This window comes from Aptenodytes patagonicus, chromosome Z (genome assembly GCF_965638725.1).
Source record: "Aptenodytes patagonicus chromosome Z, bAptPat1.pri.cur, whole genome shotgun sequence".
Taxonomy (NCBI): domain Eukaryota; kingdom Metazoa; phylum Chordata; class Aves; order Sphenisciformes; family Spheniscidae; genus Aptenodytes; species Aptenodytes patagonicus.
In genome coordinates, this window is record NC_134982.1 from 77272128 (window position 1) to 77402853 (window position 130726).

The following is a 130726-nucleotide window of genomic DNA, read 5'->3' on the forward strand; positions in this document are numbered from 1 at the left end:
GAATTTAATTACTAAGATTCTTTTCCTTCTGTATACAAAATTATATTTCCCGGCTATTTTTTCATTATCAGTATTCAGTAACTGTATTCATTCTGTTGTGTTCTCCAATTATCTTTTTCAGTAAAGATCTCTCAAAATCAGTTCTTTAGAAGTCAATCTCAGAGTATTTTTGGGACAAGTGACATTAGGTTTCTCAGTGAAATGATGAGGATGTCATTACTTAGGGTATGGCTGGAATTAAGATTAGTTTGCAGCTTGCAAAGGTCGGGACTGTAGACCAACAATAACTGTGCCACTACAAAGCAGATCCAAATTAAGTTTATGAGAGCAGCCACTAGATTTTGCAATGAAAAAATTACAGATTTTGTTCTAAACTGTATCTCTGGCTCTAGAACAAGCATAAATTTAGGAATAGAGTTCAGGAAACAGCAATCAGCATGCCAGTCAGGAGACTGCACAGAACAAGCTCAGGAGAGTAACTCTTAGGTCTTATAATAATAAAATTAGGAACTATAGTAGGAACTCCCTTTGAAAGATTCAGCATTAAGTAAGTTTAACATTATAGCAGAAAAGAGTGTGCCAAATAAATGTAGTATGAAGCTGCTCAATTTCAAGAAAGGAACTGCAGAAAATGAAGCAAACTGTAAAGCAAATGAAAATATCTAAGGCAGAAAAAAAAATAAGAAGCCTACAAGTGGCCAGGGAGCTTTTAAAAAATAGTGTGTGGTAGAAGCCAAAGTAAATTGTGTGCCACAACTCAAAAAGAAAACAAAGCAAACCAAGCCTTTCATAGTTCACAGTCTGTAGAAGTTAAGGAGCTTTCAAAAGGAAAACATAGATATTTAAAAAATTGAAAGGTTCCTTAAATGAGAACAACAGGAAAGTTTCAAAAAGGGAACAGGGCAAATTCACAGATGACAGGTCTGTCAATGGCCTCTATAAGGCATAGGGAAGTGCTCTCAAACATCCCTGACACAAGCAGATATACTGGGGGAATAGTACTGCAAAGTACTGGGAGAATGGACTGCAAAGTGGGATAAGCATGCAAATTGCATGCTTTCCCCAATTATGCCACTGTTCAAGACCAAAAACTGGATTAGGTGAACCACTGGCCTGAGCTGGTAGCATATTCCTTAAATTCTTATCTTACTTTAATTTAGGTTTAAGTTCTCGCTGTATTAAAACCTACTGAATGTAACAAAAAAAACCAATGGGAAATAAGTAGAGATATTTTTCCATGGTAGAAGTGCGCCCCTAGGAATAATACTAAGTCTTACTCTGGTAGCTAGTAAGGCTGGGGTGAGAAAACTTGTTCCTTAAAGCAAAAATTAAAGACAAATAGCAACAATGGCCTTTTGAGATGCCCCCAAGCCCCACCCCAAAAAAATTTATTACTGTAGATTTCTTTCCTAGAGTTTCTGAGAAACTTCTCATAGTTTTCTGTCTGTGAATATGGACAAGGGTTAAGATAAGGGTTATATTCAGTGAAGCTGAAGCAAGGGGATGTATTCACTGTGGCATTCTGAGCTGCCCTGAGTAAATTTAGGTCAACAGCTGTTTGCTTTGTTGGTGATAAAATTGGGAATGTCATTTTATGGGTATCACTGAGGCAAGTCTGAGCCTAAACAAGGTGTTGGGGTTTGACATCATGCTTGAGAAATGTTTGCCAGGGAAAAGCAGACTCCAGATTAATTTAGGAAAGGGACAATAGCCACAGAACTTCTCAGTGACAAAATTAGGAAAGCCTTCCCCACGAGGTTCCTTAATCTACTCGTGGCCCAAGGATAGGGTTGGAGTGAGAGTGCAATAAAACAGAAGTCTAAACTCTAAAGGTAAATTATAAGTGGCATTTGCAAGTGTAGGCCACAGTAAACGTAGACCTCTGGCCTAAGGGTCCTTCAAGTAGGACAGTTAGAAACTTCATTCTGCAGGCTACCACTTCAACCCATGCAGTGCTGAGCTTGGGATTAATTTTTTGATCTAGTACAGTGGGATCTAAAGAGCTATAGCAGCAATATGGAGCAAGCAATGAATTCAGGACAGTAGGTTTTAGCATCCAAGAGACAGAAATACAAGTTCCACTGGGTATCACTGAGATAAGTCTAAGTCTAGGGTTAGTCCAGGTACATTAAAGCAGAAGCAGAAAAACAATAGTAAGGATGTCATGGGAAGGCAGACCCTTAGGTTAAGGGTTTGGGATGAGAGATAAAACTGATCTATTAAGAAGAAATTAGTCTGTCAAACTCATTTTGTTGGCTAGTCCTCAAACTACATTTAGAGTAAGTTATTTCTTGGTATCGTAGCTTTGAATTTGAGTTTCCATTTAAGTTATAAAAAATTAAAGAATGTATTTTAAGAAAGCCACAAGGTTAAGCTGTGGCAGCTTCCAAGGTGATGTATCTATGTCTGAGAATGAGCTATTTGCCATGAGGGATCTAGGAAAGTGAAAACTCACAAAGCAGAAAAATATTCTTTTTAAAAACATGTCTGGGACACAGGGATTGCTGTGGAGCACCCCATGGACACACTATGTACTCCCCATAAAGAACTCTCCACACAGCTTCTCTAGGACTTGAAGCAGTACTTTTAAAGTGCGGCCAGAGGGATGGTGGTGCCTAACTCCACAAGGACAAAACTTGTCCTTAGTGAGGTACATCCTTGATAGTGGGAAAATGCTACACAGCTTCATAATGGAAAAAAAATGGCAAAATTCCCAAAAGACCTGGCTCTAGTATTTGCTTTAACTTTCCTAAAGCTGTCTTCCTGCTCCAAAGCAAACATGATTAAGATGGTTATGATGTGTCTGCACACAATTTGCAGAGCAAAGTGCTTTCAGTTGCCTCTGCCAATCTGTAACTGCAAAAGGTTACCTTACCCTTACATTTAGCTAAGACATGAAAGCTCTGTTGCACCACTCTGCAAGCCAACCTTATTATTTTTATAAGTGAAACAAAAGGAAAAATGAGATATCTATAACATTCAGTATAGATGTAAGTATACTAGAGGATGGGAATGCTTAGAGATTCATAATTTACCTTTATGGTTTGTATGAGTGGAGAATACTGGTATCCTCATCTTTAAATAGAGGGAAGCCTGGACAGGCCACAGAGTCCAGCATGCCATCTTTCATACAGCCTTCTATTTTGACCCAAAAGTTTTGGTGTAGGCTTTGCATTTCTTCTATACTTGTTTCCCAACCTCTTCATTGTAGTGTGACTGCAACAACTTATTGAGATCCATCTTGAAAGCACTGGTATGAAACATGCAAAGAACTTAACTTTCTACTGGATTCACATACTCTCAACAACTCTGCAATTATGTCCTTTGCCATGTGACACAGCAGGTTAAAACCCCAGATTTTTTTAGTTCCTGAAGCCCTTGTTTTCTCTCATTGTTTCGCTCCAGCAAAAAGTGGAAGTTTTTACCCCTTATCAACATCAGCATCAAGAAACTGACCCATTCTCTTTAACTAATGCCTTTATTTGGCACAATTTGATTTTTTTTTTTGTTGAAAATTATTCTCCCCTTGGCTGCATGGGGAATGTGATTTGGATCATCAGAGTCATTTTTTCTTGGTATTGAGGGAAAACTTCCATCTAGAGATTAGGATGGAGGGGCCATATCTCCAATTTAAGGAAGAGTTCCCCTGACAATTTACCCCTAGTATCCATTTGAGTCCAGACTAGTCCAAAGGGGGGCTGGTTTTGTAGAAGCTATTTCTGTTGAAAAGGTTTGTGCCAATACACACAGGGCAAGAGAATTTGAATTGAACTGATTTTTATTTTCTAAAAAAAATCCCTTGTTTTTTGCAAGGGTTTTTGCAAAAGCATCTGACGTGACTGGAATGTTAGCTATAAACTTTTAGGGCTAAATGGGGAGCAAAGAAAGATTCTAGAATATATTAGTCATGAAGCTGCTCAGTTGTAGATTGTGAGTGGGTATATTGGTGAGGCTGTTATTTTCATACTAACAGTTTTCTCAGCACTCTCTCTCTGAAGCATTTCTCAGATAGAGGCTGCAACTATGTTCCTAGCGTACCTCAGACTCTGCAAGACTTTAAATTAATTTTGGAGGAAGAGGACCCAGGGAAGTAAAGAAGCATTTGGACTTCTAATAGGAAGAAGAAACTAAATGTACTCAAAGCAGAGACCTCCCTTGCTGGAAATCTGGAATTCTTCCAGGGTTTCCCAAATCTTTTTATTAACTTCAAGACAGGGATATGAAGACGGAGAAGGGAGTTGTTTCCATTAGATAGGAGCACTTTGTGCTTCCAGCCAAATTAGCCTTATAGAAAAGCCCAACAAGGAAGGATTTGTATGCATCATCCCTAACCCAATTCCGCAGACTTAAGCATCTGGATGTTTTAGTGCTTTTTGAAACACAACTCAAATGTGTTGAGGCTGCAGATTACTCCAAGCCGTACATAAATCTGTGCTGAAGTCAGAGGGAAACCTGCTGCATTCACCTGTTGTGCAATTGCTCCTTGTCCTCACTGAACTATGTAGCAGCAGGACGTTAAATGGCATGAAAAGCACTTGTGGAACTGTGATTTGTTACACTCGTTACCTCTGACCTGCTCATAATTCAGTGCTGAAGGCATACAGCTCACTCTACTCATGACCCACCCATGCGGCACAAGTCTTCTCTGCTCTGTGTTTTACTTGCATGCATCTCTGATTTTCTCAGTACTTCAAAAATGTTGTTGACCAGATGCAAAATATCAGAATATCACAGTTCCTACAAGACACCTCATCCCCTACCAAGGAATCAGAGTCTGAAGATTATCCCATCCTTTCTTTGCTCAGATTGTGGCTTTACTCTAGAACATGAAAAATGTGTCATCTTCATTCCTCCCTGTTCTGTTCCTGGTCTGAACTTAGAGTCATGTCTGGATGCTTTACCGACAAAATTATTATTTTTTGTTGGCTTTCATTCTAGCCAGCACTCAAGAGCCACCCGGGGTAACTGAGAAGGAGCCATCTTCAATTATTTTCTCTACTTTGCTGCACAATAGAAGTAGTGTACATTAGCCAACTTTTTGTTACTTTGCTCATGAAATCAATCAGATTCATACCAAAGTGACTGCATCATTGAGACAAACAATATCCAGAGAAACAGACTTCTAACTTTTTTGCGCATGAAAAAAATTTGGGCTTGTTTTCTTCTTCTCGTTTCTGAGAATACTGAGACAATTTTGGCTCTTTAAAATACTATCCTTCTTAGCTGATGAAAGGAAGAAAAAGGGATGGCTTCTTTGCTGGAGAAAAATGACAGATGACATAAAGAAGGACATGCAGCACTCTGCTGGGTACAACCGTTCTTCATGCTAACAACTGGCAGTCTCTTCCTAACCTTCCCAGTTTTTGACTGAGTATAGACAATATTGCTAAGGCACTTGGGCAGTTTTCACATTTTCCTGGTGTCTTGGAATCCTGTTTCAATTCAGTCATTGCACAAAGTTTCCTTGTGAAACTGTTGTGCAGAAGCAGCTGAGGTCATGTGAGTACATAAGAAATAGTTTTGCATGCATGCAATAGGCAAAGCTTTGCTCTTTGAGCTGAAGATCAAGGAAGAAAGAAAGGAACAGCTTGCTTCTTCAAGCACAGGATGAGCCAGAGACATAAAATAATTCTGTGTACACTTTATGTTCAGTGCAGAGTCATGAGTGGCAAAGAGTGGTCCACAGTGGACTCCTGTGGTGCTGTTTGCCTGAAGGACAAGCAGAAGGAATCTTTATATGACTTCTGCTTGCAAACTGGAAGGAGTTTTTCCTTTAAGAAACTGGGTATTGGAAGATACAAGGAGAGGCTGAGCGATTCAGAGCATATTCTGTTCTAACCAAGAGTTTCCTTCCGCTACTGAGTGATTAAATACAATGGTTAAATATGGCAACCCAACTGCTTGGGGTTCTAAGGATTGCAAGGATTTAATTAACTTTGGGATAATCAGTTACATAACTGCAATGTATAAGTGAAAATTAGCCCTTGGCAAAAAGCAGTGGAGCAAAGCAGGAGAACTTCCCTTTCTTTCTCCCTCTGCTGCATAACCTTTCACAAAGTGACAAAACCCAAGGCCAAGGAAATGTTCATTAGAAAACTTACTTGCCTTTCCTTGTGATTCCATGTTTGTCCCACTGAAGCCAATCTGTGGCTTATAGCTGTTGGCAATGCAAATGGTTGCAATGGCAGCTTTGCCTGTTCAGCGTGAGCAGAGCTTGCATTCCTAGGCACGGCCCCACTATTCCCGCAGGGTCTGCTATCTGTATCACAACAAGCTGAGAGAGGAAAAATATCCATCACAGCAGAACAGCCCCCCCCAGTTCCACATGTTCACCACGTGTTTCCCTGCCTCACCCTTTGAAGACTCTACTGGGAGCATCTGTAAATGTTTCCTGTCCATATTGGAGGAGGCAGTGGACTCTCACATCCTTGAGTCAACCTCTGCAAACTCTGCAAGAATCTCAACCAGCTGCTGACTTAGACCTCTAGTGGTAAGCAGCACCAGCAGAAGGGTTGAGATAACCTTTCCCCAAAACTATGGACCTTGTTACAAATTCCAGTGTGTTGATAAGGAATTAACTACCCCAGTACACTGAAGTGATTGCAAAATGAATATGAGAAGCTGAGAATCACATCCCAAATCTGCTCTGGAGAATTACCAAAAAGTCACTCAGAAATGCCACCTTGCAAGATGGATGGGAAAAGGAGTGGAATGGATGCAAAAGGAGTGCATCCATGCCAGCAGTGCTCCGTAGCCTAGCTGGCTGAAAGGCAGTGAAGGAGAGGCTGAAGAGCCACTGTGAAGGTAAGGCAGCTCACCTGTCAGTTGCTTGTGGTGAAGAAATCAGGGAGGTGTGTTTATGAGAGTGTCCTCCAGGAGAAGCAGCACGCTCCCATTGTTTCTGATGGAGCAATGCAGACAACAGAGTCAACTAACAATAGCTGCAATTTAAGTCTCATTTGGATCTGGTAATATTTTATAAGCAGAAAATGAGTCTGCCATGTGAACAAGAAGGAGTTACAGGACTCCCCACAAAGGTAGCAACATGAAGCGTGCTGCTGCTACGAGATAAATACATCCAGCCTGCTGTCAGGTGCACAGAGAAAAAGAGGACAGCAAGGAGTAACTTGCATGTGTTATTCTGGTGGTGGTCTGCTCCCAGCTTTTCCTAGAGGTCTTTTAAAGCATTCAGGAACTTAGTTCTGCACGTGTGGTGCAGTCAACTGGAGGTTGCACAGTGGTTTACACCCTTCAGGGAACTACTAGCTGTGTTGAGCACATGAAATAGGTGTGATCACAGGTTACAGCCATGGCACAACAACTGCGTCCCATCACCTGGCCAGAAAGGCTGTAAATTTTAGTATGGTTATTTTTATATCTTCCAAAGAACAATCTATGTAGGGTGCGTGTACTTTGAGCAGCCATGCAGATACCTAGCCTTTCTTTCTTTTTGTGAGAACTCCTGAGACCTTGGACACTGTGACACATTGTGGCAATGAGCTGTACCTAGGGACATTTGTGCTGTCAAAAGTGGAGAGGCAGTGTGTCCTCGTAAATGATGCTCAGTCTGGGAACAGGTCTCTTTGGCTTTGCTTTCTCCTTAGCCGATGATTTTGTCTCTTCTGAAGATGAGGTCAGGTATCTGTCCTCCCTGGGAAAAATTCTTCTTAAAGGTTTCTCCTACACACCCTCCTTTCCTTGTGCCTCTGGGAGACTGCTATGTCAAGCTGAGTGAATACTGCAGATATCTTTCTGTTCTTAATTTCTTAATTGTGGTTTCTGTTAGCTGTTACTGTACTAGTCAGGTAAAATTTTTATCTTCTTGATATTGTCTGTTGAGAAGCCAGTTTTTAAGGATAATCTCTTTGGCGTAATTGAATCTGAGCTCTGCTTGACCTGTTTTTTTCTTTTTCAGGTGTTCTGCTTTTATTCCTCACTCCTTGGAGGTGTTGTTCAGTAGCATGTCAGCAATGAAGTCTCAGTTATCTCAGCAACTATTGCCAATCTACACTCACTAGGATTTGTATTGTCAGTGCACACGTTCATGGTCCATCCATGGCAAGTCCTAATATCAGTGGAAGGGAAATGCAGCCACGTTTTGTAGGAGTGTTCATGCCAAATCACTGTTTACTCTTTCTCTGATACAGCACTTCACTCTTCTCTTCCTTATTGTTATTAATAACAGCAGCCAAGCTTCTCTGGGACCAAAAGACACCCCATAGCAAAGATTTATTCAAGCTATTTTAGGAGATTTGAAAGCCAGTGATTTGTTTTGCATACATCTACAATGGGCTAAGTGCATGTATCTGGTCTACACAGGGCTGAGCTTATATCCAGACTGTTCCCAAAACTTTCCATCCACTGCTTCTTTTACCCCATGGGGTGCAGCACTTGCAGAAAACTTTTCAGATTAAATACAGCTCGTAACTTGTTTCAAGACATCATTGTTCCTGCAATCCTGTTTTGGGGCATTTTGACAACAATTTTGTGTTTCCAGTGTGCTGGAGGGATCTCTTTTCTTTCTCAGGCATTGCTGCTGAGCTTTGCCATGGTTTCTTTTAAGTGGTGGATGTCACATCTCGTTAGCATTACTGCTAGGACTTTTTTGACTGCTGCTCTATTGTTTTTCATCTTCTCAGTTGCAGCTTGTATTTCTGACATTTCTATTGGAGTGATATTAATGATATCTTGGCTAAGTCCCCATATTTCATTGGATGTTGTATTAAGGTGGAACTAACTGTTTGGAAGTCCTGTGCCTTTTACTTTTTTTTTTCTTTTCTGTTTTGTTCTACACAAATCTGAGGATGTTTTCCATCTTTGCTTTCAATTGGCCCATTTCTTCTTTTGCAGATTGTCACTTGGCAGAAGGCTCTGCATTTCCCCACTTGACTGCCATTTCTGCTTCAATCATTACATCTTCACTTACCTTTTTTGCATTGTTTTTCCCTGCTCTGACTGCTTCCTTGGGCACTTCCTCCCCACCCCCAGTTTTTCACTGAGCTTTGCAAGAGTTTTCTTTGTGGTGCTTTTCTTTCCTAAGAAGTTTACCACACCTCAGCTTCTCCCATTCTTGCTCATTGGGTCGATATCGAGCTGTTCCCCATGCAGCTTGAATTGCGTTGTCTCTGGATAATGTCAATTATTCTTCCAGTGTGCCTTTTCTCCTTCCTCTCAAATCTATTCCTCAGTAAAGTAGGAGCTTCTCACAGCACTCTCTTTCTTTTCCAGTACATGCTCTGCCTTATGTTACTGCATCTACGCTGCATTTTCCATGGAGTTTTCCCCCAGCCTCTAGAGGTTTAGGTGCTGTTTCAGAAGAAAAGTTGGCGTCATAAAGGTGTGTCCATACATTCAGTCTAAGGAGGTGGTTAGCATGGCACAGATCTGCTAGCACCTCCTTTGTCACTGTGCCAAGCAGGTTAAGTTAGTGCCCTTTATATTGTAGGAACAAGAAGGTATAACTTAGAACAAATCTGAATGTTGATTCTTAAGCATCTGATCAAGCATTTTCCACGCCTGTGTCCTGTGGAGATGTTTTTGGAGGTTAATTTCAGACTGACCTGTCCCAGTGCAATCCTCATGCAGTCACACCTGGCTGGTGTGCTACTCCTAGCCCCCTTCAGCTGTATTTTTAAAGACCAAAGGGGGCAGGAGGATCTGACCCTTAAGGGTTTTTTCTGATTTTTCTTTGCAGGAGCCTAGCTGCAGTGTTAGGTCAGCCCTCTCTGCCACACAAAACTGCTTAAAATAAAATCACATATTTCTGAGAACTGACTGTTCCTCTTATTGTGACTGTAGGAACAACAGTGCAACATGATCTTCTTTGTCACAGAAATTATAATGCCTTCTGGCTGAAGGATAGGAGTTCTGTTTCTGCTTAATGGCTCCTCCTGCCAACTTTATTTGTGCTGAGTAGTGTCTTGCTCGGCAGATTCTGCTCTTGAAACCAAAAAAGGAACCTCAGAATGCGGAAGGGCAAAAGGATTGGTCCCACTGTTATATATTTATTCCTAAAGCTTTTGTCAAGATTGCTGGGCAATCTGTGCAAACCTTAAAAAAATAAAATAAAACAAAACAAAACAAAACAAAATAAAATAAAATAAAATAATAACCACACCAGAAACCAGAAACTAGAGCATTAGGAATCTGTTCCATTAGGAACTCAGCAGGAAGGTGAAAAGTTTAAACAACTGAAAAACAGAATGATAGACAACAGTTGGAGATTATGGTGCAAATGCATATGTACAAAAATATTAATGGAGTACGTTGTCAAAGACATAATACCTCTAGCTCAGCCGTATGTAAACAGGCACAGCTCCAGGGGAATAAACCAAAGTTCACCCACTTAAACTCTGAAGTCATCTTCGTGTGTGTCTGTACATGTAATCTAGGTTTGAGAAAGGAGAGACGTTACTTGTGCATGTTTTAATATATATCAAACATAAAGCCTTTGGGTTTCTTTCTTAAGGTATATTTTTATTTCCTTTAATCAGAGCTGAGCAAATTTTGCATGAGCCTAGTTTCTTCATTCTGGCACTTGGGAGCTCCAGAGTCCTGTTTTCAATTCTTAGCTCTGACAGCAATTACATGCACAACTCTGAGCAAATCACTAAATCCCTCATTTCTTAATGAAGAATATAACTCTTCCTTCCCTCCTGCTCTCTGCAGGTCTTGCTTATTTAGATGGCAAGCTATAGAGACTATGAATTTCTGTTCTAGCATATACATACCTGGCACAATACCGTCTTGATCCCCACGGGTGGAGCCTGGGAGGCAGGACAGAGAACAGGAGGTGCTGCTGCAGTGGAAATAATTTCCAGATCCACCAGTAAAGGACTGGGATGCAGTGAAGGGTAAGCAAGCAGGTGAGCAAGAGACAAGCACTTGAGTAGCCATGAGTCACAAGAGTTTTCACGCACCCTATTGTTCACTTCAGTACAAGGCAAGTGCTACACAGCTTAAGATTAAACAAAAGAGCAGAGATGTGTAATTACTTCCTGGTGTTTTTTCCAACCTAGACACAAACCCTTTACCACTGCTATGGCTAGTTTTTATTTATGCATTTATTTGTTGTAAAGGAATAATGGCTTTCCCACCCGTGCTGATGATGCTCCGTTCTGGCAAGGTCAGTACAAGTTGCTTCTGTCCTGTGCACACCTCTCAAGGCCGTAAGAAGGTGGTCTTGTCTGTAAACCACCCAGAAGAACTTATTACAGGTGATATTCAGTATGACAGAGATGTTTATCAGACTTAGCTTAGAAGTCTTTTACACAGCCTAAACTGACTGGCATTTTTAAGTAGACACAGATGAAGAGACAGAGGTCTGTGACTATATGAACTTTGAAAGGAAGAGACCCAAATAAGGAGGAGGAATGTGTGTCCTTGTGTGTGTGCATTTCTGCTTCAAGCAGTCACCTCAAACTCTGAATGCCAGCCCGCCTTTTTTTCGCTTAAATGCTCAGGTACACTAATCATGTGTTGAACAAATCTTAATGTGAAATCTAAAATCAGTCATGGCTACAGGACAAAACATGTCTTTCACTGCTGGCAGGAGATATTGGGTGGTTCTTTTCCAAATTTATGACATCACTGACGACTCTAGTCTTTAAAAAAATGAAAGAGAAATATGCTTGCTTTTAAAAGATTCATCATAGGGGAGGTTTTCAGGTACAGGGGAAACTTTAAAAAAAAAAAATACAACTCATCTGTCTGCCCCCTTATTCCTGTAGCATATAGATGACTGTAAGATGGAGACAGCCACAGTCCTTGGACTAAATGGAAATTTTGTCTGTTCTCCGGATAACGTTGTTTGCAAGAGGAAACAATGAAACCCATGGGATGATATTGCAGACAAAAGGCTTTTTATTATTATTTTATTATGCTGGATATTTGTTTTTGCAAAATTCAGTTTTCTTCCTGTCTTTTTACAAATCTCTGCTTTATAATCTCAGAACATCATACAGCCTTCCAAGATTTCTGCTGTATGCCCAGTCTTTTCGCTTTGTGTAATTCAATCAAATGTATCTCCTTAGCACAGTTTTTCTGAATGGCAGCAGCCAAACTAACAGTGGTGAAGTTAGAAGAGGGTTTGATAACCGGGTTTGGATCTTTGGTGTTCCCTCTCCCCAGTCCTAAGCCATCCGTATCTCACGCACTTTGTGGAAAAGAGGAGGAGGGACGTTTAAAGTTAGGCTGTTTTCAGATTTGCTGCAGGGTAGAAGAGGGACTTTATGGGTTACAGCTGTGCTTACTTGATGGTTTCCTGGCTTTTTACAGTTCTGCCGCCCGCGAGCCATCAAGTCTGCCATTGCACAGCGGCGGGTGGAGCTTTTACAGAGCAGCTCCAAGCTGTGACATGATCATTTTAAAATCCCGGCATGGGCTTCGTTTTGTTGTTGGAGATTGGCCTCCTTTTGTCACAGAGGCCCCTATTTCACCCCCTTGTTCTGCACCCCTGCACCGCATGTACTGTCTTCTGCATCGCTGAAAGTCAGGTGTGACATTTCCACTGCCAGTTAGCAAAGCAAGGCAAGTCTCATGGCTATGATGTCATCAAGGAGGTCTAATTCATGTCTGTGACATTACAGCAGTGAAATGCAAGTTTACAGAGAACTTAAGTGAAACCAGGACAATGTCTGCATCAATAAGAGTGGGTAGCAAGGCATGTGGTTAGTAGTAATGATACTCGATGCCAGCGTACTTTTATGTCACTTGAAACTCAAACCCAGGAGTCACATGCTTCCAACAGCCCAAGATGTATGGGGTGGCAGTGTATCAACCACAGTTTTGTTTGGGTTTTTTTTTTTTAACTATTACACTCATGGGTTCCACACAAAACTGATGTTTCACTCTTCTAGAGACTGTCAAAACCCGGTCTCTGCCCCAAAGAGTTTACCCTACGTTGCTTTCACCAAGTTTTGCATTGATTCTTTTAAATGGAGCATTTGAAAGGAGCATAAAAGGCATTGTATCTTTTTTTGACTGCAGAGATTAATCTCAGAGTTTTTCAAAGCTCCCCTCTGCACCCCACACCCTGAGGCACTCTGTTCTCAGTTTCACACTCCTTGAAACCTCTGACCCTGAGCTCCTCCAGAAATCTTGGGAGCTGGTCTGGATTGCAGCAGGTGCCTACCTCATGGACAGACCGCAGAGTTGCACATGCCACTCTCTTGTCCCACTTCTCCTTCTTCCAGTCCTGTCTCCATCACTCCTAGTTGATGGGAGTTTCTAAGGATGGTGATTTTTTAGAAGACGTGCTTTTTTTACAGGCAATCCCTCATTATCTGCCTGAAGATAATCCTCCTCCAGACCAAATCCATGTGTGGGTAGAAGAGAAGCAGATTTATTGTTCTTGGTAGTCTCTGGGAGGCAGAGTGGAAACTAGAATGGGATGGGAGAGGGAGAGGCATATTCTCATCGCGCCAAGGATGCTGAAACGAGCTCTTCCTGCTCTGCACAGGGAGCATCCTTACTCTTAGAGAAAATCTGCTATTTCTTGTACCTAGAATCTTCTTGTACTTCCAGTAATGTAAAGCAAATAAATCTTCGGCATAACAAAGCCCAAGCTCCTGAGTCAGTAGGAAGCAGAATGGGGAAGTCCTGCTGCCTTTCATTCTTAAACTTCATCGCAGGCAGCACGAGAATTTGTTCTGCTGAATGAGCAGCGTGAGGAGGGTTGCAATTTGAGAGGCAGCACTGCGTGCAATCCTTGCTTGACTGACTGACCAAAAAAGCATCTGGAAACCACCCGCCCCCAGTCACAAGGAGTGCATTGCTCCAGGCTTCCCAGGAATGTGCTAAAATACAAGGGTGTATTCCTATTTTGAAGATGAGGGATTTTGTTGTGTCACACTTCTTTCAAGCACTAATGGGAGTCACAGGCAGAGCTACCTAGGCGTGCAGACAGTGGTATGGACCACTTCATGTAGAGCTGCTTAACTTAGGTTAGCCCTTTCCTGACACTGAGAACTTGATTTTGACCTCAACCATTAACTCATCATTGCCTACACGACCTGTGTATTTTGGGGCAGTAACTGATTTCTGGAGTTCACAGAAGATACACGTGTTACTTTGTGAATGACTTTACAGAGGTTCTTCTTGTTAGGTATTAGCTCTCCACAAAATAGAATCTTTCACTTACTGCAAATAAAAGCTTGGCTGAATCACACTAGGGACGAAGAACAGGTCACAGTTCAAAAGGCAAAAGAGATCAATAGGGTCCAGAAGTGTTTGGCTGAGAATATATCCTTCAATGCAACAAATTTAAAAGCTATCCTAGCAAAGAAAGTGTAATAAATCGTGGTATTTGAAAGGCTTAGCACATTATACAGATTGTTATTTAAAATGTGGAGACTATAAATGATACCAGTACTCTCATAAAATTTTTTAACCATTTTGCCTCAGGATTTTTCAGATTTCTCACACAATAGGTAACTTCACTTACTCAGTGCTTATGGGACCACGTAAACTCACCTTATCTGAGTTGCAAGAAGATTTTCTGTCATGCACCTGGGTTTACCCTTGGCTGGGAAGAACCCAAGGTGAGGAGTGGATTTCACTTGGCTCATCCACCTGTTCATAACCCTCAAATGTGCCTTGAAGAAGAAAGATTGATTCTTGGCATTCACATAATGGGACTCCTTCTTTCTTGTCCTTGCAATCTGGAATTTTCAAACACATTTTTTACTGTGTGTCAGAAAGTAAGATACACTGCTGGGATGACGGATCTGTGACCGTAAAGCAAGTGCCTCAAAATGGTACCCAGAAGATTTTGTCTGAAAAGGAGGTAGATTTCTGGTCTTTTTCAGGCTATGAATCTTGTCCTATAGATGCCAGCTGAATGGAAAGAGGCACAGTGACACTTCTGTTTCCAGTGATTCAAGCATTACGCCACCTGAGTCAGGAGTCATTTCTATGACCAGTAGGTTGTGTCAAACCCCTGGTTTAAGAAGTTCTTCCCGACTAGCAACAACTCCATGGCCTTCAGCAGAAAACAGTCCAGACAGGCCAGATTTTTAAAGCCTCTACTTTAAGTAGCTTAAGTATGTGGCAGCAAGCGCATTCAATTCAACAGTAAGGCTCCCAGTATATAAAGCTGAACAGCCTTGCACCCTAACCTACTTCTTCCTGCTCAACCTCAACATTTTACAACTTTCATGACAGTTTTTCCTGAGAAGGAAAAAAACAAATAGTTTCAATGTATCCTTGTAGGCTGTAGGTGCTAAAGACCAAATTTCTGGTCGAGCATTTTAATAATGTGTTTTTTCTAACTCCACCAAATGCTTCTTCAGTTCCCATTAACCTTCACAGGGTGCATGGACCTACCTCAAAGAAAGAAAAAGTCGTTGTTTTCAGCCTTCGTGCACAGCTGGTGAGATGGAGACTGAATTTTGGCTCAGGGTCTTCTATGAAGAGGTTCCAGGACAATTTTAATACATTGGTCTCAGGTGGTATGCTTATAGTTTTCCTATTGCCTCTTATTAGGTTGCATCCACCTAGTGATATATTTGAATGGTGTATGTTCCTCTTCATTACCTATACTATCAAATAATTAAAAACCCACATTTTTTTAAAATTACCATTATTCAACTGATTTTAAGCTCAAATACTCAATTGCAGGTCAGTCTCCTAACTCCTATGAGGAAAAAATTAGTGCCTATTTTAATCACTCACTGTTAAATTTCCAATTGTTAATTCAGTCCCCAGAGTAGTGGGTATCTTCCTCTATTCTGCTGTGTTGAATAGTAGTAGTAGGCAAAACCATACAGCACAGACTGTTTCTAATTACACTCTCATGTTTCCTCCTAATGAACAAAAAAACTCCTTTCTGTGTATTGCCTGTTAACCTCTGGAAAGGTCAGTGCCTCGCTCCTGCAATGCAGCACACTTTTTTCCCTTCCATTTAACACAGTTATTGCTTTCTGGAAGGCATGATGTTTCTTGCCCAGGCTGATGCAGAATCAGACTGGCCCTTTTCATTCAACTTATATATCTGAAGGCTCAGGGAAAAGTAATTAATTCTGACCTTAAGTGTAATACTTGCCACAGACATTGCCTTGGCTACTCATCCTTTGTGTGCAAAATTGATGACTGGTAAAGCATGTTTTCTGTAAAAACATCTATATACTCTTGGCTTGAAGATCTTAAGCCATGGTAGAGCAAGGACTTGAATTCAGGTATTGCTAGTCCTGAACTGACATCTATTACTTCCATCAACAAAACTATAGGAATCAGCAACTCATATTATTCTGCTTACCAGACAGCAAAGGTGGGCTTTCTCTTCTTTCTGTCATGGGCCAAAAAACCCAGTTTTGTGTCAGGGAATTTCAACCAATTTAATTTATTGCCAATTAACAAGCTTCTAGTTACTGATTCTGGTATTGAGAAATAAAAACACACAAAAAACCACTTAGAGAAACATCTCAGCTTTGCTCCTGACATCTCTCCTCCTCCCTTTTTGCTCTCTTTGCCGCACTCACTCAGCCCTTTCAGTGATGCGGCGGCTGGCACAGGGGACTGGGTTGATGCATTGTTGTTCCTTTACTTTTGCTCTTCTCGTTTCTGATTCCACTGCCCTGGCATGGGGTCCTCCACAGGCTGCTCTCCCATAAGAGCTGTACACCCTCCTGAGCCTCCTCCCTGCCCCTGCTCGGTCAACTCTTTGCTTTGCCCTGCCTGGGAGGTTTTTGCTCCTGAAAGCAAAAATTAAAAACCAAAATCTGATGTGGCCCCACACTGGTTTTATGACACAGCTCAAAAGCCAGAACTGGAGCTATTTCTGGTTTCTCTCAGTGCTGAGGAGGCCACCATCAGGGCGAGCACGTCTCCAAAGAGTTACCATGGAAATTACCAGACCTCCCTCTGCACTTTGGACACCCTCTTCCTACTAAAAGAAATGAGAACTGGACATCCAGAAATCTTTGAAAACCACGGTCCAAGCCAGCCAACTTCCGGCAGCTGCTCAAAAAAGCAGATATGACTTCAGGGAAGGTGTGATCATCTGTTAAAAATATGGGGTTAGACTTTCATCAGGTTTAAAGTGGCTTTAGTTGATGAGGTCAAGGGGTCTGCTCTCCCACTCCACTGGCATTAAACAAATAGCTTTCTACTTGTTTTTCATTGTAGCCCTTACTCTGCCTGCCCCGTGAAGGCAGCACAAAGGAACTACAAGAACATTTGCAAACAAATGCTGCAAATATTACATGTGGGTTTGTGAACACAAACAGCGATTCAACCCTAAAAGGCAACAGATAGTAGCAGGCAACCAGGCCTTCAATTATTAACTAACAAGGCTGACCTGACCCCAAGTCTTTCCTCCATGCTTGCATGAGGCGGAGAGGGGGCATTTCACTGAGTGTGCAGCATCAGCCTCATCGGAAAGCGGCGTTGTGGCAGCCAGCCAGCAGAGCACTTGTCAGGGTGCAGAGGCTGGGTTTCTAGATTACGTGGGCTTTGCTCCTGTGGAGGTGAGCAAAGCTTTGAGATGTCTCCATCACCCTGGCTCACTCTCCTTTGGTGGGGAACTGGATCCAAACCTATGCAGAATCATAGAATCATAGAATAGTTTGGGTTGGAAGGGACTTTTAGAAGTCATCTAGTCCAACCCCCCCTGCAATGAGCAGGAAAACCTTCAACTAGATCAGGTTGCTCAGAGCCCTGTTTCCATCTGAGATGCCCCACAGCATCCTGTACTCCTATTCCAGAAAGACACATGAGGGTTTCCCACAGCTCCCCTGTGCACCCAACGCCTGTAGGCCGGGTCTCAGATACCCCATAGTGTCCCAGGTGGAAAGAGAAATGGAATGGTGGGGTGAATCCCATCCTTACAGCCTGGTTTCCAGGCTGGAGGTCAGCCCCTGCCTTAAGTATCCCTGAGACACAATGCTGGAAGTCCAGGAGGAGCAAACCGCACAGAGCAGCCCAGGAAAAACCTGTGTTCTGCTGAGTGAAAAGGGGTCCCTAGAAAAAAGGGCTGCCAGCTCTGCTACCTGGTATCCCTGCCTCTCCCCATCCCAGCTTGCCTTTGTACTCCTGCATTCATGCTAAGGAGGGTGGACACCAAAATCTCCCTCTGCCATCTGACCTCTGCTTCTCTCTCATTGTGGCTCTGCCCCAAAAAGCTGTATCAGAGATAACTAATCCCTACCAACACCAGGTGAGGTTTGTGGGAACTAGGTGAAAAAGGGTGCGCAGGGGCCCCAGGAAACAGAAGAAAGCAGAGCATGTCTCCAAGGGTCTTGTGAGCAGTCTGCATCCACACTCCTGTACTATCCTTCTTTTTCCCAGTTTTCTTTATTTTATTTTACTTTATTTTTAGCTTGCTTAATAAGTACAACCTTCAAAGAACTGAAATGGAAGTAAAAGAAGAAATAAGAGACCTGGCTTCACTGCTGGCACTAGGGATTGGAGCCCCTCCAGCATCTCAAAGGTAGGTGTACAGCAGAAGCCCAGCTTTGGTAGGAAGCCTTTGCTTGCTGCTAACCTAATATTTAGGATTCTTTTTTTTTTCTTTTTCCAGGCTCCCTGTCCATAAGTTCTGTTCAGACACGGGGATCAGAGACGAGCCACAGAGGACAGAGATATGTTTGTGACCTAATGACACCAGGTCTGTCTGTGACAAAGGCTGGCTGCAGGGCCATGGTGGAGATGCAGCCAATGTTGGAGTCGAGTGTTGGAGCTGAGAGCGAGTTTACAGAGGAGGTGTGTAAGCCAGAAAAATGAATGTGCCTGTGGTGACATACACAAGAAGTAGATTCCTAGACTGCTCATTAATTAAACCTGGAGACCAGGAAGATTATTGTGATAGGAATTATGTTTAATGAAGGAGGCGTGTGCTCTGGGGGAAGAGTGTATCTCCCAATGCCTGACATCGTTCCTGTATTTTCACATAACTGGAAGGAATTTCTCCCTATATACACACACCTATGAGGTTTTTTGTCCTGCATATTCATCACTGAGTAACCCCATTGACTCTGACAGAGTGTCACCTGGAATGAATTTTCCTCTGCCTTAGAAGAATATATTGTGCATGGGTCCTGCCTACATTATTTAAATGGCAGCACTAAGAAAACAGTATGAAATGTGTTCATCAGCCTGACTGCCAGGGGTGTTGCACAGCTGCAGGTCCCATTTAAGGCCAGTGGAAAGCGGAGGCTGAGAGGCATCTCCTCTTTTGCATTCTGAGGACTGAATAATTTATCGGGAGGTTATTGAAGGTTTTTAATGGTGCAATCAAATCATTATAAGCAAAAAGCTACAAAATCAAATTCAGAACAATGAAAACATCAGTTCATTAATGGAACAGTTCCAGCCATCTGGCATTCATATGTTCCACATTGGGGCTGTTATTGTGCAGACATAAATGACCCAATCTTACCTTCAAGCAAGAGCTTTCATTAACTAAATATATCCACATTCTTTACTGTTCAGCTAATATTACAGGTCCTATCCTGTGTTTTGGAAGGGGCTTTTTTTCAATTTTGTTCCGTTAAAGCTTCAGTCCCACACCACTTCTCCTTTGGGGGCATGCGTGTTCCTCATCCCACTATGGACACAGCACCTCTTGGAAAAGTTCTAGTGGTTCATGGTGCAGAAGCTTTGGAAGAGAGAAAAAGGGCAAATTACATTTCAGTGAAAATAACAACACTTAGACACTGATGATAAATACTGTAGCTCGAATGAAATGCAATTCTAATGTAGGACAGTTTTTCACTTGCCATTATTTAATTTTTTCAAATGATAGCTCCTGCAACTCTTCAAAGATCTGACATTTAAACAGACCAAACTGATGGGCAAAGTTATGTACAGTACAGAGGCATCCATCAGACTTTTTCCAAGCATTTTTTTTTTTATCCTGTAAAGGATTATGGCATTCAATTTATTGGTGGAGAAATATCATTCAGTTCCAGGTGAAAGGGCACAGACAGGATAAATTATGTATTTTAGATGCTGTCTGTTAGCTAATGATCTCTGTTGGGGCAGGATTTTACATTCGCTGGACCTCACAGCTGGACCCAGAGGGGCAGGTGCTGGAGAGGTGTGTTAAAGCAGTGCACCCACCAGCTGCTGGTGTGCTTGCTGGGGGTAAAGCTCTCCCTTGTCTCCCTGTATTGTCATGAGAAGGGGGATTTCAGTCCTTGTATGTAAGACTGGGGCCCTACATTTGATGAAGAGAGAAATCAGAACAACACTTACTGTTCAGTCTTCCCTCAACACCCTACAAACAAATGCTGTTTCTTAGAGAACCTGGAAAACAAAATGCTGACCGAGTAGCAGTGTCCCAGCGGCTACCTGGGCTTTTAGGCATCTTGCATAAATGCACAGCTTCCCTAAAACAGCGGCAGTGACCCAGCCCTAGGCTCCAACCCAGGTGCACCTCAGAGCCGAAGGACAGATGCCACGTGAGGCTGTTCAACGCTGCTGCCCTCCCATGGGAGACGCATGTCCCCAGCCTCCCCCCCAGCGTCCCCATGCTTTCCCCGTGTGGAACCTGCAGTCATCCCTATCTCTGTCCCTACCCCAAAGCTCATAGCTCTCCCTCGCTGTCTTGCCTCCTCCATGATGGTGAAGCCACAACAGTCAGCTTCCTGGCCTCCCCTCCTAAAAGGCAGCCTCCTGCCCCTGTGCCCCCACCAAAGAAGCACCATACACCACACAGCCACCGACTCTTGTGTGCTCCAGCTCCTGATGCTACGTGGGTCGTAAGATTAACGGTAAAGCTGAGGCTTATGGTCCTGTATGAGTTATTACTGGATCTGCCAGTAATGCATTGAGCTCCTTTGCATTTCTGACAATAACTTGCCTGAAGCATCTTACAAACCCTGGTGCAAACATCTCAGGGCAACATGGACGGTGCAAGTGCCAGGACAAACCCAAAGCCCCTTTCACAAATTGCCAACGCACTGGTCAGTTGGACACATGCTGCTCTCATTTCTGGCATTAGGCTGCTCTAAACAGCCTGACCTGACCCAGATCTTGCCACGGAGACTATGGGGAGCAACCACCTCCTCTGGTTTTGTGGGTACATCCCTAACCTTCAATATGCTTAGGCACCCGTGGGCACCCACTTTTCCTTCAATCATGGCCTTGCAGTCCTGCTGTTAGGGGCTGGGCGTGGGCAGAAAGACATGAAAAGCCAAAGCTTGGCTTGCAGGAGCAGTACGGTGGTGGTTGCTTTTCAGCAACCAGCTATGCTGCAGAAGGATAAGGGTGAGCTCAAGTCCAAGGAGCATGAGGCCGAGCCAGGGAGAAAGAGACTCTGCATGGAAAAATCTGCTTTGTGCCCTGACAGCTTTCCAGGTTTTGGAGGAGTTAATGGTTCGTAGGACATCATGCACTGCTGCTGTAAATACATAGCAGGAGGCCAGAGGAGACTGAACAAGGGCAGTAGCACTGTAAAGGAACAAAGATGTCGTGGCTTTACAGATAGGCCTGCTTTCTTTCTGTGGGACTTCTAATGTGTCTGAAGTTGCTCTGGAGAACAGTGTGTTTTCCGACTGTGGGTAATGTTGTTATTTGCTTAGACTCCTCTGCATCCTGTTCTGAACAGATCCCCTACACGTGAGCACTGGGCTTTGGATAGTCCGTATATAACAAATGAGCAAAAAGTCAAGCTCCAGAGAGTGCTTTATTCTGCATGCGTTGCTGGAGCTGTTCTTCATAACATAACACGTGCTTTAGCAATGCACTACGGATGGTGGTGTTTTAGGAAATTGGAACATACTTAAAAGCTGATCAATAAAAAGTGTACAATGAAAATATTTTTCAAGTTCTCTAATTATTCCTAGCACAGTTAATGCTGAAGCATGCCTTTTTTTTTTCCCCACTAAGACACTATTAATTGTGGTCTCATCTAACACTTCCTTCAAAGCATCTACCGCACTGAAAGATTCGGCACATTTCCAATCTGAAATGAAATTATCCATTGTTAAAAGAACACCACAGTATGTTGCATAGAGAAGTGACAGAGTGAAGAGACATCTTAACTGTAAAATCCCTGAATTTTTATTTTCTAATTAAAAACACCAGGGGTACTTTCCAGGCCCAGACTGAAGAGGAATTAGATGTCTGACTTTTCTGGGTCTGTATGACTAATCTTGCAGACACTCAGTTGAAACTGTATGAACACTGAGAATTAAATATAAATGTATCAATGTGTGTACATGTTCAGCATACTTATGATTTGAATCAATTCACAAAATCGAGCACATGGAATTTACATGGTTTGTTCTGGAAACAGACGTTTTTCCAGACGGAAGGATGTGAAAACTACTTCCCTATCTAATGCGATTCAGTACAGCTGTGTGTGATTACACAAACACGTTTCAGACCGCGGAGCAGCACAGCCAAGTCTCATAGAAGTTACATTCATTAAACTTTGTCAGACCACGTGATCTCCCCTGGACCTTCAATATTTGCCTGTTTCTAAGACTTACTGAAGATTCCCTATATTTTCTAGTTTGAGCAGGAGTGGAGGACTGAGAATTAATTATACTAGCCTTGAATAAATGACAGGTCACTGTTTCAGGGCTGAGCAAGCATGTCTGAAGTCACTAACAGAAATCAAAGCAACTGAAAACACATTGCTGCTTTAACTACATCAGTTCACTGAAGGTGGACTCAGAAATACTGGGGTTTTTTAATATGTGTGTCATCATTTTGCCTTCATATAATTCCATCTCATGCACAGATCAGCCTTTCCCTGTGAGCACAGGACTGCTATTTTCCTTCAAGCGTCAGTAGCTAGAGTCACTACTGAGAAGGTCCTAACCAGCAAATCTGAGTAACCGTACCAGGTGAGACGTTTTTATGGAGGCTAGGCAGTGGTAATTCCCAATTTGCAGATGCAGTAGCTCTTCCCACCAAGCATCTTCATACCTGCACCGTCCCACTGAAACACACTCCTGCATGCTTGGGTGGTAGGTCCCACCACGGAGATGTAAGACCTGTCAGGTCATCCTTTGCTTAAAGCTTTGATTATTTTTAAGTTAATCTTGGTTGTTATAGTGGTATCTGGGCAACTGGCTGAGCATGGGACAGGAATTGTAGACGTGCAGGCAGTTCCTGTCCCAAAAAGCTGAGTAAAATCCGGTTTATTATGAAGCTACATAAGAAAAACATATTGCCATAGCAATGGAGGAATCATTTTTACATTCTGAAGACCTGCTTTTCAACCAGTGGGTCATGCAAGTCCCCCCATTTCTACCACCAGGGGAGGACACCTGCAGTTTTGAGCACAGTTGTGACCCTGCAGTTGCTGTCCAGACTGGATGCAGTCAATGGGAAACTGTTAAGACCTGTCATAGTACTAAGTGTATGGATGCTAAACCAGATATTAGAGCTTCTAACAGAACATGCTTCTTGATCACCCCTTGCAAACACTTGGTAGCTTGCTTTGAAAACAGGTAGAAGATGAAATCAAGCATTTTCCAAAGTTAACAGCCTGCTTAATACTTAACAAGACTTTTCAGCATGTTGAAGCCTAGTCTCCATGCTAAATCACAGTGTTGAGTAGAAAAACAAGATCCGGTGCTGCGTGGGGACAAAACATATGTCTTCTTGAAATACATATACATACACATACATAACCACTTCTGATACACAAAAAAAGCATTTGACTGCTTCCTAAAGGGAAAGAGCTTCTAACCAGCCATGACAGCAAGAGATCTGCTCACACTGATGCAGAAAGCCTTTCTAATAACAGTACCTGTGATACAGCAGGTACTGTCAGTAGCTATGGAAGCCAATGTCATCACTGTGTTGACGGTACATAAGCAAAGATTTGACTTGAGGACAACTGTCTCTGCTGCTTTCTGGTTCCTCGAGAAACACAAGGAGTGCTTTAAATGGGCTTGGTCTTCCATCATGGGCTTTTGTACTGCTGGAGGCATTGCTGGCTTGTATAGCTGTAAGTAATCTCTCTAGAAATCTCTCTACAGGGGTGTAGAAACGCCTAGCCATTTCAGCCGCTGAACACAAAGTGCTGTGCAGCATACACTGTCTTTTCACACGATGCATGCACATGCAAAAGTGGCCTCTAGATGCTACTGCAATCCAACTAAATCAGACTATTTCACAGTAAAAACTGATCGGGCGGGGGGGAGGGGGAGGGGGAGAAGAAGTAATTTGAATCTGGTTTTGCATAATAAAATAACTCTTCTAAGTCTGGAAAAGTATCCGTTGTGCAACCCTGCCGCTTTCCAACTATAAGGGTTCGGTGAACCTACAGATTGATTCTTCCTGTAACAGGCGCTCCCAAACGGTTCTTGCCCACATCGGCAAGAGGTCCGAACAGTTTTGCAGGAGGAGAAACTCGGTGGCTCCAGAAACATCTGCATTCCACCGCCAAGCAGCCTTTGCCCCGAAACCCCGCAGCCCTTATTCTAGGTAGCGTTCGCGACCGGCCGAGCTCTGCTGTGAAGAGCGGGCAACTGCAAGCCCCGCAGCCGGGAGGGGAGCGGGGATGCTGGCGCTCCCTGCGCGCCGCCCCGCTCCCCGCCTTCCCCCGCCGCTTCCCCCGCCGGGGGCCGCCGGCGGGGCAGGAGCGGGGTCCGGCCGGGCGGCGCGGGGCGCACCTGGGTCCCCGCCCGGCGGGGGCGGGCGGAGCGGGGGCGGAGGGAGCCCGTCCCTCCCCGTCCCTCCCTCCCTCCCTCCCTCCCTCCCTCCCTCTGTGCGCGCCGGCGGCGGCGGCGGCGCCGCGCTCCCTCCAGCCGCGCCCGCGCAGCGCCGCGCAGCCCCCGCAGGTAAGCGCCCCGCGGCGGGCCCGGGGAGCGGAGCGGAGCGGGGGGGTCCCGCCATCGCCGCCCGGGAGAAGGTGCCCACTTCCCTTTCCCCGGGGGCTCCGCGTCTATGGCGCCTTTTTTCCTCCTCTTTTTGGGTGGTTTCTTCAGTATTTCTGAAACTGGTGCTAACTTTCGCGGGTGTGCAGTAGTGTAAGGAGGAGGCGCGCGTTTGCCAGCGGCAGGGTCCGGCGAAGGACTCGTTAGGGATGGGCTTTAATGGGCTGTTGGCGTCGGGTCAGGCTGCTGTTTCTGCTGGACTAACATCTCTGAGGTTGGCCTGGAATAAGTAATGGACACTTGTTTGATTAAGGGACACTAACAGTGCTGCCATTGTTCGCTTACTTAGGGCCTGTCCTGATTTTATTTTCTCCCCCCCCCCCCCCCCCCCCCCCGTTAAGTCTCTTTGAATTTATTTATACCAAATTAAGGCAGTGGAAAAAGTCCTAGCTAAAAAAATGGTTGCCACCTCTCTCTCCTGACTTCCTCAGTCCTTCAGACGAAGAGCCTGCTAAAGCCAGATGGGAGCTGTGTCTGTGTATCCGTGGGGTTTGCAAAGGTAAAGGACAGGGAGGGGATGAATGACACGCACAAGGGAACGGAGTATTAGAGAAAGTCCGGGAGGGTGGGGAGCAGGAGGGAAGCTTTAGGACAAAAGCCGTTAGCAAACTGAATTGAGAAGAGAGAGGTGGAACCAGAGGGACCAAGTTTCTTCCTCTTACTCCTTTCCGCATGTTCTTATTAAGTAGCTCCACAATGGGACCCCCCCAAAAAAGCTGCTTCCTATGGAAATGTGTGAAAAGTTTTATGTATAGCCCTTTATTAGAAAAATGCTGGAATGTCTAAACTTTTTTTCCTTGTGTATTTCTCTGTGAAACAAGCTCACACCTTTCTGATTTCAGTTGTCTGTGAATAAATTAGAAGCTGCTCAAATCCCCCCTTTCTTCTTTTTCTTTTTTTTTCTTTTTTTTCTTTTTTTTTTCTTTGCTGAAATTTTTTTGAAGATTCAAAGCAAAATAGTTTGAGGGAGCCTCTGTAGGCAACCTGTGTTCCCGAAGTGTTGGGGAATTGGGGTAGCTACAGCCTTGTCCTACTAAAAACTTCTGCAACTCTATCTTTTACTACTAAAAACTTCTGCAACTCTTTTACTACTAAAAACTTCTGCAACTCTATCTTTTCAAAGAAAGTCTCTTGCATGCTAAGTCAGGTTTGGTGTGTTGTACCATTTGGTCTAAAATGAGTCACTCTCAGGTTCGAGAGTCATGTTTCAATTTGGCAGCCAGGACTGCGTGCCATGCAGCCTGTTACTCTTGTGTGAGGATGGGGTATACTGTAGTATACTATATACTAAAATAATGTGTTCTGGCAATTTCAGCAGTGGACTGAAGCGGTACTCTGTGTGCACAGGCGTAAGTGAAGTTCTGTCCTGCAGCTCGCTAATACTGTCTGTAGGCGTGCCGCGTGTTTCTCCTTAACTGATATGTGCTCAGACTTACAAAGCAACTTGATAGGCCTGTGTTTTACTGTTGTTTTTATTAAATATTAACTACACGAAATCAAATGCTATCTTTCTCCAGAAAAGAGTGACACTGTCTCATCCTCTGCAGTTGTACATGAACTGTGGTTGTTCTGGCTTTTCAGCTGCAAGTAACTAAGGAAATGTTATTTAGGAATACTGGGAAACACTGTTTCATGCTCAGTATGGTGTTGTGCTTATCACTCCCTATTACAGCTTGCACTAGTTAGACCCTTGGCTGCTATAAACCTTGTTCTGAGAAGTTACCAGTAACGGTGCTGGTTGGAGAGAGGAAAATACTGACTGGTGTCTGCTTTCTTTTCTTCCCCTCTTCAAAACAAATATTGAGGGTGGAAAGGTTAAACAGCTTTTGAGACAAAACACATGGGAAATGCAAAATTGAAGTAATGCTACACCGTGTACCCAGCTTTAATATGTGAACTTCACGTGTGAGTAACAGACAATCTTATCACTGCGTGCAAAGATATTTATGGCTGTGTGGTTTTCATCAGTAACTCTGGAAGATTGTAACTAAAATATAATTCCTTCTCTGCTAAGAAATGGGAGAAAATAAAATTCTGTCTTTAACTTGGTCTTGTAGTAAGTGTCACACAAGTGAAACCATGTGGGGAATCCGGGAGGGGGTGTTGAAGAATGTTTTGTTCTGGAGCTGAAACTTGGGTAGGACTTACATAGGGTTGGCTTTTACATTGCTGTGATGAGCCATTAATAACACTTTTTAATGAATAGTTAATTGTTTCTCAGTAGCCTTTCCGCATTGAGCTTGCTTTGTCTGATATTCAGAGGTTTAAACCCAAAGGCAAGTATTTCTTCTGAGTAGCTTTTGTCTTTGGGTGACCACCACCATCTTACCTTTGAGTACCCAGCAGTTTTGTGCATTAGCTCTCGGAGGTAAGCTGCCTCCTCCAGATGTCTGAAGAGCTGGCTTTGAGCACCTCTAGGTGGTGACCTGCCAGCACTTGCTGAGCGCTGTTACCGTGTCATTTGTTGTGTATGTGGCTTCTTTACTGTATGGGCGCAGGGGAAAACCGAGTGCAGCTCTGTCTCCAACAGGGCTGGATGGGGAACTCTCACAGCCATTACTCATGGACTTGGTGATGGTCCAAGGACATCTAGAAGAATTTGAGAGCAGGAACAGGTTGTACTGTGAGGTTGTTGTCCTTATCGTTATCATTTCCCCCAAAAAATTGGAATTTGCTGTATTTGTGGGATTTCCTCCCTTTCATAAAGAAAAGTGCATGTAATTTAAGGGACACTTAAATTTAGTCTCAATCCATCTAAATGGGTTATTTGAACTGCAACTGCTACAAGTAATGCTAGGGAAAAGAAGCATACAACTGTTTTACTGAAAGGAGGATAGAGCAAACAATACTTGATCCCTTCAGCATCTTTAGTTTGTGGATTAGTTCTTTATATGTAGTGTATTTCACTGCTTCTTCCTTCACAACGGGTTATATTGGTTTTTTTTTTTTTTTAACAGTTTAGTAGTATGAAAAGGAAACAAACTTTTTAAAAAGTAAACAATGTGGTTGTAAAAAAAAAAAACAAAACAAAAACACAGGAGTTATCAAAAGGCAATGCCAATAGCTGAAAAAACTACTTGCACCCTTTTTTTTATCCCCCCTCTCCCCCCCCGCCCCTTGCTTCCTCTGTCCTTTTCTTTAAGGTTGCTTTCCCTTCAGGTAAGGTCCCCATTTGAAGTCTTAGGATTTAATGGTAATTTGAAGGGAGCACACTGCCCCCTGCTCTCCAGAAAGATCTGATCATGAGGGACTTGAGGTGGTAATGGCTTGAACTGGTAGTGATTATGTAGCATCCAATGTGTGTTTTTGACTTTGCTTTTCCATGTGTTGCGAGGTGATACTGTAGAAATGTGACACTCCTCAGTGGTGCAGTGTTAGGGATGAACTTACACATTTTGTGTTTTCCCTGAGTTTCCTTCATCACTAACTCAGAAGCTTAAGGCTTCATCCATGGCCCACAGATGTCCATGGTAAAATCTGTACTGGCATTGATTGGCTTTGGATCAGGCACAAGGCTGATGTGTTGCTTTGACAGAAATACAAAATTATTCCCAGGGCAGAGGAAAACTCTATCAAGGGAATAAGAGCTGCTGTTCTGCTTATGTTTCAGGGGACTTGAATTTTGGTTTTCTTAATCTCTTTCAAGCTTAGTTGCTTTAAAACAAGTAGAAGCATTGCCTGTGCATTCTTGCACCTTCATTGCAGTATTGAAGCAAATGATAGTGAACATCTGAAGCAGGTCTGGTGCCTTTTTTTGATTTTTTTAATGAAGCTAGAAGAGAATTCTGAGAAGTGCCTGCCTTTGTATATCCAGATCTCTCCTTCTCTCATCCATTGCTGTTTCTTGACTGCCTGACACTCTCCCCCCACACCCAAGCTAATTTAACAGCACACCTGGCTTGCAAAGTCTTGGTCATTGTTTGGCTGCAGGTTGCACTCTAGGATCAATTTTCATTTTTTAATGAATGGTGCCTCTTATTCTTGAAAATGTAGTTTCTATTTGTGCAACATTTAGCACCGGTAAGGAAAAGAGCCTATTTAGTGCCAGTTTGGGTAGTATACATGTGTCCTTATCCCACATGGCAACTCCATGATCATTGCACTTCTCTAATGAGCTCTTGAAAAAGACCTTCTGAGGTGGCTAAGGCATTGCATTTTTGTATAGAGGAACAATAGCCTTGCTTGGATCAGTGCAAAGTCTCCAGAATTTCCTGACAGGCACAGCCTGGAGTAATTTGTTAAACACGTTTTTCTCAGTCCTGCATCTACTTCCTACTGGATCTGGCTCCTTCTTCACCCACATAATGTATGCAATTATGTTAGTGCACATAAATGGGTGAGCGCTGGTGCATTTACCCCAGGGTAAAGAAGCATTTCTTCTTAAAAAGAAAGGAAACCTTCTTCCTCTGCTTCTGGCAGATGAAAACAGCCACAGACTCACGTGGCTGCTGTGGTTCAAGAGTCTGGGTAAGGCGTGCGTACCCCTGCCAGCAGCACTGCCGGGGGGTAAACTGCGTCCTTCTTCCTCAGGCCACTCCTGAGATGAATAGCCTGGACGGTGTCCTGGGCTGGGGTACATGGAGAGTGGCTTTCCAAACGCCTTGAAGATTATTGCTGGTGGGGTTGGATGATGACCTGGCTGCCGTTCCTGCTGGGTAAACCGGAGGTAAGTGTTGCCCCTTGCCATTTCTCACCCAGGGATTGCAGCATGGTCTGCTGCTGCGATGGTGGTAAATAGTGTGGATCAGTGGCACGAGAAATGCTTCCAGTTGCAAAAGTGGGAAGGCTGCATCTCTTTTAGAAGGAAACATGTTTTGGGGGCACAGGTACTGTATTGGTGAGAATTGCATTACAGTTTTGTGCCAACTGGATTATTTTTATTTTAAATTACTTTAACATTAGAGAGGCAGTGGAACTGCTTATTTTTTTTGGCTTCCATGTGGCATACTCTAGATAAAATTTGGAGGTGCTTTCACCTTCTATTTAAAAATACAAAGGTGCCAAGTATGCGAGCCTAGTATTATCTTTCTGCTTTTGCTTCTGGCTGTGAATAACAGGCAAACATCTCCTGAAGTGGATTTTTGAAACTGCTGGAAAAAGTGCTGATGAGTTTGATAGTCATATATGATGAACTTCAACTCTCTGTAATATGCCAGCATGAGGCCTACCCACCATTTAGCCTTTTCTTTAGGAATTTACATGCCACAGTGACCTTCCGAGTAGGGTGAATTTAACAGGCACTCTCTAGACAGTACATCCGTTTCTTTGCCAGCTAGAAAATGTATTTCATGCTGCAGTGCTTGCAGGAGCAGGCAAAAAAGCATTGGATTGACATCAAAGGCAATATCTTTCTGTACAAAATGCTGGAGATTTTAAGAGTGGTAAAAATCTGGCAAAGGAAATGCATACTGGTTTTCATTGTAAGCCCCTTTCCCTCCCTCCTCCCCCTCTTTTTAGGGTGTGTGTGTCAAACACGAAATGGTGCCAGTACATTATTTATGGGAGCAGTTTGCAGAGACTTTTCTTAGAAGTTCTTTGGTCATTTGGGGATGATTGTTTTCAGCCTGAATGGAAAAATGTATGTATAACTAGAGCAGTATCCTTTTTTTATAGTGAAGAAGTTAGCTGCAGCTCTGTTTAAATTAAAAAAAAAAAAAAAAAGTGTTGGATGAGTATTGAATGTTCACTGCATAGAGGAATTTGTATCTTCTTTGGTTGGGTGGGTGATTATTTAAGAGCACTGATCTTAACACAAACTCCAGCAAAGACCTACTGGTATCTTAGAAGTCAAGGGAGATGCTGTAGAGGTCACATCTATTTGTTACGTGGTTATACTTCAGGTTGGTGTTTGCAGGCAAGGAGAAAGACTGCTAACCTCTCAGGAGGTTAGCTACATACCTTGCAAGCGTGGCAAGTGTTGTTCTGTGTGTTGCAATGGGGCATTGGTAAAGGGTCCGTAGCCACTGGATTTCACTAAATGTTTAGTCACAGATAGCGCAATCTGCTTTTGACCCGTCATGGACGTCAGACCTGCAGGACGGTGTCCCAAAGCCTTGAGCTGCTGCTGGTGACGGAGCGAGGGAACTGGGGTGGCTTTACGTAACAGCAGCGTGTGAAGGGCAACATGCTTTCCCCTTCCTTTCCCATCCCCAGCCAGGCTGCAAGTGTCACCAGGATGCTGCTGCAAAAGAAAGCCCAAGTTTATTTGCTGCTCATTTCCAAATCAGCTTCACCAGCGACGAGCGAGGTGTAAGGGCTGATCCTGGCCCTGGGGATGCTGCCGGTGCGGTGGTCACTATCCCTTCAGCTTGCAGTTCAGCAGCCCGGTGGGTGGTGAGCACATCCGCTCTCCTGCTGTTTTGGGGCAAGGAGAAGCAAATTGTCAAGCAGTGGCACCAGCTACAGCTGCTGGCCCTCAACTGGCTGGCTGAAGGCAGCAGACCTCGGTGGAGGACTGCAGGTTAGCATCTCAAGCCAATGGCTGTGTTGGGAGGAAGTCACCTTGCCCCTAGAAGAAGTTGCCTTGCACCGGGAGGGACTGTGGTGGTAGTTATTGTGGTCAAGAGACAGTATTCCTTCGGTTCCCATGCCTGCATTAGGTGCTCACTGACTTTCTTGGTGGGATCTGTCTTCTTGTGGTTACTGTTTTTTCCAGTCCCTTACTGTGCAGCTGTGATGTCACTTCTTGGGTCCTAGCACCCTTAAGATTTCATTGTTACTTTACTAACCATTTTCACAGTTACTTGTAACCAAATATGAAGTAGTAGCAAAGGCTGGCAGGGTGTTTGCTTTTCTATCCAGACATTTCTGAGCGCTTTCATTGACACTTCAGCTAGTAGAAGTAAATTAAGCACTTTTTGTGTAGTTGCTGTTTCCATGCCTATTATGACAGGTATGTTTTCAGTGATTCCCTGTGGAGATTGGGTCAGCAGTTTTACAAGATATGTACAGTCCTGAGATGAGCTGCAGTGGAAAGGTGTTGCTTTGATGTGGTAGTGAAGCTGTAATGTAGGATGTAAAGGGGCAATTTGGCTACGTTGCCTCAGGTTGTGCTTATAGGATTAAACTTTGTAGTACATTTCTATAGTTGTCTGCTAGTTTTGAACATATAAAACTAATTATTGAAGTACAAAAGCATTTGGGAAATTGGTAGGGGAATGTGCGATAGACCAGAAAAGATTTAGAATGATGATAAGCCTGTAAATCCCAAAGGAGAATGCTGCACAGTAAAGTCTGTATTAATACTGCATTGCATGTCATTGACTATTGCACTTGGAAGATGTCTTTGCAAATGTGTACACAGCTCTGCTAAAGTGTCTGATTGGCAAATCATTGGTACAGGAGAGTAACTTGAATGTTCCCTGGGTCCATGCCGAGAATGACCCCGGGCACTCCTATCTTGTCAGGAGGAACCAGCCAATGTGCTAAGAGCATGTTGTCCCATGTGCCATGGTAACACCTAGGACCTGCTAGGAGTGACATTTGAGCATGTGATTACCATCCACATAGTTGTTCTATTTGGTTGAGGAGTGAAGCCTTGGCTTTCGGTGAAGGATTCTTTGGGGCGTTCAGCTGTTTCTATCCACGTGTCCCCCTGCTTACTGCTACGCTCTTGAAGACACAAGGCCAGTGTGTTTCCTTGTCAAGGAAATGGGATTCACCAATTGTTTTGCTGAGATGTTGCAGTGGGGTAACCAACTTCAGGCAAATTGATGTCTGGATAGGTACCCAACGTTCAAGGAATACCATCTTGAATGTGACGTGTTGTACTTGACAGATACCGTTATAAATGCCTATTGAGTTTACTGGTCTTTCCTTTTGCTTGCTGTCCCTTCCAAAATGTGGCAGATGTGGAGAGCAATGCTGTGGTGATGAGCCAGGGTGCCTTTGACCTGCCCTGAGCATGGTTTCTGTGCAGGGCTTTGAGAGCAGTCCTGATGTGGCTGGCAACGCATCAGGTTCATTTTGCTCCTCCTAAAGCTTTGGATGGAGCTGATGAAAACTTCACCTCAGAGCAGTGCATTCCTCGTACAGAAACCTTGCAAACTAGAGAAGACTCTTCCGGATTCATCTGTTTGCTCTCCTGGTCTTTCAGCTTCTTGTTTACAGCAGTTGCAGTGTCCTATTTCAAATACCCCATGCAAGTGAGACTGGAAGCTGACTGAGACTTCAGGGTATTACTGTGATCAAAGCAATTCTGGTAATTAGTGAATAGACATAAAATAGGTCTCTAGAATTATTGCAATTTTGCAAACAGTTGATAGGAATAGCATAGCTAAGTGCCTGGTTCTCCAAGAAGTACAGTATGTTTCTGTTCCCTGCCTTGGGTTGCTTAAGTTTCACACACACAAGCATGCTAAGAGGTTCAGCCTAGAGAAAAAAATGCAGGGAGAGATGTGCAAGCTGATGACAACCCGATGACAGGAGGGAATTACATGATTGTAGAACACATAAATGCCTTAAAACTAATATGCCTGAACAAACACTTCTGCCGTGGTCCCGCATATTTCCATACTCAGGATCTCCTCCACAAAGTTTCTTATGAACAGAAGCCAGTTGCCCAGATTTTAATGACAAAGTTCTGGTTGAGAGACTTGTTTACCGCTTTTTCAGTTCTCCTCTCTAAATTTTTCTCAATATGCCACGAAGACTCTGTGAAGGGACTCTTGGTACGATTATTGTGGGAAAGCAGTTGCTTTTTCCTTCAGGAGAGTGGCACAAAACTGCGGGAAAGGCTTTGATGTTGAAGCCACACCCTGCTCCTTCATGCTTCAACATTGGCAGGCATGTGGAAAAGGAGGGAGAGAAAATACTGACTTTCCTTGGAGCTACCAAGATGAGGTGACATTTCTCGGTCAGTAGCAAACTCGAACGAGAAGCTGCTGTGCATCTGCCTCCCGTAACTGTGCCAGAAGTCATCCCATGCCCTGTACCCTCTGATCATTCTACTTGTGGTTTGATTAACTTCCCCCCTGAGACCCTGCAGTGGGGACTCTTGCTGGTATAAGCTGCGTCTCCACTAGAGGGGGATGCCAGTATAGCTATACTGGGAAACTTTGGGGATTTGGTTAGTTATATTGCTTTACTCTTCGTGGCTGGCAGTGTTGCCTGTTGGGCTAAGTGGAGCATCCTTGGAAGGAGGCTGCTGCAGGACCGAAGGCAGATGGGACCCAGCAGTGGCCTTACGCAGCAGCTGATCGAGTAGCAAGCATTGGATTTCTCCAAAACAGTGTCAATTCTGCCAGCACGCTGTGTCGCATGTTTGTATAAGGTTGGCCGACCTAGGAGAGGCTGCTCAGCAGCGGGAGAGACCGAAAATCAGACCCAGCATGCCTAAGTGGGCTTTGTCAGGGGTCACAGGAGCTCTGCATGGGCCTTTAGCTTTAGTGTCGTGGACACAGCTGGTGGTTTGTGATTGTGGGATGCCTGAAAAATCTGGTTTGTGGGTGGATTTCAGTACGTTCTCCTTTTGTGGCCTGGATCCCTTGGACTTCTTAGTTTATTTGTGTAGTTGCAAAAAAAGAGTATTAGTGGTTCTCGAGTAATGCTTTATGGCTTATGCTTTTGTTACAAACTGTCTTAAGGAGGCTTTGAAGTGTGTGTGCATTTAATGTTTGTACCCATGCTAATGTGCACTGAGTTCCAAGGGGAGAGTTTGAGGCAAACTACTATTTAGTTTTGGTTTTCTTTTTTCTTTAAGAATAATCCATTGCTATTCAGTTGTACTTTTCTCCAATAGGATTGCTTTTTCTCCTTTCTTGCTCTTTAAAAGATGTGCAAAAGGAGTACATCTGAGAAGTGGTGAGACAGACTAAATAGTACTTGGACACTAACTTTTCTGTCATTGCGTGTGTTAGAAGATTATTTTTTTTGTTCTGTTTTTACACTGACTGCATTCTGCCTCCTAGCTTTTCGTTTTCCTCTTGAATTCTCAGTATCTCCTAAATATTGTGATTGAAATACTTGTTGTTGGGCAGTATGTATGCTGAGGACCTGGTCAGAGAAGTTGAGTAATCGCTGAAGTATGGTGTGAATTTACAGCAACCTACTTAATTCATGTGACCTCTTGTATGCACTAAAAGCTTGTCTGCTAAACACAACTCAGGGTTAATCCAAGTCAATTCTTAAAGTGAATTAGTCAAGCTGCGTGCTAATCCTCTGTGTTTACCTGCTTATTCAGATAGGCAGCAGCCTAAGTTGCATTAAACTTCACTTGATAATTGAGAGGGGAAGGGTTGGAGGGAAAGGTGACGAAATCTTGGCGTTTTCTTCATGTGTCTCCTTTCAGGGCATATTTCAGGACTGCTTTGCGTTTATAAATCTTGAATTCATGGAATGATCAGCATAAGCCACCTGAGGCCAAAACCCAGTACTCTGCTGCAGGTCTCTACTAAGCATCCCTGACAGCTGCTGCTGCTCCCAGGATACTCTGGGTTGTTGTTACTTCCTGACCATCCCTAAAAGCTGTTCCTCAAAAACACCAACTGGTTGAGTTGGGATGCTGTAGGCGGCGGGGAATATGGAGCAGACCGTGAGGATAAGGAAGCCCTTTTGATCTCTGCCAAGAAACTAGTAACCAGCCCTGATTTTACAGTGTGGACTCACAAATTCTCGGTGTATTGTCCCAAGCACACCAGAGACTTGCATGGTGGGCAAGAAGTAATTACCTTTCATTTGTCAACATTAGGATTTTTGTTGTCTTGAGCTACTGGGTTTGCTCCCCCTCCATCATGGCAAGATCAAAGGTAAGATCTTATTTCTGGGTCACTGCTGTCCATCAGATAAGTTTGTTTGTGGCCTTGGGAAAAAGCAGTGACGTGAGAATAGGGAATTTAAACCCTGTCATTAAGATAATTCTTTCTTATTGTCAATTCTAAATTCTTTAAAACTTCATTCAGCTTAACTATGCAAAATACAGCACTGCAGAAATTGCCTGGAGAAATTGGCCCAGTCAGTTGAACTGATGCAGATGTTACAAAAATATTTCTCAAGCTTTATGACAGTTATTTCTAGTTTGAGGGGTTGATAAACAGTTACTGTGTCTGCATTGGTGCTGGCCTGAACCATGTTAAGCTGATGCCTTGCAGTCTTTAATGTACTTTTTTGTGAGGGGTGCTGGCAAATTTCTATTTCAGATAAACTTAATTAAACTGTTTGCACACCATTGGTCAGGGTCTATGTAGATCTATATTAGGATGGTACATTTGTAATTTGGGGTTTGGCATGCTTAATTGTGGACTTCCTTGGCTTCAGCATTTCCAGATTATTGTTTTCTGTGGTGGTTCATTCTGCCTGAAGATTGAACATCTGTTTTGTGGATGCAGGGGGGAAAAGAAGTATTTGCTTTAACGCTGCCCCCCCTCAAAGCTGTTTAGAGAATTGTGACATTCTGTTATCGTCCAGATGTTTTTTATCTAGTGAAAAGGATATTGCCTGAATGTTTAAATACAAACTTGTTTCAGAAGAATGCCAGCATACTACTCCTTTTCTGAGTTTTAAACAAAAGGTGGATGATGTCAGGTAGGATTAGCAAATAGAGCCTCAGTTGCTGATCCATGGAAGCATTGAATTGTATCACTTTGTTTTTTCTTCTTGGAAATAAATATTAAATGTCTGTTTGTAAGTTGTTGCGACGGTAAGTTCTTGCTGCTTTTCCTGCTGAGAGCGATAGCTGGTGAAAAGCATACTGATATCTTACATGGTGATTTATACCTCGATACAAGTGACTTCGCTACTATTGTTGTCTTTAATGATACTGATTAGTAAGCAAAAAAATTATGAGAATGCACTAGGAGTTAAATTCTGTCAACTACCAGTGTGAGGCAATGCCTCTGTCTTGGCTCTGTGTTGTGAAAACTTGCTTCTTGCAATCCCAGTGTTCAGAATAATTTTAATGAGCAGCTCCTTGCTTGTTTTTTTTGTTTATAAGGGAGGAGGACAAAAGCATATATCATTGCTTCTTCTACCCACACACATTCATGCACGATGCTGGCAACAGTTAATGATGCATCTTAAATTATGAGCTATCCATGGTGACTTTGAACTTTTCTCCCTGTTAGTTAACTTCTTCAAATTTAATGTCTGTCAGTAGAAATAAACCATTTTAAAAGAGTTCCAGAAACTGTTTTGAAATTACTTATTTTAGAAGTATTCGGTACTTTAGAAGTCATTACAATGAAAGTGCAGATTATGAAAACACTGTCATATGACAGCAGCGTCCTTGTGGTTGTCCTGTGAGAGACCATCCACATTGTAGTTACTTGTTTACATAAGCCTGAGCAGATTGGTGGTGTTTTCCAGCAGTCAGTGTCTAGCTGTATTTTTCCTCTTTATTTTCTGGTGATTCTTTCTTGAAGTTTAGAGTAGTGAGATAATGTTGAAATTAGATGACGGAATGAATTATTACTCTGGAGTCTTCCTAGTTCGTATTGCTTTTACTTGAAACACAGAAATCAGAAATTGACTCTCAGGGCTATCTTATTGTTCCAGCACTCACTAATTCAAAAAACCCAGTGGAGCTGCTGCCGCGGTTGTTTCTTGAAGCTAGTGCTGTGGTTAGTACAGATGCTTTAAAGCAATTTTTGTGTGTGCGTGTTTGGTTTGGTTATTTTATCTTATGCTGACCTGGTCAGTCTGTTGAAGAAGCTCCTAATACATCTGAAGAAACACGCAAGTACCAGCCAGCACCCCTTGCATTAAGGCAGATGCTCACTCGTTCCCCCAAGTGAGAGTGGGAAGAGGTTCTCCAGCCTTGCTGAGTGGCAAAGCAGCAATCATCTCTAAGCAATCCTTAACAAACAAGCATTAATGGAGGTCATTAGGAGAAGCTACATTCCTGATAGATAATGACTGAAATAAATCTAGAGTTTCTGGATGGTAATGGGAAGGCAACCGGATGTGTTGGCTTTAAAGGGAGAACTGCAGGAAAATGAGAAAACTGAGGAAGCCATGCAGAATTTTTCTGGACTTTTCAGACAAGGCTCAGAAGCTGCTTTTCAGAGAAGTAGGAGGCTTCAAGAGAAAATGAAGTATCGTTCTGGATTTAAAAAATAGCAAGAAAATGCTGTCCAAGAGATGGGTGTGGAATAGATAACAATATGGAAATAATCAGGAAAGGAGTTTGAGCAAGCGAGAGTATTGCACTGGATGGTGCAAACTGACCTTGGTCAGGGAAATACAGAAAGGATTCTTAAAAAGGACAACTACACAAACTAAATGGAAGTTTTGTCTGATGGTAAATAAGATTTCAAGTCCCTCAATGTATAGCAGAGAGAGAAAAAGTATCCTGTGTTTAACAGGGAAAAGGAGCATGATTCAGCTGTGGACAGCATGGTGGTGGCACTTTTAGCAAAAACGTTGAGATTTGAATAGAAAATGATGACTGCCTCTTGATTTTATTGTTTTACTTTTTTTTTAATCTCATCTGAGCAGTATGCAGAGAAATCTGGTGTGCTGCTGCATGCCTTGTGCATTAGCCTGCTGCTGATGTGAGTCCAGTTTGTACTGCAATTGACATGACTTAAGGTGAGTGTGTTCATGATTTCACGTTACAATGCCAAATACTATGGGTTTGTCCTTTCAAAATGTGTTTTCTGTTTATTAGTAAAATGTGGCATTTTCTTCTGATAGCAGAAGTCAGAATAGTAAAGATACAAATCCCCTAGAATATCCTGAGGGAAAGGAGTTAATCGTTTTGGACACAGAAGACTAGAAAGGCCAAGAAAAATCTTTTTTTATTTTTAATCAGATACAGCAATGTTTAGTTTCCTGCTTTCATGATGGGATGTTTATGTGCCTTAGAAAAGACCTTTTAAGTGAGCATCTTGCTACCACTGATACAGAGGAGGGAAGATGTTTGTTATTTTCCCTTCAAGATGTTCTTGGCCATTTCCATTAGTCTGAAAAGAAGTGTCACGATGGGCCAAATGAGAATCCATTCACCTTCCATCAATGCTGAAATGTCATCTCCTCAAATACCCTTTGCCACAAGTAACCAACAACAGGAAATCACGTGGGTACGTGTTGCAGAAAGAACGGTGTCGGGGCTCTCTGACTTCAGCAGGGTTGGACCTGTAGCAAATGCTTGGGAAAGTGGGAGTCCTTCTGCCTTCCTTGCCTGCCATTGAGGTCATCAACAAAATGCACTTCATGGGCACAGGATCAGACTCTTGGTTTGCCAGAACAAAAAAAACCAAACAAAAACAAAGAACAAACAAACAAACAAAAAACCCAAACCCAAAAAACAAAGCGACAAAAAACACAACCCCCAGACAAAAACAATTCCAGAAAGAATGAACATCTTGTAATTTTGGGAATAATCTACTCACCAAAGAGCCTTCACAGTGGCCACAGTAAAACATCTGAAGGTCCATTCTGGGGATAAACATCAGAGCAGGTAAAGGAGAAAGGCAGACATGCATAGATTAATTACAGACGCTTGAACTGTCTGCCCTTTGGTGGAACCCAGTGCATAACTGTGGTCAGCCTGCTTTTGTCATCCTCAAAAAGGGGTATGAGGCACGGTAACAGGCAAAATAGAGTGGCATATGGAAAAGATTTCCCTGCAAGATAAATGCTTCAGGGTAGTGTACTATCTACTGAATTTTTTGCATTGAAAATCTGTGAATAGAGAATTCTTTCTTTTATATATTCAGATTGATCTTCTGCTTTTTTGGGGGCATGGGCAGGGGCTCTGATCTTGCCTCGGTGGGATGACTGGGAAGATCTGTCCTGACCCATGTGTTCTCTGTGAGAGCAGATGATTTCTCAGAGGGAGTCCCACTGCACAGTGGTACTATTTTATTGTTGTAAATTAGTTCAGTGTGTGGTAAACGAATAAGGTGACAGGTTGTCTCCTTAATCTTGCAGTGGGTAAGAAGAGACAGTTTCACACAATGCTGCCTCTGCAGAGTTCATGAAACTGTTCAGCTTGGGTACGGAGGCTCCACCTGATACATCTTTGCTGAAATCCTTGCAGGCTGTGTTCTGTCACGGGACGATTTAGCAGCAGTCTCGTAGTACTCATATTATCAATTATTGAGGCCAGAACAATGATCTTTCCCTGATTAGCCACAGAGCTCCTATTCAAAAAGGTTTGACTGATGTCATTTTTTTTTTTTTGAAGCACAGGCTGCTCTGTGAATGCAAACGACATAGATTTGAGATCCTCTGTTGATTATTATTGTCTTGTGGAAGAGTCCTACTGAACGCGAGGGCAATTTTTAAAATTTGTGTTGAAAACATTTTCTTTCTAGCCTCAAATTACTGCTGAAAACGTCATCTTTTTTCCCTACATAAGGAAGGCTAACAGCTCTATTGGGCTCCTGAAAGTGAAGACTGAGGCAGTGGAAACTGTAAGTCTCTTCTAGCTTCAGGAAGTTGCAAACTTCCCTGGAGCACCTTTTAAAAATTCTTTGACGTGCACAGGTGTGAGTTGGCTGAAGGCAGAAGGGAAAGTAGGAAAGATTAGTTCCTTTTTTTTTTTCTTTTTGCTTTAGTAGTACGCTTTTGGACTTTTGCATTTTCATTTGATCTGATCAAGTTAGCTCTCTTATTCCTGATTTTTTTGTAAGATGCTTTTCAGGCGGCTGGGCAAGTTGAGGTTAAATTTCCCAAGGTGTTGTTTGTTATTATTTTGTTTCAGTTTGGCTTAAGTAAAAGCTGAATGCTCTGGCCAGCTGTTGCTGTTCTCAGTAAAGCAATCTGCAAGGTGATACACAGCTAAACATGCTGCTGTCCTGCTTTTGATGCTGTTAGTGGCTAAGAGGTGGTTGTGTTATATATTATGTGGAATGTATGCTTTGGCTGACAAAGTGCAGTCAAAGCAGGCATCATACATAGAAGCAGATGTATTACTTACGTGGGACCATAGCAATAATAAAATCCCTGATTCTGTGGTGTATCTTTGTGACACTGAATCACTTCCAAGACAATTGTTCAGGACATTGTCGCTCTGAAGTTGGAGCAGCAGTAGTGTAGACAGTACCTGCTTTGACATGTTCAGAGACTGGGTTAGATTGGAACTTGGGAATGTTTTTGTCCTGATTTTTTGGTTGTCAAAGTCACAAGTGCTCAGATTGTATTAAAAAAAAAAAAAAAAAAAAAAAAAAAAGAAAAAAAGGCCAGAAAGCAGGTGATGTGCACACGGGGTAAAAGGAGGATGTTTTTCAACAGCCAGAAGAGGGGATCTCCACCCTTGTGATCTAATCTGTTGGGGTATTCATGTTCTTTTACCCTGGTCTCCCCAGAGGTTTTGAGGCAGGTCAGGCAGCACGCTGGAGATCAGATGGCAGGTAGCGATGGCACTTGCTGCCCAGAGATCTTGCTGGAGGCTGTTCTCCTGCCCTCTCTCAGCACTTATGCAGGAGGCTGTCTCAGCGCTGCCAACCCTTTTGCAGATGTGTGAAAGCCCTCATCATCGCATGGGACATCCTGTAAATGCAGCTCTGCTAGCGCCCCTGCAGCTCCACATGTTGGGATGCAGCCCCCAGCCTGTTGGATGGAATATTACAAAATCTCATTGCGCTACCATATAGCCAAACAGTGATGGCAGGAGAGGGGGGTTAGTACCAACCGATTCTGGTTTTCAGGCCAACCAGCTCAATTGTCCATTGTAGTTGCCGGTTTATTTATTATTAACAAGTCATTTGTTGATGACAGAGAAACATTTAAAATACTGCATTATTCTTGTTGCATGTCTCCTTCCTTCCTCCTTCCCTCCCTTTTAAGCCTTAATGATGCTTTGTTTAGCCAGTTTCTTTGGTGTTCAGCTGTTGTGTCAGGTTGGAAAATTATCCCTTTTTTTTTTTTTAAATAATTGCTCTGGAAATGTTTGTGCTCAAACAGTGCATTACTTCACCAATTATGGAAGTTCTGTGAGCAGAAATTATCTGGATAGAAATTGATGCTGTTGGATTAACCCACTCAGCCTGAGAAAGAAAAGGTCTGATCTCTTAAACAGTATCTGCAAAGAACTGATGTTTAATGTCAAAGTGAATTAACCATTGATTACTGAAAAGAAATGACTAGGTCATTTCTCCACAGGGGCAGGGATTTGATGGAAAAATGTTTCTGGATGTGGACTGATTTCCAGTTGCGGTTTGGGCAAATGTGTGTGCTGTGTTTTGGGGATGAGGTATTATTTACATAAGCATCTTTTACTCTGTGTAGTTATTGCCTGTCTTGGTGCACGTGAAAAATGATTTTTTTGCCCTTGTGTGATGTGCTAGTCTAACAGCAGCATGGAAAATTCACCTTGTTTCCTGTGAGGATCTCAAATTCTTCTGCAAAAGTGAATTAGTAGCTCGGTTTCATTGCATCTTCAGTCTGTCATTGATCTTTCTTCTCAGACTGAAAAATCTGGCCACTTTCTTAGGGCTGGTTGTAACTTTTGTGATACTCATTCTTGCTAGTGGGAAAGGGCAGAGACCATCAAGTACGTTTTACTCTGGGTTTTGGCAGGGGAGGGGGTTGCAATATTTGCAAGGTAGAGATTTCCTATTGTTGTGTCTGAACCTTTCCATATGTTAGCAAATTCCAGTAAAATCTATTTTTCTGGACAGTGAAGTTGGACTCAAGAAACTTCTGGCTTTACCGGCAGAGGCGGTTTCCAGGGGGGTGATGGTACAGCCAGCACAGGAAACGGAGCGACGTTGTCCTATTCCTCTGGCACTCCCCTTCCAGACTTCCACGACCCCTCAGTAAAACCTCACAAATCCATTTTCACCATGAATTTATTCATTCTTATGAAGAGCTTCCAAATGGGTGAGATGCTATAGCTCCGTAGCTCTTTAAAGCAGTCTGTCCAGTTACTGGAAGCAACAGACAGGAAGGCTTTGGGAGGAGGCATGTTTGTGTAACTGGTCTTCACTGGGATGACGGAGGGTAGTCTTGTATGCGCTGTAATAACAGGTGCAACTTATGCAATTTGTTGGTATCTGGTCTGAAGGCATGCTGAATAGTTGCAACCAATTCCTTCTACAACAATGTATATGAACAGTGGTACAACCTAGTCAGTGCTCAGATCAGTCCCTATGACATCAGAAAAAGATAATTGTCTTCCATGCTATTATTGGCAAAATAATTTCCAATGCCGGCAATGTAATTTCAGATTCACTGCTATTAAACCTGTTTAATCAGTATCATATACTAAATCTATTCCAATACTTACTGTTATAGTAATAGACAGTGGATGTGATGACAGCTTTTATCCTGCTTTCTGGAGAGGAGTGTCAGGTGAAAGAGCGAGGCTGACACCAACCAAGCTGCAGAATTTGTACAGTAAAATGTGTATATTCAAATACACACACTGTCCACAAAGTGTGACAGGGACAGTTAATTTTATGCTAGCTTCCAAACTCTGTTGATGCATCTGCTGAAGGAAGAAAAGGGGAGGTCTCTTTTCTGAGACATCAGAAGTTTGATGGGGAGACAGTAGGTGGAGTCTTACTAAGCGGAAAAAGACTTGTTGCTGTTGTTCAGAAGGACTTTAAGGAAAGAATACAACAATGGGCCACACTGTCTGTCTGGTAATCTCTTTTATTTATTTTCTGCTTCTTTTGCCCAATGCTGAATCACTGCTATTAACTTATTGTAGCTCTTCTAATTGCTGAGTAAGTTAACGCAGGGTGCAGTAGGTTATCTTCATTTGCAGGCAAAACACACCCTGGAACAGAGAGAGAGGGCAGAATTGGAAGGAAATACGGATTGTAGAGATAATAACCACTTAAATTAGTTCAACTTGTCCTTATGCTTTACCAGGTCATCCAGTAAAGTTTCACATGCCTTATGCAGCTCATTCTGTGAATTTATTTGTCATAGTACACCATGTACCAAACTCACTTCAAGATTCAGCAGTCTGGTCCCTGACACAAAACCAGACGTCTGCTGAAACACCGCTCCAGACATGCCATGCGAGGAAGGAGGAGGAAAGTCCTGAGGTGACAGGACAGGGAACTGGGATGTGGCTTTTCCCTCATTTTAACCAGTAGTGAAGTGATGAATGCGAAAAAAATGGAGTGCCTTTATGCAAAGGCTTGCTGAAACTAGCTGTTTCAGAGAAGTCAGTGCTGACATCAGAGTTTGGATTGTCTTACAAGAATTTCAGGGAGACCAAGAGCTTCTTATCTGCAATTCTGTGGCGTGGTTTGCCCTTTGCTGGTCTGCTGAGGCTATCGTTTCATAGTTGCAGGTACCTCTGCTCACTTACAAAATCATGTTGACACGTCCTGGGGGGAGGCTAGGATTTTTTTTATTAGTTGCTTTGAAGTATATGTCAAGAGAAGTTTCAGTGTTTGAAGAGTCACTACTAAATAACTTTTTCAGAACAGTTTTAGGCTAGTGAATTCCATTTGTGTAAGTGAATTTGTGCATCTACTGTTCAAAGTGACAGCTTCAGTGGTGGTGAAGGCCATGTAAGGACTCAAAAGAGGTAATATCTTTCTGTTAGGAAGAGGATCTAATGCTCTGTAACTTGCAAAAGAAAATCCAAATTTTTGCAATAGTTCCTAGCAGTCACTATAATAAAGGAATGAGTAACAGGAAGGCCTCTTCTTAGCAGCATGAAATTGAAATCAATTTTTCTGGCTTTCATTTTTATTTTCTTACATGCTAGGAAATGTATCCATAGTTGTTCTTTTATTAACCAAGTGGTTACTGGAGAGCGGAAAAACACCTCCGTGAGTCCATAGTAGGTAACTAAAAATTCATGTTATCACCATCACTTTATCAAGTGGTAAAATGAAGCAGTAGACGGGTCAAATCATTGCTGTTGTTCTTCCCTGGATGGCATTCGTTTGCCTTTTTGCCTTGTAAGGCTGCCGTGGTGGGGTCAATCTTTTATTTGTGTGTTGAACAAACTAATGCTTACAAGCAGCGGTTGTTTGGTGAAGGAGGCTGCTGGAGGTGAGTGATGCCAAATGATTACTTTTGGATGGCAAGACTTCAGACGCCACATGAAATTTGGAATGTCTCTGAAGTGACATCTGGAAGTGGGACCCTTATGTGAGATCTTTTGTCTTACTTTCTTGCCTTTTTACATGTTGTTTGAATGTTGTTGGTTTTTTCCTTGACGGGGTTTATGGGTCCTATCCATCTGGGATCAATTAGGACTTAAAACTGTCCTCTGACAAACTGTAAGTTAAGCTTCTATTCACTAGAGGTGTGCAGGGAGGGTACCTTTGTTTAGCTAAATCACACTTAACGAGCTTCAAGATCATACCAAATCAGCATCTTCAGAGTCATGTAATCCAGAAACTTGACTGTGAAGTCAAGCTGTGGTACCAAAAGATGCTCTGATAAGGGTGCAGGAAACCAAAGCTGAAAGATGGCAACAATGCAGGACACCTGAAATTGTCTGACACAGGAGACAGCCACAGACTGTGAAAACCCGATTTACCTTTCAGTCCCAGCACCTTACTCTAGCGGAGGCACTGTATATTTGTGGGCCCAGATGAGATACACAGTGATGCAGAAGTTGTTGGTATTGCTGTATGACTACGAAATGCAGATCGCTTGTACTGTGCAAGAAACTGGGGGGGAATAAGGGTAATAATTTTTGTCATTGCAATGGATTTTCCTGAAGCACTTCCTTCAAGGTGATGTTTTTGTGATACATGATTGCATTTCTCCTAACTACTCCAAGTAATGACAGAACTGCATGGTTCCTCTTTTCTGTGGTCTCAGACAGCTGATCCAGAAATCATGATGCTTAATCATAGCATGTCGGAGAGCAGTATGTTTTGTTTGGTGAGGATGCATTCCTGCTCCGCACGTTAGATATGCGCTACTCTGCCAAGCGTCAGCTGATTTCCACCACCCCCCCCCCCCCCCGCCCCCCAGTTAACCAAAAACTCAATGTGTTACCATAAATGACTTTCTAAATGTTGTAGTTTATGGTGAAACATCATTTCTTAGAGATGAGTCACCTTCACAGAGGATAAGAAATTCCATAATCTTCATTTTGCTAATTTTAGGTACAGATCCAACGTGTTTCCCCAGTTTCCAGTTCTCCAGATGCACTCAGTAAAGACAGCAACGTCTGTCAAGAGAAGCGTGCATAGAGTGGTATTCACCTGTGACGCCTGCAATTCCAGTGTTTGGGAATGATATGTGTGCATCTGCTTCAAAATTCGGGTATTTTTTTCAACGCTTTGTAGTGCAGCAAGCTGTCAAAATCTCATTAATAAGAAGGCCACTCCTGTTTTTTGTGTTTCAGACTTTCCTTTTAATAGACATTACATTTTCTGTCATAATGCCCTTTAGCAAAGTTCATTTGAGGATCCTGTTCCCTTTTTTGCAGTTCTTGAAAAACACAGGGCTGCACCCTGAACTCACACGGGTATTAAGTTAGGAGCCACCTTTGTTCGCTTCAATGGAGTCAGCCTGCTTTTGCACTGCTGTGAAAGCACAGTCCCCTCTGCACTTCATTATTGCTGAAGGACATGAGGTGGGTTGGGAGCGGGGGGAGAGTCCTTTTGCACAGTCCGACCTATTTTCAGCTGGAATGCTCTTAGGAGCCTAACCAGCTGGCAGAAAGTTGTAATCACTGTGTACGTCGTGCTCAGGAGGCTGAGAAGCAAGGTGTGTGCAGAAGAGCCCTCCTTTTCCTAGCCAAATTGAGGGATCAGAGCAATATAAGCAACGAAAATGCAGCTAGGTGCAGAAGAGGAAATGTGAAATGGTCATAGGCTTAGGAATTTTTTACTAATCCTGTGTTTTGTATTTCTTGGAGAAATGGTGAAAAATGACTAAAGGCATATTTCTGCTCTCATCTGCATTAAAGTGCTTGTTGGATTTTATGGGGTTAAGCTTTTTCTGAAATTTGTGTTCTACCTGGCGTACACAGAACTAGCTAAAGGCTGAATAGACTTAAGATAATTTTTTTTCTTAGTTTTTCTATTCTGCTCTGTGATACTCCCTGGTAAAAATGATCATTTTCTTTCCTTTTTACATGTGTCAAACAGGATTCTAAGCATACCTCTGGTTTTGGTCTAGATAGTCTTCCCTAAAGTCTGCTTCATCTGTAATCTTTTCCCCATATTCATTATCCAAGAGCAGCAGCATTTCAGGATTAAGAGAAGAGAATAAATTTTGAAAGAAACGAACAATGAGCCGCTGTAAAGTAGGTGCAGTGACACTGCTGCTCTTAAGTGTGTTTTGAGAAGAACAGAAACAAAAGTCTTATGAGATCTTATTTAAGTTACATTTGTGACAGCTCATGAGACAGTGATGAAATATGCTGGTTGAGGATCTTGAGGCTATGATGGAGTTTTACTGAAAAACACTCCCTTCTTGGTCAAATAGCAAAGCTTCCCTAAGTCAGAAAAGCAGTAGTTTCAAGTTGATGCCGTTTCCTTCATCTGTAACGCTCAGTGGAAAAATTAGTGAATTTCAAAAAACGGGCAAACCTCTGTTTTTGAAAAGAAAACAGGAAGCCTGAACGATGTGTAGCTTGGTTCTTTGACTTCCAGTGAAGGCTTTCTTGGAGGAATGCTAAATCTCCATTTCATGTCCTCTCCATGAGTATAGTAGTAGAAATTTGGAGCAAGGAGTGGAAAGAATGAAAGGTTTACTAGCAAGAAATGAGTAGGAAAGAACAGGGGTCACTAGAAAGCTATATAAAGATGGAAAAAGTGATCCAAGAGCTTGGAAGATGAGACAGCTACATGTGACGTAAGGCACGCGGGGATGTGTTGAAATGTGAAGCGGGCATTTCAGGATGATGCTTTTTAAGAAGGAGGAATAATTTCTACAGTGGCATGCAAAGGCTGAGTTTAAATGAACAACACCAAAAAAAAAAAAAAGGACATAACTGACTCAGGAAACCATGTGGAGTGCAACTTTCCTACCGGACTTACCTGTTCTTTCTTGGCTTGGTAAGTGTTGCCTTTGAAAAAATGAACCGGAGGCCAGGAAAGTTAGTAGCATTGTCTGTCATGGTCTCAGTTTGAAAAATATCAGTTAGGTTTGGGGTCATTTTTGGTATATTTGTTGGGCGCTGAATACACTTAGCGGAAGTGGTTTTCCGCCATGACTTACAGAATAGGAAATGGTAGATAGAGAGCAATAGGTGTCCCTCCAGAATCCTTTCTGTGGTGGCTAATTTGTGGGTTGTGTTGTATATGTCTGGCCCGGTTGGGGGGAAAAAACCTGCAGTAGTCTTCGTCTGGAATTTTTAAATGGGTTTAATTTCTTGGCCATTTACAGTTTTCTCCCCTTTTGTTTGGTTTTCTTTGCACAAAAGAATAGAAACATAAGCAGAAGCTGATCTAACCTTGATAAACGTGATAGTTATGGAAATAACTTCATTCTGTTGGATCATCTGATCAAAATTTACGCAGCAATTCGGTATATTCACCTACAGCAAATCTGTGCCTATGCGGCAAAAAAAATAAGTATGGTTAAAATAAATCAAGGATAAGGATGTCCTAATGTTTAAGTTATTTTTCTTAACACAAAAGAAAAGTTCATGTGATCACTGAACTGTAACACAATAGTTGTTGAAGAAATAAATGTATCCTAAATTCCGGCAAGAAATTCTATGAGTACTCTTCTGTGAGGGTGTTTTTTTCTTTTGGTGTGGAAAAAAAACAGTTAACACGATTCCAATGCTCTGTAGGTGACCATCTTTCCTTGCAAACGTGTACATGGTCTATGCATTAGCCTTCTTGCTGTATTTAGTTTGTGTGAATTCTAGTTTGTGTGGTCAAGTGAATTGTTTTGCTGTTCTGGACCAAATTCCAATGTGCCCTTTGAAACTTCTGCAAATCTGTTGTGAATGGTCCTGCAAGCAGGTCAGGTTGTGCAAACTCACAGGCTGGTTTTACAGCAGCCGAGGGGCTTGTGTGTTGACTGCATACCCAGTTCTCTTGTTGTTCTCAACAATTTTTTTTTTATTTCCTTCCTACTAGGAGCAAATGCCAGCATGACTAGGGTCTGAGGAAGTGCTTCTGTGTTCCTACCAAGGGTTTGCGGGTGCAGAGGAAGGGTGTAAGGACAGCAGGGACACTTTGAGCTACCATGGATATCCCCACCGATTTGGTGCCGTCCTCCATGATGTCCCAACCTGAGGTGATTGAGGTGAGTACACTACAATGAAACTCTGGCAGCTGAACTGACTGAACGTCTTTCATACTTCCTCACTGAATCCTAGCTGCTTCTCCTGTCTCACTTCTGAGTCATCGAGGGGAATTTTTCCTGAAATATTATATTAAAGACACTCATCGTTTGCTAAGAATGTTGTTATGCTTTGAGACATGACCTTGCTGTGTGATATTACTATTTGTAGAAGAAAATATATGGCAAAATAAGATCTTTATTGACTCCATGTAGGTGGTCCCTGCACTATGGTTCGATTTTTATTGTGCCTAATGAATACAAAGTAGAAGAAGGTCATAATGTGGTTCAGTTGGAATAATAACACAGGAAATTTCAGGTTCAGTATTCTTACCAGAAAAGCTAAAGTTTTAAGCCAAAAGCAGCAATAAAATTAATAGTATACTTACAATTACTAACACACTAATCTTGCTTTCATGAATCAAAGTGTGTGTTTCAGACTTGATATTTATAAATACCTAAGTGATTTCTTCAGCTCCATGTACTGAACACCAAGTACTTGTGTTTTCTGGTGAAGTATATATTGCATACAGAAAAAGAGATGTTAGTAACAGTCAAGATTTAATCTCAGAAAAGCATTTTCGAAGTCCCTTTGACTTCATAGACATCCAAGTGTCTGTTGCAACTTAAAACTTTTAAGGATATATATTACTGAAGAGGGCACCACAATTGATTAAGGTAGATGTCAGAAAATTGCAGATCTAATGTTTATTTTGCTTTTTTTGTTGTTGTTGTTTGCTGGAGATTCTTTCGCTCAGGAAACTACAGCTCTTAGCAAAATGCACTGGTAAGTGCAGTAGTTCAGAGATCCCTGGCCCCTGTGAAGTTACAAAAAACATGTCCACTAATGGGTGATGGTGTGAAGCAAGCTGAATCCAAAATGTGCTTTGGAGAAACTTCTTTATGTTCCCCTTCATCCTGTGTTTCAAATGGAGAACTAGTATATTTTAAAAGTATTTTTGTTGCTTTTCAAGTCTCTGTTGTCCCTGTTAGGGTCAGAGAAGGGTTTTGTGTCTTTACAGTGGAACAGAACACCTGGTAGGAGGTAGATGCTGTATGCTTGCGTCCCAGGCTGCCTGGCTGCTACAGGACTCTTCTCCCTTTCTGGAGAAAGGCTCCCCCAGGCCATCTCCTCACGTGCTCGGAAAAGCACTTGCACCCCTGTCTCCATGGGTTCTCTCTTCAGAGCCTTCTTTACGTATGAGAAATTTGTGTATCTAAGGATTGCTCTTAAGATAAATGCCTTCTCAAAGGGAAAATAAGGTCAACTGTGGTGCAAGAATGAGTGGAAGAAAAGCTCTCACTTGTAAAGGACTTGATGATCAGCACAGTCACCGTTCTGTTGTACTTATGGGTGAATAAACGCACATGTCCTGTGTCTGCAGGGAGTTTCTGCTGAATAAACCCTGCCCTGGACTTGCATCGCTAGACCAAAGACCAGAGATAAATGGATGATTCTGGTCATTGACTGGTAATCCAGACAGCTCTCCCTCCACGCTTGGGTTTTAGAGACTGTGCTTCAATGAGATTTGACTTGGGAGCTGAAAAGAAATGGCAACAGGAAGCAAAGGAAAGACTGGTGTCTCGGTGTGGGAGATTATGGTAGAAAAATATCATTCTCAATCTCGTGTTGTAAAAATGGACTCAAATTTGATATCCATGTGGGCAGACTTAAATGCAAGCATGAATTCCCAGAGATTTCAGTAAACGATTGTGGATCTGATGGTTGATATAAGGCTTCAATCATATATAAAGGAGTAACAGCTCCAAACAGTCAGCTGGGAGACATGTTTATGTTTCCGAGGGTAAGGAAGAGCTTTTTAGCAGGCAAGGACATAGTGAGACACATAGCTAGAAACAAATCATTAGATGGAAGTATTGAAGTAAAGCACTTTTCAGACTGCAACTGCATGGGCTTGCTTTTCACGTTTGTGTTGACACAAAAATTAATTTTGGATATAGTTTAGAAAACTATATTCATTAAAATATCTTTTTTTTTCTTCTGGAGGACATTATTTTGCCTTTTAAAACTGAGCAGATGCCACAGCATGCTGCAGAAGACATTTAGAGACTAATGGTTTAAGAAAGGATTATTTTTTTTTAAACTTGGAAGTAGCCTTGCATGCCTTCTGCATGAGCTAGATGGCATCTCAGTTACAAAAAGAAGTGTTTTGCTACTTTACTTTAAACTTTCTTTATCTTTAATCTTTTTTTATCTTTTATCTTTAAACTTTCCTTTAGTATTGCCAGGATAGATGATTTCCTTCACATTTGGTCAATTTAGTCTTAGAAATAAATATTATCTATTTTGTATCCACATGTACGTATATGTACGTATGTGTATACATCTCAGTAATAAATAATGCTCTGCCTATCATCAGTCCTTTAACTGCACAGGGCAAAGAAGAATAGACTCTTATTTACCACGGAGGAGAATCCCAGAGACCTCAGCAGGACCTTTTACAATCCAAAGCCCACCCTGACAGGTTTTTGCTTGAGCTTGAATCCTACAGATGCTTGTGGTGGCACCACAATGAGGGAAGTTCCTACTAATTTAATTGCAAATGGTATCTTTCTCAAGATTTGTCTTTGGAGTCAGGTAACAAAAGATTCACATTTTGGAAAAGTTTTTGAAAGTCAGTTCTTGATACCAGGTGTGAAATTGTTGTTACTGTTTTAAAATATTCTTATTGCTTGTGTGTCAACATAGGAAATGCTTTTGGTGCTCTCTACAACCCTCTACTGAGGCAACACATTTTCCACAGTCATGTGTCTTCATACCCTCCCTATGTACTGACCTGTCCAAAGATCTCTGCTCCCATCTTCTTCCCCCTCACAGCATCCTGTTGCCAGACGTAAGGAGTGGTGATTAAGAGCACAGATTTAAGGCATCTTGGTCATGTTTAAACGAGAACGATAAGTCAAGTTTCAGGGTAGTTTACCTATCCATAGCTGAAATCTGGAATAGAAGATAGTTCTGGGACACCGTAAGTCAGAGAAGTCAATGAAACAAAAAACTTCCAGAATATGCTTTTAGTTTTTGGCAACAAGGTTTTATTGTAAGGCAGAATCTAGTGATTTCAGATTAGATAAGCCATTCTGCTCCTAAACAGAGAGAAACAAAATGTAACAGAACTTTTTGATTTTTAAGTTGGGGATATTTTGTGGTACATGTGATGACTTCATGCCTCAGCTATGTATAAGCAAAATTATATCATAGAAACCCGATTAGTCTGATAATGCAGTAAGCGGAAAGTTAAGTAATTCTGTAAGAAGCATTTAGTATCCCAGAGGGCTTTGCTGTTTGCAAAAAGGAAACATAACAAGTGGTGATCTAAACTGATTAATGTACTCTCTGGAGTGATTAGCATCTTCTCTCTTTGTGAATGGCATGAAATGAATTCTGCAGTAAAAGCTTTGAAGAAGAAATGATTTGAGCTCCAGTTGCTTAATGAACCAGGGACTTCCAACAGTGCTTCAGAAATGCTTAAAACAAGAAAACAACAAAAATTCATCATTGTCTCTTGGCTTTTGCCAGCAGTGGATCCTACCAGCCAAATACTAGAAGTAAATGAGTATATTTAAATAACTGCCTTGCAGCTGTTCCAAAGAGAAATCCAGAGCAGTTTCCATTATAGCAGCCTTTCATGGCTGTGTGGTTACCAGAGCCAAAAAAACACTTCTCCCACTCTGTGCCATTGAATACCTCTCTTCTTTCCCTTTTTTCCTTTTGAATTAGAGTGGAAGAGATTTAAACTATCCTTGCCACAGCATGGTCATCCTCAGTAGTTTTTTCCTCTTTATAATGGTGCTTGAGAACAGACTCCTGTGGGTGGTGCAGCTGTTGTCACCCCTTTCCCCAGCAAAGCCCAACACGATTTGCATTTTGGATTTGGTGCCCAAATTTCTACAGCCAAAAAATGTGCTGATTTTTTTCTCCCCTTCTAGGGGAGTAAAATTAATCTCTTTAACAAAACAGACCTCTGGTGGTCATAAATAAGGTAAACGAGCGAACAAAAGGAAATGGTGAGACTGGAGGAAACAATTTGTGACTTGGGTATATCCACCCAGTTACAGGCATCATAGGGGAAACTTAAATACCAGTATGCTTTTTTTTTTTTAATTCTTATACTAGGTGAGATTACCAGGGATTCAAAATACATCTCCATTTTGTTCAAAGTAGATCAATACTGCCTTATAGGCAGCTGCTCGGTACTGTATGAACAAGTTGCTGATAGAGAACCCATTGTTGTCAGAACCCTGAGGGAGAAAGATTTTTCTCTCTTCTGTTTACATGGTTCACAAAGCAGTGCATCAAAGCAAAAGAAACCCAAACTGCCTGCTGTATATTTCAAGAAAAAAAATGTATTTGCCGTGGTAAACACAGGATAGTCTTCTTATTTCCATTTGGAAATATCAATTTCCAGCCCAAAATGAAATTTGCTATGCTCATTAACATAATTTTGAAGAAGCATTTTGCTTGTAAACTAAACTCTCCCAAGTGCTCACTTTGCTGGTTTGCTTGGTGAGGAGTGATGGAAGGTGTGCCCTGGAGATGGAAGTAGCCCCAGTAGCCTACAGCATTTTTTCAGCATAAAGGCCAGTCTTTCAGCTGCTGGTGCCAAGAATTAATTCCCAGCTTGGCTCACTGAGCACCAAACTGGGCCCAGAGGATGCATGTTGGAATTCATTATGCATGGAAACTCACTTGGGATGTTAGAGGTACAGATTATTTTTTTTTTTCCTCCCGTTTCTTCCACCCTGATGGCTTCTAAAATGACCCAGATAGGGGACTGTGTGCTGCACCTCTCTCCAGAAAGCTCTTCGCAGGGCTGGGGTCTTTGGGGAAGGTCTGTCCTGTGCTGCACTCATCCTGCACAGCAGCCTGCAGGGACTCACAGCAGGTCGATGTCTGGCTATGATGTTCAGGTTGAGGATAAGGCCTGTAGGCAATCAGGGAGTGAACTGGTTGAGATAGTGGAGAAGCCCAGTCTGCATCATGACAGACTTTTTTTGAATGCATAAGAGGTGGCATATTTCAGTCACTAAATTACCTGATGGAATATAATTGCCTTCCTGTGTCTCCCACAAAGCCAGCAGGTGTTGAGCCTATACCTGTGTTTGGCTAATGTTTGTGAAGCTCAGCTTGTCGTGAAAGCTCCCCCAGAAGAAAATGAAGCTTGAAGAGCTTTGCAGAAACCCCTTCTGTACACTGTATGGGACATTTGGGCTCAACATACCCAATCACGTCTCTCCTAGTGGCAAAGCCCATCAGCTTATTTTTGCAATACCTCCGCATGGCAGTGGCGGCCTGCCTTTGAGAGGAGCTTGGAAGGCAGAGATGGGGCGACAGAGAAATGCGATGTGGTCTGGGAACAAATCTTTAGTAATCTGTGTTTAAGCCATCCTAGCAATGTAAGGGGGGATGTGATGATGTAGAACTATGCCCCGATTCAGTCTTCATTTCCTGCTCAACTGGAAAACATTCATCGGAACACGTAGGTAGTGCTTATGAGAGATGCAGCTCATATGAAAATGCTGGATCTGTGCTAAAGGAGCAACAATACAGCAGTGTCTGAATTATTGGGTAGGTTGCTGGAGCGATGAGTTCACTCTCTCTCTTTCCTTGGATATTTTTTCCAATTCTTACAGCTTTCTAATTTCCTAAATATCCTTTTGCTTGCAGAATTCTGCAGTGAAAGAGACTACATGTGCGTGCAGCAGTTCCTTTCTGCAGCAGTAGGGAGTGCAAGAAGTTGAAAACACAGAGCTGGTGATCTGGGAGCTTGCTGGGCCAGCTCAGTATGCTCCTGGCCATCACTGCTCTTCACTAATGCTCTTGTGTTTGAATAGTGAATTGCATGGCTCCTGATTTATCTATCCTGAAAAGCTGTAGGACCGAGTTGAGGTATTTCAGGCCTGATAGTTAGCGACCCTGGCATCTTCTAGAAGAAAGGCATTTTTAGAGTTAGCTGGACTTCCTGCTCTCACCCATTTCTTTTTTAGCCCATGGAAGCTATTTTTGAACTTGCTTTTGTAGTCGACAGTGAATAAGCACTAAGGAAGGTCAACACCCTCCCTGCTTTTATAGTCAATCTGTGGAGGTTGTAATCATAGTTTCCAACAGGATCCGTGTCACTTGTGAATTATACCTTCCTCAATAGAAGTAAAATTGCTTCTTTTTCCAGTGCTGCTGGTGACTGGGTCTCTTTGGTACACTGAGTGTCTAGATATGTTGGGTTACCCTTTTCAGGTATAAACCGTAGGATACAGAGAACTTCTCAGTTCAGTTTCTAGTAGTTGGGACTTTCGTTAGCTCTGAGACTCCGTAGTAATACAGTCTACTACAAAAGCATTCTAAAAATTATTGGACATGCTAGCTATTGCCACATGATCAATAAGTAACTTTATGCTTTATCATGTTATAGCAGAGTCAAAGGGAACCCCTTGCAAAAAGAGTAATTTCCTCGGTCTTTTCAGCTATATGAAGGGCAAAATGAGTCTAGTCAAATGAAGAAGTGGCCTGCTGTGACTGAACCACCGCATCTTAACATACAAGTTTTTCTTTAAGTCTGCCAAATGATTACTTTGAGAGATGCAATTCTGAAAAGAGTATGTGAGAAGCTGTTGTATCTTGGTGGTAGGGTTTCGTACTTTCATTGTGCAGATGAAATTGTATCTGTACATAAGGTGTAGTAGGCACAAGGCTATAATGAATCAGGACCCTTGTCTTGAGACTTTTTGATTTTTTGACTTAAATTTTGGGTAAATGCCTCCTCAACTTCTACTTTTATCTTTAAAGGTAATACCGTCTTTTCCCTTTTATTTTTAAACCTCTTGTTTCTTCTGCATTCTGCAGTTTGAACAATAGTTTGTGCTTTTCATTACGTAATGAAGAATTTTTTGTTGCAAATTGGAATTTTTTCTCATCTGTTACAACTTTATTTTCATAAAACCCATGGTTTTGCAGTTGTGTGTTGCGAAAGTATTTACATATTGATTCAATTATTCCTATACTTACTTGCTTATGCTTATTTTAAAGATATTCTTAATTGATACCCTTATTTGGGGATTTTGAGGTTAGCGGTTCCCCCATGTTTTTCAGCTCTAGCCTTCCTGGTATGTTGGTAAACTTCAGAGTATTTAGCTAAACTGAAATCAGTGCTACTGCTTTTCCATTTGCTGGCTGCACTAAATGTAGAGCTTTTAGACACCTGTTGCTGTTTTAGAGTCCTAGTCTACCATGCTCAATTCTGCATTTCCTCTGAAATATTTTCTGGATTTCTGGGCAGCACTGAGAATGATAAATATTGTTTTTGGGATCCAAGGGTAGCTACCTCAGCATTAAAAGTTCGTCCTGTATAGAATGAGTCTCCTCCAAGTCTCACAGACTTTAAGGAGGCTACATGCAAGTTGCATGACTTCTGAAAAATTGAGGTCTCTGGCTTGGACTTGGCATTTCATTGTATGCAGAATTGTCATCTTCCTCAGGCTTCCTTGCCAAATAAATTGCTTTTCATCTTCTCTCTGTGTTCTGGGTAAGAAAACAGCAGCATGTCAAGGTTAATTCAGTAAAGGGAAAAAAAGAGAGGAGCAGGCTGTGTTTGGAGAGCTAAGGGTTAAAATATTTTTAAGAGTTTTCTTGGATATGCAATCATTTTTGTGGCTTCCAAGTTTTAAAAGCTCTGTAAAAGTCAGACCTTAGTATTCTAAGAATGTTCAGCTCTGTTTCTCTCTGCGAGAAATAAATGCACCCATGCCTGCTGGGGGGGTGGTCCTTCTTTTTTTTCTTTTTTCCTTTTTTTTTTTTTTTTTTTTTTTGATTAGGTGGACTGAGGAACTCTGCAAACTCTCGGATTGCAGTGGGTTTTGTAAACTGATCATTTGCCCCTCAGGCACCTTGTGCTAACTAATGCTTTGTTTAGACAGTATCAATCAGCCATGTTTGAAAACTTGCTGGTGTTTGTTTTCCACCCTAAGCATCTCTCCATGCACAGCCATCACCAGGTGGGCTGTCACTCACCACTGAGCTGGCAGGATCTAGAGCTCCCCTCTAACCTTCCCACTCCCAGCAGCCCGTGCCTTCTCCACTCCAGTCTCTTCCTCGAGTGGGGAAGGGGCTAATGGGCTGCTCACCCAAGAACATCCCATGGGCAAGCTGCTCCATGCCTTGGATCCAAATCCTCACCCCACTCTTTAAGCTGTGATGGAGAGGTGGGGCAGCAGCAAGATGAATCAAGCACAAAACACTGGAAAGTTGCTTACATGGGTTCTTATTCCCAAACTCCCCACTGCCACCCCAGTGGCGTGGTCCCGTACCACCAGAGGAGAGAAGCCGAGAGGACAAGTATAGCAGACAGTGGCTGGAAAGGTCAGTGCCAATGTGATATTCTGGCCAGGGGATGACTAGGTGTTGACTGTAGAAGCAGAGTGAGTTTTATTTATTAAGTCCTGGTGCCAAATTTCCTGGTCTATGTGTACTGTGTTGTGTTTATAACTATGTCTCATGATTTTACGAGATTTAACTCCATGTACTCAGGATTTTCTTGTTCTTTGCTTTGGGACAACTGCGTCTTGAGTATTAAATCAACCTCACATGGTTAGAGGAGGCTTTGCTTTTCAGCTGCTATTACTCCATTTTGCTTTATCTGTCTTGTTGGTTTAGAATTCAGACATTTTCTTTTTCTACACAGATGTGTCCTAGAGGTTTAGTTAACATGGGTAATTTGCAGCTCAGTTTGTTTTAAACTTCTGTTGAGATATACTAAATGGATGAGGTAAAGCTCAGGGCACTGCACATCTGGCTTACCCAGGCAATGAAACACACTGAGTGGAAACTTCAGGAAATTAAAATATAAACTTCCCTGCCCCTTTTCCTGCAGGGGCAGGAGAGGGGATGGGTCTGCCTGCTTGCATATGCCATTATGGTATGTTAACACTTTCGGTACTCAGAGATACATTATATTTCCCTCCTGCTTGAGCCTTTCCAGTTAGATAGCAGCATCACGGGTAAATGTGATGCCTTGGGATTTGTATGTTCGTGACCTGGGAGGTCAAAACCCTCCTGTAAGATATACGCTGGCATCCAAGAAAGCCGATCGTCTGGAAGTCCCCTGTTTGAACTTTTGTCAGCAGATTGTCTTTTCTTCTGCTCTTCTTTCCCTTGGGACTGAAAAGATTGTTTTTAAAGGAGATCCCAGGTTTTAGATTAGCATGCCCTAAAATCAAAACTTCTCCAAAATCCCTTATGTGAAAAGAGCGTTTTGTTCCTGTGTCTTAAAAATGAGAGAAGAAGCCAGTGAGCCTCATGCCGTTCCCCCAGGATTACTCAAGTGCTGTCATGCTTTTAAATTTAACAAGTCTGACTCTGTAGCGTTTTACATACTCTTATGTGCATTGCATACATTCAGCCCTGGCTTGGCATTTTGTAAATAAGACAAATGCACAGCTCTTATCAGTGCATGTTACAGTGAGCTGCTTTTATCATATTATCATATTTTGTTTCAGAGTTTGTATGAAAAGGCTGGGGAGGATATTACAAAATCAAGGGATAATTCCCATTCTAAGCCCATGTGCAAAACAAAGCCACACAAAAAAAGTGGTATCTACCACACTTTAAATTTCTGAATTAAAAATATGTGTTCTGCCAGGTGTAGCTGGCCTCCCTCCGCAGGAGCAGGAATCATTACATATAGGCAGCAGCCATCTGAAAGAAAAATTTAGATTGACAAAGAGAGAATTTATTCAGGATCACAAAAGTCCACTAGATCCTGGAGTCCTGACCTCCTCTGTAATTCAAACTGTAAGACTGCATCCAGATACTTCTACAGAGAGAAAAAAACCAGGGCATTCACATAATTAATGCAGATGTTGGCAAGCTTTTATAAGGGCCACTAATTCATTCGTATGACTTCCTCTCTCCCTCAAGGGTTCTTATACTTGACCTGTTATTACCACACGGTCTTTAACCAAAGAATTAATGCCAGATGTCTTGCAGCTAGGTCTCCCTTTGTTAAGTATTCCTTATAAATCTTTTTTTTTCAATGCAACAGAGGTCCTACATGAGAACTTTTTAAAATTCTTAAATAATTAAGGCTGAAAGTTTTCTAACCTAAGAGTTGACTTATCTTAGAGGAACAATAAAAGTTTTATAGTCACTGTGCTGAGAAATACTGTTTACTCTAGCTTTTTATTATCCTGGGTCTGCAAATGTTTCTGATTGATGTTTAGGTTGGAGGTAAAATCATTCTTAAAAGACCTTTTTCTTTAACATAAATCTAAATGTCATGTAATGCATTTGGGATATAGGTGGAAAGTTTTATATGTTGCTTTATTGGAATGAGCTTAATTGTGTTGACAAACAGGGAAATGAAAGGAAACAGAAATAGCTTTGGTTAATTCTAAGGAAATCTTTACCTGATACTATTTTCACTAAAGTCCAATTACTAATTCTGTTTCCCAATTCTGTACATTTTTGGTTTCAACATGAAGGTTAGGTTAGCTGTAGCATTTCCTGCAGAATGGCTGGAGCTGTCCAAAACATGGGGTTTTGTTTGCATGTTTTAGTGGGAAGAAATTCCTATCTTTTAGTGTTGTTGATCTGCTCTTTGGTTAGGCTTACTACCCGGTTTTCTTGCTAAAACAGCTCCTCTTTTTGTAAAGATTCAAATTTAGTCAGTAGAGTTTCACAGCCATAAAAGCACGTTGTCAGAGCCAGCTCTCCTGGGTCTCTTTCTCGAGAGGCTTTTTTGACCCGAGTTTCTTGTTTTTGTTTTTTTTAATTATTATTTTTACATCCTCATAGTTAAGCCATGCTAAACAAGGAACTAGTATGTTATTCAGAGGGGTTTCTTTTTCTAAAGTTTGTGTTTTGGGAATTGCACCTTGAGTAATTGATTATAACTGAGGAAGGAAACTCATTAAGAATTTTCTTGTTAGCCAAGAGTTTTATGCAAAGTGTCTACATTCTGGTGGGTTATGGGGCTTGTTTCTTGCACCCATAGCTGTGCTGCTGAGTACTCTGCAATGAAAATTAATCATGTATTCCCTGACATAGCCATAACAATACTTAATGCAAGAAATAAGGTTTGATGCTTTTAACACTAGTTAGGTCAAATACTGCTTTTCTGATTTCTTGCCTCACTCCTATTTCAAATTGGAATAAGCCAGTTCAGATGAGTTATGCTTAAAAGCATGGTGTATTTCAAACCCTGTTTAGAAACGTGGCTGATGGAAAAAGAAGAATGCTTATAGAAATACAGTGGCATGCTTCTTTTATTGTTTATAAATGCACTTCATGCCTTATGGACAGACACAGCCCCTGGCCCTGGCAATTCACAGTCTTAGAGCATATTAATGATCTTAACTTAAGGTGTTCTTCCCAGTTTTTAAGACAGGACAAGAAGGAATGCCCCTGATGGAGACCCAAATGAGTCAAAACCTGCTGGGAAATGTAATCCACTTTTCCTCCTCTTTGAGGAGCTCTTCTTTTAACACCGCTACAGCCAAACAATAGTTTTATGCACTGATAACGTAAATAAGGTGTCATGTAACAGAGTTAACTTTTCTTAATTACAAATTGCATGCCCTTTTCTCTAACTGAATTTTTCAGCAGGTCTGCTTGGCCAGAAGCTCGTTTGCTATGCAATTTACAACTACGTCAGAAATCATGCTAGCTCCCAGAGCAGATGGAAGCATTTCTGGTTGTTTCTAATCTGGTTGCTGTTACTAGACTCCTCAGAGCAATTGTTTGCGAGTTGTGGAATGCCATTTGGTCTGAAAAAATAAATTTGTTCTGAAGCATGTTCCCTTCCTGTCCCCCTCCCTGCTCTCTGTGCATGTCTCGTCCATAGAGGCAATCATATGTTTTCAGTTCTGATGTCATTTTTTTTCTCTCTTTTTTTCCCCCCTCTTCTTTCAGTCCACAGCCATGAGCGAACCACAGTGCTACTACAATGAAACCATTGCCTTCTTTTATAACCGAAGTGGAAAATATCTAGCCACTGAATGGAACACTGTCAGCAAGCTTGTAATGGGACTGGGGATTACCGTCTGCATCTTCATAATGCTGGCTAACCTCTTGGTTATGGTGGCTATTTATGTCAACCGTCGATTCCACTTTCCTATTTATTACTTAATGGCCAACTTAGCCGCTGCGGACTTTTTTGCAGGGCTGGCCTACTTTTACTTAATGTTCAACACAGGACCCAACACTAGAAGATTGACTGTAAGCACCTGGCTTCTTCGTCAGGGTCTCATTGACACTAGCCTGACAGCCTCTGTAGCCAATTTGTTGGCCATTGCTATTGAGCGGCACATTACAGTTTTCCGAATGCAGCTACATACTCGGATGAGCAACCGGCGAGTGGTGGTCGTAATTGTTGTTATCTGGACTATGGCCATCGTCATGGGCGCCATACCAAGTGTCGGATGGAACTGTATTTGTGATATCACTCACTGCTCCAACATGGCACCACTCTATAGTGACTCCTACCTGGTCTTCTGGGCTATTTTCAACCTGGTCACTTTTGTGGTCATGGTGGTCCTATATGCTCATATCTTTGGGTACGTCCGCCAAAGGACTATGAGAATGTCCAGACATAGTTCTGGACCCCGCAGGAATCGGGACACCATGATGAGCCTCCTGAAGACTGTGGTCATTGTGCTTGGTAAGTGCTTACTTTGCCTCCCCTGTTCTCCCCCCTCTGTTTCTTATCAGGTGATTTCAGTAATGCTTGTCCATCTTCTGGGAGGTCGGCAGCATTTGGAAGACACTAGAAGAGGTGGGGGCAATAAGAACCCCCAGCATTCATTACTGTGTTGGGACTGCCAAACTTAGTTATGGAAGTGGGTATCAGAGACTTGGTCACTCAGCCTTGTAACATGAAACGGATGAAAATCCAGGACCTCCAGATGTAAGGTGGTGTTTTTTTGCAGCAATGCAGTTTTAAAACCTGTTGTAGCAGCCTATCCTGTGCAGTGTTCGCCCTTTTGCCTTTGAAGATGCCAAATGGCTGCAACCTTAAAATAGTACAGGGAAGGCTCAATCTTCCACTGAAGTACCTGTTGTCTCCTTTTTGCCACTCAAAAGATGTTGTGTGTATTCAGGCAGTACTCCCATGTCTGGAGAACAATGAGGGGCTACAGGCTATTGATGAAAAGATTTTGCATGTTAAGCAGGACTGCATGTACAGTTTGCTCAGGTCTATAATGTTTGGCACATCTGAGTATCTGCCGATTTGCTAATACAGAAAAGTAGCATGTGAGGCACTGCTGTGCTTCAGCACACTGCTCAGGAGGTGCCTAAGGTTCAGGGCTTGGAAAACAGGGAAACATGAGGCAAATATGACACACTTTGGAGTCAGCAGGTTCCTGTCTTTTTTTGGATGGCTGTATTTGGTTTTTGCCTGGGGCTCTCAGTTTCCTAATGCAAAAGCACAGCCTGGATACTGGGTACCATTCCCTGGTGATTTTCTTTGCAGTTTGTTCTGCTCTTTGTTGCTGCAGACCACAATGAGCAGGAATGGTGCTAGTTGTCTCCTTGTCCCAAGCTGTGTTCCCACCCATGATATCCTTCAGAACAGTACATGGGTCTCTTGGGATGCCAGTACCCTGTTGCATCGTGAAGTTGCCCTAGTAGTCCATAAATGCAACTGTACGCAGTCTGCAAAGGCCAAAACTTAGCCCCAGTTCTTGCTTTGACATCCTGATTTCCATGGCTTTACACCGTGACTTGTTCTTTCTAGCAGTTACTGTCTGCACAAACACAGCAGAATAGTTGCAGAGATTTGATGTGTCACTGCGTCAACTCATATATTAGTTTAAGAATGTATGTTTTGCTCTCTGACCTAGTGATTAGCATTGTAACCAGAATATGAACTGTATAGTTGACTAACCTGTTCAGCCATTGATAAGTCATATTCCTACGTGTCCTACTCTTCTCTTCAGGGAAAGAATCTCCTATGAGTTTTGCGAGGGAGGCTGTAGTGGTGGGTAAAACCTCTCCTGACTGCCTGGTGGTTCGGAAATCTGTCCCTCCCCACCTCTGTGATCCTCCTCACAGAAGGCAAGATGAGGTTAAGAACACAAAGAAAATTCAGGTTTTGCGGTCTTTTTAGGAAATAGATCCTTGTTTTCCCTCCTGAATGAATTGCTGTTCATACAGCAGTGGAGTATTTCCTGTGAGGTGAAAGACTGGCTCAGACTTTTTAAAAAAAAAAAAAAAAAAAAAGTGGGAAATAGTAAGCGCTTATACCAGTGCAATGTAGAGTTGTAGGAATAAATAAATAGTCACTGAATAAATAGTACGTGGCAGCTAATCCCAAGCATGTATGGGACTAGAGGAATGTACGCAGCTGGAAGGGTGGGTGGTGAATGCACCCTCCTCCATTCTCCTATGAGCAGAGGTCACAGGGAAGATGTACAGGCCACCAAGTGTGGCCACAACAGTAGAGGTGTACGAGGAACATAAAGTAGCCCTTTTTTTCCCTAATAAGTACCTTATTTTTTCTAGGTATTTTTTTGGAAACAGTGGAACAACTCCAGAGGTTAAATAGCATGAGCCAAACTGAAGGTGACTCAAGTTTAGCTACTGATCAGTAATCTCTCTGATTCCTCATTGGGGCTATTTGCAGTATGATTTTTCAGGACTGCAGGTAGCACATGTTGAAGTTTTCTTCAAAACTCAAACAGGACCTTATTTCTTGTTAGTCGTGCAGTTAAAGTCAGTCAGTGTTGTGCACACACTCTGCTTTAGCACCTCTACTAATCTGCATAAAACACTATTTACAGAGAGAGGTAATGTATTATTTTATTAAATCTGTTTGAAGAAAACAAAGGCACGCCCAGGCTATGACACTCTTCATCCTGTATTTGGATGTCCCACTTCAATATTATTTTGAAAAGGTTGGGGTTTTTTTTTTTTTTCAAACCAGTGTGGTTCCTTTGGTTGGAGGAGGTCAGTCATCGGGTTATTAGTGTAAAGAAGCAGCAACGCTTTCACCTCCCTATCACCTGTGAGACACAGTTGCAAGATAAAAATGGCTGGGAAACAGCTGTGGTTTGGGTTTTTTTTAAATAATAATAATAAAAAAAAAAATAGCCTGAAGCCAAGAATCGGGCATGGGAGCAACCACAGAAACTTTTGAGAAGTTAAATGTTCATACATCAAGGTGTAAAGCAGACTGCTAGCTGAACCATGAGAAAAGTTCATTTGTTGCCATCAGCGGCTGAGTGCTGTCCCATATTCCTGAATATGCACTTCCAATGGAGGATTGTCTTGTGGTTCTAAAGAAAAAAAAAGCTAAGCATCGCTTTGAAGCGCACGTTAGGCGATGTTTCAGTTTGGAGTAGACAGTGCGGTCAGCCTGTTGATCAGGCGGATGTCCTGGTGCTCTGGCACTGCTTGCAGTCTGCTTGCAAGTCTGGCTTAAAATTTTCACAAGCAGAAGATTTGATTTCAAGTGTCATACTTCCTGAGTGCCTTCTTGCAAAGGTAGTCAATGCATAGTGCTGCAAGTTTATCTGCTTCAGCTTTGGGAAAGGCAGAAAAGGTGTGTGTGAGCCCACTTACCCAGGAGGAGGCAATTCATTTCTGGAGGAGAGGGAGGGTGCCTTGGGAACCAAGGAAAAACAGAGCTGGGAGTCTGAGTAAACCTATGAGCATTGGCAGAGGGAGACAAACCAGTCCATCTTAGGATCTTTGTTAAAGTGCTGCTCAGCTGTAAGTAACCCCCTTGTGATTTGGGCAGCAATGAACTGTTCGTTTGACTTTTAAACTTCCATAAATGGGTCTTCCTGAAGTTGTCCTGCTGGCTGTACTCCCAGGCAGAGCCTTGCTGCTGCAAGCAGAAGATCATCTTTTCCCCTGTCCCCATCTATGCTACGTTTTGGGGACAGGAGGGGGAGGGAATTAATACAAGAGCTTCTTGTTTGTTAGCTGCCTAACACCGCCTGCCCTCCTCGCGCCTTGCTGCCTTGCTCCAAGAGGAGAAGAGCTGCCCCGAAGGGGGTGCAGTCCTCCTGGCGGCGATGCTGCCAGCATGTGCGGGGCGGATGCCAGCCGCCTCTGACAAGAGGGTGATTGTGTGGGGAGGGCTACGGCCGCTTGACGCGCTGGCTGGAGCGGTCGGGATCTGGCACACTGCGTCATCCCACAGAGCTGGTGGGATGCTGAATCCTAGGAACAAATCAAAAGCAGAAAACAGATTTTTTTTTTTTTTCCCTTTTCATGCCCTTTTGTTTTTTTTTCCTTGAGTAAAATATTTTAAACAGAAGGAAGTGATTTCATAGTTGAGCCCTTTTTTTCTTTTAACGAGGCTGCTTTTGAAATCTTTCGAAAGTAACAAGGGACATAAAGCTCTTTCTCTAGAGCATGCCTTTCCTTTGCGATGGGGCTAAGGCAGGACTGATCTGTGTACTGCACATAGCCATAAAATCGGGTCTGGTTTGGCTTGCAGCTCAATGACACCTTGCCTTTCACCACCACCATGTGTTACGTTTAAATGAGCAATCAAGGGAACAGGCAGAAACGTAGCGGATACAACAGCTGAAAGTTGGCATCCTGTCTTCCATCCTCCACATTCTCTTATCTTACGTTTAAGGACAAAGCTAAACTGTTTTTCTGGCGAAGATCATAGTTAGACTCTGAATGCATTTGGCCCAGCCAAATGCAGGTTTGGCCCAAAAATGGATGACAATATCTAACTACTGTTTTAAGAAGCTGTGAAAGCACTGAAAAAGGATTTCAGAGCTCAGGGCTGAAAAAACTAGCTCTGCTCTGGATTTCCACAGCCTGGAATAAGTGTTGAAAGGCTAGAGTCTTTCAGGGGTTCTTACATACCTGCATTTGTAGATAACTACCAGCTTAGATCACTACTGTTGGAAAGTTAGCCTGTACATTCTCCTGCCTAAATGCTGATTAAATACCCATCCTTAATTTGTCAGCTTTTGGTTTTACAATGTGGATAACTCTTCCCTATACCTCCATGCACATCCTTGGGCACTCTTCTCTATTTAGAAGTTAGACTGTGAGATTATGATACAGAGGTTTTATAACTGAATTTTAAATTAGCAACAACCCCTTACGTGTATTTTATCAGTCCTGCCAATTAGCCTTCTGTGTTGGGTGAGTTCTCAATGGTGTTTGGCCAAAATTAGGCATGCCTGTTGAGCCAAGCACCACAGCTAGACCCCAGGGCATAGGGAGAGCAAACAATGAATTCGTAATTGCTTACCCCTTTATGTTCCTGGGAACTAAAAAGACACTTAGGCCTTTCCCGCCTGTAAGACCATCCACTTTGTTTAGAGGAATGTGGTTTATTCTGTAAAATTTGGAAGCTAATGTGGGCACAGATAAAAAAGTGAAGGTTCTTTTTGTATAAACTGTTTTGATTTAGAGGAGTCTCACTGTGTTTGAAGACAGTCCCTTACTTATTATAACGAAGCAATAAATGCAATGAAAACATCTGGAAGTTCACTATAAACATCTGGAAGGGTGGAACTGCTCAGCAACAGCTTCTTTCCCTGCCCTTTCTGCCACAGTTACGAATTGCAGGAGAGACTTATTTTTGTACTTTTGTAGCTTTTTTTCACAACTAGGCACCAAATGGGGATGGAAAGCAGCAAATAACTATGGTAATGCACATGAGTGTCAACATATGCTGTAGCCAGACAGTTAAAGCAAATAAAGTGCATTATTGGTAACTTTAACCTTTGTGGGTGATTGATTGATACGCAGCATTTCATTCCAAGATCAAAAACACGAAGTTCTGTGGAGGCACATTTTTTAAAAGATGTTTTCAATATCAATGCTGTCTCTTCTGGCATGCAGTCTGCATCTTTTCCTGCTTCCTCTCCTCATGCAGTAAGAGCACTTGATTTTCAGTAGAAAATAAAAAGACTGTGAAATAGTACTGCAACTGGAATGACAGCACCCTGTGTTTTGCCAGAGGCATGTCTTTATTTCCATACGCCTCATGCAGTGTCAGGTGGTTAACTGGCATGGCCTATCTTCATCAGCCCCTAAGTCGTAAGGCTTTGACCTACCTAGGCCTTACTAACTGTATTCCAGCAGTTACCAAGTAAGTGGTCCTGGGCCGAGATGAAGATGATCTTGTCTAGACAGAGCTTGGTTATGGCATCAGTTGAACTTTGGCAGACCTTCCCTGCCCGTGGAAAGTTATTCTGGTGGGCCAAAGCAAACATCAGCTGTGGTAGCGCAATGCAACTGATAAGAGAATCTTTTGGAGAGGCCAGGGTTTAACACTGAGCCCTGTAACTGGAACATGAAAACTTCACCTATTCACCTCCTCCCTGAGGATTCCTGCTGGCATGAAGAGAGCCGAGCTCTCCAGCAGTGTTTTTCCTGAGATGACTGAAAATGAGGATGTTGCCTTAGCTTGGAGATGTCCTTCCACCAGGTAGCGGTGGACCCGTTTGGAGAAGAGCAGCATCCAGTTGTTTTTTTTCCTTGATGTTATTACATTTTCCTTAGAGAGCTGGGCTGGGCAGTGAGATCAGGCTGACATTCAGATGAAAGCAGTACGTTTCACAGCTTCTTCTCTGGAAGTGGGGGAGCATGAAGCCATAAATACCGGGTTACCCTGTGGCCAGCATGGGGGGTTCATTCAGAGTCACCAACCCTGCCTGACCCCTGCGTCACAGTAATGTCACTTGTGTATTGATGTAGTCCTGATGGAAAAACAGGGCAATAAACTCTGGACCTGGCGCTGGCAATACGAGTCTGAGCATCAATGACTTTCTGTTTTAGCACACAGGGTGCAGTTATGTGCAGTCCTAGTGTTTTTAGATAAGTATATTTTAAAAGTGCATAAACTGTGAATTTAACCCACAGTCAAGTAAACTGGGAAATTGTGGCTGATGACAGTAGTCTAAATGGAGCGCTCCTCATAGAGTTTGTAAGATTTCTTATTACCATTGTTTGGAGAGGGAAGGTTTATAATAAGTGCTTTCAGAGCTGCAGTGCGACAGCAATACTTTCAAGCTGTATCATCAAATATTTGCATGAAGAAGTGAAATCTTCATTAAAATTACTCCATAAGATTTTTTTTTTTTATAGCACACCTTATCCTACAGGATTTTTGATGGCTTGGATTTCTTTCTCTTTTCTTAGCAGAAGTCCTTCAGAGTAGTTGTAGTTGCTCCTTGGAAGCTTCCCTGGAGGAAAATAACACATACGGTTTGGGGTGGGGGTGGCTTCCAGGGCTTCCTGTTACTAAGTAAGCAGTATTATCTTTTTTTCCCCCCCCATGTTTGGTATTGACTTTAAAAAATAAAGTGTACATTCAGCTTGCAGATAGGTGAAGCAGAATGGAAATCTTCATATTATTGCTTATATTTGTTAGAAGATGTCATTGTGAAATCATTCAGATTAAATAACAAAAAAAAGAATTTTCATGATGTCTGTTATCCATAATGAGTGGACTAATATTTTTGTGTTCATACATGTAAATGTCAAATTCTTATTTTCTTGGTAAATATAGCTTGATTACTATATTAGACAGATCTAGCACTGTTTTATAAAAGGAAGACAAATTTTCGCAAAGAACTATTAAAAATCAGTTCGTTACATTTCATCAGCAAAATGGGTTTCTGCTTTAAGTTAAAATAATAGAGGCATGAAAACTTGCTAGGGATCTAAACTGTAATATGTACGTAATTATGCAGTGATTGGAGTGTGTCTTAAATTTAAGACCCTTTGGACTTGCATAGGATGTTTCTTGCTTGCTTAGGTTTTTTTATGCTGCTAGTAAAAGTGATACTATGTGTGCTCTCTGACACTTTAATCTGTCTCTCTAAATCTCAGTCACTGATCATTTTTATTGCCATTTATAGTCCTGCAAATGAATTCCAGTTGATCTTTCTGAATTGTCTAGTAGCCCCAAACCAAATCTCTTCCCAGTACTGCTTGGCTGGCGAGGATATTGAAAGGACAAAGAATAAGGAAGTACAGCATCTGGAAATTACACTGTGGTCAGTTTGTTTATGCGATAAACTTCATAAGTAGCTTGCTTTTTCAAAAGAAGCCCGTGCAAGCTCTCCTTGCTGAAGCAGAAGTTATTGGTGCTTTGGATCCAGGCGGCACTTTCTCTGAACCCGGAGCCTGGTTGGGTGTGTTGGGAGTCTCTTTCTAAATGCTTTGCTTAATTTCTTCCCTGACTCTCCCAATTAAATTTATTGCATCCCCAGCTAAAGCTGATACGTCCCTGGTAACTGAGTTTTCTCTAAAGTATTCCAGGTATCCCTGTGTAATTCATTGCTTCACCCTGGGGAAACCATTTGGAAGTTTCCCCCTTCTTTCCTCCTTTAGTTAAGAATAAGTATTATTTATTTTCATTTGGGATCCTTTGAAACTGTGCTTTGAGGAACTTCCATCATTTCCCAAGGCAGGAATGTGGTTTTATTTTATTTTATTTTTGAAGGGGGAAAATCCCTCTAGTAAATCCACTCCTTTACATATGACGGAAATGAGTCCTTGTTTAATAAAAGTCTTTCCCCCAACTTCAGTATAATTTATTACCTTTTCAGGGAAGAAATAAATTTAAAGGGCAAAGGAAAGCTCTCTGCATTCTTCCAAGAATGGCCAGAGATGGATAAACCTAGAGTAGTTCTTGGTTTGTACTCATGTTCAGCTTTTGATTAAAAAAAAATAAATTATAATTGCTTGCATAGGCTGTCTTGTTTCCAAAAGGCTTCTAAAAATGAATTGCATTGGCAAAAGTAGATATTCTTCTCAACAAGGCTTCTCAAAAAGGAGTTTTATTTTTCTTTATGAACAATAGGATTTGGAAATCACACCCTTACCCCCAAGCAATAGAATCCAACCTTTTCTGTTGGATCCAGGTGAAATAACAAACTGCTGGCTAAGGAGTGAAATTGACTTAATGAAAATCCACACTAACCCAAAATGAATTAGTACCGTATCTCGCTGTGCCATCTGATTCCACTTAGCAGTGCTACATCCACGAGTGAGTACTCATCAACCTGGGCTTCTCCAAAATAGTGCAGACAGGGACATGTTGTGGGACATTTGCTCTAACCCAGAGGTCTTGGTAAACTTTGAGATAAGCTGAAGGTCCAGGGTAGAAATTGTTACCAAGGAAAAAATTTGAAAATCAGCATGTGCAGGAAGGCTTACATGTAAAATGTCAGCACGTGACCAAGACCTACTGATCTTGGGCTTTTTGAGCTGAATTTTTTGAAACTGAAGATGGGAATTGCTCTTTTAGAAGAGGCAACAATAACGCTTTTACTAAATGACTGCTTGCAAGATAACACTTTTGTCGTCTAGAAAGCACATAGTTGCATGGGGAGTTTGGTTCTACATGTTTTACTTAATTTCTTCACTGACTCTCTGGGTTAAATTTCTTACATCCTCAGCTAAAACTGATATATCCTTGGTTAACTGTTAAAGCAACGCATTTGCAGTCTAGAAGATCTAGGGTAATGTCCGTGTCCAGCTATGGGTTTGTTTTCATCTTTAAGATACTGTTTGTCCTTTCCATGTTTCAGCGAAAACTGCACAAATGCTAAGCCAAACTTACAGCTAGACCTCAGCTTGAGAAACTACGTGAACAAAAATGCCAGCTGTTAACTTGTCGCATTGTAAAACTGCATTCAATGAGGCATTGAACAATCATTTGTTTCCACCAGTGGAAAACACTGAGAACAAGAGACTGTTTTGTGGGAGAGGAGAAGTGGTGCTCCTCCTTGTGCGTTGCTTCATTGCACATGAGCAGTGTGAGTAAGTATTCTGGGTTGTCTGTTTTTCTGGGGTAATCCATGAAAACAGAAGAATAGAATTTTAAACCCCAAATTATTTTTGCCTTTATAGTTTCAATGAAACTATGGCTCTTAACATCAAAACACAAAGTTATTGCTGGTGGAAAAGCTTGCTGAGACATATGAGGTACAGCAGCCAGTCAGTGGGGTGGGAAATGGTTGGCAGTAAGTGACAGCCTTCAGACAACAGCCTTTGTGCCTCCCCCCTTCTAGTCTCAGCATGAAAAGCGTAGTCAAGGAAAAGGCTTAGTTTGTGCAATTTTTTAATTAATGTATTTTGAACCTGAATGTGAAAGAAAAATGTGATTCTGAGCTCTTCTGGTTCTGGCTTTATTAGCAGAACAACTTCCTATTTTCCTATTTCATACAACTGGGGACGCTGTCACTGAGGTCACAGGTGGACTGTTTTTTTTTTTCTTTTTTCTTTCAGACAAAGGTCTTTATCTTTTTTTCCTTTTTTCAAACTTTTTGTTTCAGCCCTTCCATGAGTAAGCTTCTGTCACACACTTACATATTTGATGCCCTTCTTTAAAGCTGAAAGCAACAACAGCAACAGAAAATCCCCATGCTTTCTGCAGTTCTCATTCAGGAAACCTTCATGCCACCCTTCCGCTTTGCTCAGCCTAAAAGAGTCTCTGAAGTTCATTTTCCTTGTATCCACATGGAGAAATGCTAATGTTATGTTCAAGTGTGCTTCTTGTGTATGTGGCAGGTCCATTGGCAGACACATAACCTTTCCCATCAGTGCCTGGAGAGCAGGTAAAAGGACTCAGAGCTTGTATGGAAGGTCATGAGACTTCAGAAGCTATGACATCATTTGTTAAGTCTGAAGCATTTCTTTTCCACACTCAAGTGTTGCCCATCAGTCTGTGCTGCTTAATGAAGTACTGGAGCAAGGGGAACGACCATAAGTGAAAATACTTGGTTTCCAGGCCACCAAACAGGAGGTGTTCGAACGCCCAGGGATGAGTGCTTTGAAGTTTGTGGGCAGGGTGACCATAAGTTCTGCATCTGGGGAAGTGAGAACTTAGTCTGTAAAACTGTCCCAGACATACCTGCCACAGGGCTGGCCGTCTGCCGCTGCGGGGCTGATGTTAGGAGAGCAGCCTCTGTGTGTTGCAGTAGGTTGAAATAGTAATTCCTTGATATTAGCGCTAAAAGCCTATGAGGTTATTTAAAAAAAAAAAAAGGTTCAGATAAGTTCGAGGGGGGTGAGAGAGAGCACTTCTGTTGTATTTCTTTGTGTTGGAGTAAGAGCTATCTGCTTAGTTCTTTCTCCTTTAATAAAGTGCTTGGTATCTGAGTACGAATTTGCTAATATAGCCAAAGATATGCAAGTACAGTTAAGATTTTTGAAATATCTTCCTTCATGAAAGAAGTCGTCGTCTGCTGAAGAAGGGGGAGGGAATTTAGCTGTTACAAGCAGGAAAAGCTGCCAAGCTCCTGCATTTATCTTCTTTTCATGGAAATCGTTTCCTCTGACCCTGGACTCAGTACCTTCCTTGTTCTCCTAAAAGCAGTTTTTGGGAGCTGTTTCCCATCTTCTGATATTGATGTAACCTTAGAAAGAACTTGTTCTGACATATGGCATTGATAATTCTCGTCTCCACTTGTTTGAAGTTGCTTTTAAGTGCCCACTTTTTACTTTTCTAGAAGTATGAGGAGTAATGTAGAGATGAATTTTCCAAGCAGAAGCTGTGTATATAGAGAGAAAGAAAAAAAGCTGTGTAAATCTATTGCATATTTATAGAATGGTTGCCGCTTTCTTCCATTAAACAAACTAAAATTGAAAACTGTAGTTCATAAAAGGAAAACTGAATGAAATTTTTAAAAATATATTAAGTGGGTTTAGATATGTAACTGGAGTTCCTTGATGATGTGTTGGATTTTTTTAAAGTTGGTTACCTTCATTAATTACCAAAATAAACATATTTGATGACATTTTCTACTATAACTGCATCCTGCTTATGTAAGAGAAAAGGGTGCCGTTGAAACTGTGCTCCCTCTTCCCAACTTGGAGCGGTTGTACTAACACCCCAAAACAGGCCGGGGTACCACGCCAGGGACGCGGCGGCACCTGCGGGTCTCCTGTGTGACACACTGCCCCTCACAGCCCGCCTGCTTCACTGCTGATGCTATTGCACGTGCATTTCGGCTAGCTCCCACAAATTGGGAGGAAAAACTTCTACATAATTACAAAAAAAAGCTTCATTTCAAACCATGAACATATGAGGAACAGGCTGTTTTTTTATTTATCTTTTCAGCTGGCATGAAAAGATAAATTGATAATGCAGAGTGAAGAGTCTGGTGAATAACGGTATTAAGAAGTCAATCATATTGTGCCTATTAATCAGCAGCTGGTGCTACAAGGTCTACTTTTGATAAAGGCGGGTTACAATGAAAAATTTACTAGCGTAGCCATGAGTTTGGGTACCTACTTCAAGCAATGAGGTGTCTACCTTCAGTAACTCTTTAATGGGGAAATATATTTCTTTCAATACATGGTAAGAAACTGTCAACTTTAAGTGATGTGTAAAACAGTCCCTTGCTCTCAGTTAATTGGCAAAGGGGCTACAAAGAGTCACTTAACTCCAGGCTGTGAAGAGCGTCATGGGTGGGGAAAGGCACTGGCTGAAAGAGTAAAGTCATGTCTTCTCTGCAAAAAGAAATGCCTGACAACTCCCGTCTGCTCGTACCACGCTGTAGAAAGCAGGCTGGGAATGATGTGTGGGTGTTTTTAACCCCTGCTTGCACAGGTCAAAACAGAATTTGTGATAGAAAAATTGTTTGTCTTGAGCTGGCAGACCTGCAAAGCGTGTCTGCTAGTGTTTTATGTTCAAAGTCGTGTCAGCAGGGCATACCATCATGTTCTGGCTCCTCCTCTGGAGGCGAATAGTGAAATGGCGTTCAGTGCTGACCGGTTCATTTTCCAGGAGATCCTTTGCCTTTGCCATGCATGTGCCCAAGCAAAAAAAAAAAAAGTAAGGATTGCATGGAAGCCAAATAATATGAAGGCTGGGACTGCCCCTCCACCCTATATAAAGTAGTGTATTTTTAGTTTCCAATGTGTGGTTTCTGAAGTAATGTCAATGCAGAGAGATATTTGGCTCTTAAATTTCTGAATCAAAAGCCCCTGTTCTGTCTGGGTTTCCTACTGACATTATCCAGTCTCCCCTCCCCAGCAGCTCTCTGCTTTACATGCTGCTGCACACAAAAGCAACTGCTATATGTATTTCTTGGAGTTCTCATTTGAACTACCTTTTGAGTTTCCAAACACATATTAACAGTATGCAGCTTTAAAACTTTGCCCTTCCTGCTTCCTGGAGGAGTGGCGGAGTGTGTCTGAGGAGACCACAAGCTAGTCTTTTACCTTAAGGCAAGAGGTGAACACAGTATCTTGTGATCCTGCTGATATCCTCAGGTATTTCAGTCTCATCCTCCATGTGAGATTGAGAAATTTCTATCTTCCACCTGTGAAGGAGATGGAGAGGTCATGATCTGCATTTAAATAGTTCAGAGTTAAGCCTCCATTTGTTTGCACCTACTGCTTCACTTCAAGCATATGGTTTGTCAGCTAGGTATGGAGTGTTTTTATATAATTGCAAAATAGCAAAAGGCTTGCTTGGTCAGCTACTCTTCTGCTGTAGGCTCTCGAGCATGTGCCGTAGTAAAGCCACTGTCTCCGTTTGGTAACTGCCACTAGGCGCAAATGAAACTTTTAAGTTACTTCAGTTGCAGGTGTGAGTGTTGAAAACAGAAAGAGGTTTGCATTGCAACGGATGTACCTTTCAGGGCCATGGAAGATACTTTTTGAAGGTGGTCTTCAACCTGACTTCCCAGAAGTTACCTGAAATGTAGGTTGTGCTGCTAGAAGCCACACAGATGCCGGTGGGTTACGGAAAGGGTTTCCCAACAATGTGCAGGATGGACGTGGTGGGGTGGTGCACAAGCTTTAAAGGTTAAAAAAAACCAAACAAACTATAAGGTTGACAGTAACAGGAAGGAAAGACTTGTATTCAGGCAAGATGAATAGGTAAATTGGTTGAATTTTAATTTGTGTTGTATTTTGTTTCAGAGGTTGACTAGCCATAGGGTTAATTTGAAGCATGCAGTTGCAAACTGTGTACTTTTTTTTTTTCTCTGTATGCCGGTTCATACCAAGCATCATTTAGGAAACTGAAGAATTATTTCCTAAGAAAATGTGCTGCCTAAAATTCTTGTTCTGAAGCTGACAAGTCAATAATTCATCTTAGAGAAAAGGAGATAACTCTCACTGTTAGGTGAGAGTGGAAGAAACACAGTACCTTGGTCACTGAAGCTGATACAGTGTGTACGTTGTGAAATACAGAAGAAATTGGCATTTCTGATAATGCTTGGCATAGTTTCTGGAAATTGTGTGAGTGCTCCATGAAGATTTATGAATTTATTTCAACAAAGCATCTTTTGGAAGTATCTTTTGTAGTGGATATACACTATATACTGTGTACACTGTATACAGTAGTGGAATGTATTCATTGTTCCTTAAAGAGATCACAATTTTGTTTTTATTACTATTTCAATGTATGTGCTTGTTGTGTAACACAGCAAAATGGGAAATGAAGCAAATTGGCTTTTCGCTTGCTCTGATTTTGGTGCCAGAATATACAGTGATCTGCAGGATTTAACTCTGAAGACATGAAGATATGGGGGGTTCTTCATTTTTCTTTCTCAGGCACACTATGGGCTTAATGAGATCTCTGTTGAAAAAGCCTGTCAGCCCCAGGTGAGGAGAGAAGATGCAGACTCCCCAAGAGAGCTGTTAATCCGGCAGCTGGCTCTGGTCCCTCCTCCCTAGGTTTCGGCAGGGACTTCTACCCACACCATTCCCATCCCCAGGGAGGGCGCTTGCCTCCGCACTGCAGGGACAGGAGGTGCATGAAACGGCCACCGGCAAAAACTCGCTCTCCTGCTTGGCCCCTGGACGTCGTTCTGCATGTCCCTGTTGTGCATTTTTGCATTTTGCAACCTGTTTCCCAGAAAACCCTTGCCCCGGGTAGAAGCAATGTTGTGGGACATAGGTGTAGGGGTGCCAGGTGCTGAGGGATCATTGCTTGCTGCTTGTTTGCTGCCTGATGCTCAGCCTTGTGGACAGGCTTTGTCTTCCAATTGCATTTTGGATTTACTCTCCTTCAACAAGGAGAGAGTAATATCAGAGTCTGTTATAGCTTAATGTCCTTGCTATGGTTGTCACACACAAAAAAAAAAAAAGGTAAAGGGAATGCATATTGATTAATAGGCTATATGGCTTCTGTAGACCATGGGGATAAAATGATCCTTCACTGAGGATAATCAGCATCTAATCCTTGGCTGTTTAGCCAGCGTTCTGCATGAAATGAGTTGTGCTGGTTTCTGTCTTTCCAGCAGAAAAGCATGGCTTGGTTCAGCCTAGAGTGAGGAGGGGTCAATTTAAATAAACAAACAAAGCACACTAATTAACTGGAAGTAATTAACGTAGCACTCTTTAGATGAACAGTTCAGCTTTCAGTCTATTAATCCATCAAATATCCAAGCGCTGCATTCACCGTGTGCTGCTGTGTGGTGGTTTTTAAAGAGCAGAAGGCTTTCAGATATGCAGTGCTGCCTTGCTTGCCCCACCAAGTAAGTGTGAGAGGTGCGTATAAAGCCATATGCACTCGAGAAATGTGACCTTTTAAGCACATTCCAGAGAACACAGTAGTGATTGATGCTGTTTCCCGTGAGATTTTCCTTTTATTTAATTTTTTTTTGATTCTTCACCCGCCCTCCCTCTCCCCTCCCTCTGTTCCCGTCTGTCCATTCCCTTTCTTTATTTATAACTTTTATCTCTGTGGCCTTGCCCCCGTTCAGCTGGCAGGCAGGAACCGCACCTCTGAGAGCCCAGCCGCCACGACTGTCCATGGGACCATGAGCTGTGGGAGGATGTTGCGGGGCCATCGCAGCCCGGACCGCCCTGTCCCACAGCGCCGGTGGCCCCTTCTCAGGTGCCTCTGAGCCGGACCGGGCTGCCGGGCTCTCCTGGCTCGTGGCATGGCAGAGAAAAGCGATTCCAGGCCTGTTTCCAGAAAACAAAGGGTAGCCACCTTCCTGAAAACCGTTGTCATAGGCATAAATATCCAGCATATAGTTATTTACTCCTGGAAGAAGAGCAAATTATTTTTTTCCCTGAGTTTTTGGAACGAGGATGTGAAATGGAAGAAGCATTTGTTGCATTTTTACCCTGCTGGTGGCAGTACCATGTTTTTTCCAGTGTGCATAAAAAATACATGTATTTAGACGGTAAGAGTAGAGCTAATCGAACTGTTTGTTATTGATAACATGCATTGAGTATTTAATCTTCTACATTTCTTTTATGGATATGGACATTGATTTTAGAAGCAAACATGATTTAATTAACAGGGAGCACTTAATTCACTATGCTTTTGCTGAATTGTTTAAATTTTTTTCCTAGTTTTTTAAATGTTTCAGGGTTTTTTTTGTTTTTGCTGAAATTGCCTGTTTCATACCCTGCAAGTTGCTTACGTTCAGAAGAAATTCAGAATTCCCTAGAAACTTTGAGTTGCTAAGAATTAAAAATAAATAATAAATAAATAAATAAAAATCCCCTATTATTTTTTTTCTATGGAACTTTAAAATTTTTCCCTTGGAATGTTTAGAAAATAGTACAGTGAAATCTTCACCATTGAGCCCTCTTGTTGATTTATCTCTCTGACTGAAGGAGAGAACTGCCTCGGTGGGAGGGGTATAGAGTACCTTGCCTGCAGCGCTGGGTAGGCAGGTGTTTGCTTCCCAGCTTCCCTGGCTGGGCAGGTCCAAGGGAGGGGGGCACAGGGGTGCAACAGAGCCCCCTGCCCTTGGCCACTGGCCAGCAAAGGTCGTTTTACTGTTGCTGCTGAGATTTTGGGTTTTTTGGGGGGGTTTCTTGCCCTGAGTAGCCCCTCTGGGTCCAGTGGAGCCCACAGACACTGAGCAGGGTTGGGGCAGGTCCTTCTGCATGGCAGTGGTCAGAGGCACTGTCATATGCACTGTATCCTGGAAAATTGCTACATCTGTTGCTGAACATCCCTCCTGAAGGGAAGTACTCAGTCAGGCACAATTTCTTTCTGGATCAAGCCTTGACTGGCCATTTTCTCTGTGCAATCTACTTTTTCAATTATTGATGCTCAATCAGGTCCTGAGTTTAGGAACTGTAAGTATGTGGCAACCAGGTTAGCCAAGTTCTGCATTTGGCTGTGTTAACACCAGGATTTCACTGAAAATGTTGGTGAAATCTTAGCAGGGTCATGAACCAGATTTTAAAACCTGGCCTTGACCTTAAAAAACAGTGATGAAATGTATTAAAACTCTGAGCGTGATCCGTTCATAAGCTTTGTACCTTATGCACTTCACTTTGAAACAATATGCTTTTCTCCCAGAAGCTTCAAGAGTGGTCTCCTGCATCCATAGGCTGACTATCAAGAGTTACCCTTGACTCATACAGTAGAGGGAATCTTGCAAAGTGTCAGTTATGGGATGTCTCCATTGCATATTGCACTGTTGAGTGCAGATGTCCCAAAAAATAACAAAAATTACTAAAGAAAATATTATACTTGCCAGAGGTTTTATTAGAGAAACTTTGACATCCTTCTTTTCATTTGAAGTTTAAGGTCACTGCCTCTTTTTGCTGCTGTTGCTTTCAAACAGGGAAGAGAAACGTCTGCTGGATGCAGCAATTTCATTGAGCATCTCTTCAGATGTATGTAAGAAAGCAGAAACCACAACAAAAAAGTCAGCACAAGCAGAAGGCTTCTGATACTGTTTTAAACAGTTAAGGTTCTTTGTCTTAAGAAAGTAGTCTTAGTACAGTGCATAGAAAAGGCACTAGTATCCTGATATAATTGCCTGTAAAGCTGCGCATATGCAATTTTGCAGGCAGCATTTTGCAATAGAGTGTTATGGTGCAGTTCTGTGTGTGCTGAAATCTGTGATAATAAGAGATGTATGTTGCCACATCTTGAAACCATCTCCTCCACTTCCGTGACATGGACTGACCACTTTAAAAAAAAAAAAAAAGTCCACATGCTTGGAAGCTTGGAAGTATATTTTCTTTGTTTAAACACCTCTATCTTTCATGCCCCAGGAAAATAAAACGCAAAGTGCTTGGAAAAGACAGGCACGTTGCCAGCATTTTAAAGAGCTGTGAGAGAAAAGTTGCTAGGCTAGTGATATGTTCAGAAACTTCCTGAACCAGCATGAGAGATATCAGTAACAGAAACATCTGGAAATATTTAATTATTTGGTAGCTCACTTCATATATGAATTGTTCTTTAATTTAGATGGAGAGGACTTGTATTAGATTATTTTCATCATTTGAGATTAAAGGGTGTGTATGCGTATTGCAATTTGTGCCCTTGGTGTGAGGTTTTTCCAGGGGATCCCTCATTGCTGTGACCACAGCTGCCCTCTTTGTGGCAGCTCCGGCTCCAGGACTTGCTTAGAGTTCATGAGTGCTCAAGAGCTGATAAACATGCCTTTGGTCTGCACGTGATGCATTGGCAGGAACTGCCTCCAGTTATGTCCTGTCCCTGAGTTATTACAAATGCTTGAGAAAAAAACCCATTGGGGTAGGTGGCAGGTCTGCGCAGGGAAGATGAGCCCTCATCATAGTTGTTGCCTCTGAACCCCAACATATGACTGGGGTAAAGAGTTTGGGTTGGGGCTTAGGTCTGCCTCCCATGAGCGAGGTTTTCGGCTCACTTGCAATGCCATGATGCCAGGGAGCGTTACCAGGGAGGGTGGCCACGACTCTCCCTGGGGGACCACTGTGAACTGCCTGCCTCTTTTTTTTTTTTTTCTCTGAGGAAGCCACAAGTGGAGGCTGCTCTGGCTCCTTCTCCTGGTCCCTCTAGGGCACCTTCCAGCAAGGACTCCCAGAGAGTCCTGTCACTTCCCTTGGCATGGAGGCACACCAGTGTTTTTGCTTTCACCACTCCTCAAAACAAAAAAACCCAAAACAGTTAGATGTCCTGGAAGCCAGGCAACACAAACATGATGCCACAGTGGCATTAAATAATTTCTAACCCTGTGATAACAACATGCTTTTGGAAAGCCACGCAGTACTAAATGAGCCAGAGAGAGACATCAGTACCATTCCTTAATTCGCACTCCTTTCCTTCTCCCTGCTTAGCGTGTTGCAGATGGGTTTAAGTATGAATGTTCCCAGAAAAATTACCTAAGAATTGTGGCAAGGAAGGGTTTTGTCAGCAAGTTTGTGCTGCTGGTTATTCTGCACAGGAAGGAGACAGCTCATGCTCTTGTGATGCCGGCTTGATGGGACAATTTTCCGTAGTGTCACGAAATTCAGAAAGCGCAGCTAGGGAGAAGGATGGAGAGGTGGCAGGTCACGTATGACCCTCTTCTGCTGTAAACAACTTTTGGGGTTGTCTCTTTTCATCTGTTTTGCATGTCTTGATAGAACATCTCTGTGGAAAAGATTAAGTTTTAAATTGCATCTGTTAACATTTACATGCATCTGTTGCAGTGATGTACCATGCTCTTACAGGCATTGGCATACTTCCCTCTGCCTTTCCCTTTACCTGTACTCATTGTACTGTATGTGGTCATCTCGCTTCTCTTAAAGCCTCCTGACTGCGTGTACTGCATTTTGCAGACAAACTCATTTCCTTGCTTTTTGATGTGTTCGCTCTTGCCTGCACCCTGCACCATCTACTGTGAATGACTGAATTTTCCACTCAAAACGCTTGCATTGCAGCAACATTCAAGCTCAGACCTGCTGCTAACAGCAGTGTTTGACAGCCATGACTGAACCCTGGGAGATCTCTGCATTCGACCCTCTCCCATCAACCCTGAACTCCTGCCCAAAGTGACCCTGATGAATGCAGGTATTATTCTGTGATGCAGAATAAGGAGGAGGAGATGAGGAACATCCAGGCTGTGGATCAGTTACTGGCACCTTTTTTTCCTTCTTTTTTTTTTCTTTTATGAATATAATGTATAGCCAATTGCAGTAACATACAGAGCTTCGATGCCAGTGGACAGTCACAGCGATGGCAAACAGTAGCAGGCTTTAATCTCAAGGGAGCTTCTCTGACCAATGTAGAGAAAAAACAAGAGCCATCCCTGTCTGAGAGAGTGACACTGTTTATGACTTGCTGAGGCAAAACTCTCGTGGTTTTGGGAGGGTAAGAGGGAAAGCAGGGTCCAGCGGTGCTCCTGCACCTCCCTGTTCTCGCTCATTCCCTTCCCCAGGCACGCACAGCCCAGGTTTTGCAAAACCCCCGTGGTTCAAGCCCCATGATGCGGGCTTTTCTGGCTGTGTGTCAGGCAGGGGGAGCAAACTCCTCATGTAAGCCATGTCAGTAAGGGAGGACGGCGGCTGAATCACAACCAGGTACAACATCTTGTGCACTGGAGCACAGAGCTCACCAACCCAAGCAGCTCAGATGGGATCCCAACGCTGCGGGCTTTGCAAAGCACTCAGCCGGTTTCAGACATAAGATCAGCCAAACACTGATGAAATTAGCAGGGAGTGAAGACTCTGTCCTGCCCAGACCACATTATCTGCCCTGCACCCATAGCTGTGTTCAGCCTCGTTGCATATGCCAACGCTGCATCCTGGTTGGATTAGAGCTGGTGAAACTTGCATGTGCCTTCTCTGATAAATACTGTTTAAGGCAGGAGTGTAGTCAATGATAAATATAAACAGTGAGTGTTTTCAGAAAAATGTGTGCTGGAAATACCATAGAATCATCAAACTTGCAGTAGGTCAGTCTGGAAGACCTGCCTGGTCATTGCCCTGTTCCCAGCCCTGTGTTCTCTATGCGCATAGATAGAGCATTAATGAACACAGTTACAATATTGGTGTTCGGATGGCAGGACAGCAGAGAGAGCACTGGTGCCGGTAAAAACGCTTGTGGCATCACCAGGTGACTAAGGAAGCTGAATGCTGATTAATTTTGGAGGAGGAACAAGTAAACTCATCCCTTGTTGCTTGCCTTTCCAAGAAGGTACCAGCGACAGAAAATCTGTGCTCTTCTCGTCCCCTCATAGTTTGCAGAACAGCTAGCAAGAACCCAGCAGATCTGAAGCTTGTTGCGCTGGTTGGTTTGGCTTTTTATTATTTGAGACACAGCTGCGATCAATCCCCAGGGTGCAAAGCCTGCCTATTAAAGACAAGCAGCTGGAGACATGGACTTTTCCTATAGCACTGAAATGGCCTCTGCCTTGCTGCATTATCCCCAATTTTGCTAGCCTGGCTTTGTTATAGCCACTGCTCTGAGCTCTGCAGAAAAATGATGAGAAGCCAGCAAGTATCACCAGGAGCTTTAAATGAAGTCAGGCAAAGGCTGATCTGAGTTTGCATCAGGTCTCCTCCTTTATGCACCTCCCGTACACACTGCTGCTGCGTTGGAGTTTACCTCAGTGTTGTCTCAATGTTCCTTTCATTGTTAAAACATTTTAAAAGGAAATGAGGTCAGCTCTGATTGGCTTCTTTCAGTGTGTTGCTGAATAGTTAGGGGATTTTACACTTCCTGAAGAAGAAAAAAAGCTGTGCGTTTCACTTGGAGCAGCAGAGGTTCTTCTTGGAAGCAATTATTTTGCTGAGTAGAAGGATTTTGCAAGTGATTTGCTTACAATATACTAATTGCTTTTTTGCCTTTTTTTTTTAACCCAAAATTCCTCAGTGGAGGGCCTTTTGCCTCAAAGGTCTCAGTTTATCTCATGCAGCTTCTGGTTTGCTTTAGGTGCAAGCCCACAAATATCTGCTAAAACAACTGCAGAAATCTTGCGAATTCATGTATCAGTGTGTCTGTTCCAAAACAATCTGACTTAAACTACTGTGAGCAGTGCTGAATTAAAACATCTGAATGATCTTGCAGGCACTGTTTTGGGTGTGTGCTGCAGGAGGAGTACTCAGTGTAGGTGCTTTAATTAGCCGGCATTGCAATGAAACATATTTCCTGTGTCCCCAGGTTTCACCTCCTGGACATGTGCTGATATCGTTCAGCAATGCCAGTGGGCACAGCCTGTCTGTTTGGTGCTGTAGGTTTTTTTAACATGGAGCAATTCAGAAGCTGACAGCAGGAATTTGAGGAGGTATCTTTTTTAATGGTCAGATTCTGCTAGTCCGTCAATTTGCTGCCTTCCTCAGCCCCATAGGTGAGCTGCAGACCTGTGCAGCTGCTGAAGGTAATCCAGCTGGAAATTGCCTTTATGGTTTGGTAGCAGTCTTGGTCCTTCAGTTCCTCTTTCATCAGGGAACAACAGCTGGTGTTATGCTAGTTAGGTTTTCTATTTCACAACCCGTATCCATGATCGCAACCCTGTATTGTTTAAAGCAAAAGGATGCAATACAGTACATGGCCTCGACATACTAAGACCTTCTTTTGAGGACTGATAACCTTGCAGAAACTTCTTGTGGTTTTCCACAGAGAGAGTATGGAGGAGCCTTTTGTTTTTCTTTTAGAGGACTGCTTTCAATGCTGCTGTACCATTTCCGACTGTTTTTACAACTGCTTCTGGAAGTCAATGGAGTTACAGTTTCTTTGACGGCTGGCTCCCTGCTTATATGTTGTCCCCTTTCTTTGAGCAGACAGCTCAGCCCTGCATCTAGAACCTGCTCCCATGGAGTGATCAAAGCAGCATGCCGTGCAGATGTGTCCAGTGGGCATAGCGTGAGGGATCAGTCGGAGGGGATTAGACAGATCTAAGGGCCATTCAGAGCATGCAGAACAAAATAGGTTTGCTTTTTGGATGCCACATGTCATTCTCTGCATGCAGTCTCAGGCTTTCCAGGTGTGAGACAAATGCTTTCACAGGTATATTCTGCCTCTGGCAGCCATTGGTGTGGCCTGCACTGTAGGTAGCTGATCTGCCACACCTGATCAAACTGTTATTAGTGGTTATTTTAAAAAGTAAAGTACTGCCCTGCCATACGTCATGGTGATGTGAATTATTACCAGATCGGCCTGGTCTGCATCCCAGAGAATTGTTTAAAATATCTTTTGTATTTTGAAAACTTCTGGACGGTTTCGTTCTCAACTGCCAAAGATTTTACATTTAATGGCATTTAAATCCCTTATCCCTTGAGGACTGAAGTCCCTGGCAAGCAGAGAGTGCTAAAAGGGAAGAATTTTCAAGTTCTTGCCCTGCAGAAGCAGCACGCTCCCCGGCAGGTCCATGGGGAGCGCTTGTGCGAGCACAGCCACGAGCTCTGCCCTCGCAGCAGCTTGCCTTCTCTGTGTCGCTGTGAGAGACGAGTTGGCTTTGCCCTTAGCCTGAAGACAGGTGACAGTAGAAAATAATTACTGTGGTCTTTGGCAGTCTCACTAGAGAGGCCAAGAGTTCAGTGGGAACAGAGACGGCTCTTTCATGCCCAGCAGCAGAAGACTCAGGACAAAGCCAAGCTGCAGTCAAGGCATGCTACAGAGAAAGCAGCAACGTTAACGCCTGTTCCTTCCTTGCTTGGTAGATAGGGGCTGGGTATAAATGACCTTTGTCTGGCACTTCTCATGAACACCCCTGAAAGAGATGAAGGTGGCTGGGAATCAGCCCAGTTTTGGTGTTGAAAGTATTTCAGTATTCTGCTGCAATACAATTGCCCTTTCATGAGTAGGTGGGAGTAAGTGAACTGAAAGAGAAGACTTAGTGCCTTTTTTTTTTTTTCATTATTATTGTTCCTTTTTATCATAGCCAAAATCTACAGACTTTTATGGGGACACTGGAGCAAACTGTGTGCCAGATGTCAAAGGAGTCACATCTTCAAAAATATGCAGATTGAGCAACCTTCAAAATAGTATGATAGTGCTCTTTTTTGTGGTTTCAGAGGCTATTTATATAGAAATCTTTAAGCCACAGTGACGCAGGATGTGGTGCTAACACAGTACCTGAAAGGCAAGCGCTATTCTTGGACACTTTAAGGTGCCGTACTTTGCTTAGCAGGGGTTAAATTTAGAATGGGAGAGCAGACTGCCAAAGGTAGAGCGCTGTTCCCAAAAACCAACTGAAACACCAGGATCCAGTATGCCAAATCAAACTCACATCTCTGATAAATGCATGAAATGTGGGGAAACTCAGGCATAGTGAGAGGATGCATCACTTGTCTAACCCAGAAGCAGTTTTAATGGCTAACCCTTTAAGTGGATGAGACTGGGGTTCCCTCGTTTGTAGTGATGAGGGTGTCTAATGCATTCTGATTTTTTCCCTTGTTTTGGTTTTTGCCTGCTTGTCCTGACCTAATGACATAAAACAGAACTGTGCAAAACACTGCTGGCCCAATAGCTGCATTCCCAGGGTTTTCCACGGCTGCGTACTGGTGAGAGAAAGGGCTAGCTGAAGACACACCTTTTTTTTCCCAGTATAACACAAGGTTTGGCAATGTGATTCTTGAAGCTATGAGTTGAAATAAAGGCTAAATTTTATCAGTGCTGTCTTCTGTGTTTGCCTGAAGACTTTAAATCAATACAGATTCTGTAATGGTAAATAAAAACGAAATCACAGAGAAGCTGCCACTGGAATCCAGATAGTTACCACCAGCAATGAAACATTTCCAGACTTGTTCACTGTATTTCCCATTTTAAGTATGGGAAATACTGTCGTTACCGCAGTAAAACTATATGCTGCAGGATGGTAAACACCCTTCTGACAGGGAAAAAAGTACCTACTGTACACTGCTGCAGTGCTTCTTTCTGTGGGATAGTTTTTTTAATGAATCCAGAGACTGGCTTCATAGAAGTTGATAAAATACTAATCTTTCGTTCTCCCTGACACATGAGACATAAGTTATACATAAGTGTAATGGCATTTTGTCCAGATAGGGAAAATTAGATGTTCCAAGGGAATTCAGAGGCATCTGTGAGAACCAAGAGGTAGCTGCATCCCTTTAAACCATGTCTCATCTTCAGTGTAGAACTATAGACCAAAAGCTGTATTTTCTGCCCAAGTTATCAGCCTCATCTAGACAGGTTTAAACGAGTACATATAGAATTAAGTGCTAAAACCTGGAATTTACCCTTCTGATAAGCTGTCAGTATATACTTACCACAAGCAAAATTTGGGTGGTTCTTCACTCAGTGCTTCTCTTGTGAAGTGCAATGCCACGTCTGTCTGCTATCCCTCTATCATTGCTATTTGTAGACCCCTCACTGGTAGTATGACAGCCCGAGCAGCGTCCATACGGCCTTGACACTGCTTGGGTGGTGAGGTGTACAGGTGACTTACTATAGCACCATTGTTCATGTACAGTCTGTCCAAGGCTGCTTCTGCTTTAAGGCAGTATTTTGATTTGTTAACATTCAGATGAGGAGTAGAAGGACTTTGGGGAGGAGCCTATCCTAACATATCCAGAAGACAGACTGATTTGCCAGGAAGATTTATTCTGGAGTGACATCCTCTTAACCAAGAGGGCTTTTCCCCTGTTGTCCACTTCATTCTAGAGCTCGTGCTCTTTGTTTTCGCGGAGGAACACAGCTGTCATGGTGGATTCTGCTTCTTAAAACTGTTTTGTGTTACTGGTCTTAATGCAATTCCCTCGAGGGGTGTCTACCACAGCTTAACCAGCTAGCTATAATCAGATAAATTGCAGTATGGCTATATAAAAATAAAAGCGCACACAGTTTTCTTGCAGTTGAGGTAGAGCTGGTATATAATACAGTAATTTTAAATATCTCTGTATTTTCTCCTATTCACAGTCTGATACTAGCATGGGAGAAACAGATTTTATTCCTATTAAGGAAGCAGATAGAGGCTAATATTTTTCTTCTAATATTATTAGTTTCATCTTATGTAAGAATCAAAGCAGCCCTTTACATATTAAATTGCATCCACCCATGCTTCATTTGGAAACTTTTGTTGCAACTGGAGCTTATCCAAACATAATACCAGTAACACTTAATGTCCTTAACAACAGAAGAAAATACAATTAAACAGTCTCTTGTACCAAAGTTGTTTGAAATCTGCGAAACAAACTGTATTATTTGAGTGTAGCATTGTGACCATCCCTGGGAAAGTACCAGAGTACCGCAGGGGGTATATGGATTTCCAAAGGAAAAGTGGGCAAAACAGGGTTTTTTCAACATGGCCGTGAATGATTTTTCTGTGATTGAAAACTGCAGGTCGTAGAGGAGCGGTGAAACACCCAGGTCCCAAGCATGCTAAATATACTTTGCGGAGGCTGGCAGAACAGTGTCCGGTTTGTGAGCCCTGCCTGCAGGGTGCCAGCTGTCCCACTCCTGCCTCAGATGACCTCTTGCGGTGAGCCTTCATGTTTGCGTAGGCACGTTCGCATTGCCACCAGACCTGGTCACCTCCAGCTGCCCCACATCTGGGACCTGAAAGCCTCACCCAGACCCCTAGGATAGGGTCCTCTTGCTGTTCGGGGATGGGTCTGTCCCCCACCTGGTGCCCCAAGTCATGACCATGAGCAATCAGTGCCCATAAAGAGGGCACTCACTGGCTGAGTTTGGACTAGGGGATGCAAGTAGGATGGCAGGTATGGACTGAAAGGCGGTTTCGTGCTTCTAATTTTGCCCAGACATCTGTTGCCTGCTTTTCTTTGTCCTGTGTCACCATGACCCAGGGACACCAGTATCATGAGCCTCAGGAGCCTCTTCTCAGCTGGGCTTTTGTGCTCCTTTTCCAGCCAAGCTGCCATCACTGATTTGGGACTGTAGGAGCATTTGTGTCCATAATAGAGCATAAAGGCTTGTGTAGAACGCCTGAAAGTTGAAAGAGACACCAAAGTTTCCTCTGTGTGTCAGGTTTTTGGCAACAGCAAAACTCCACGGGGACTACTGTTTGTCTTTACACAGAGATAAATAGTCAGATTGCTTTGGCAACAGCCAGGCTTTTATTCAGAGATTAGCTTCACATATCTTTATGAATTTAGAAATCAGTTGGAATCCTGACCATTGGCGTTTAATGACTTCCTGTTTTTGTCTAAAATGCTTTTTATAGATAAAAGGCTTACTTTCTTCTTTTGCGGGGGGCAGTGGGGGGAGTACCGTCTCTCTCCTGCAGTCACTAGGTCAGCAGCGAATTCCATTTTCCTTAACAACCTTTTGATTTGAGGGATTCAAATGGATGTGGATAAATTGCCATAGGCTCGAGCTGTTGGTTTTCTTTTTGGAAAGCAGATTGCACATGCTGTCTTTTCAAGGTGTTCTTTAAAACCAGGACAAGCATACTTTTGAAACGAGGAGGTATTCGAACACCTTTGGTTCGAAAGGTGTCAGTCAAAAAACAGTCCTGGTCTCCCCTATTTGCATTAGCACTTGATTTCTCCTTCAGAGACATCAGCCAAGGAATACTTGAGGGCAGCTGGATCAGCTGGCTGGAGACCAGTGAACTCATTTTGCAGGACTGCAAGCAGCAGGCAGAGAATGACACCAAGCAAGTGGTAACCTGGGCTAGAGTTTAACGAGCACCCATGAAATAATCCGGTCTGTTCTGATGGCTTGCTTCTGCCCATGTCTCGTTCTCTCTTCAGTTTGTTTTGTTTTGTTATCGGTCCTCCCCAGGTTTTTCTGCCTGTTGCTGTTTCAAACTTCAAAAGCTTCAGATACTACAGAGATATGCAAGGGCTTGAGACCCACGCGGTATCTGAAACATCCACAGTTGGTGCCAGGCTCTGTGGAAAGGCCTCCCAGGGTCCAGGTGGGAAGACACCCAGCAGATAGGACCTCCAGAAGGAAAGCCAGGAGGCCGAGCGTCAGCATACCCTGCCTCCAGCACTTGGCAGCAAGCGCTCGGGGCAGCGAGTGCAAAGTGCTGCAGACAGTGAGCTCATGAGGACTCCCACAGCTGCCATTTGCGAGTCCTACTGAGAGAAGACTGCTCTTCATTACCTCTGGTCTGGGCTTGCAAACTGAAGCAAGAAGAGAAAACCAAAGGTGTCAGCCACCCCAAGAAATGGGAAGGCGTGATGGCTGTAGATGCAGCCCCACTGACGACAGGCGTTTTCTGTCTGAGCATCCCCATGCTCAGAGATGGCGGTCGTGAGGCTAGTGGTGCCAATGGGGTTGTTGGCTAATGGTTGTTGTCAGCACCCTGTGAAACCTGCGGTGCGTCAGGTGTATCTTCAGTTGGCCCTACGTGCAGCAGGTGTAGATGCAGAAGTGTGTCTGGTTTAAAAGGTGGGCTTAGACCTAAAGATTTCACCAAGGAATTTGTAAAAGTCCATATTTATATGATAAATTGTCAAGAGCAATGTGGTGATGTAAGCATCGGAAGATAACAGGGAGAGCAGAGGCCTGTAGCAAAGGAGAGTCTGTATGCCAGCAGGAGTATCAGTTGTGGTCAAGACTGTATGTCCATTTAGGAAGAGTTTTTTACTTCATTTTATTTTTTCTGAAAAGCAAGAAGGTGATGAGGACTAAAGGGATGAACAGGTGAAATATGAAATATTTCAGAATGAGGTGATGCTAACATACACTGGAACTTCACTCTTTGTGGGCAAGGCATGCTGCTCCTCCCAGCCCAGCTAGAGCACAGGCAGAATCCCAAGGAAGCTTTCATGTTAAGTCATTAGCATGTTTTAAACCAGATGAATGCTTCAAGAGGGAAGCAGCCAGGTTCCTCAGAGAGGGGGTGATTTGTTGACAAAGATAGCCATGCCTTAAACACCGAATTAATTCTGTGCACAGGAGTTCAAAGGTGAAGACAGATGTTTGAAGCAGGCACATACTGTATTCCTCCTGGGAAGGGGAAATAAGTTTTGGAGCAAGACATGATTTCTGTGTTCCTACATGATCCAGACGTTATTTTGTGCAAAGTCTGACCAAATCCAACAGCTCAAAATCCCAGAATAGGATTCAGGAAGAGGTTGGAGTGTGCGTGTGCCGTATAGCTGTGGAAAAGGTAGGAAATCAGGGAATGGATGCAGTACTAGCAGAAACAGTTTATTTAAAAATCTCTTTGCAAACCATGGGTGCAGTAGGCTGAAAAATCTGGCAAGCCTGTCAACTTTTCATGTGGAGTTCAGATACCTGGAAAAGCTGAGGTCAGGATTTTATCTGTAATCTGCATGTTCAGAGCTGTTCTGCTCACAGGATTCAAGAATGGGGGTCCCCAGGGATGGGGCAAGTATAGTGTGAAAGACAGGCTGATAGCTCATACCACCCATCTCCTCCCATATGCCCCCTAGTTGTGTGTTTTCTCTTACTTGCTTGGGTCCTCTTGCTCAAAATCATCTCATGAGAAGTACATGTAAGATACTGTTGCATGAATATGAATGTAGATTTTATTTAGCTTTGCTTTGTTTCTCATTTCCTATTTTACACTGCTGGAGACATCCCCCCTTTCTTTCACACGCAGCCCCACCAGAGAAATGTTTGGCTTGAAACCCAAAGGGGCCATTGCATCAAAGTCTTGCAGACACATGTCAGAGAAAGCAGCATTTTGCACTCGGTCAAAAACTGCAGGAGGAGTGTACTACGAATCTGTCACTCATTCAAAATTCATACAGCTTCCTTAAATAAAGACACCTTAAATAAATGAAGGGGTTTTGATAGCACCCTTTTCAACAAGACCATTCTTACTGGCATGCTGCATGCTGCTCCCCTCCACCAGGGGTATTTTTCAAGGACTGTCTTTCACTGTCATCCTCGCCGAGCCTTTTGGAGTCTGTCGACGGAGAGGCAAACCTTTCATAACTGAAGTTCTGCAGAATTTGCCAAATTTAGTATAGGATTATTTTACATTTGTTAATCTGGTCCATATGTGGTAGTCACATTTTATTTTTTCACATAAAAATTCCATGGGTGGAAGCAAACCTTACCCCAGTGCTGACTGTTTCCAGCAGAAACTACAAATAACAGCAACAACTGTGTTTTCATCCACCAAGAACTATAAGCTATATTGTAGTAATGTTGTGGCAAAATTGGGGAAAATTATGTCAGACTAGAATTAGAAGAATTACTCCTACACTCTGTATGTTTACAGCGTGATAAATTGTCTTCATGGGTCTTTTCATATATAGTAATTCAGCATTCATTTTAGATTTCATTCTCTAATATTTGTATCTGGGGAAAGCAATACATAGCTATAAATAAGCGCTATTTCATGCAGTACTTATGTCTATTCATGCTATGCACAAGATAACACGCAGTGTGATAAGGAGGGTTATTGATACAGCTTACAGATGGCTAGGGCATGAAGAAGTGCAGTTGTGTTGCAGCTGATGAGCTTGCTCCTCAGCTAGCATAGCAAGTGGCTTTCACTGCTGAGGGTAGGAATGTATCAGGAAGTGGAAAATGCCAGGCATTTCTGTAGCCCTTTTTGGCTATGGTTTTGTTAAATAAAACAAATTGTCTCCCCATAGCATTGCTTTCAGCCTGCAGAAAGTGCAGCAAGACCCTGTTCCTTGTTGGTAACTGGCAGTGATGCTCCGTGTCCTTTCCTCTCTTGGTCACCATTGTCCCAGTGGAAGAGGTGGTGTAGCCACCCATCAGAAGTGCCACTCAGAACAGGATGGGATTTGGAGAGGACAGCGGGTGGATGAGGGGAGGTGAGCAACAGCGGCAGAACGTAAATGTCCCTGCAGTTCAGCTGGAGTGCGTCTTTTCTGTCTTTGATATGGTAGTGCCTTATCCTGTTTCTGTAATCTTAACAAAACTGCAAACACAAGCGAGATCTTTTTTCCCCTTTCTCTCCTCTCACTCCCTAAAAGAGGCCCTTTGCATATTTTTCCCCTCATACAGACTTCTCTGTATGAGGAATTTGCAGGGTGAGTGTGAGGCCATGCCAGAAAACAGTAAAGTCAGGGTCAACACCCAAGATGGGTGGAAGAGGGCACACGAAAGGGACACAATATGGTTAAGCAGGAGGAAAGGGGTGTTTCAGAATAGATGTGCATTGACAAGAGCTGCATCCCACCGGAGCCTCCAAGGGATGGCGGTGTGTGACTTGGCAGGAGCAGAAGCGCTTCTTTTATTTTGCTGTTGCAAATTAGAGGAAAATAAACGTTCATGGAATGAACGCAGACTTACGCTGTCCAAGGCAAAAGGGAAAAAAAAAAAAAACAGTGCTGCTTAGGAAATGCTTCGCCTGCTAACCTGAGAAGTTTCACAAGTAGCCGCCCAGTCTGGTCACTGGGAGGTGGCTGTGTGCGGGTCCTTGGCATCCAGGCTGGGTGTTGGAGGCTTAATTGCATCCTTGACCCGCTGCCCACCCCCAGGATGGCACGGGGATACCACGGCCCTGGGGAGCTGCCGGGAGAGGGACGGCAGGCAAGCCTCGGAGTGCTCTTCCATGCCACCTCCTGCCAGGGCTGGCCCCGAGTGATCCCCAGGGGCTGGGTGCCAGCATGCCTCCAGCATGTTGTTTGTGAACTTCTTACATCCTCCCCAGAGCAAAGCCTAACACAAAAAATATACTGCAGTTTGATCAGCGTCCCGCTAAAACAAGGCTCGCTTTCCATCTGCAGCAGCAGCAATAAAACGATTTAATCTGCAGCCCTAGGATAAAACTGGACCAAATGCTCTTGCCATGCATGTAGAGGGATGGTCGCTTGGAAATCGCTTCTCTGAGCCTGGGTTTGGATCTGTGCAGTGTCTGCCTTTCAGCTCATTGAAAAACAAAAGAAAGCTCTGCAAGACAAACTGACAATGTTTTTCCCCCCTCTTCAACCTCTTTTCCATTAACTACGTCAGATCCTCCAGGTATGTCTGCTTCTCAGAAGGGGAGCTCTTACTTGCTTTGGTTCTTACCAAGTTTTTGTAAATACAGGCATCAAGTTAAGACAGTCTCCACTGGTAGGAAAAAAAGTCATCCCGAATGGTCAGTGCTTAGTGAACTGAACCAGCAGGCATGCTTGACTGCAGTAGCACAGAGGTGATCCATCATTCAAGTACAGCCTTAAATTAATATTTCTGTGTTTTAAGAGGCTGTTTCTATAGTATCCTTTTTCCTAATTTATCTTTCTGTACTGTCTGCAGTTTGTTGTGTTGATTTTGCAAACATTCCTGAGAGGACCAAGGACCTAGTAATGAGTGACTAGTTCATCAGTGTTTATTCTCATGTAGCTTGTTTCTTTTCTGCTGCTGGTTTTTGGAGTTGTTTTCTCTTTTGTTTTGCTAGTCACTCATTTTTGTGTGATTCATCATGCTTGGTTTCATGTGCCTACTGCCCACAACAGTTTTTACTCTCTTGCAATCAAATCTTGCTGTGAGGCCATGCCAGTTTCCAAGCATGCAACTGCCGTGGAAATACAATCCGCATTGGTGCAGCAGACGAGGGTTCAAGACAGATGTGATGTAGTCATATTGTGGTCATTGGAAAGCCCCCAGTGGACTTCTGCCACAGCGCAGCAAGACAGACTATGCACGAGGAGTTAGAGTTTCAGCCCTGGGTGAGAGGTATCACACAGCAACAGAAAATGAGATTAGCGTCATGACTGCTTTGTTTTAACTCAGATTTCCTGCTGTAAAATGTGCTTCCGGGTCTATAGGCCCCTTCCCCTCTTGTCTCCTTAAGGCTTTTTAAAAGATGCAGTGCCATTTGTCCAATTCCCTCAAGCTTTCCTGTCTCATGGCTAGCCATTTGCCCTTCAGCCTGATGGGCATTTCTTCCTCACCAGGCCTTCTCTTGCCAGACCCGCCGGGCAGACCTTGGCCATGCACCACCGGGATGTTCCTCCTGCTGCAGTTGAATGGTTTGGTCAGCTTCGTGTGGTGCCTCTAAGGACTGCCAGGGTTGGAGGTGTCACCCTAAGGTGCTATCTGTCCAGGCAACGGTGCTCTTCAGCCACCCAAGGACACACCATTGGCGATTTTATTCGTCCATGTTGGGATCTCCTAGTGCCATGACATGACAATTCACTGAATGCAATAGATCTGCTTTGTATGTCGTTGTGATGCATGTTTGACTGCGTTTGTAAAATGTTAAGATGCACCTGGAAATTACTCCCACTGTACTTTGGGCTGCTCTCAGTTCTGTTCCTGAGCAGAAAAATACATCAAGATTTTGGTGTATGCTTAAGGCTTTTCAGTACGTTGCAGCAGGAAGCTTTTGGATCTCATTGTTTTATTAGATGTGATATTTTTAGATCTTCATTCTTGGTGAAATCAATGCACGACAGATTTCTGGAAGGGAAAGAATTTAACCTCACTTTTAGCTTAATATCACTTTACTTTGACAAATATTCCAAGTAAGAAGTAGAAAAAATAAATTCAAGCCTTTTTCTCCTTCCAGGGAAAGAATTCCATGTTTAACAGATGATGTTTCCTAAATCTGAAGTAATAGGAGCCTGACATTTTTATGTTCCTTGCATCGTACCTAACTCAAACATGCCCTTACCCTGAGTGATGCTTTCCAGTATTTTCCAGGGTACTGACAGTTAAATAACAAGTGAGAAAACCTGAGGCATTGTTTGTGTCACCATTTGCAAGCACTTAACTTAATAAGCCACAGGAGCCATTAGCATGGTGGGAAGTTTTGCTAGGAAAATCCCAGGGGCTAAAGTAATACAAAACCCGCTAGACTGAATGGGGCTGGCTTCAATGGCTTTTACTTCCCAATAACAAATAAGCCGTCTGTTCAGAAGCTTGAAGCTAGCCCTGTTTGCACAAAGGTGCAGTCCTGGATGCTGTGTGCTCTTCTGCTGCCACTGCTGCCGCATGGAGGCAACAGGTTGGAAAGTCAGCCTGGTCTGCAGCTGGGGGCCAGGGCAGCAGAAAGCCCATGTTACCCAAGTGGGTCTGGAGCTGGGCAGCGTGGGTTTCTTCTCCTCTTGACACCTTGGCTGCCAGCACATCATTGACCCAGCTCCAGGCCTGGCATGAACAGCAGGGTGGCAACTTGCAGAATAATGACTTCCATTCGCTTCCAGAGCTGGTGGGAAGGCGACCCTTTGTTTTTATCTTTTTTTCAGTGTAGCATGAGCTGCACAGAGCATTTAGTTGCTTGCTCAACCGCAGTCCACTTTTTCTTGAGTGCAATGACATCAAGCCTCAGCATGTAGGTTGTTGGACCTATCTGAGATACTGAGGAGCCCAGAGAGACTCAGAAACTCCACCGGAGACCAGTGTTCAGTGCAGTAGGCTGCATGTGGAATTTTGTGAAAGACTTTGGGGCTTTCTTAGGGGCAAATGCCTACCTGCCTCGCCGTATTGCTTCTTGTTGTTGCTGCCTTTAACATACCCAAAAATGATAGCAACAGAACGTTCTGTTTCACATATTTAGTTTCTCAACACCAGATTTGAAAAAAAAACCAACCAAAAAAAAAATTGTTGGAAAATTGGAAGCTTTCATTTGCAACTTTGAACAACACTAGGAGAGCTTTCCTGTCAGCTCCATTGTTCCCACATTGGACTTTTCTGCTACAGGCCTGGTGAGGATGCTGTCATCATCTTTTGTCCTTGACTGTAGACCCCATGACTTGCAGTGTTCCCGTCTCTGATGTTGTTCTCCCAAGACAGCCTGTAATGAAGAAAATACATGCTCAAGCTGGAACAAAGTCCACCGCTGCCTCACTAGCTAGGAGGTTGAACACAACAGACACAGTTTCAGCAGCGAGTGGTTGAATTTGAAAGATTGTCTTGGTTTCTGCAGAAACCAGCTCAGCAGAGCTGCTCCGTGCAGAGGGCAGCCTCTGTATCAACCCAGACAATCCTGCAAATAAAGAGATGCAGTTTTCTACTCTTCTGGGAACAGGTACAAGGAAGGGACAAAAGACCGTGGTCCTTTGCAAGGGTTTCAAGTACTCTTTTCTAGGACTGCTGGAATCCAAAAGAGCTGCAAACAAAAGCTATGAAGTGGATTCATGTGTTTGATGCCACCTCAGCGTGGGAGAGTTTCATCCCTATTCTGTAAAATTGCTGCCAGCCCCTAACAAAGTCATTTGGCCAAAGACATTGGTGCTTTGTACTGGCAGCTGGCAGTTCGCCTCCCACCTTCTTTCCCTTTGCGAGCTTTGTTGGTCAGCAAAGTGATAGGCGTTGAGTGGCACTGTGGCACCATCAGTTGGAAGCAAGCTCAGTTTAGGGATGCTTTTTTGTATGTAGAAAGTCTGTGTGTGGTTGCCTGGTTGGCAACCAATATCTGTAGCCTGGCACACCCTGCATGTTTGCAAAGCCCTTCAGAAAATGTTCTTCTGTTTGACCTAGGTGGGTTTGGTATCCAAACGGAAAGGTGTCTGCACAGCTTATGGCTGCCACTGCCCAAGCTGGAAATAGGTGGCACGTTCTTGGCAGGCACGGCAAAAAGGCTGCATGCTGCCGAGACTGATTGTAGTCAGCTGCTAGACCTGCAGAGAGCATCACTGCAGAAAAAAATGGAGGCAGTATGTTAACAAATAAATACCCCAGTGACAGGAGAACCTGTTTGAAAACAGCACTCACTGGGTAGTGCTGGGAAGCCCTTATTGCTGCTGCCTGCGCTAAGCCTGCCCGCTGATGATAAGACCTTGGTTTCCACCTCAGCCAAGCATGTCAGCCTGGAAAATCTCAGGAGCACCATCTTCGTTCTGACATGATTGGTGTGTAAGGGCTTCCCGAGCAGTGCTTATATTTAAAGCCTCTTTAACCTTGCAAGGAGTTAGCAAGTTACTCCCAATAAAGTGCAACGCATTTGATTTCATTTCTGCATTGAACTCCAAATTTTGTTCTGGGCTTTATCCCCCTCAGAGCTTTGCAAAGCAGAGAAGGGAGGGGGAAGCATTTTAATCAGGGTAAGGCTCTTTGGCATTTACACTATTGAAGCCTGAGAAGCCTCTGAATTTCTGTTGAATAGAGCCCTAAGAAAAGAAGTAGATCTGTTGAAGGACGACATTTCAGTGCAAGAAGGATGTGTGTTTAGGACTTTCCATTACATAATGGGGCTGAAATGGATTAACAAGACCCAGGCTTTCTTTTTCTTGAGAATTGCTGCCTGCACCACTCTTTTTCTATTACTGATGCTTCAGTCACAGCACTCACAGAAAGGTTTTCTTTGTTGTTATTAGTTTGAGAAGTAAATTGCAGCATTGTTTCTCCTGATCAAGAGATTGATTAGTCAGAGGTCTCTAGCTGAAAGGAAGAAATGTTCCTCATTATCAACTTTAAATGCAAATGTATTTGCCAAGCAGAGAACGTTTCAGATGGTGAGTGGGGGGGGAATGTCTTGCTCTTTTGATGTGCTGCCCATAACCATTTACAGATCTTTGAAAAGCGGCCTTCTCATCAGGTCAGTGAAGAAATAGTGTGGGAACGATACTCTTGAAAGAGAAAATTAACCATTGCCGCTTTCAGTTGGATGGTTCTCATAGTGTCTTGACGAGTAACAGTGCATTAATATATTTGTGGGTTTTGTTGTGTTTTGTCTGCTCTTTCTCTTCCTAGGTGCTTTCATAATCTGCTGGACCCCAGGATTAGTCTTGCTGCTCCTCGATGTTTGCTGTCCCCAGTGCAACGTCTTGGCCTATGAAAAATTTTTCCTGCTCCTGGCGGAGTTCAACTCTGCCATGAACCCCATCATCTACTCCTACCGGGACAAGGAGATGAGCGCGACCTTCAAGCAGATCCTCTGCTGCCAGCGCAGCGAGAATGCCAATGGCCCCACCGAAGGCTCGGACCGGTCGGCGTCCTCGCTTAACCACACCATCTTGGCTGGCGTCCACAGCAACGACCACTCAGTGGTGTAAAACTGCAGCCAGCCGCGTGGCCAACAAAGAGCAGCAGGCTACACCGCAGAGCGGGGTGGGTGCACGGCCCTGGGGAAAGTAACCCACTCACAAGGTTTTCTCAAACACTAATGGACTACAAGTGCTTCTTTTCCAGGGAGCCCAACACACCGGCGCAGTCTGCCCCATCTGCAGGACTGGCCGTGTGCAAGGCCTTTGATTTCTACTTTCAAAAAGTAGAAGGCAGATGCCTTGTGACGGAGGTCATCGGTAGCCCATGGAAAGCCTTGCTGAGACTTTGTCGGACTTTGCTGCATCTTGGTGCCAGTCTGAATCAACTCTGATTAATTAAGCTTATACCTGCTTCACTGCATTTACATGTAGCCACTTAGTCTTTTTAAAAAGGGAGTAAAGGGGATAAAAGTATGCCTATCATTTAATAGACATGTAATATTTATCACCATCAGCATGCTTGTGATGAACATTTTCTGTGCAGGGAGTAAAATTGTGCTCTAGATTTCGTATCCTTAGCCACACTGCCATAACTACAGTAAAAAAAAAAGTAATTTTTTCTAATACAGGCAACAGGAAGATGATGGAAACTGACTGTTCTTACCTTCATTACTGGTGTCAGAGAGCATGCATGTTCTGTGTGTATGCAGATTGTTTTAATTATGAAAAAAAAAAAAAGCTCATTGTAAAGTCTGCAGGAAAGTAGAAGAGCGTAGACTGTATTCCAGTGTTTGTTTAGATTATGAAATAAACAGTACCCTAGTCACAAGGTATTTAACGTTCTTCTTTGAAGTGCGGTACGAAATGTGTAACATGTGAGGGGTCCCAAGTTTTTCATGGACAAGTTCTTAAAGTAGGACACATCCCTAAGGCTCTTAAAGGGCTACAGTCAGGTTGGTAGATTTAAAAAAAAAAATGTATTTATGGCATTGGAATGCTTTTCTTGTTCATGGCAGAAAGCAAAGGGATTTTTGACATGAAAAAAAAAGTGTACAGAACCTTTTATGGAACCTTTCTTGTGATTGAAAACAAAACACCCTCTGCATTTTTGCACTGAGAAGTATTTGTAGGGTATCTTTTAAATGATGTACCCTTCATTTCAAAGGCAGCGGGCTACTAAAAGCCAAGGTACAATTTTATTTTGTAAAGTTAAGACAACATATGTAGTATGTTGGATGGACCGTGCTACATATAATAGCCACACATGCACATGCACATTGTTATGAATAGCTAAGTATGACAGATGGATTTTTTCATATATGGCTGTTTCGAAGAGAAATGCCACTCATGTGAATCTCAGTTACCGAGAATCAGTGACATTAATCAAAACTCCTTGACAGGGGTAAATGTGAGCAAAGGTGGGATCTTGCTGATAAAAAACTTGGGACCTTTCTCTGCGAAACTGTGTGTTCTCCTAACAATGTAAAATATATCAACAGTAAATTCCTGGGGCCATTTTCCTCATTGTAATTTGCCTCTATAACAAAACAAACAAACAAAAAAAACCAATGCCAAAAAATCAGAAGTGTATCTGTCAATGTAACATACTGGAATGTAACTAAGGGACAATACTCTCCCATTTGGGCAGGGAAGAAATGGAGGGGAGAGGGTCAGCCCAGCAAAAAGCAGAGTTTTTAGCACCTCTTGCTTGGAAGAGATGCTTGGATTTTATGCATAAAATTGCTTGGAAAAGGCAGTTCCTTGCTGAGTGAGGGAGGAGCAGCAAGTGAGTAAGATGTGTCTCCACTGAATAAAGTGAGTTTTGCCACTGCTTTCAGTAAAACTGAAATTCACCTGTACTGTCAAGCCGAATTTGTGTGGACACTGTGGAAGATGGAGTGGGCAGAGGGGATAAACGCATTATCTGCCAGTTGACCAAGGTATTGAATGTCGTACTTGCCTTGGACAAAACAGCTCTTTTTTCTGACTGTGTTTGAGAGCAAGTGAATGTAAAGGTTGATTTGTTTTTTATCCATATAACTGTACTGAGAAAGAGAAGAACAGGCTGTATGAAATTTTCATTTAAAAGCATCTGCTTGCTAAGCCACTCATAAATTTTTCTTAGTGCCTGAGTGATGTTTGAGCTAGTGCAGGTAAGCAGAAGAAAGGAGAGGGTAAGAGTGCCTCCAAAAACAGGGAACATCTGACTGAAAAACAATTTCCTTTTCTCAAGAGTGCTTGGAGTTGCTTTCTTCCCTGGATCCAGGGAGAGCACTTTTTCATATCCCCAACTTCCCCACAAAAGAAGGACATCACAGACACTTCATTTTTTTTGGGGGGGTTGCCCTTTCCAAGTGTCCTTTTTACTGCTGTTTGCATGCTCTTTACTGAATCCCTCCTGGATAGGGTGGGAGGATGATGTTAAGAAGCAGCACCAAATCATTCACCCCAGTTTACCGTGCTGAAAGTGTGGTGTATTTGGAGAAGCTGCAGGTGAATAACTTTAAACGAGGGTGCGATCATTCGTGACACGCGTGTGGGTCCAGAGGCCCCTTGTGAAGACGGATGCCCTAGGAGGCTTTTCTTTTCTCATTGTAATTGCGACAGGTGGCGGTTGCTGCCCAGGTACATCGATCAGCCCTTCTCCAAGGAGGCACTCGACAATTCAGGAAGCCGGACCTTTCAAACTCTTAACAGCAGTTGAATTTCAGTCGTGGGGTGGATTAATCCTGGAGCACTTCTGGCAGCAGGTGGCTTTTTCTTCTGAAAGGTGAAGTGCAATGCTTTAGATCAAAGGCAACAGGATGCAAACGTTGCTTGTACGATTCCACTAAAGGAACTCACTGAGCATGTGGCTGCTGTTTAAAAATTTAATTAGTGCTTTGTTTTGTTGACGTAATCTCCCTATATTCTTAAGAAATCTGATCTGTGGATTGAGTGTTTTTTTGCAAGCTGATGAAATTAAAGCTGCTGTGAGCAAAGAGAATAAAAACAAGAGCTTGGAATAGAAGGATTCATTTGCTCTCTTTTTCAGAGTGGTTCACATGCCACTTGGTTTTGTCTCAGATTTTTTTTAACTTTTGCTTCTCTGTTCAGATTTTCCAGCTTCATTGTGCAGTTGTAGAACTCACTTCTGCTATGTGAAAACATGGTGCAAAGTACTTAGGGAAAAAAAATTGCTCCACTTATTTTTACTTATCTCAAATCCTTCAAAAGGTTTTAGAAGACTTCTTAAAATACCAACAATCCTCCCACAGTCATTAAAATTCTTCTGTTGCTGGCTGCCTCTGGTCCAAGTAAATCCTCTTGAAGTTCAAATGTAACGGTGTTTGTTTCAGCAATTGTAGTGGTGGGGAGTTGTGTATTAAAAGGAATATGGTTGATGAAATCATTTGCAGATCAAAGAAAATGTGTTTTTCCTTCTTTGTTTTTTCAGTGGCAGCACAAGTCTGAAAACTAATTGAAAAAATTGCCTTTGAATGAAGGATTATTAAGTAAAATTTTAACTCCCTGTTGCTATCACATTTAGAGAGGCTAGGTGACCCATTGGTCCACAGAGCTGTTAATCACAGCATTTACATGAAAATTTGAAAATATATTCTGTGTTTGACACACACTGCATTTCTTGTCAAGCCCTTTTTTGCTCCATGTTCTCTGAGATCTAATGGTAGCTTCCAGCTGGCTGCTAACTGGGATGCTCAAAGCTGGGCAGATACCTGGCACAAGGAGAAAGGGCAGAACAATTAAGAGCTTTTTCAGGGATTCCTAAAACAAAGCACACCTGTCTGTCCATAGTGCACCAGTAACAGAGTTTTTTAAATAGTTACCCTAAGATACACCATTGGTTTTTTTTCACTGGCTTTCCCAACTAGGCACAGCTGTGGCACTGCTTAAACAAGCTGGCAGTGAAGGTTTGGCATAGGTCACTTGGTGAAAAAGAAAAGTCAGGCATGCTATGTTCATGGTGCAAACTAAGCCTGGGTAACTTGGGTGTCAAAGACGAAAGGATATATTTTTATGTCCAGTATCTTAGTTCTGCTTCCCCTCCAAAGTAACTTTTCAATGTCAGCATAAATTTTGCCCAGTATGGGCTTGCACTGAGATGAAACTTTTCAGGTCACTCCGAGAAGTATGTCTCTTGGTCTGTACCTCTGTGGTGGTCAGGGGAGGTTGGCCATGGCCAGTCTGGGTCCCTGGAGCAATCTGTCAAGGGAAACTCGTGTGGCCTCTGCTTCTGAAGCAGGTTTTGTAGCTTCTTCTGACCTCTGTGTTGCCCCAGAAGTATGCTACCAGATACCAGGCTTAACTACTGTAAAGCCAGCTGGGGTTCCTCTCTGTGATGCTGCCACCACCAGCGCTGTCTGTCCTCACTGCAGTAGGTGTCCATGTACTAAAACCATGCTGCTTTTTCTGTGAAAGAAATAAAAGCCTACCCAGCAGACTGTTCTCCCCAGGTGGGATTAAAGAGAACACCACCAGAAGGAGAGGCTTTGATGCAAACACCTGTAGTCTGTCTTTCAATCACTGTGAATCAAGGTGATGCAAAGCAGAGCTGGCAAAGGCATTTCTCTAGGGCATCGTCCCTACCCCGCACCAAGGTGTTACCCCTTCTCTAGGGCATCGTCCCCACCCCGCACCGAGGTGTTACCCCGTCCCTGTTGTACCTGTCGTTCCTTTGGGTCCCTTCTGACTGTGAGACAGGACGGAGCTGGCAGAGGTCAGCCTTAGCAGACTGGCTCTTTTCCATCTGGTGCAGAATTAACATAACCCAAATACAGGTTTTTCCTTTCTGGTCCTCTTCAGGGCTTTCCTGTTGAGCAATTTGCAATTGCAAGTCTACCTATCATGTCCTTTCTGATGAGTTCTTGCCATTAGCAATCGGTCTGTGCTATACACTGATGTCTGTATGGAGGGGCTTTGCAACTGCAACCTCATTTGTTCAGCCGAATTGCCCAGGCTTTACCGTTTTATTGGAAAGGCAACTTCCAATAGACAAATAGCTTAAAGAGTATTAACTTTCATACCTGTCCAGCCATACCTCCTCAAGAAAAAGTACCCTTTTCTTTCCTCCTGTTTTCTTCTCTTAGAGGATATTCCAAGAAGTTATTCACTTGGAAATAATATCTTTCACTTGGAAAGAGGCTGATATTAAAAACAGAGGGAAAAAAAAAAAAAAACAAAAACCAAACAAGGATATTAAACTATGCTGCTGTCTTCTGTGGTATATGGAAATCCAACCCACTGATAAGCTGCCAGCATTTTAACAAGAGCCTCCATGAAATGTTCCCGTTTGCCTGTGATAAACTTCTGATAACCAGAAGTGTATGTGGGAGACTCAGGAATCTGTTCATTTGTTTTCCTGTTTAAACAAAACTATGTTTATAACTCACAAGTATGGAGAGAGCCAATGAGGTTTGGCAAACAGTTTTGCTATTAAGTGCACTTACTGTAAATGTTTAGAGGTTGTACCTAGTACAATAAAGTATTTAGCATGTGTAATATGGAATGTGCAAGAAATACCCTTCATCGGGAGAGCTGGTATTTTGGATATGGAGGGGAATTGTTCAAAAAGCATGTCTGTGTGGAGGCACAGGCTGGTCTGTTCCAGAAGGTAGCATAGGGCTGAAACACAGGGACAATGAAGGGATGAGTTATTTCAGGTAAATCACTTAATAATCAGTTCTGTTCCTGATTCTTACCTGCCCACCTTCTTTCCTTCCTTTCAAGTCCACATTTGCACCTTTTAACCTCAGGCCTCCTCTTGTTGCTACATCGAAAAGTTTTCCTGCACAGAGAAAACAAACCTCCTGCTTCTATCCCCTCTCCCTCTTCTTGCCTTTCTCCCTCTTTTCCCTTCTCCCTTCCCCTTCCTTTCCTTTTTTGCTGTGCATGGACATGTTTGTCCTAGAATGTGTCCCCTGTTTTGATGTAACCATAGAAGGTCATACATTGACTAAACCAAAGCTGGTTGGCTTATATGTAGAAATGAATGTGTCCACATACAGATTTGCAAAGCCATAGGAAGGAGGAAGAACTGAAAAAAAAGTATTATTTCAATGCTGTTTGAGCATAGCTGGTTTAAGACTCTATTTTTATGCTAATTCCTATTTCACATTTTGAAGAAAAGAGGTCTTAGGTAAAGGGTTGGTTAACCCCCTGCCCTTTGTTAAAGAAACTAATCACTTAGATACTGAGAGAAACCAAGTGTCTGCTTCAGCAAAATAACAGAAAATAAAGCTGGCGTTCCTAAGGTAAAATTGCAGTACTAATCACTCAGGGCATTACTAAGTACAAAAATATAAAAAGGGAAGAGTTTGATTTTTTCCTTTCCCCAAACCCTGGTGATTCATGACTAATGCCGCGGTGCTGGGCTTTCCATGACATGGCATGTGTAATGCAAAGCAGCCCCATAGAGCTTGATTGCCGGACATAACGAGCAGAAAGCCAAAATACACAATTGCTAAATAAATCACGCCTCGTGAAAACGCACTGCAATGCCTCTGGGATTTTTTGTTTTAAGCCCTGGATCACCATTTGCTGGCAAAGTCAGACTGTTTATATGGCTATCTGTTAACATTAAATACACAACACGTGCAGCGACGCAGGACGCAGCCTGAGCGTGCAGTAGGTGGCATGCAGAGCAGGAGCTCGGAGAGCCAGCACATTTGGCATGACGATGCCCAGAGCGCGCGGCACACTCCCTGGCATCACATGGGCCAACAGCCCCACCCTGCTTTGTGCCTTTTGAGATCTGCCCCTTCAGGCCAGGTGTGGCTGGGAGGACAGGACTGGCACAGATGAGCTGGTCCCAGCAACAGCAGATGCAAATAAGCCTCTTCCACTTTCCACTTCCAAGTCTAAAGCCTTCCTCTTCTTAACTCCTCAGCCTTCACGTGGTTATGGATCTGCTGGTCCCTCCTCTAGTTGTTGCACACTCAACTTCTTGCCGGACTTTCTTGTCGCCCCTCCAAAGAGCCCTTCCACTTCCTCATTTGTGTTGCTTTTCTCTGTGCCTCCTCCAGGTAGCCTAAACTGTCTCTGATTCAAGCTGCAAGGCGAATGCCAGGTGCTTTCCACCACAGATATGGTTTCCTTGTAATTCCCTGGGGGATGAGGGGGGAGATAAATAGAATACATAGAGAACAGAGAAGTGAAAAATTGTGGGGAGGGAGGGACAACATGGGAGAGAACCCCCTACCTTCTCTGCAGGATTTGGTTTATGATCCTTTCAAAGGCTTTCTGGCAAGTTCAGGAAAGGATTTTGGGTTGTGGGGTTTTTTCTTCTCTTGGAAAGAATAATGCCCTTTCCATGGCATTACTTTTGGGGTTTTTTTTGCCTGATGGAAGACTTTGTTGTTTTAGGTGTATTTCATTTATTAAGAGCTCAAAAGGCCAACTGAAACAAGGAGATGCCTTCCCATTTCCCACCCACATTCAACACAAAATTAAACTGTTTTTATATAAATGGTGTTTTACTACTAAAAGATTGAAGGATGCTCCAAGGACTGACACAGGTTATTTTTTTTCACTTCTCTGTTTTTCCAAGGTTCATGATATCTGGACATTTTAATGCTTATTCTGCCACAGATTTTGAAGTTTGTACATTCTTCTTGTCCTCAAGTGTCTCTTTGCAATCCTGCTTTTTCAAAATATGTAAACACTCCTTAGTTCAAGGGAGTTATTCAAAAATATGCCTTGTTTGAGCTAGTCCAGCTGCTATTGCCTTCCAGACCCCTATCCTTCTTGCTCACAGTGAGGTCTGATTTTGAGCCACAACTAGATACTAGCAAGTGACAATTATTTTGTTTAGAAATTCTTGTGTCAGGGGAGATGCCAATATCATATATATGTCCTTACAGCTAATGCAATATGTTGCAGGCAAGCTGGGTACCCCTAAGCTGGCATTTCTTAAAGAGGCAGCTCAGGAAAACAGACTTTCCTGAGCTGGACTGTCTTAAGGGTTTGAAAAAGATGACTGACCTTTCTTTTATTTTTGAAACATCATTCCTACATCTTTGCTTGGACATGCTTAGGGGTGAGCTGTTGTTGAGTCTTCAGATCATCTGTCCTTTTTCCTGCTGTTCAGAGATATGCACACTCCTGTCCGTGTCCCTGCTCCCCCCAGCAGTGTCAGTGGAAACTGTGGTGGGACGAGTAGTGCTTGACCTGGGACAGGCGCAGGGGCAGAAGGAGGAGAGGGTCTGTCAAAGGGCTCAGGAACGGTCCAGCTCTGGCCAGCACAGGCTTGCACTGACCCACTAGTGTCAGCAATGCCCTGTGGGCTCCTGGACCCCAAGCTTGGCAGTGCTGACCACTCATTTTGGAGGTGGCCAGCACACTGGGGAGGAGGAGAACGACGACGAAGAAGAAGAGGAGGATGAAGGTTCCCAGCCCATGCCTGAGGAAGTGAAGGGTGAAATCGTGCTCCTGTGGACATCTGCAGAAGTCTGGTTCTTGGCATTACTTGTACTCGTGGCTCTCTTCCCCTTCCCACGTCACTTATTTTACCTCAAATGTCCAGGTGGGGACATCCCTCTGGGGGCATAAAGTACCTGGCACACGGGGGCCCAGCAGCAAACTGAGACTTTTCAGGTTGCTGGCCAAAGGGTCATGCGCTCACAAGTAGGGACAGTGACGGCACCAGTCTGGGAAACAGCGACCTGGCGTGCCCATGCCGTCTTCCCTCCTCGGCCAGGAGAGAGAGAGACACCTTCCACGTTTTGGGGGAGGAAAGGTCACTCTGAGACCCCAGGTGCAGGAGCTTGGTGGGGCCAGTGCAGGTGGGCTGGTGGCTATTTGGCACACGCCTGCAAGGGAGGGCAGCCTTGTGCCGGGGAAGGGGTGGCCAGGCTGGGGCACCTGGGCATGACCACATCAAGCTCACGCAGACCCATGGCAGCGGGGAAGCATGCTGGAAACGGCAGGTGCTGCCAGTTCAGAAGTACTGGTGTTCGTTCCGGATTATCATTCCTCAAAAATATAGCTCAGGGGTAAAAAAAAAAAAGAAAAAACCCTGCAAATTTTCTATATAGTGGAAATCCTGCTTTTCCGTCCACGTGGTTAAAAGCACACATGATCTACCAGAGGGAGCACACAGGAAAGTAAAGTGGGAACTGGGGGCCTTGACTGTCAGGTCTCTTTTCTCGTCAGCTGGACACATGCTTAGTGTCTGTGCTGTGATGTCTATTTTGGTCCAGGAACACCAGGCATGTTTAATGACTTATTCTAAGGGCACAAATAAAACACAGTTGCGACACAGGCAACAATTTTGCTTCAACAAACTCCATGAAAACTTGCAGGATTAGAAGACTTTCACTTAAAAGGGTGTATTTTTTTATTGTTATATTTCTGTGCAGAAAACTGACAGACACTTTATTTTTTTCTAAGCAGAACACACCCTGAACCTGAGTAAGTGCTCCAAAATCCTGGAAAAGCACAAAGAGCAACTGTAAAGGGAGAAATTATGATTTTTTTTTTTTATCACCATCCACAGATGACAGCTTCCTTTTTTAAACAAACCATGTAAACCTAGCTGCTATAGAACGATTGCAGTCCTTGAAAACTGCCCTCGCCAGCTTCTGAATGTGACCTACACCCAGTGAGCTCAAGGGAAGGGGACACAGATGCGGAGGTTTTGTTCACTGTCCCCAGTTTCTGCCCTGCCACGGCTGCAGCGGTGCAGAGGGTGACAGGGACCAAAGGGGCTGTGGAAGGGAGGGGGAACCCCCATGTCTCTCTGGGGGGAGAAGTCAGCCCAGGTGGGCGGCTGTGCCAGGTGAGCCTTCCCAGGAGCAGCAGCCGCAGGTGAGCCATGTGGCCATGTTGCAAGAGGGAGATGGCAAAAAGTGTTCGTGAGTAGTGATATGAAATGGAGCCAGGCTGGACTACCCTTTTCCCTGCCTTTAGCGTTTTGTAAAGAGGTAAAATCTCTGTTGGGATACAGCAGAACACCACTAGATTGGGGTTAATGGTTATAATGAACCCATAATGTGGATTATAATGATTGCAGACCTGGCCCAGAGAGCAAGGATATAAATTTTGTCCGGGCCGAGGCGTTAGGGGTCGTTGTCAGGAGACGTCAGTCGCAGTGCTCCACAATGAACTCGGTATGGGCTCCTTGGCACTGGCTTTAATTCATGCTCCATGGCTATAGCTCAGCCAAGAAGGACGTGTCAAAGAACATATATGGCTTTGTCAATATGAGGGGGTCCTGCCAGAAGTGTGAAAAAAATGGCAGCCTGATGGCCCCTCTGCCTCTCCGGTGGCTCCCAGCCAGTGGGCATTTCTGGCTTGCATTGCCTGGCCAGGGGGTTGAGCTGTGGCAGCAGAATCTGTCCCGCAGCAGATACTACCAGCAGGATGCATGCATCCCACGCGTTGCAGCAGAGTTTGGGGTTTTCTTTTTCTCCAGCATTTGAATAGCATTTTGGAAGTTTCCTGCAGCACAGCTGTAGCCAAGCTAGCCATTTTATTAGTGAGCAGACACCAGGCAGTGGTGTAAGAAAAAACACCTAAGTCTTCTATGCAAAATTCAAGTCCCTGCTTTTTCTACCCATTTTCCAGTGCACAGTGGTATAAAAGAAAGCCTTTGTAGCACAGATATATATTTTTTTTAATGTTAGTGCTCTGTCCCTTTACTTGCAAGGCTAGCATTTCCTCAAAGCATTTGCGTAGCTGAAGAAGTGTAAAGTTTTGGTAGAATACTTTGGCTGAAAGGCAAAAGGACTTTTCTTCCCAAGTGCCCTAAGTCACTAACAAATGTGGCTGCATTCATTTTGCTGAGTACGATGGAAGAGACACAACTCTGCTTGCGTCAATATATCTGTATTAGTCTACCATTGCTTGTGCCAGTCCAGGTTATTCTGGTTCAGGAACCAAAGAAACTGCACTAGTAAAAGGCACCTTTGTTCCAGTGCCTTGTACTACTCTCTGAAGGTGCAACCATTGAAGGAAAAACGTCACATCCAGTCCAGCATGCACCAGTGAATTTTTTCTGTTGTAGGCCATGGAATCCTATGTAGCTCAGACACTTTTGAAAATATTACTCTTCATCCAAATAAAGTAAAAGACCAGCCAATATTCAGAGTAAGTGACTTTCCTAGTAAAGTTGCTTAAAGCAACCTCCCACATGCTTCCACCTTCAATGAGTAACTCCATAACTGAAAAGTCTGGAGATGGTCCAAACAAAACAGTGTGTTTTTCATTAAGAGTGGAAAAAAATTACACGGTGTATAAATTTACTATGAAGCCATATTGTTTGCTATGAACTAACAGTGACATACGTGTGATTTTAATAAAGAAAACCATGATTTCATTAGTTAACACTGTGTGCAAGTCAAGCATACAATGAAAAACAAAGCAGATCCAGCCATTCATCAAAGAATTGTTCATCAATAAAGCTACATCAGCCTTTGCAGTCACACCGCCAGGCTGGGTGGGCTTCTGCCTCCTCCTTCTTCCCTAACCATCCCCAGACGATTCACAGTTGGATTTGCCCCAGCAGCCAGCAGTGGAGCGCTGTGCTGAGAGGGGCTGTGGCTGTGGTCCTGGTGCATGACCCTCTCCCAGGGCTCAGTGCCTGCGCACGAGGCCACTGCACGATATGATGCAGCGGTCCGGTCACTGTACCGTCCTGTGCCTTCCCTTCTGGTCCTGCCTCTAACCCAGAGACCCAGGACACAGTCAACAAACACAAGGAATAATCAAAAGAGAGGGGCAATACAGCCAGCTGAGTACAATATTGTGCCAAGACTCCAGAGATAGACATGATGCCTGGCTCTGCTACAGGCTGTATATGACTAGGCAACTTCACCTCAGTATGTAAGTTTTTCATTTCAGTAAGGGGTAATAGGTTTATTCCCTCTGCCCCCTTTCCACTGTGAATTCCACAGTATGGGGAATGCCTCTTTGTAGAGGCATCTCTCCATGGGAGAGCACTTCCACCAGGAAATGAGGCCATTTCTGGTGCAGGACTCAAGAGTCCCTCAGTTGAGCAACTCAGTCACCCAGCTGACTCACTGTCAACTCAGGCGTGAGCTGGTTAGTAATGTACTTACTTCATTCTTTGGAGAAGAGTTTGGAGAGGAAAGCAGAAAGAGGGAATTACATCAGAATGCAGTTGGTCACCAGAAACTAGTAATGAAGGAAGAAGGCAAAATGTATGTTCAGTGATGATAAACCAAGAGGAGAAATGTAGAAAAAGGCAAATGTTATGGATTAAATGTAAAATGGAAAAACTCCTTGCAGTTAAGCTTTGCTGGACCACAGCCAGAAAACTAATGGGACTGCAAGGCTTGATTTTCTGCAGGACTGGAGATGAGGAAGCCATCAAAGGACCTGCTGAAAAGTAGGATGCTGAAGTAGTGTCCAGCAGGAAATGGCTGTATTTCCTGAAAGCCTGGAAGGCTTGAGTTAGTCAGCAGGTTTAACATTTAAGCAAACCCAGACCCTTGCAGCTGCTGAGGAGGGTTATGGAAAAATCAGTGGGACCATGTGGACCTGTGGAGTGCTGTTAAAGGTGAGCCTGTGGTGCTTGGGAGCAGAGAGAAGGGAATGGGCTCTGCCTGAAAAACAAGGAGCAGAGCCATTCGGCTCCAAAATATGACTACAGCACACAGCAGCATTTGTTAGAGCAGACTGACTTGACAACAAGAGATCCATTATGGAGGATCTTGGCTGGAACCTACAGTATCAAACTCACTAGTGGGTGAGATGGCTGTCGGATGGGAGCATGAATTCACAACATCCTATGAAAAAACATAACCTGGCTTTTCCCTGGCCATTTTTCCTGGTTTTCTCTCCTGGGTCTATGGTTCTTTCATGCATGGTAATTCCCCAGGGGCAACTAAGAAATCTCATTCATAAATACCGAGATGAAATCTCTAATCCAGGGAGGAGAAGGGCTCCAGTGACCATGTCGAACTGACCCTCTGTGGGCCAGCTGCCAACTCGCTGGGGCTGGTTTCCATCGGACTTTGTGCAGGATGGAGCCCAAGCCGTCCAGCTGCCAGCCTCTCTGTTTCCTGTTGTGTTGAGTTTAGTTGGGCTTATTTCTTTCCTCCCCTTTGTGACAGCTGGAAATGTGCTCCTGGTTTCCCTCACCAGAGCCAAGGCCATGGCCATAGCCATGTTTTGCTGAAACAATCAGCCTGACACTCTCTTGCTGTTGTAACAATCAAGTTCAGCCAAGCTGAAGGAAGGTAGTACAGTGGCTCAAAATCAGCCTCACGGCAAAGTGCTCATGTCTCTGTGTAGAAACAGAGAGAAAGGCAGCATGTATTTTCCCCTGCAAGTGCAAGCATAACTGAATGGGAATATGGCATCTGAGAGTGACAAGGTTTGTGCCATTGGAAAGGATTTGCTTCTAGAATGACTGAAGCTACAGAGTGCTAACAGTCTCAGAGCACATGCAAGCCTCCTCATTTAAGTTGTTTTGAAAAACCATTGAGTTCAGGGGTCTGCTGCCTTCTCCCAGGCTACTAAAGGTGATGGAAAGGAAGTCCTGCCTACTTCAGAGAGGTTTGGGTCAGAATGTCCCTGCTGTGGAGGGAAGCGTGAGTCTTACCGATGGTCCCAGGGACTGAAGCCAGCACAGAGCTTCCCACACTGCCAGCAGCACGCCTCAGGGTGGGATGTTCAGGATGCTCAGGATGCCAATACCCATTCAGTCCTTGGACATCTCCTTGGAGGCAGAAAAGAAGGCACCACACCAGTGGTTTAACTAGAATGCACAATGCCAACCATGTGTGTCCATTTCATAAGAGCGTTTGTCCATTAGAGCAAACAAATGCTCTTCAGACAGGCCAGTGGCCATTCGTGGGAAGGAAACAGCATTCCTCTTTCATGAAGTCTCCATCAGGTTTGCTGCGGTACTCAATACACTGGTGGGAACTACTTCTGCAATAAGATCATTAACTTGTTTGCACAGATTTGCAGGTGGCATACCCTGGAAAAATCAGTTGTTGCAGGTTAATAGCTTTAAATTCTTACTAAAATAGATCATTTAAGCTGTTTTCAGAACAACACAAAATGAAATACAGAAAGTGGTGTTACTGTCATCCATACAATCATCATCTTGTCTCATTTCTCTATAAATGGCAGATGATCCTATTGCAATCAGAAAAGCAACTCCAGATGTGTGCCTATAAAATCAGGATCAAAACCTGGGCATTGCTTCTACTCTTTTTCAAGTGGAAGCTAAACCTGCCTTTGACAATATGTAATCCCTGAAATCTCATGAAAATAAAAACAAAGGCTAGAGTCCATATTAATATTCAGGTCAGGGGCAAAGTTTCCCTGTGACAAAGACTGGTATTAAGTCTCTGAGCTGTCTCCGCGACAGTAAGTGATCAGGGCATGGAAGGGTACAAGTGTGACTGTGAGACTCTGATAATACTTGGGTGAGCATTGGCTTTGAACCCGGATTTCCTACTGTCCTTATCGTTATCCTCACAGCACTTTTGCTTTCGCTTTCTTTTAAGTTAAAGTTCAAGTTCTTAGTTTGAAATTACACTGATGCAATGGCTGAGATTTCCGAAGAAAAGCTTTCCACATTATTTTGAACAACTCAAATAGAATTAGTGCTAATGATGGGGAAAAATTAAATCTTGTCCACAACCAGTAAGAATCCTAAACTGACACTGCAAATGTGTTTCAGACAAACATTGCCATCCCACTTCACCATCTCCTACAAACCTGCCACTACAATTTGTGGGCCATTCATGTCGTATATGTTTCGGAGATTTTCCGAGTCATGAATAAGAAAGTTTTCTGGTTATTGAAAAACTGGAGCTCTGAATTCAGGTAATGATCCACATTCAGTGGGGGAAATGTCTGTTCCCTGGCACATTATCCTCCCTGGAGAAGCAAGTGTGAATGCTTGAAGACTCAGCAACCTGATGGCAACTTTGGCCATAGACAGGGGGATTGTTCACATTATCAAAGGTAGGTTTCAGAGTAAGTGGAGCAATCTGCTTTTCCTGCAGTTCCTTTTAAACATTGTGGACATTTAAAACCTCATGTTCCTGGAAGCTAACTACTGAAATGCATTTACCTTTCAGTTTTTCAAAGGTGTTTCACTATCCATCATTCTTCTCAGAATCAAAAAAAGAGCTGAGGATATAACTAATTACCATTTAGTTTGATATTCACTGGTTTTACCTGCTACCTAGCTGGGTATCCAGCTACAATAAATTTTACACTGGTAGACAAAGTGATTTTCTTTAGGATATTTCTTTTTCAGCAAATAAGTTGACATCCAAAAGAAAAGTGAAAAGGAGGACAACCAGAAATAGAGGTGCAGTGTTTGGCCTACGAGTCCCTTCTTCACCTGTTCAAAAAAAGCCTCCAATTTGGCTCTGCGGTGGGTTGTTCTCAGGAGGTGTTTGCAAAATTTGTACATCTGCTGAGGGGCGACTCAGTCCCTTGTGCAAAAATCCTCACTGTATTGTGATGTTTATAATAAGCAGAGGCCACGGGATGGTGTGGAGAGTGGAAAGCTTAGTGAATGTATAGGAGACTGGCTGAAGGATGCTTTTGGCATATGCTTTATTGGCCAAAAGGGATGATGTTAAACAGCTGGGGAATGCTCACAGCTCCAGGCACGAAGATGGGGCCGCCTTTAGAAAATACCTAGCATTTTTGACCTCCAAAGATTATTTCTGGGAGTTGCAAGGCAGGGCCCAGTATATCACCAGCCCTTACGAATCCCAGGAAGTGCCTCTCCCATCTCCAGCTGCAGCAGGAGTGCTGAGGAGCCAGAGCCGCTCTGTGACCGCTCGCCGTTAGCAAACTCTGAAGCAACAAACAGCAAACTGACAGAGTGAACAGAAATAACATAGTTGAATGAGGACAGGCTGTTGGAGGTCTTTCCAGAAATGATCCATCATAGGAGCGCTGACTGCATTTCCTATTATTTTGTGAATGAGCACTAGTAGCTTATGTGGGAAGACCAGAAATGCGCTGAATGATGACTCTAGGAAAGGGATGGCATGACGACATTCACAGTATGGAGAGGTGTTAATAGCAGGAAGGGAGAAATTGTTGGAAAAAAGAAGTGTGGGGGGCTGTAAAGAGGAAATGGAAACTGAAAGCAGAGCCTGCATAGACAGAGGGTTTTCTGTCTGTCTGATCCAGGGAGTGGTGTCACTACAAAGTGGTTTGAGAACTATTACCTTGGATATTCCAACTCAGTGCACACACTGTTTTCACCCAGGTAAATGCCTCTCTCATACAGTTTAAAACAACTTCCTCATGGTTCCAGAGGTATCTTTTTCCATAGCACTTGGCACTACCCCATGTCTGAAATTGATGCTAAAATTCACGGTGGCTTCAGAAAGAGAAGTTAGCCCAACGCTGGACAGTTCTCAAACTCCTATCCTCCCTGCTCTGATTAGCTATAGTGGTAGTCACAAGAGCCAGGATTTCACTAATGTAAACCCAAACAGCAGCAAAAATACTGTTGCTGGTCCACTCCCTCTTGGTTTGCCAAAGAAGAGCTGATGTCCCCTCAAAATTCTTCTCAGAGACAGTCTTTCAGTGGAAGGTGAGCAGGTAGGTACAAGCAGCTTCAGCATGAGGGGACCAACCAGTGTCAAAGATGAATAGCTCCACAGTTTGGTGAAAACCATCATTCGTCTTCCTGCTTCATGCAGATCTCTCTTGTGCTTACTCTACTTTGTATGCATCACTCCTAAATCTTGGTGATCTTTGAGTAAATCCTGTCCTGCTGGTTGTCTGTCAGTACTGATCCTTTGGTAATGTACAAAGTTTTGACAGAGCTCCTTGAGCTCAAACAATATGTTGAGACAAACATCCTGTTGGTAACCTCAGCTGATACAATAACTCACCTTAAAGTGTTGTTATGTTAGTATGTAACACTGTTAATAAACCCCTACACCTAGCCAATTCGAAAAGTGTTATGTGATCATTGCCTAGAGGAGATCATCCAAGCAACGCATTATTTTGCAAAGGCTAAAGAAAAGAAAAAAGCTGACAAATGGAAGAAAAAAGAAGCAGCCAATACTGATTGTGCCATCAGTTTGACTTCTCATGAATAATTGGGGTTTTTGTCTCATTCACTGTATTTTCTAATGTTTTATGACACAACAATCCCTTTCAGAATGCCACTTCTCAAGGTTTGGCTGGAAAAAGAGCTTTTGGTGGCTAAAAGGTAATTAAAACCAGTAGCACTTGGAAAGCTGGAAGACTGATACATCGGTGTGAGTGACCCAGAGGCAGCATTTCTAGGAGCCATGTGAGCCGCTGTTCACAGGTCTCCTGATGGCCCTGTGGGTGGAAGAGCTGGAGATGTGGTACAGTTGGTTGGATGCTGTGTCCCCAGGGGCTGATCCTTCTGCCTGAGGAGGGGGCCCCGGGAGCACACTGGCTGGACCCCCTTGCTCCAGCTCTGCTGTGCCAGGGTCTGCGGCAAGGCTATGCCAGGAGGCTGTGGCCATACCCATCTGTGCTATGCAGGAGGAACAAGAGGGTTTAAGGGTATAAGGCCAAAGATCCAACCCTTTCTGCAAGCCATAAATGCAAAGACTTGACATGCAAAAGCACAGAAACAGCATGTCAGCCGTGTTTCCCTACAGGCAATGCCAGTTTCCACTACAGGAGAGGAAAACAGCAAAACCAGTACAAAGACCTTTCTTTTTTTTTTTTTTTCCTTTTAAAAGTATCATTCATTGGCTACTATGGGATGAAAATATCTTTTAACTCCTATGCTGACACAACCCAAACACAAGTGGTCAGGAAATGCTTGTAATCCCAACTGAAACCTGAGCTACCGGCAGACCAAAGAGGGGAAAGGCAGGCAGGCATCTGTCCTGAGGCACCTGAGAGGAAAAAAGAAACATCAGCACAGCAAGGAGAAAAAGTCATCATCTTCCACTGAGAAGTCCTTGCACCCCAGAGGGGCCCAAAGCACTTTACAGACCATGTGCCTGGATGCCAGCCCCCTGGGATGCTATGACTGCAGACCTTGGGAGGAACAGATCAAACCTTGTGTGTTGGTGCAGGAGGATCTCTTCATCCACAGCTGTTGTCTCTCTGTGGTGAAACAGGAATCTGGAAATCCATTAACATTGCATATCTTAGTTCTGTGTCCAGAACAGGCAGATTAATCAACTAGTCTATCTTCTAAATTATCTTCAAGTGACTCAAAACATGTGCTTCTGAGGAAACTGTGCAAAGCACCATAGGCATGTGAGCTGTGCTGTAAAAAGCTATCCCAGGATTTGGGACTGCTCGCCTTAACAAGTCTCTTCCCACAGCTGGAAAATCCATATTTCAGCAATGCGATGGCCAAGGGATTACTGGAAATTCTTGTGGGATGGATTCTTGCAAGAAGGGGTGTTATTAAGTGACCTGTTCTCCCATAAAAGTCTAGAGGTGATCTGGAAAAATCTAACTGCCTGGAAAAAACTCAAGGCAGCTAAAAGGTAGCTTGACCATTGCAGATGCAGAATGTCCTTCTTAAAAGCAGAGGAGAATTCCTCATCTTCCGCCAGAAGATGGAAATGCTCATTGCTTCAGCTCTGTTGCCACATAACAGGGCCCTTCCCTCTCCACCTCACCTTCTCCTCATCTCTCTTTGACCATGTTCCTCATCTCCCAAGCACTTCCTGACTCTGATGCTCTGCCAGTCCGTTCTGCTCCTTGTTGTGTTACCTGCTTTGACCAATGCTCCTCTAGGTTTCTTTCCGTTAGTAAATTTCTTCCATTTCTGGGTCACACCATCTGCAAGAGCAGGACCTGAAGATGAAAAAATACCCAATATTCCTATCTTTCAGAACTTCCGCTATCTTTCAGAACTTCCACTTAAGGTACACCTCTCTACATTCTGAGCTCACCTCAGTCTTGTGAAAGAAGCTCTCAACTGTAGCTCTGGATGTCCCAAGCATAATTCCTTGGGAACATCCAGCCTCAGCATGTCTTTGTGTCCAAGTGCCAGGAGAAGAGCAGAAGCAGTTTGCACAATCGAGGAAGAAACAAATCTGCAGAAGGTTGACTCCTGATGGCAGCTCTCAACAAGTTAGCTGCACTTGTCTACATGAAAACGTGCTTATATTGCTATCTTGCTCTCTCTTCTCTTTCCCTGCCCTCTTGTTCCCCCCACCTGTTGCATGTTGTTGTAGATGTGGGGCAAAAATTTCCTCTTTCCTGCATGCTTCTGCAGAACCTAGCACCATAAAGTCCTAACTTTACAGAGAGCTCCGGGGCACCACCAAGAATTTCACAGCAACTTTAGACCTGTTGGGTTAGGGTCAAGGGACATGTTTTGAGGATTTGCTGCAGCAGGAAGAAATAAAAGTTTGGAGTTTTGCACATGTGCAATGACGATAGCAAAATTATACTTTTTTTTTCCTAAATAAGCCCACCCTACAGAAAGAAATATCTGAGAGTCTCTGGTCTGCCTATCCTTGCGTGTTAAAGCACGGGAAGAAGTCTGCTGTCAGAGAAATGGCATGCTAAACTCTTGAGCAGCATACTTGGTGGTGTGGAGTGTCGTGCATGAAGTTCTGTCTCAATCTGTTGCTAAGTCCTTTAAAATGCTTTTGGGCAAATATACAGTTACTCCTCCAAGGACACTGATTCAGTTATAAAACTGTCTATTGGATCAGTGAATATATGAATCAGGCAAGATGTTTTCTGATGCTCTCTGGATTCCACAACTTGAAATAATCTTGCTGGAAAAAACAAAGTCAGGACTGTGGGGAGCAGTTAACATGAGTTTGAGAAGATACACGATAGATGTGTATTTTCTGGCCATTTTTTTCCCCCTTTTTTCACAGTGCCCTGCTCCTTTTGTTCATGCACATCAGAATTTCTCCCTTTTCTATATCATAAGCTTTCCTTTTTTGTAGCTGTGTACCATTAACAAAGAAGAACAGCAGAAGAATAGCTGTGTAAATGGTAATATAAATATCTATCCATTTATCAGACTCATTTGACCTGGTTGTCTGTGGCAGCCGGTTGTACTGGTTTTAGTGAGACTGAATGAGCAGGTAAGTGTGACCTGGGCGAGGAATCCTGGCTTGTCCCTGTTGCAGGTATGGAGTCACTCCTGCAGTCCCAGGCAGAAGGGTGGCTGTGTGCAAACAGGGACTGTTCAAATAATATGGAAAGTTTGGGGGTTACTTCACGCAATTCATTCAAGACTATTCCCAGCCCACTTCCTATCAGCAGTCTGGTTAATGAATCAAAACCCTTAAAGCTGGCAACTGTTTTCCACAAATCTGTTTTGGGAGGAATTTTTGGCTAGTCACAGAGTTCCTTTAGTCAGAAATAAATTTTCTGAGCAAAGAACTGGTATGGGAATTTTATTACATTGCAGTGGTACAACCATATGCAAAGATAAAAAATTGTTCCCAAAGTGACTCTAAAGAAGGGAAGAAAACAGAATGACCCCATACCAAGTCACTCCATACAGCCACACACCTTAAAATTAAAACTTTAGGAAATCATTAGCAGGTTTAGTAATAACCCCCATTACTTTTAATGAAAAACTGCTCTAGGGCTACAATCACAATTCCTATAAATCAGCACAGCACCATCAAAGTCACTCTTCAGTTTTCCAAACCTGAGGTACTATCCTGGAGAAGATTACAGGAAAGGCAGATCATCTTATCTTATGTCATCCTAGTGGCATAGGTCTATTCTGCAGGACACTTCAAATATCTATCCAGACGGGAAGGGCACCATGCACTGCAGAACAGCTTCTGTCATAACTTGCGTGAAAGTTCTGCTGGAAAAGTTTTATGATAGGTTAATGCAAGATTTTAAATGTTTCATGCCTAATGTGTGTCATGATGGATTTCAAGTAACTCTGAAATAATTAATGGCTAGAGGCAACTCATTGCCCTTTGGACTCCTTAAAAATTGATTGCCAGTCACTAAAGCAAACTATTAAGCACCCATTAATAACCTTTTGTAAGTTATTTGTATATAAGCCTCAATGAAAACTATGACCTATATTTAATTTCTAAACCTTCTTCAACTGCAAAACTCCTGTTTTGCAGTGAGAAATTGCTGCCTCTACTTACTTGGAGCTCATGGCACAATTCACCGATTTCAAAGGATCTGTTCTCCAAGGAAAGTACAACTTACACTGATCAAGGAAGCCAAAATCTACCTCACAACCCCTGTTATTCTAAAAGAGGAATTTTTTTTTCCATAAAGAAGGAGAAAATTGGCTGCATATTCATCGGGAGATAGCAAATAGGAGATGTTTTCAGCCAGTTGCAATGCAGAAGACAGAGCCAGGATGGGTGAGGCACTGTGCCTGCTAGGCACTGAGGCAGGAGCAGATACACGTTCCTCCAGATGACAAAACCACCTGCCCTGCCCCTGGAAAATGCAGCTGCACTCTGACTAACTCATTAAACCTACCCTGCCTTGTCGTTACTCCCCTGCAGTAAAGTAAAAGCAGCCTGTCCATCTTTGCAGAAGTGAAAAACATAAAAGAAGGCCACAAAGTAGTTTTAATAGCTTGGTTCACAAAGCAAGGAAAAACCCCAGCGCACAATTAGGAAATCAGGTTTTCTGCACATCGGTTCAGATTATTAGAAAACACTCCATGGAAAGCTCATGAAGAAGGTGTTTGGGGGTAAACTAGTTTCCATCTTTTTCTACACATTGCTGGGTGCACTACAACTTTTTAAGGACTAACCATCTTGAATTAGCATAGCAGAGCACCAAGGATGCAGCTGGCCAGGGAGGACCTTCAGAGACCTACTGTGGCAAGGGAGGAGTTAATAGCACAGGCTGGCACGGGGGCTGCAGTTTGGGAGGAAATGTGTGCTTGGGGCTCTTTGGGGAGCAGGAAAGGGAAGGTTTTTTTCTCTGACTTGTCTTGTGTTCAACTGTAGGCTGAAGAGAGGAGCTCCTGTTTTGTTATATTTTTTTCTCAGCTAAAATTCCTCTTGAGAAAGGCGTTGGGGTTTTTTCCCCTTGCCTGAAAGCCCAGGAGCACTGGGTGGGGGCATTGCTGAGGAGTGGTCCAGCAGTTGCACAGTGTGGTTTTTCTCAAGTTCAGCATGAGGCATGGTGCATCTTTTTTCAGCTGCACCCTGCCTTTCATCTGCTCTCTGCTCACGGACCCCTCCACTGCGTGTCACTCATGATCCACAACTGGGCAGTCTGTGCATCCAGGCCTTGAGAAATGAGCCTCTGGCATGCTGGCTTCACACTGTCCCTGCCCACTTCCCCCAGCCCAGAGTGGGCACGTGTCACCCTTCACTCTTCACAGGTTTCTAATGCACCAGCACCTGGAAATCATGGGGATACATGAGATGGTTAGCTTCCATGTTGCATTTTGATGGCTTTTTTTTTGTCTCCAGTTGGATTTTTCTCAGTAAAGCTTTTCAGGACTTGGAGAACTTGGAAAAGGTAGTGCCTTCTCTCCTCTCGCCTCTTTCCCCGTATACACTGCTCCATCCAAATGCATCTAAATCAGCAGGCAAAGGATGCAGCCTGACGTGACCTATGTCTTCTAAAAGCTGGGATTTGGCAAATGAGCCACTTTCTAAATCTTTTGGGTAGAGATCTAGCTGGCACCATCAATAAATGCCATGCGCTAGCATGTTTTCTCTTGCTGTCAGAAACTGAACTACACCAGCAAAAGCAACAGGAGGAAACCTGAAGAGGAGAAAAAAAGCTTTGTACAGACAAGGCCAAGGAGTATGAAGCACCAGGCTGCCCAGAGCGGATGATCCAGCCCTTGCGTGTGATCTGCTTGTAATAAAGTAACAGAGATCCTGAGCCATTTGCCATGTTACAGAGCCCCGTGGAACAGCACGGCCCTGCCATTTGGCTTTTCAGCATCTTTCTGCTCCATTAATTTTCCATATCTTGCCTCTCCTTGCTTTTATCTCTGGGTTTCGCTTTCCCTCTCTTGTTTCATTTTTGCATTGCGCATGAGAAAGCGCAGTGGAAAGCGAAGCGACACTGCAGAACGATAGCTGTGGCTCATTCCCACGCAGGCTTGGTGCAACCCAGCCAGGCGGCAATAAAGCTGCTGGCTTTCGTGGGGGGAGGTATGTGGTTTGGTTTTTTTTTTTCTTGGAAAACATGTGGTAAGTTCCTGTGTGGAGTTTGCCAATTGTGAAGTTTCCCAAGCTGCTTAATACATTCATCTTATTATTTTGTAACACAGTCTTCAAAAACTGTCCCTGGCTGGCTTTGCTGACTCCCCTATCGTTTAAGTCAGAACTTCTGGATAATGGATGTCTGTGTTTTTTGCCACTGAAAGACAGAGCAGGGATCCATTTGTTAGTTGGATCATCGAGTTATTTTGGCCTTAGGCAAGAGACAGAGAAGGGAAAAAGGAAGATACTAGTTTGCATGAAGATACTAGTTTGCATGTGTGCACAGACTTTCAACCGTTTTCCATCTTCACTGGGAATGTATCCTGCTATTTTTCATCCATCTTGGTGCTCCTGCCATGGATTTACCTGTTCACACTTGGCAAAGATAAGACACTTTCTTTTTAAGAGGCAACAGGATTGGGCCCAATGCCCTCAAAGTCAGGTCTGGACCAGTCCCTTTTGCTGAAATAAAGACTCTTCTGGCACTGCACCAATATTTTCAGCTTCTCCAGATCTGCACTACATTCAGGATCAAAAATAGTCAGTTTCTTCTTTTTTTTTTTCCTTAATTTTCTAGGCTTGCTTATGGCAAAGACTAGAAGATGATGGAATGAAATACTCTGAGAGAGTAGCTTTCTGTGATATTCCTAGCTTGCATGAAGCCAGAAATCACACACACACCAGGGATCAAGCACAGTCATTTCTGTACATTTCTGGAAAGAACAAAGTTTCAACTCTTCAAGGTTTTCTGCAGTAGCCCTAACAATTTCTTTCATACCTGCTGCTTTTTACGTTTTGTTTCATTTTAACACAATTGTTCAATATAAACCCAGCAATTTAAGTTGGCTTTAAGCATGTGACCTTGTTACATCTTTTAAAATCATTTAGCATATTAAAGTTTGACATGAACTTAATATTATTTCTGATTCATTTAATCCTCTGACAAGAAAATAAATGTGCAATCCTGTGCTTTTTCTGTTCTGTCCCAAAGTAGTTATGTCAACTTTTTTTTTGATCTCTGGCAATCTCTTTCTCCAGCTCTTTGTGATTTCATACTGATGGCTGCTCTGACATGACTCCTTGTGTGTAATGAATAGTTGTGTAACAGTATATGCATACCATGAGGTATTCAAGAACTGAGTGAGGGAATACATGGAGACATTAAAAATCTGTGGTGTGAAACTCAGCATTAAAACCCTGCAGTGTGCAACTGCATCTGTGGTTAAATGTCGGAGGTTTGATGTGGGAGCACAGCCTCTGAGCAACAAAGACCATGCTTGTTACACACAATATTTTTGGAAGACCCAGGATTGAATGCATTGCTTTGGTATCAAAGCTTATCAGTAATTCTAGACTCAAACATCCACAAGTCACGACATTGCATTAAAAGCCATGAATAGTTACAATACCTTTAGGGCACTTTTGCCTGCTGGTTGTCCCTCCTCCAGGTATTCTAGTATTTTTCCAGCATTTTCCTATCAGCTACAGGAAGGTTCGGAGTTCATATCTGGACTCGGACAAATACTGGGGTCTATCCCAGGGATATCTGGGATGCAGACTTTAAGACTTAAACACCAGCATTTGCTGAATTTGTAATCCAAAATCAAATTAACTGGGAGCCTTGTGTTTGAAACCAGATGGGTGGGGAGGTTTACCTGCTCTGTGCTCTACCCCAAGTAATCCCTGCTCACTCAGATCCTCTGTAGTCTGCAGAGAGCTAGGTGGCCAGGTTTTGCAAGTTGCCTTGAAAACCCCAATCTGTGCTTTTAAACTGAGTTCATTGCACTGTCCTGCATCAATGGTATCTCTGTGGTGGTCTGCAGAGTCAGATAGAAGAATCTCCCTGTCCCAACTCATACCTTCACAGACTTGTTTATGGACAGAATATCTTTGCCCTTGCATTGCTGGGGTTTGTTATGGAGCAGCAAAGAGGGTTCTCCTAAAGTGCTGGCTTGGGGCAACCTCACTCTGCAGCTTGCAGATAGGGCATTTATCACTATTTTCTTAAGGTAATAGCAGCAAAGCTTTAAAATTTGCAGTTAAGAGCATTGCCGAAGCTTTGCTCTCCTCTTTTTTGGAGGCATGCCCACAGCTTGCAGTACTGTGTGGTCCTGAACACTGTGAGAGGTCAAGAGGTGTCTATTACTTTTGAAGACTCTTTTTTGACCTCTAGTCTCTGAGAAAACACTTTCTTCAGGACCTGGACACCGAAGCAGTGATGCTACAGAAGTGGATAAACTGAATGAAACTCTTGTTTAGCATGGAGGTTGCTGACTTATTGTTGTTCCTTGGGATTTATTTTGGCTCAGCCCAGGCTCAATCCTCCAACATCCTGAACATCTCCTGCCAGGGATCGGGCCTTGTTTTGTTTTCAGCTGACCACAATATTTTACAGAACTCCTGGAAAATTTCCCCCCGACAATATTGTTTTAATTGTTTATTCGCAAGCCTCCCTTGGCTAGCGGCTAGGGAGCTGAGGAACGGAGGGCGTCCAGGGCTGCAAACACAAGCAACTTGGCAGCCAAAGCTTTGTAACAGCTTCCATCTTCTGTGGCGTGAAACACAATACATATTCCCCTCTGGGAGATGTACTTCCTCTGCACAAAAGACATTGTCCCCATTGTTTGAGGCATGTCAAGTCTCAAAGGCTGTGACCCTGCTCTTACATCACGGCCACCACTTGGCCACATGTGGGACCTGCTGAGCAAGGATTGCAAGGCCTTGTGCTTCTCAGGGTGGTGCCTGCAGGAGCTCCAGTGCTTTATGCGTTGGGCAGGGAGAGGCACTTCTTTTTTCCACTGAATAATGCAGGAAGATCTCGTGTTTGGTTTTAGGTGAGAGTTTCTCTCCCACCTTTAGCAGGAGCTGAGCTGGAAATTTCTATGGCATCTTCAATGAAAAAAAGGAGTTGGGAAGAACTTGACCAGGTACACGTGAATGAAAGGGTGGGCTGGGGGCATATATCTTCCCAGGTTTTTGCCTGCTGACAAAGTGGGATGCTGTAGAAGTTACATACACACAGATGATGACCTGTAATGGAAACATGTTTCCATTATAACACAGGACAGACCTTAGGACAGACCTTAGGAGATCATATTTCTTAAACAAATCCTACAGTGCCTCTATACTCTGTAGATATGATTTAATTAGGGGAAAAGCACTGGCTGAAGACCAGTTGTTTTCTGGGTTTTATTCTGTTTTGGGAAGTCAGTGCGAGTTACTGATGCAGAAAGGAGTAATGCTTGAGTGACACCAGGTTCTCCTCTAAGGACTCTTACCTCTACCCTGTCTTTCTTAAGCCCTTTAATACGACTAACCTGGTACAAATACAAGCTTAAATAGAATATATATTGCAGTTTCTGACACTTGCTGCATCCTGTGAAAGTTTTAAGTTGACCCTACAGCAGGCATTCCTCCTCCAGATAGTGGGCAGGGAACCATTTCAAAGTCCAGGGACATAATATTGCCAACAGGTTCACGGTCCTACTGCTTCGCTGCAGGGAAAGCAGAGAAGATCTGGCCAAAGGCTGTGCACTTCTGGGAGTGCTCGGGAACCAAATGGGCAGAGAGCTACATTTCAGCTCCTGTTTTCTATTAAAGAGAAGAGCTTGATCCTTCACATGCTGAGCGATTCCCATGGGGTGCTGGAGTGAATTCCTAGCACTGCAAAAGACGGTGAGGAAAGTCCTGCCAGCTTCCCCAGAGCCGGGGTGTTGCAGCAGTCCCTGCAAAGGTCAGCTTCAACCAGGGAGTTAAGGCTCTGTAATGCTCCAGCAAAGCATTTAAGCACATGGTTGAAATTAAATGTGTTTTGCTGAGTAGGGAAGGGCAGTAGAATTGAGACCAGTGATAAGAAAAAGGTGATATTTTGAAGTATAATATAAAGGTCAGGTTAAGTCATTGAGTTTTACAGCTTTTTCTTTACTTTATTTACTCTTCACTGAGTAAAAAACTGGCTGGACGGCCGGGCCCAGAGAGTTGTGGTGAATGGAGTTAAATCCAGTTGGCGGCCGATCACAAGTGGTGTTCCCCAGGGCTCAGTTTTGGGGCCGGTCTTGTTCAATATCTTTATCAATGACCTGGACGAGGGGATCGAGTCAGTCAGTCAGCACCCTCAGTCAGTTTGCAGACGACACCAAGTTGGGTGGGAGTGTTGATCTGCTCGAGGGTAGGAAGACTCTGCAGAGGGACCTGGACAGGCTGGATCGATGGGCCGAGGTCAACTGTATGAGGTTCAACAAGGCCAAGTGCCGGGTCCTGCACTTCGGCCACAACAACCCCATGCAGCGCTACAGGCTTGGGGAAGAGTGGCTGGAAAGCTGCCCAGCAGAAAAGGACCTGGGGTCGACAGCCGGCTGAACATGAGCCGGCAGTGTGCCCAGGTGGCCAAGAAGGCCAATGGCATCCTGGCCTGTATCAGCAATAGTGTGGCCAGCAGGAGTAGGGATGTGATCGTGCCCCTGTACTGGGCACTGGTGAGGCCGCACCTCAAATACTGTGTTCAGTTTTGGGCCCCTCACTACAAGAAGGACATTGAGCTGCTGGAGTGCATCCAAAGAAGAGCAACGGAGCTGGTGAAGGGTCTAGAGCACAAGTCTTATGAGGAGCAGCTGAGGGAACTGGGGTTGTTTAGCCTGGAGAAGAGGAGGCTGAGGGGAGACCTCATCGCTCTCTACAACTCCCTGAAAGGAGGTTGTAGTGGGGTGGGTGCTGCTCTCTTCTCCCAGGTAACAAGTGATAGGACAAGAAGAAATGGCCTCAAGTTGTGCCAGGGGAGGTTTAGTTTGGATATTAGGAAAAACTTCTTCACCGAAAGGGTTATCAAGCACTGGAACAGGCTGCGCAGGGAAGTGGTGGAGTCCCCATCCCTGGAAGTATTTAAAAGACGTGTAGATGTGGCACTGAGGGACATGGTTTAGTGGTGGACTTGGCAGTGCTAGGTTAATGGTTGGACTTGATGATCTTAAAGGTCTTTTCCAACCTAAACAATTCTATGATTCTATGTGATTGAGACAAACGAGCATGCATTTCAAAAGCCTCTAGTCCCAGAGCCCTTTGATAAATCCAGTTTTGCCCTGCTTATTTTGTTGTAGGGCCTGACACAGTAGTGAAAATAGGCTGCGTCTCTTCAAGAAAGTGCATATCTTGCTTAGCGATATTTCTTATTTTTGCAAAATATCTGTTGTGTGCACCATGGCTCCTCAGAACTTTTCTCAGACAACTAGTTTTATCCTTCATACATCTAGTTTTATCTTTCTCTGCCTCTGCAAGAACACTGCAAATGCAGAAGACACTGGAAAGAGACCTGCTGTTCTATACTTCAAAAGACTCGGTCCCCACCAAAAATGGTGGTATTTTTTTCTCTGTCCCTCAGAAAAGAAAGCATAACACTCTAGTGAGTCCTTGCGTACTGTGGCATTGATTTTTGTAAAACATTTTCAGCTTTTTTATCATAACTTAATTATTTTCCATTATTTTTTTCACTTTTAAATTAATCTCTAAAATCGGTTATCAAATTTGCAGTTCATTAGTCCACCACCATTCATATTTTATAGTACAACGCAAATCAAGAGCTGTGAAAAGTACGTGCTGGAGTCTGTCTCATCATTCAGCATCCTTCATTTTCGCCCTGAGGACTCCTGACCTCCCACAGAACAAAGCCATTAGCAGTCTCTATAATTTCAGCCAGATCAGAGCAAGCAGAGTGTGCACACATCTTTTGAAAGGAAGATTCCAGTGGAGAAGCGAGGGGCTGACATGCCCTCAGGACTCATATCCAGGCTGGAGGGATTGATGTCATGGGAGAGAGGGAACTGCATGCCATCACTCCAACTGTGTTAGGACTCGGCCCTGCAGATGCTCACCTCTGCAGTGTCTGGTAGGACAGCAGAGCTGCCGGTGCCAGGCTTTTTGTGCGTTGCCGCAGGGGTAGACAGCATGGGCAGGATCAGGTACATTATTGGCATCTTTGGCAAAACATCCCATGTATCGGCTGCCTCTGTTCTTGTTGCATTGGACACCCTGGAAATGCTGGGCATCTCTCTCATCTCGTCTCACTGGACATCAGAGTCTCTCATGTGATCACTGGTGCAACGAGTGTGTGCGTCGCTCTTCACTCACAACAGGCTGGGGAGAGGAAGTGTGGTAAAGCTTTGCAAATTCCCCAGGGTGGATGTGGCAGTATAAATTAAGCAGGACTCAGGATTTTCAGCCTCTGCTGGCAGGGTCCTTTGGTTCCCAGCACACCTTAAAAGGTCTCCAACACCTTGGAGTTTCTGTCCCCTGCAAGAGCCACAAGGAAACTTAACAAAGCTGCTTCTATTCCTACTTTTCAGTGTAGCTGACAGCTGAGAGCCAAAACAACCAGCAAAAAGTGTGGGACCTGAGAGTCTTTCTACATAGACCCAAAAATGTGCAGAAGTAGTACTGACCAAAATACTTCTTGAACATGAGCCATGGCTTAAGACACACAGTTATCTACAAAGTGAGTGCCTAGTAGATAATATACACCAAGAGGCTGCTGCTCTTGTGCCGTTGTTGTATGACTCCCATGCCCAGACTTGACTGGGATCACAGCTTCATTAAGCTGAGTGCTTAAAAACACGGAGTGAGGGGCAGCCTCTCTCCAAGAGTTGTTGCCTTCAAGACCTGATACCACAATTAAATCTATGCGGATGGATCCTTGTGTGCTCCAGGGTTATACCTGGAGTATTGCATAAGGGAAAGTGCCCCAAAGTGGGTCAGTCAGAACAAGGCCTAAGCCAATGCCACATGCTGGGCCAAAAGACACATTAAGGAAGCAGCAGGAGAAGAGAAACAACTGGAAATGGAGCAATGGACCTTAGCGCCATGCATTATCCACAGGCCTCAGGCTTTTCCACATCTGACAAAGCTGTGGACTTCTGACCAAACCAGGAGCTCCAAGTCCCTCTCAATCGCTGCTGCTGAGCTTTCTGCACACCAGTCCAGCCCATACTCCCAGATCTTTGAGTTCTGCTGCTGTCTCATGTGGATTGGATCAGGGAAAATGAGATCATCCATATCAACCCTGTCATTTCCTCATATGCCGGAGTCTCTCACCTAACCATTGTGGCTCATATTTTCTTTTCCTTTCTATCCCTTGGATTACTGATGTGGAGTACTCTTGTTCAAAACACTGTTGCCAAGCCTTGAGATCTTTTACCACATGGTCATTAAAAGAAAAAAAAAAAAAAACAACTTCCTAAATTTTAACACAAAATTTCTACTAAAAAATCCATGACCTCTTAAAAAAATCCATTTAAATTTTGAGGCAGGCGTTACTTTTTCCAACAGCCTGTCCTCCAAGTGTGCAAGTTGGCTCCTTCAGACAAGGATGGCATCCAGCTTGCAGCACTGAATTTCTGGTTCTGCAAAGGCCAGCGTAGCCTTCAGAGGCTTGTGCCTGCAGACGTGACCCAGCCACAGAGGGCTCCAAGGGAGATGAGGAGCAAGCCCTTACCCAGAGACATAAGCGCCTTGCCATTAAGTCCCTGGACCACCCTACCAAGAGGAGGGCAAGAGCAGCATTTGTCCCTGCAGGAGATGCTCGACATGGCCGTGTCTCTGCATTAGGAAGCAGGGCAGTGAGTCAGGACATCGGGGTGACCTTTGTCACTGGGGAGACTCTCCCATTGGCACTGACCTGAGTGGGGCTGTGTGATCTGGGACTCTGGGTGATGATTAAGCTGATGTATGCAGGCTTGATTTCCTACAACACACGCGTGTGTGGGGAGAAGTTATTTAGCCCCTCTAAAAAAGAGGTGTGCTTAAATATGGATTGAAAAATGCAATCTCAAGGGTCACGTTTTGAGCAGTGCTGGATTTTGCAGCCCTCTTCTAATGTACACTGTTGCTTTATTTGTGAAGCAGAGGGAGGGAAACTGCTTTCCTTGTGCTCATAAATGGTTTTGCTGGGCAATTACCAGACTAGATTAGTAAGGCATGCTGAAGCCCCATCTCCGATATTTTGATCAGAACTGTCTTGCTAACAGCTCTGCGTCCCAGTAACTAACAGTCTTGTAAATATTTATGAGCTAATTCCCTGCCCCAAAAAGCGACGGCTGTTATTTCTAAGAGCCCACAGATGCTGCACGTGGCCTGAGCCTGCTCGAGTTGGCAGTCATTGCTTCAAGCTTGCGAGCACACACACAGACACATGAAATGTGCTGGCAAAGACCCCTGTGGTCCAGAAACAAAGCATGAAATGAAAGTTGTAAACCTTTACGGTTCCCCTCCTGGACGCGTTATCAGCTAGCTGAGAGTCAGTTTTGTCTCCCTTGCAGGGTGTACAAGGAGAACTGAACTGAAGGAGCTGGTAAATGACCTTCAGTCAGCTCCTACCTCATGACTTTTGCTTTTCTGGCTCTTCTGATTTCATTCTCCTCCCAGAAAAATATGCTGCGCTGTCCTTTCCCTTGTGGCAGCATAGTCTGTGGCTGTGATTTGAGTGTGCATCATATTTTGGCAGACCAGCATCCCCTAAAGAATAGACACGTGCCCCTGCCAAGACATCCGACCTCCACAAACCTGTTGTCGCTTTCCCAGCCCTTTACTATTTACACCTGCACAGCTCTTTCTTGTGTGACCCCCTGCTCACTCTGCTGCACAAGCCATGGAGCTCAGCAGTTATAGTCCCTCGTTTGGATTTATTTTTTTTTTTTTAGAGAGAAACTTATTTCTTCCTGGCATTTCTTAATCCCATGTGGAGGGCCACAGGTGATTTCTGTTTGGATTTTTTTTTTCTGTCCGTGAGTTTCCAACTTTCTGTGCTTCCAGCTGATAAAGATGCAACCTGTAGCATCTTTATGCAGCCAAGAGCTAGTGACTACTCGTGTCTCAGCCTCCACAAACCTCAGTGCTACTGAATGCATTGAGCTTAGCCTTATCTTGTCCTCAATTTGCTGTTGCAATGAGAGGAGGGAGGAGAGCAAAGCAGCCTGACTTGAAGAGGCATTGAGTCATGCGAGTTATTGCCTTGTTTTCTCAGAATCTGAAGGGAGGAGAGGGCATAAGGTCTCCGTTAGTCAGGACTGTGAAAATTTCGGGCAATCAGTGTGAGAGTTGATGAGTTGATTCCCCCCCACCCTTCTTCTCTTTCCTTTGAACAAGTAACACTGAATCACAGATAGCACAAAGGTGCCCAGCCAGGAGCACTGTCTGTTAGTGATGATGCAACCTGTGTGGTCCAAACTGCTTCCAAGTCTGCAGCAGTATTAATTTTGTCCACTATTCATCAAACAGGAATGCTTTGTGCCCCCGGACACCTGCAGAAATTTCTCACTGCTTTGTCAGAGAAATCCAGGGGACAGCCAGTTCCAATAGCCAGTAAAGTGATATACGTAGGAATGAAAGAAAGCAAGAGATCCTCACCCTCTGCCTCCAAGACAGTTTCCCAAATACTGTTTTAGCACACATTCAGTCTAACTGATTTAGTATAGTACCTCTATGGAAGAAGTTGGTTTATTCCTGAAAGAAGGAGCCCATGCAAGAGCCTGTTTCTTTGTGAAATAACTTCTCCCAGAAAGGTTCAGGCACATTTATTGTCTTGCATCCCCAAGGATGCCAACACCAGGGAAAAACAGCCATCGTGGCACTCCTCATTCCTTTCTGAATACTTAGTTTTATGTTTAACACTACAGTTTGCTGTGGATTGTCGCCATCTCCAAGCAAGGTCAATAGGAATTGTTCAGCTGACTTGAATAAAAGCTGGATCAGACCCCATTATGCTACGTATAATAGGTAGTTTTAATGACACGTACCCTATTTTTTTTTTGTATTTTACCCAAGATTGTGGGAAGAAAAAAAAAAAAAAGCAGGAGCAGAGTGAAGAACATGGCTGATCATGTTTCAGAGAGCTATCCTGTTTGTTTGGTAATAGGTTTTTGGTTCCTAGTCAGATGTTTATGGGCAAGTCTCTGTGTAAAACACTGAACTTTTGTGCTCAGAAAAGGGTAAACTGCACACACCCCTATGGCAAGCTCTGTTAAGTATTCTCACCTATTGGCTCCACAGGAGTAGCTCTCAGCAGCTCATACAAAATACACAACAGGGATTAATTACTAGCTTGGTCCTGACCCATTCACAATAGCAGTAGAGTTTCTCCTTGTTCACCAGCAGACAGACTATCCCATTTTGTATGAGGCCCTAATAATGAGTTGGCTGTGGTGGGTCTCGCAAAATTTCCATTATGCTACTGTGGGTGTATGTTCGATGCCTCTATTTGGACAGAATTAGAAAAATGGTTTTTAGACGAATCCATGCTTCACTGAACATTGCTGGGCAACTCACCATGGCCCTAAGGCCAC

At 43.3% G+C, this 130726-nt stretch overlaps 1 protein-coding gene across 6 annotated transcripts; it reads left to right on the forward strand.

Annotated features, from left to right (window-relative positions):
- The first annotated feature begins 24690 nt into the window (after positions 1-24690).
- Positions 24691-100702, forward strand: LPAR1 (lysophosphatidic acid receptor 1). 6 transcript variants are annotated; one of them, XM_076362169.1, is made up of 4 exons: positions 24691-24740; positions 48746-48914; positions 60871-61618; positions 97079-100702. In XM_076362169.1, exons 2-4 carry the CDS (start codon positions 48855-48857, stop codon positions 97378-97380), a joined length of 1110 nt encoding a protein of 369 aa, XP_076218284.1. In that variant the 5' UTR covers positions 24691-24740; positions 48746-48854; the 3' UTR covers positions 97381-100702. The 6 variants fall into 6 exon arrangements, with proteins under 6 accessions (XP_076218284.1, XP_076218287.1, XP_076218288.1 ...); XM_076362172.1 differs by lacking the exon at positions 24691-24740 and adding an exon at positions 25030-25050; XM_076362173.1 differs by lacking the exon at positions 24691-24740 and adding an exon at positions 25315-25335.
- Positions 100703-130726: the final 30024 nt, after the last annotated feature.

Bases quoted from the DNA above. Each gene is read 5' to 3' on its own strand.
- LPAR1 (XM_076362169.1), top strand. From the start codon at position 48,855: ATGGATATCCCCACCGATTTGGTGCCGTCCTCCATGATGTCCCAACCT. The intron at 48,915-60,870 runs GTGAGTACACTA...CTCTTCTTTCAG, and splicing joins CCCAACCTGAGGTGATTGAG to TCCACAGCCATGAGCGAACC. The intron at 61,619-97,078 runs GTAAGTGCTTAC...TTCTCTTCCTAG, and splicing joins GACTGTGGTCATTGTGCTTG to GTGCTTTCATAATCTGCTGG.